The sequence below is a fragment of the Euleptes europaea genome, chromosome 18, assembly GCF_029931775.1.
Source record: "Euleptes europaea isolate rEulEur1 chromosome 18, rEulEur1.hap1, whole genome shotgun sequence".
NCBI lineage: Eukaryota > Metazoa > Chordata > Lepidosauria > Squamata > Sphaerodactylidae > Euleptes > Euleptes europaea.
The window spans coordinates 9,083,491-9,208,391 of NC_079329.1; the positions used below are offsets into that span (position 1 = coordinate 9,083,491).

At 45.8% G+C, this 124,901-nt stretch overlaps 5 protein-coding genes and 1 non-coding gene across 6 annotated transcripts; 5 read left to right on the plus strand and 1 right to left on the minus strand.

The window, feature by feature from the left end:
• Window positions 1-11,057: 11,057 nt before the first annotated feature.
• Window positions 11,058-21,551, plus strand: LOC130490384 (up-regulator of cell proliferation-like). The gene is made up of 4 exons (XM_056864209.1): window positions 11,058-11,328; window positions 12,945-13,067; window positions 15,306-15,377; window positions 16,824-21,551. Exons 1-4 carry the CDS (start codon window positions 11,058-11,060, stop codon window positions 21,530-21,532), a joined length of 5,175 nt encoding a protein of 1,724 aa, XP_056720187.1. The 3' UTR covers window positions 21,533-21,551.
• A 2,314-nt stretch (window positions 21,552-23,865) lies between these two features.
• Window positions 23,866-29,180, plus strand: VKORC1 (vitamin K epoxide reductase complex subunit 1). The gene is made up of 3 exons (XM_056864822.1): window positions 23,866-24,049; window positions 27,789-27,898; window positions 28,951-29,180. The coding sequence occupies exons 1-3, from the start codon at window positions 23,880-23,882 to the stop codon at window positions 29,178-29,180; spliced, it is 510 nt and encodes a 169-aa protein (XP_056720800.1). The 5' UTR covers window positions 23,866-23,879.
• Window positions 29,181-40,518: 11,338 nt separating this feature from the next.
• BCKDK (branched chain keto acid dehydrogenase kinase) lies at window positions 40,519-58,656 on the plus strand. The gene is made up of 12 exons (XM_056864820.1): window positions 40,519-40,612; window positions 42,642-42,857; window positions 46,047-46,115; window positions 46,865-46,975; window positions 48,195-48,242; window positions 50,386-50,505; window positions 51,607-51,705; window positions 52,510-52,583; window positions 53,654-53,782; window positions 55,597-55,686; window positions 56,691-56,852; window positions 58,456-58,656. The coding sequence occupies exons 2-12, from the start codon at window positions 42,660-42,662 to the stop codon at window positions 58,598-58,600; spliced, it is 1,245 nt and encodes a 414-aa protein (XP_056720798.1). The 5' UTR covers window positions 40,519-40,612; window positions 42,642-42,659; the 3' UTR covers window positions 58,601-58,656.
• Window positions 57,344-57,415, minus strand: TRNAP-GGG (transfer RNA proline (anticodon GGG)). The gene has a single exon. It is a non-coding gene; the product is annotated as a tRNA-Pro (tRNA).
• An 8,256-nt stretch (window positions 58,657-66,912) lies between the features above and the next one.
• LOC130490385 (interferon-induced very large GTPase 1-like) lies at window positions 66,913-80,162 on the plus strand. Its single transcript, XM_056864210.1, has 5 exons — window positions 66,913-67,180; window positions 70,055-70,211; window positions 71,353-71,648; window positions 73,927-73,998; window positions 75,433-80,162. Exons 1-5 carry the CDS (start codon window positions 66,913-66,915, stop codon window positions 80,160-80,162), a joined length of 5,523 nt encoding a protein of 1,840 aa, XP_056720188.1.
• Window positions 80,163-94,821: 14,659 nt separating this feature from the next.
• LOC130490386 (interferon-induced very large GTPase 1-like) lies at window positions 94,822-109,821 on the plus strand. Its single transcript, XM_056864211.1, has 7 exons — window positions 94,822-95,119; window positions 98,006-98,326; window positions 99,164-99,221; window positions 101,126-101,303; window positions 103,062-103,068; window positions 104,072-104,143; window positions 105,107-109,821. The coding sequence occupies exons 1-7, from the start codon at window positions 94,822-94,824 to the stop codon at window positions 109,819-109,821; spliced, it is 5,649 nt and encodes a 1,882-aa protein (XP_056720189.1).
• The last annotated feature ends 15,080 nt before the right edge of the window (window positions 109,822-124,901 follow it).

Sequence of the window (124,901 nt, forward strand, 5' to 3'; positions counted from 1 at the left end):
GTGTTTTCAAGGGGCAAGGACTCAGTACCTTCTGGATTGAACTGGTGATTCTGCAGTACTCCGGAAACCCCAGGACTTTCTCCAGGGCAAACCACAACATGCATAGCATTTTTAGAATTCAGAACAGAAAAGTGTGGGTCAAGAGAGCGTCGAAACCCAGGTAAAACACCCATGCATAAAAGACTGAAGTTTCTCCCCATAAGTCTATCTGTCTTGTTCAGTGCTGATGCGGCCCCTCTGCAATCAAAAAGAGAACACATAGTGTGTTTGTGTGTGTGTGTGTGTGTATGCCATCAAGTCACAGCTGACTTATAGCGACCCTGTAGGGTTTTCAAGGCAAGAGACGTTCAGAGGTGGTTTGCCGTTGCTTGCCTCTGCGTGGGCTGAGAGAGTTCGGAGAGAACTGTGACTGGCCCAATGTTACCCAGCAGGCTTCATATGGAGGAGTGAGGAATAGAACCCAGTTCTGCAGATTAGAGTCTGCCGCTCTTAACCACTACACTACACTGGCCCTCTTTAGTGTCTTTAAAAAGGCAAAGGTAGTCCCTCGTGCAAGTACCGGGCCATTACCATGGGGTGATGTCACACCAGACGTTTACTAGGGAGACTATGTTTACAGGGTGGCTTGCCATTTAGGGTTGCCCGGTCCCTCTTCGCCACCGGCAAGAGATTTTTGGGGCAGAGCCTGAGGAGGGGGGGTTTGGGGAGGGGAGGGACTTCAATGCTATAGAGTCCAATTGCCAAAGTGGGCATTTTCTCCAGGTGAACTGATCTCTGTCAGCTGGAGGTGAGTTGTAATAGCAGGAGATCTCCAGCTACTACCTGGAGGTTGGCAACCCTACTGGTCCTGCCAGTCGATATTTTACCCAAAAGCTCTGTTGTTGAGACACGGTGCACCATTCTGACTTGGCTGGAAGCAATACATTCCCTCATTCAAAGCCAACTAATTAATTAAGTACATAAATCAATCCCTTTGAATCCAATATGAACAACATGAACAACATGAATGCCACATAATTAATGATCCTGCAGAATACAGGGGTGGGACCGCACACCTGGGCCAGGTAACAAATGTTCTCAGGTACAACAAGGAAGTTGGCACAGCCTACAGTTGGCGTTTGGGATGCCAAAGCGGCCATTTTTCTCCAGGTGATCTGATCTCTATTGACTGGAGATTAGTTGAATTAGCAGGAGATCTCCTGCTACTACCTGGCAGTTGGCAACCCTACTGCCATTGCCATTGCCTACACTTGACCTCCAGCAAACTGGCTACTCATTTTACCAACCTCGTAAGGATGGAAGGCTGAGTCGACCTTGAGCCGGCTACCTGAAACCGACTTTCATTGAGATCGAACTCAGGTTGTGAGCAGAGCTTTTGACTGCAGTACTGCAGCTCACCACTCTGCGCCACCAGGCTTTATGTGTGCAAAGTGCCGTCAAGTCGCAGCCAACTTATGGTGACCCCTTTTTGGGGTTTTCATGGCAAGAGACTAACAGAGGTGGTTTGCCAGTTCCTTCCTCTGCACAGCAACCCTGGACTTCCTTGGTGGTCTTTCATCCAAATACTAACCAGGGCTGACCCTGCTTAGCTTCTGAGATTTGACGAGATCAGGCTAGCCTGGGCCATCCAGGTCAGGGCAAAAACCTGGGCTTTGGGGTCCACCAAGCTTCAATGGAAAGGGGATGGAAGGAGCACCAAACTGTTGGTGGGCAATTATGGGGACTGCTTTCTAGTTGACTTTTTCAGGGGACTGCAGGTATTCTTGCACTCTGTGTCGAGAGCTGCATCCGGCTTTCCTTGCAGAAATGAATGGGATGGGGGGAGGGGCCAATTAGGATTGCCAGGTCCCTCTTTGCCACCAGCGGGAGGATTTTTGGGGTGGAGGGTGGGGTTTGGAGAGGGGAGGGGCTTCAGTGCCATAGAGTCCAATTGCCAAAGCGGCCATTTTCTTCAGGGGAGCTGATCTCTATCGGCTGGAGATCAGTTGTAACAGCAGGAAATCTCCAGCCACCACCTGGAGGTTGGCAACCTTAGGGACAACAACCGCTCAAGCAATTTCCTTATCTGCTACAGAAACGTCCATAGCTATATATATGCAATACATACATACAATACATACATACATATGCAATACATACATAGAAAAAATCCAACCTATCATACAAATAAACTTAGTATTTATACCTATACCAGTTCAAAGCTTTCTCGCCTGTTACACTAACGTTTAAATAGTCTTGCCCAGTAGACAGTTTTGCCCAGTATGTGTTTGACGTGTACCTTGATTTGTAGATTGTCACCCGTCTTGTATACTAGCAATCATTCAGTCTTATTTTGTATATGGCTGGTGGCAACTAAAATATTCTTTTGTATCTTTCTCTTAAATGGTTGTCACAGTGAACTTATAGAAAGGCTTCCATTTTTCTTGGTGACGTTCTTGTGTCTTATCCGTCAAATAGTCAATTTTGCCATTGTTATATAATCCAGTGATTTTTCTAGCCAAGCCTGCACGTCAGGTAGCTATGGACGTTTCTGTAGATAATACATATTTATTAATTTTTGTCTTTTTCTTTTAAAAATGAATTAAAAGATATATTAAAAAGAAAGAAAGAAACGTCCTTAGCCGGGGCGCCTATGCATGTTTTTGTATCTCTGTGTTGTTAGTATCAGAAAACTGTGAGCTGGGTAAGAACAATTATTTTTAATTTCAGGGACTTTTGCCTGCGCAGAAGGAACGTGCTCCTTAAATCAACAAATGCCTTGTGTGGAAGGGGAAAAAACACACACACACAATAGACCTCACAGGATTTTATGTAGGTCAATGCAATGGAATGTCAAGCGTAACAGAAAATTCGGGATGAACACCTTGAACTAGAGGGGGGGTTGGCTCAATGCATAATAATTAAAGATAATGATGCCACGCAATACCACTCGGTGATCATTATCACCATGGAGTGAGCTTGGGGGCAAAAAAGAAATCAATTCGGGGTGGAATTACGCACGAGGTGGAGTTCCAGTCTTCCAGAACCCTTTTAACCGATTCCAGTCCGACACTTTAACCGCCACACTACTGGAGACAAAGAGCAGGAGCAGCAGATCAGAAAACACCCCTCAGATCCCCAGAAAGAGAGATCCTGCACCCTCGATAGGATTGCCAGCGCCGGGTTGGGAAATACCAGGAGAATCTGAGCTTGAGGAGAGCAGAGTTTCAGGAGGGGAGGGACTTCAATGGCATAGAGTCCTATTGTCAAAGCAGCCATTGTCTCCAGATGAACTGATCTCTGTCGGCTGGAGATCAGTTGTAATAGCGGGAGATCGCCAGCTAGTACCTGGAGGTGCAAAAAAAGAAAAGACATTATAAAACAACAAATTTTTGTAATTACTTTATAAGGTTACTGTCAACCGATATTGACTTCCTTTTGGTAGCTTTCAGCTATCACATGTATATAAGTGTATCATCTGCCGTGATATTGTAACCTTGTATGTTTTTGTACCTGTATATAATTACATCACTAATTTGCATTTATTGCAAGAGCCGGTTACTATTTCTTTGCACAGTACCTGGAGGTTGGCAACCCTAGCCCTCGAAGTGCTTCAGCCAACTCACAGCAGTGCCCATCTGCGTGTCCCTCGGTCTCTTTCAGAGTTAGCGTTGACAACCCTGGGTTGGGAATCTCCCGCAGATTTGGGGGTGGAGCCTGGGAAGAGCAGAGTTTTGGGATGGGAAGGACCTCAGCAGGGTATAACACCACAGAGTCCGCCCTCCAAAGCGACCATTTTATCCAGGGGAACTGATTTCTGTAGTCTGGGGATCAGTTGTAATTCCAGGAGACCTCCAGACCCCACTGTGAGGGTCAACCCTACTTAGCTTCCAAGATCTGATGTCATCAGGCAGCACAATTCCAGGAGCTCCCTTCAGTCCCAGTGCCTGAAGCAGCCAGAGATACAGGGAGACGCTGTCTTATATCACGCTATAAGCATGGTGTAGTGGTTAAGAGCCAATGTGGTGTAGTGGTTAAGAACGGTGGTTTGGAGCAGTGGACTCTGATCTGGAAAACCGGGTTCTGTCTTATATCACACTGGTGTAGTGGTTGAGAGCTGGCATCGTGTAGTGGTTAAGAACGGTGGTTTGGAGCGGTGGACTCTGATCTGGAAAACCGGGTTCGATTCCCCACTCTTCCACATGAGTGGCGGACTCTAATCTGGTGAACCGGGTTGGTTTCCCCACTCCTACACATGAAGCCAGCTGGGTGACCTTCGGCCAGACACAGTTCTCTCAGCCTCACCTACCTCACAGGGTGTATGTTGTGGGGAGGGGGAGGGAAGGTGATTGTAGGCTGGAAAGAAAATACCAAGACCACGGTTACACAGCCCGGATAACCTACAAGAACCAGTAGGCTGGTTTGATTCTACCTTAAGTGATAGAGAAAGTCGGCACATAAAAAACCAACTCTTCTTCTACTAGTGAATCATGATCGCTACTACATGTAATTAAGTGCATCTCATGGTGAGACAGCCAGATTCTCATAGAAAAGCTGTTACACACCCAATCAAGGACTCATTCTGTGACTCTCCGAGATCCCAACATTTATTTTGTTTTTATTTTACGACATTTATACCCCGCCTTTCTGCCCTTGTAAGGGTTTCCAAGGCAGCTAACAAACTGAAACACACAGAATAATATCACATCTTAATAAAACTAACAAAAACCACATTGTTAAAATGGTTAAAAGCAGAGTGGGGAGGGGCCATGGCTCAGTGGTAGAGCCTCTGCTTGGCATGCAGAAGTTCCCAGGTTCAATCCCCAGTGGCATCTCCAGTTTAAGGGACCAGGCAAGTAGGTGATGTGAAAGACCTCTGCCTGAGAGCCTGGAGAGCCACTGCAGGCCTGAGTAGACAAGACTGACTAACAAGATGTTAGAGGTTGAGGTAGGGTTGTCAACTCCAGACTGGGGAATTCCTGGAGATTTGGGGTGTGGAGTCTGGAGAGAGCAAGGTTTGGGGAGGGGAGAGGCCTCAGCAGTTTATAATGCCATACAGCATTATAATGCCACACAGCCCACCCTCCAAAGTTGCCCTTTTCTAAAGGGGAGCTGACCTCTGTCGTCTGGAGATCAGTTGTAATTCTGGGAGATCTCCAGGCCAAGATAAGAGGAGCCAACCCTGGCTCCAAAAAGTTCCAAGCTGTTATCCCCCTCTGCTAGGGTTGCCAACCTCCAGGTACTAGCTGGAGATCTGCTATTGCAACTGATCTCCAGCCAATAATCAGTTCACCTGGAGAAAATGGCTTCTTTGGCAATTGGACTCTATGACATTGAAGTCCCTCTCCTCCCCAAACTCCGCCCTCCTCAGACTCCACCCCTAAAACCTCCCGCCGGTTGCCAAGAGGGACCTGGCAACCCTACCCTCTGCATATCTGGCCCACTCATAGAATCACAGTATCAGTTGGGAGGGACCACCAGGGTCATCTAGTCCAACCCCCTGCACAATGCAGGAAACTCACAACTACCTCCCCCACACACCCCCAGTGACCCCTACTCCATGCCCAGAAGAAGGCCAAGATGCCCTCCCTCCCATAGTCTGCTGAAGCATTGCTGACAGATGGCCATCTAGTCTCTGCTTAAAAACCTCCAGGGAAGGAGCACTTACCACCTCCCGAGGAAGCCTGTTCCACTAAGGAACTGCTCTGACTGTTAGAAAATTCTTCCTAATGTCTAGACGGAAGAAGCCTGTTCCACTGAGGAACCACTCTAACTGTTAGAAAATTCTTCCTAATGTCCATACAGGTGGTCTTTCAGTGATCCCAGAGGAGAGCAAAGATGTATTAACACCGCTTGTTAGCTTTGTGTGTGGGGCAAACCCTAAAAAGTACACGGCTACAGGCTGTCTGGAAAGCTCTAACATCCCGAACGCCAACTGTAGGCTGTGCCAACTTCCTTGTTGCACCTGAGAACATTTGCTACCTGGCCCAGGTGTGCGGTCCCGCCACTGTATTCCGCAGGATCGTTAATTATGTGGCATTTATGTTGTTCATATTGGATTCAAAGGGATTGATTGATGTGCTTGATTAATTAGTTGGCTTTGAATGGGGGAATGTATTGCTTCCAGCCAAGTCAGAATGGTGCACCGTGTCTCAACAACAGAGCTGTGGGTAAAATGTCGACTGGCGGGACCAGTAGGGTTGCCAACCTCCAGGTAGTAGCTGGAGATCTCCTGCTATTACAACTCATCTCCAGCCGACAGAGGTCAGTTCACCTGGAGAAAATGGCCACATTGGCAATTGGACTCTGTAGCATTGAAGTCCCTCCCCTCCCCAAACGCCGCCCTCCTCAGGCTCCACCCAAAAAAACCTGCCGGTGGCGAAGAGGGACCTGGCAACCCTAAGGGTCAGGCATCTAATGAGATTGCTACAAAGCAGAGATGCCCATGGCCCCTCTGCTAACATCAGGAATGGCAGATTGCTGCTTGTACACCAGAGTGCCAGGCTGTGTTGCTTCCCTTGGGACCTCTCTGGCTGCCAGAGACAGGCCACATAAGGTTGCCAACCTCCAGATGGGGCCTGGAGATCTCCTGGCATTACAACTGATCTTCAAACTAGAGATCGGTTCCTCTGGACAAAATGGCTGCTTTGGAGGGTGGCCTGTATGGCATTATACTCCGCTGAGTTCTCTTTCCTCCCTGTACCCCGCCCTCTCTAGGCTTCACCCCCACAACGTGGTGTAGTGGTTAAGAGCGGTGGTTTGGAGTGGTGGATTCTGATCTGGAGAACCGGGTTTGATTCCCCACTCCTCCACATGAGCAGCAGAGGTTAATCTGGTGAACCAGGTTGGTTTCCCCACTCCTCCACATGAAGCCAGCTGGATGACCTTGGGCTAGTCACAGCTCTCTCAGCCCCACCTACCTCACAAGGTGTCTGATATGGAGAGGAAGAGAAGGTGATTGTAAACCGGTTTGCTTCTCCCTCAAGTGATAGAGAAAGTCAACGTATAAAAACCAACTCTTCTTTTTCAAATCTCCAGGCATTTCCCAACCCAGAGCTGGCAACCCTAAGCTCCCACAATGTTGCGGTGGCCTGCGTGGTAGCTTTGTTAAGAGGAATTCTCTCCATCTTTAAGTTGTTGTCTTTTTAAGAGATTGTGGAAATGGGCGGGTAAAGCTTATCATGGCATGGAGTTAAATGATATCTCCTGTTATTTTCTGCTGATCAAAATGGTATCGAAGGGGCAACTAGAGGAACCGGTTTAAAAGTTGGCAACCCTGGACATACATTTTAAGAACCGTGCCCAGCATCCGAAATGCACTAGCATTTGCAAACTAGGAAAAGCCTCTGTGTTTGTGTGCATGAATGTGTACTTCTGTTGACATCTCTACAGTCTCCAGTCATTAAAGGGGAAAATGGAGCCCCTGAAACCAAACCAGCCCAAACCAGGAGTGGGGAAACAAATCCAGTTCACCAGGTTAGCGTCTGCCACTCATGTGGAGGAGTAGGGAAGCAAACCCGGCTCTCCAGCTCAGAGTCCACCTCTCCAAACCACCGCTCTTAACCACTACACCACGCTGCTATTGACATCTCTACAAAGTCTCCGGTCATTAAAGGAGAGAATGGAGCCCCTGAAACCAAACCAGCCCTCCTTAGGACAGATGGGTAAGCATCCCTTTATGTGTCATCAGGTCAAGTTTTGCGCCATGAGAGGTTTAATGGGTTAATTTCTACTGATCTGGCCTCTGTTAAGGGAACAGGAAACCTAGGGAGTGGAAAGTCTGAGAATAGGAAAGCTTTTTGTTTCGTTTCTGTGAAAACGATACAGAGGGTGTGCAGTGACAGATATATGCCAAGGTAGAGTTGTTCTTCCTTGTTTCTGCATCCGATGTGAACTGGGTAAGTTGCTGCTACTTTTTGTCCAGAATAAAGGAGTACTGATGTATTAAGGGGAGAGGTGTTTAAAGCAAGAAACGCCGAACACTTGACTCTCTGTGGTTTCTCCATTGATTCCCAGCCTCATTTCCATTTGAGAGACAAACTCATGGATTAAATTTGAGGGCGGGTTTTTCATTCCCTAATGATACTTGGTGGATCTGCCTTTCCCACCTGCACTGGAGTATATGTGTGAATAATATAATGCGCATGGATTTTTTAAAATATATTTTTATTAGATCATATTGATAAAAACAAAACATAAAAGACAAACAGGACTGAGATTACTATAGATGAGATAGAAGGACTCATGCCAAAAAACGCCTTTGAAAATAACATAGTGAACATGCTATATAATAGGAAACTTCTCATTACTTGGAGAAAACAAAGAAATTCAAAAGAAAATACAAGAATAAACAATGTATGATGAAATAAGTGAATAAATTGTACAAATCACCTGACTATTTCTATTCATCCCTATCTATAGATGGCTTCTCAGGTGGTTTAAGTAAATCATTAAACTATAACAATACATTATATAATATAATAATATAATAATACAGTATATTTCTACTATAGCAACAATAAACTAAAATTCCTTTGCAGTAATTCAGCTTGAAATGAACTCCGTCATATTTTTAAAAAATCAAACAATAAAGATTAAAATGTTATCAATGATTAATAACTCTCATATCAAGACATTTTGTTTCTCTCTACTCCCACTCCTCCCCCCAATCCCCTTTTTAAGAGCAGTATAAGTAATATGTTATCCATTCATCCTAAAATTCTTTACTTGGCATTTTGTAGTGCATTTCTGAAGGGGGGGGCAATGCTCTAGTATACTAGAAAGCCCTTCTAGTATAATGAAGCTCCCTGTAAGGTTATTTATTCCTTATATACTCGAACATGGCTTCCATGTCTCACCTTCTGTTACATGCCAGGCTCCTGAGGATGTGTCTACATCAAGCGGTGTATTAGGTCAACCCTACTGTTATGCTGAATGAGCCCCATGGCGCAGAGTGGTAAGCTGCAGTACTGCAGTCCAAAGCTCTGCTCACGACCTGAGTTCGATCCCGACGGAAGTCGGTTCCAGGTAGCCGGCTCAAGGTTGACTCAGCCTTCCATCCTTCCGAGGTCGGTCAAATGAGGACCCAGCTTGCTGGGGGTAAAGGGAAGATGACTGGGGAAGACACTGGCAAACCACCCCACAAACAAAGTCTACCTAGGAAACGTCGGGATATGATATCACCCCGTGGGTCAGGAATGACCTGGTGCTCGCACAGGGGACCTTTACCTTATACTGTTATGCCACAAGGCTGCTGTACTAAATCATGATGTTAATAAAGTATTTCTTGAGTATAACCAATGTAGGAAGCAAGGCCAGTGTTTTGTTTTCTGCCTAGCAAGTTTGCCAGTGTTTCCCCCCCTGGCAAGGCACCTGTGCCCTTATTGTGTGTGTGTTAAGTGCCGTCAAGTCGCTTCCGACTCATGGCGACCCTATGAATGAAGGTCCTCCAAAATGTCCTATCTTTGACAGCCTTGCTCAGGTCTTGCAAACTGAAGGCTGTGGCTTCCTTTATTGAGTCAATTCATCTCTTGTTGGGTCTTCCTCTTTTCCTGCTGCCTTCCACTTTTCCTAGCATGACTGTCTTTTCCAGTGACTCTTCTCGTCTCATGACGTGACCAAAATATGTGCCCTTATTAGCTGAGTGCCAAGTAGAAATTCAGAAGTCAAAACCTTTTCCTAGAATGCTGAGTGGGGAGGACGCCCAAACCCGTGTTTGCTTTAGCTCCCGGGAGGGGCGTCTGCTGTTTTTCCCAGTCGCCCACCCCGGCCGGCTTGTTTTGCCAGATGCCGAGCGCACCCAGTTAGGGAGCGGTTTGGCAGTGCCTTTCGGAGCCGCGGGCACAGAGAGACGCACTCCCTTCCCCTGGAGCCCCAGAGGTCCTGTATCATCGGCAGGGAGATAATTGTCACGGCAAACAAATAACACAACCCCCTTGCAAACAAATAGTACAACCCCCTTGTATAACCCATTTGAGGGAGCCTCAACGCCATTGTTTTGGCTGGTGAATTCCCAAACACCCAACCATCCATCACCGGGCTGCGGGGGAATTCCTCTCCTCCGCCCCGTCTCCCTCGGTTGACTCCGCTAGGATTGCCAACCTCCAGGTACTAGCTGGAGGTCTCCTGCTATTACGACTGAGCTCCAGCCGATAGAGATCAGTTCGCCTGGAGAAAATGGCCACTTTGGCAATTGGATTCTATGGCATTGAAGTCCCTCCCCAAACCCGCCCTCCTCAGGCTCCACCCCAAAAATCTCCCGCCGGTGGCAAAGAGGGACCTGGCAATCCTAGACTCTGCCCAAGTTGGCAGCGGTCGCCCTTCATGAGAGAAATGTCCTTTCTCTGGTAGTGGAGAGAAATACTGCAAACTGCCCCTACGTCTCCAGCGTCCTTCCCTCCAAAGGAAACCAACCCAGGTAAAAATGCCCTGCAACCCCTCTCTGCTCAGAGAAGTGGGGAACACATAAATATTTTGTGGTAGACATTTTCTGCATAGCTACAGCAGATATTGCAATCCTGCACATTATATATTGGTTGGACCAGTGGCACCCATGGGCACCAAAGGTATCCACCGACACCTTTCATGGTGCCCGCCAAGTGTTTTTAGCAAGTGGCTACCAGGAAGCCATGTCCAGCAGGGCTTCTGATTGGCCATCGGAGATGCGATCGGCTGTCCAGATTGAAATAACATTGTTTCGGCAGCAGCCGCCACCACAGTATTGGTTTTGTTCTCTCTCACTGTTCTTTCCCAGTGTATTTTTTAAAAAAACTCGTCCTTTTGTCCCCTGCATTTGGGTCTCCTCTGTGTGTGTTGGCTCCATCACCTGTGGCAGCCATTTTTTGCTTGCACCCACCTCCCCGTGTCAGAATTCCACATGTGTCCACGGGCTCAAAAAGGTTGGGGACCCCCTGGGTTGGACAGAATATAATTTATTTCAAACAAATTGTCAAAAAGGGCCAAATGGTGTTTGTGAGAGTTTTGTAGCACATGATGGGGGGGGAGTTCTCCGAACTTGTCCTTAAAAACCAGGTGTGTTTAAGCTTCTTCCACCAGGACAGTTGCCTCGGCCCCCAACCATGGCCTTCGAGACAATCCGGAGGGGCCGTGAAAAGCTCATCACCTTCCTCCAAAGAGCTCCCGACCTCATCTTGGATGATACAGCTGCCCAGGGCTTTGTCTCCGAGGCTGAGTATGAAGCTCTGGGCAAGCTTTCGGACCCAAAGGAGAAGATCCGCAAGCTCTTGGTCAAGGTGCAGATCAAGGGGGAACAGACCTGCCAGCAGTTCCTGGAAGGCATCCGGAGCCTCTTTTCAGATCTGCCTCCGGATCTGTGGCCTCCAACGAGTGGTGAGTTTGGGATGTGATTCAGTAGTGTGAAATGAGTTCACCCTCCAAAGCTGCCATTTTCTCCAGGTGAACTGATCTGTGCCCTCTGGAGATCAGTTGTAATAGCGGGAGATTGCCAGCCACCACCTGGAGGTTGGCAACCCTATTCCCAGTACAGTTTTGAAGTCTGGGTTTAGAACACGCCTAGGATTGGACGGTAAAGCGTATCAATTCCATCCTCTTTTGGAGTCAGAAGGGGGTTAGCCTTTTTGTGTTAGCACAGAGGGTGGGGGAGAGGTGTTGGCAAAGATTGGGAACCAGGATTACCAAACTATGTCCCTGTTCTTGGTGCTGGCTCATAGCCATTTAATTCCTGTCTCTCACTTTCCGTTTCTTGAGGGCAATTGCTTTCCTTGACGTTTGATTACTCAGCCCAATCGCAAACTTTGCAAGCAGAACTTCCTATAACTTGACATGACACAGACTTCCTTTTGGCTAGAGCTGTATAAACACTGTTATGCATTATGTGCCTTTTGAGAGAGAACACTGGAGGCTTACAATACTCATCTGCAAGATGAGTATTCAGCTGCAAACCTCCAAGCATATAACTAAACCACTGGTCTTGTGCTAGATTTCTAAGCAAAATTGTGCACTTTCCATTGCCCCTCTGGCTTCAACAGGCAAAACTGTAAAGGGGTAGAGTGAAGAAGAGAGAGAGTTTTTAAATATATGCCGACTTTCTCTCCTACCTAAGGAAGAATCAACCTGGTTTACAATCTCCTTCCCTTCCCCTCCCCACAACAGTCACCCTGTGTGGTAGGTGGGGCTGAGACAGCTCTAAGAGAGCTGTGACTAGCCCAAGGTCACCCAGCTGGCTTCATGTGTAGGAAATCAACCCGGTTCACCAGATTAGCATCCGCCGCACATGTGGAGGAGTGGGGAATCAAACCCAGGGCAAAAACGCATGGTCGCTTTATCTTCCTTTAATCCCTGTTTCAGCCAGGATTCAGCCAGGATCGAACGCATGCGTTTCGCCTAATGTGCGTTCGATCCTGGCTAAAACAGGGATTAAAGGAGGATAAAGCGACCATGCGTTTTCACCCCCAGTGTTCCAGATTTGAGTCCACTGCTCCAAACTACCACTCTTAACCACTACACCACAATGGTAAAGTTTCCCCTCCGTGTATGCCTCAGTTCTACTTAGGGCCGTCCGTGCTTGAAGCATGCATCTTGTCTCTTAACCCTGGGTGCCCCAGCCCTCACTCACAGGGACTCCTTAGCAAAGGGTAATGTACCTCTGTTCACAGAGATGTAAGACACACCCCAAGGCACCCCACGTGCTCCCTCTTCACTCACTCCTGCTTGTCATAATTGTAGATATTTTGGTAGGAACTTAATCATTGTTTCTGGAAAGTAGAAACTAACACTGGAAGATGCGGGGTGGGGGGTAAAGACTGTAAAGAATCTGCATATTTTTAAGATTCTTTGGCAATAATACCAAAGTACTGGGGGAAGGAGGTTTAGGGTGGAAATCTCTGCTTCTGGTGTGTATGTGCGGGGGGGGGGAATAAAGCAACGGATTAGAAACCTTCACCCATCTGTAGCTCTTTGTATTATTTTTGCTTGCTCCTCTCCAGCATGCACAGATCTAAAGCAAGGAGATTGTTGTCTTGACGAGGTTTTGGTTAACGGTGGCCCAGAAAATCCAGAAGTGGAAGTGGTGAAAGCGGAGGACGAATTATCGGCCAAGGATTCTAAAGGTTCATGACTTTTTTCTAATGTGTGTTGCCATTTCCTGTGTTGGAGCATGAGTTGGCTCCCTCCCTTTTTATCCTTACATTTATTTTATTCCCGCCCCCATTTTTATCCCACCCTTCCTCCAAGGAGCTTAGGGTGGTGGACATGGTTCTTTCTTCCCCATTTGATCCTCACAACAACCCTGTGAGGAAGGATAGGCTGCTAGAGAGTGACTGGCCAAAAGTCATCCAGCATGCTTCATGGCAGAGTGGGGATTTAAAGAAGAAGAAGAAGAGTTGGTTTTTATATGTCGACTTTCTCTACCACTTAAGGCAGAAGCAAACCGGCTTACAATCACCTTCCCTTCCCCTCTCCACAACAGACACCCTGTGAGGTAGGAGAGGCTGAGAGAGGTGTGACTAGCCCAAGATCACCCAGCTGGCTTCATGTGTAGGAGTGGGGAAACAAATCCAGTTCACTAGATTAGCCTCTGCCGCTCATGTGGAGGAGCGGGGAATCGAACCCGGTTCTCCAGATCAGACTGCTAGACCCTAGTCTGACACTGTCCCATTATGTCTCTCCAGGCTCCAAAGTATTGCTCTTGGTCCCTTTCTGCAAGTCTAAGTCTTACACACCAGTCGCCAAAACCAGCCTGTTAATAGGGTTGCCAGGTCCCTCTTCACCACCGGCAGGAGGTTTTTGGGGCGGAGACTGACAAGGGCAGGGTTTGGAGAGGGGAGGGACTTCAATGCTGTAGAGTCCAATTGCCAAAGTGGCCATTTTCTCCTGGTGAACTGATCTCTATCGGCTGGAAATCAGTTGTAATAGCGGGAGATCTCAAGTTACTACCTGGAGGTATTGTTATAATTGTGCAAATTAAAAAAGAAGCCAGTTTCCAAATGACATTAGTCACCCTGTTCTATGTAGGAAGGGCCATCCTCTTTCCCCAAGGCCTGTCCCTTGTGAGAGGTTACATTCTTCATCAAATGTACAGTCTGACACCGAACTATTACATCACCCCGACTATTATGCAACCTTCATCAATTTTGGACAATAGGCAGGGTTGCTGCAAGATTGCCATGACTTTGTGATAGTGATAAGATTTCTAAATAGGCTTCCGTAACTCAACTGCACAACAACCTTTCAATCATCGTAATTAAAACGTGCCTTTGTCCCCCCCCCCCCCCAAATCATGAGGAATCTTAAAATCAGCAGTGATGGGTATTGGACTTGATTCGGTTTTTGGGTTTGGTGAGTCTTCTGGAAACGGCTGCTGTGTGCCCTCTGGAGGCTGAAGAATCCAGACTCCAATCTGTTTAAGGACAACTCCAGCCTTGTAGTCAGAAAATCCAGCTACTGGTTTTTCTTCTCTTGTTAAGTTTATTTTTTACATTTCCAAATAATACCATTCTGTGAACATCAGCTTTCAGATTTCAAAGAAAGCCTCCTTGAACTGGACCTAGCCTGAATGCTACTTTTAAAAATGTGCTGCCACCATTTTTAAAGGGTAGAGAAAATTTTACTTTGAAAATGGATAGATGGATTTTATTGTCAAAGGAGAAGGTTTGAGCCTGGGATTGCCAACTTGTCTGGAGAAAAATGCCCTGTCCATTTCATATAAACACAACAGCATAAGACAACAAAACACATTAATCATACTATGCAAAGAGTGCTATATTCTATGTGCAGTGATCAAAAACAGTGAACAGATATTTACAGTGATATTTAAACAAATAGAACTACATACACAGGCCATACACAAGTTGAATGAACAACTGATGAACAGAATGTATATGTATATTATAGCATATTCTGATGAAGACCTTGGGTCGAGACAGAAGACCTTGGGTCGAAACAGGGTGTTTATCCGGACACCTGTAATACACCCCGGACTGTGAAACTTGTATGACCCCAACCTCATATGGTTAGTACAATCAACAGGATACTACTCCGTGATGCACTTAAACTTTAAGGCACCCAATTGTGGCATCCTTGAAAGGATTATGCATGGACAATGATTCCAATGATATTGGTTCTAAAAAAGAACATTCAACTTGTGTATATAGTTCTGTTTGTTTAAATAATATCACTGTGTTATGATTAATGTGTTTTGTCGTCTTATGCTGCTGTGTTTATAAGGTTGGAACTACCTGGAGGTTGGCAACCCTATGTACTGATGGTATTCTTACGTCTTAAAGAACAAGTAACTGTTAATCCTCCTCCTTAATTTTCTGTTTTTTATTTTTTTTTCCCTTTTGCAGACAAAGAATTAGAAAATGTATCTGGTGAGCAAGAACCTGGTCAGGAAGCGATGGAGACGGACATTTCTGACGGTGAGGATTCCTTGCCCCAGAATCCTCTGGGAATTTCCTGACGAAAGCTATAGCTTGGATCCAAAGGTACTTTGGAGCAAGCCACTACCACATGAACAAAGAAAGCAGTGCTAGGAATTAGTTTTGGAGTGAGCACCTCAGTTCTGTACTGTCTGTATGCTCCAAATTTAGAAGAATTCTTCCTCCCTTTTCTGCACAAGGATGTTTAGTAACATCGTATGTGAACATTTCTAAAATCCCTATAGTAGACAGTGGTTTTTATGCAGAGCTAAACAGAAGTGACTTGACGGCGAAAACAATAACCGAATAGAAGATGTAAGCTAGGGTTGCCAGGTCCCTCTTCACCACCAGCGGGAGGTTTTTGGGGTGAAGCTTGAGGAGGGCAGCGTTTGGGGAGGGGAGGGACTTCAATGCCATAGCGTCCAATTGCCAAAGCGGCCATTTTCTCCAGGCGAACTGATCTCTATCGACTGGAGATCAGTTGTAATAGTGGAAGATCTCCAGCCACAACCTGGAGGTTGGAAACCCTCATGCAAGCCCATTTCTTCATGCAATCTAAAGATGGAACTAGGTGATCATATCTCCTGTTCCCTTCATAAACAGGGGCTAGAGGCATTTAGAAAGGAGAATCACTGAGAAGAAAGAGGAGCCTTTGGCCATCCCTTATCCTGTGATTCTTCATTGCTACTATAAATATTTTTAAAAGATTAGCAGGTCCTCAGTAAAGGCACAAAGCAGCTGTTTCCCCTAGACCAAGATGGCTGCCCTTGGTAAAACAGCTGCTAACATTCATAGTTACGTAATTGTGAGAAGCCAGAGTGGAATGATTGTCACATCTTTTCGCACATACCCTCTCCAACGTGTGTAAAAAAGTATGTAAGTCGGTGACCAGGGAAGCTGAAAGGAATTTTTGGGAGGAGGAGGGAGGAATTCAAATTTCCCTTCAGAAAAAAAAGAGGTGCTAATGTAGGAAAAGACCCTGCTTCTCACTGTCAAAATTATATCGTCTTGCAATGAGGACCTACCTAGCAGGCCTCTGACTACAACTAGCACACAGGCTGACACAGGGAAAGTCAGCTTATTGGTAGGGTGGCCAGGTCCCTCTTCGCCATCGGCGGGAGGTTTTGGGGGCGGAGCCGGTGGAGGGCATGGTTTGGGGAGGGACTTCAAGGCCATAGAGTCCAATTGCCAAAGCGGCCATTTCCTCCAGGCGAACTGATCTCTATCGGCTGGAGAACAGTTGCAATAGCAGGCGATCTCCAGCTAGCACCTGGAGGTTGGCACCCCTACTTACTGGGGATTATATTTCTGCCTGACGCACATCTGAAAACGCTTCTTATTTTTGTTCCTTCTTGCTCAGCCTTTCCCTCCCTCCTAAGGCGGATTTTCTTTTTACTTCCAAAGTTTTCGTTCCTCGCAAGTAACAACTGCCCTCCTTTTCCACAGAAGGAGTTAAGAGTTTCCTGATGAAGCTGGGGCTTCCCGAGCGAAGCAGCAGGAAACTCACCATGGGAGATGTTTTAGAAATCACCCCCGAGTGCCTCGCAACCGTGACTCCTCAGTCACTGGAAGATTTACCTTGGCACTTCTTGAGAAAACTGATGGCCCTCAGCGGGACAGCCAGAAATACAGCCCTTGTACACCAGGATGAGGAAGACGGAGACGAGGAGGTTGATGTGGATGATGACTGGTTCTTTCTGAGGGGAATGGACTCTGGAGTTTCTGTAAACCCCCTCGATGTCCTTTGCGCTGTCTTGTTTTGCTCTGATAGCTTCCTTCAGCAGGAGATCTTCCTCAAAATGTCCATGTGCCAGTTCGCCCTCCCTTTGATTTTGCCATCTCCCAAGTGCATCTTTATGCTCTGGGCCCTCAGGGACATTGTGAGAAAATGGAGGCCTCACTGCCTGATAGAGAAGAGAGGCTTTAGAGAGGAGAGCCTGGTGAGAACATCCATGCCAACCATTTCCTTTGTGCGGATGGGCCGATCCGGCCTCTCCAAATCCAGGCTTCTCAATGAGGTCCTCAGTTCCCCTCAGCAGCACCATGACTTCTTTGTACACAGGGATATAGAGTGCGGGAGTGCTCCGCGAGAGATCAGCGACGGGCTGGTAGAAATCTCCTGGTATTTTCCGGGAGGGAGGGAAAATTCAGATCTCTTCCCAAAGCCTGTGGCCGTTACAAATCTCCGTGGGGACATTGAGTCACACTGGCTGCAGTTCAGCTTTTTAACAGAGGTCTCATCAGCCGTGTTCATCATTACAGAGAACATGTCTGACAAACAGTTTGAGATGCTGACAACTCTTCAGGGTTCGGCATCTAAATACTATTTTATCTTGAATGTTGATGGTGAGAAATCAAAGGAGACCCTGAGGTTCCTGAACAAACTCGCACCGTTGCTGAGCATGACCAAATCACAAATACTGGTGAAAGAAAAGAACAAAAATACCCCAGAATTTGTGAAAAAATTACGGTCAGCCATAAGGAACATTGTTAACTCTCCTCAAAAGGTGATCAACATTGAAGATATGGCAAAGGTCAGTCAAGAACTGGGAATCCAGACTGATGAAGATACAAAGAACTGTCAGAATGGAACTCTGCACGCCAATGAAATTGTTGAAGAAATAGAAGATGTTGTGGTCTACAAGAAGGAGATGCTGAAACTTCAGGGGGACTTGTGGAGAAACCTGGCCAAAGTAGAGAAAGAACTTTGCAGGATGAAAAGGCAAGGTGATACCCCAGCTGAAGATTACAAGGCCCAACTCAGAGAAAAACTAATAGCTTTACGTTCACAGCAGAATCAATATGACATCACTAATGGAATAACAAAATTTATTAACGGAATACAACAGCTTCACCCAGTGGAGAAACGTCATTTCCTGAAATGGCTGAAGTTCAACCTGGATTGTCTTGCTAGGACAAACTTGTCAAAATTAAGAGAGGAGTATAAAGAACATTATCACACTGCTGGAAATGATCCGGGACAGCTGGCACAGCTGGATGAATTAATTTCCAAAAGTTCCTTAGGCGTGGAACATTTCATGCGTGAGCTGGGGCAGTTTTATGAAGCAGAGTACATGATGGTGAAGGAATGTAAGATAACCGAGAAATACAGACAATTTGTACACCTACCAGGGATTGCTGCCGACCTGATGCTGGAAGGGTTTCCAATGGAGTTGATTGATGGAGATGCATCTAACATCCCCCTGCAATGGATAACTGATGTTTTGACAGCACTTCATTCCAAACTAGAGGGCAAATCCAGGATGAAGGTTCTAACGGTACTGGGTGTCCAGAGCACTGGCAAATCCACCCTTCTCAATACTATGTTTGGGCTCCAGTTTGCAGTCAGCAGCGGCCGATGTACCCGAGGGGCCTTCATGACCCTCCTAAGAGTCTCAGAGAACTTCCAGCAGGAGCTCAATTGTGATTTCATCTTGGTGATCGACACAGAAGGCTTGAAAGCCCCCGAGCTGGCCAAATTGGAGGACAGCTATGAACACGACAATGAGTTGGCCACCCTAGTGATTGGACTGAGCGACATCACTCTTGTGAACCTGGCCATGGAGAATGCCACCGAGATGAAGGACATCCTGCAAATTGTTGTCCATGCCTTTCTGAGGATGGAGGAAACTGGGCACAAACCCAATTGCCAGTTTGTCCACCAGAACGTCAGCGACGTTTCGGCCCACGATCAAAACATGAGGGACAGGAAACTCCTCCTGGAACAGCTCAATGAAATGACCAGAGCTGCAGCGAGGATGGAGAAACAATTCAGAGAAGTTTCCTTTTCAGATATTATGGACTACAATCCAGAAAAGCACAACTGGTACATCCCTGGTTTGTGGCATGGAGTCCCACCCATGGCCCCAGTAAATATGGGATACAGCGAGAGTGTGTCAGATTTGAAAAGATCCCTATTTGAATTTATGAGGACCTGCTCCCGAAACAGACATTCCAAAGACATCCCCCAGTTTGTTGAATGGGTGAGAAGCCTGTGGAACGCTGTAAAACATGAAAATTTTATCTTCAGCTTCCGTAACAGCCTTGTAGCTGATGCTTACAACCAACTCTCAGTGAAGTATTCAGAATGGGAATGGGATTTCCAGAAGGAGATGCATCTGTGGGTAACCAAAGCTGATACCGCAATTCAGAATCAATCGCTAGAAGATATAGAGTCTGGTGCATTCGATAAGTTGAGGCTTGAAGCTGATCAGAAATTGCGCAACGGACAGCAAAAGATATTGCAGTGCATACAAAACTATTTTGAGAGCGACGGAGAGAGCCTGCATCTCATAGAAAAGTATAGAGAAGACTTCATCAGAAGTGCTAAAGGTCTCCGGGAGCAGCTGGAAAGCTACTGCATTCATAAGTGTCAGCAGGCCATCTTCATACGCAAGGGACAGAGTAAGATAGACAGTCTTCAGGCTACATATGCAAAAACCATGCAAGGGAAGGTGAACAGTCTCCTGGAAGAGTGTAAAAGGAAGAAGAGCAAGCTGAGTTTTTTTGAACTGAATGGGGAATTTGAGAAAATGTGGAAGGAAAGCTTACTGGAGTTGCCACCTAGTAACTTAACTCGCCGTGACATTTATGCAGATGTCCACCATCAGCTCAGAAAAGATCTTGAAGTATGTGGCAGCTCGGCCAACCAGCACTTGCAGAACTTACCCTGCTTTTCAGCCCGTCCCAGAAATCCTTTCATTGTTAAGGATTGTTATCTTAAAAAATCAGCCATTAGAAAAATCACAGGTTTCATCAACAATTACACAGGTCTATTCAGTGATTATACACAGCAACTATATGAATATGCCAAATCCTTGATTTGCGTATCTGGGAGCTATGTCATGGAGAAAGTCAACACAAAAGGAGATTATGATGAAACGTATTGCCGCGAGTTGCTGAGACTGATCAACAAAAGCATTCGAGGAAAAGATTTTCAAAAGCTTCACTCTACCATTTATTTTGAAGTGGATCTGAAATATTTCATTCTGGGAGAAGCAGCTGATGCTTTTCAGGAAATACATATCAAATTCTTCAAGGCAAATGACCCTCACCGACGTCTAGAAAAGCTCAAACCTCAATATTTATCCACCTTCAGCGACCTTTACTATGAGAAGGATGCTTGTCAGAAGAGAGCCAAGGATTTTTGTGATCTGTGTCTGAGGCCAGCTCTGGTGGACCACCTCCACAAGAGACTTGGGATAGAAATAGTAGATGATTTCCTCAGCAGCCGGCAATCCCTCCAGTATGGAAGTAGGAGCTTTTTTCAGTTCACGGTTCAGAAGACATTGCTAGAAGAGGAAGAATTTGATGACTATGTCAAGTATATAAACTCATATGAGGAGTTTGTGAAATCTTGGATACAGGCACACCTGATAGACCATTACAGACAGAGAGAAGGATTAGCCACCTTGGAGCGAGGAATCCTGTCTACTGCAGTGAAGAAAGCAACAGAAGTTCTGGAGAGTTATGAGGACCAAACTGGGACTTTGGCTGAATTCTTGGAGCATTTTTGCCAGGAGATGGGTGAAGAGCTTGTCATTTCCAAGGATGGTCTGGATGTTGTCCTGTTCAACAACACTGCCAATGCCGAATCCTTCTCAGCCGAGATACAGGCCTGTATCCCCACAGTGATAGAAGACATCCTCTCGGAGAATTTTAAGATGAGCATCGAAGCGATACTTGCAAGCATTCCGTTCAAGCCCCAGGACGAAATCTTCAAGCGGGTGTTTGGCTGTGGGAAGCAGTGCCCTTTCTGCAAAGTCCCCTGTGAAGCCGGAGGCGGCAATCACCAAGAACACTTTGCATCAGTCCATCGACCTCAAGGGTTAGGGCGATATCGTTATGTAGAAACAAACATACTTGTTTACTCCTTGTGCTCTTCTGATGTCAGTTCAAATGCAACCTTTCAAAACCAAGACACAGCTTGGAATCCGCACCCTTATAAACAGTACCGCCGGTACTATCCCGACTGGCGCATCCAACCTGATGCTAGCATCACAGCCTCGGATTACTGGAAGTTTGTCTTCAAAGTATTCAATCAACAGTTTGCCAGAAAGTACCGTGCCCTCCCTGCTGATCTCCCCGAGGACTGGGAAAGATTAACCAAACAGCAGGCACTGGAAAGCATCCAAGAAGCCTTTAATATGGAATAGCAAAGTTCACCCTTTCCAGCTGGACTCCCAAGTGCCAGGAAATACAGTCTGTAATGACTCTGCATCCTTAAGCTGCAATGTTATGGGCATGGTATAGTGTGATCGATATAGCTTTCAGCCGGCATTGATTTTTCTTTCTATAATTACGGGAGACCGAAAAGTGAAAACGAGCCTAGGAAGCCCATGCTGGAGAGCGAGGCATAATCTTTTTCTGTGACTGAAAGGGTATTATAGATATAATAATGTATAGGAAACACAGTGCTGCAAAGGAAAGCAAATCATTCGAAATGCAATGAGTTGTACCCTCTGCGTTGCCAGAAACAGGACTTCTTTGGGGAAAAACCAGGTGAGAATTAGTGGTCTTCTAATGTTGCCCCCAAACTCTTCTGTATCTTAGGTTATCACAATGAAGATGATATGGTAGGTAAGGGTTCCCTAACATGGTGTCCATGGATGCCATGGTGCCCACTGGCACCTTTCCTGGTGCGCACCAAGTATTTTGAGAAAGGGGGCCAAGCGGGGCTTTTCACACTGTTGATGTTTATGGTATAACACAGCCAGTGGCTTTATGTAGCATTCTATGTAAAGAATCTTTTTTTCCCCTTTTGCATAAATGCAGTAGATACTGAATAAATGAAGATAGATACTGCCAGATGATACTGCCATTAAGTAAACATGTGTGTATGCAAGAAAATATTTGTAAACAATATGCTAGTTTTAAAAGGCATGTTGTTATATTTCTGCTGCTATTCTCCTTATATCTTTCACAAGTAAACGAGTTGAACCCTTGCTTCTTTTTACATCTTAATGAATGCTAAACATTCAGGGAAAAGGACCTGGGACATTGTAGGGTTGCCAATCTTCAGGTGATGCCTGGATTACCGAATTACAAATGAAGTCCAGACTACAGATATCATTTCCTCTGGGGAAAATGGCGGCCTACAAAGGCAAGCTCTATGCTACATCTAGGGTTGCCAACCTCCAGGTAGTAGCTGGAGATCTCCCACTATTACAACTGATCTCCAACCGATAGAGATCAGTTCACCACTTTGGCAACTGGACTCTATGGCATTGAAGCCCATCTCCAACCCCCATCCTCCTATGGCCCTATGTTCGCCAATGCGTAATTTCACAGGTCTAACTGTGGAACCTATGTACATCCATGAACGGGCATAAAATGTCATAAACCACATTGGATGATGTACAATTGCTAAATTGTGTAAGTATAAATTTAAAATTGGATGAGGTGGAGCTCACTTGTTTCACCAGAAGACTCAATACACAGACTGAGCATGTGCCACATTTGTGGTGACCGGGTATATTTTAGGTTCGCTAAACCTCCAGGTACTGGCTGGAGATTTCCTGCTATTACAACTGATCTCCAGCCGATAGAGATCAGTCCACATGGAGAAAATGGCTGCTTTGGCCATTGGACTCTGTGGCATTGAGGACCCTGCCCTCAGGCTCCGCCCCAAAAACCTCCCGCTGATGGCAAAGAGGGACCTGGCAACTAGGGTTGCCAACCTCCAGGTAGTAGCTGGAGATCTGCTATTACAACTGATCTCCAGCCGATAAAGATCAGTTCTCCTAGAGCAGTGGTTCCCAACCTTTTTTTGACCAGGGACCACTAGGACTTTTTTGTTCGGTGCAGGGACCCCAAGTTTCAAAATAAAAATTCAGAGAATTTGAAAATAAACTTTAATCATAACTGTTAGTTAAACATTAAACTTAGAATAATATTTTTTTGTGTGTGTGTGTATATATATATATATATATATATATATATATATATATATATATATATATATATATATATATATGTGTGTGTGTGTGTGTGTGTGTGTGTGTGTGTGTGTGTGTGTGTGTGTGTATATATCTATATATATCTATATCTATCTATATCTATATCTATATCTATAATAGATAACGTTTAATTGAAAATATTAATTTATTATGGGTTTATAACTTTGTTTCGCGGACCTTAATTTAGTTCTCACGGACGCCTGGTTGGGAACCAGTGACCTAGAGCAAATGGCTGCTTTGGCCATTGGACTCTATGGCACTGGAGTCCCTCCCCTCTGCAAACCCCGCCCTCTAAAGGCTCCGCCCCCAAAATCTCCCGCCAGTGGCGAAGAGGGACCGGGCAACCCTACCAACAAACCGCTAGGCAATCCCTACCCAATAAACTACAACTCCCAGCACCCCTTGCTGCCTTTCCTCCCTCCCGCTGCTCCCTAAGTGGCTAATGGCCTGACTGGCAGCCTCAGCGTGCAATGAGGGGCGGCCTCGTGTCCTGTGCCCTGCTGGAAGGGGGCGGTGCGGCGGGGCTGGCTCTCCCGCAAGCAGGATGGCCGTGGCCGGCTGGGAGCGCGGGGCCCGGCTGGCGCTTTGCACCGTGGGGCTGGCGCTGTCCGTGTACGCCTTCCACGTGGAGACCTCCAAGGAGCGGGACGCCAGCTACCGGGCCATGTGCGACATCAGCTCTGCCGTCAGCTGCTCCCGGGTCTTTACTTCCAGGTGGGTGGGAGGGGCGTCCCATTGCTAGCCCCAGTGCCCAGCAGGGATGCCAGCCTCCAGGTGCCACCTGGGGGGTTACAGCTCCACCTCCAGACATCAGTTCCCCTGGAGAAAATGGATCCTTGGGAGGGTGGGCTCTATGGCATTGAATCATGGAAGGGACCCCCGAGGTCATCTAGTCCAACCCCCCTACACAATGCAGGAAATTCACAACTACCTCCCCGCTCCACACCCCTAGTGACCAGAAGATGGCCAAGATGCCCTCCCTCTCCTCATCTGCCTAAGGTCACAGAATCAGCATTGCTGACAGATGGCCATCTAACCTCTTCTTAAAAACCTCCAGGGAAGGAGAGCTCACCACCTCCCGAGGAAGCCTCAACTTTTCCTAGCATGACTGTCTTTTCCAGTGACTCTTGTCGTCTCATGACGTGACCAAAATACGACAGCCTCAGTTTAGTCATTTTAGCTTCTAGGGTCCCCCTAGGGTCCCTAGAATCCCCCTAGGGTCATAGAATCAGCATTGCTGACAGATGGCCATCTAACCTCTTCCTAAAAACCTCCAGGGAAGGAGAGCTCACCACCTCCCGAGGAAGCCTGTTCCACTGAGGAACCGCTCTGACTGTTAAAAAATTATTCCTAATAGACGGAAACTCTTCGGATTTAATTTCAACCCGTTGGTTCTGGTCCGACCTTCTGGGGCTACAGAAAACAACTCGGCACCCTCCTCTATATGACAGCCCTTCAAGTACTTGAAGATGGTTATCATATCATCTCTTAGTCTTCTCCTTTTCAGGGTAAACGTACCCAGCTCCTTCAGCCTTTCCTCATAGGACTTGGTCTCCAGACCCCTCGCCATCTTTGTTGCCCTCCTCTGGACACGTTCCAGCTTATCTACATCTTTCTTAAATTGTGGTGCCCAAAACTGAACACAATATTCTAGGTGAGGTCTAACCAGAGAAGAAAAGCGATACAATCGTTTTCACGTGATCTGGACACTATACTTCTGTTAATGCAGCCCAAGATCGCATTTGCCTTTTTAGCTACCGCATCACACTGCTGACTCATGTTCAGTGTTTGGTCTACTAAGACCCCAAGATCCTTTTCGCACACACTACTGCTAAGACAAGTCTCCCCCATCGTATAATTATGCATTTGATTATTCCTACCTTGTACCCCACTGAGGTCCGTGTACTCTCCAGGCTCCTTGACTTCCTTCAGAAGTTTCCCAGCCTGGATCTGGCAACCCTGGTATCCACTGAGCTTCCTCTAGTTGTGCTCTGAAAAGGCCAGGAAGACCGTGGGCCATTTATGCATGGGAGGTTTTGCCTTGGATTTGCCGCTCTCTAGATGCACATTTTCCCCATCTGTGTTCTCACAACTCAAAAACAAGCCCCCGTGCAGAGTTTTGTGGATTAGGATGGGGAAAATGGGCACCTAGAGAGTGGCAAATCCAAGGCAAAACCTCCCATGCATAAATGGCCAATTTATTTACTTGAAAGTTTCACTATTTGTTGATACTTGCTGTCAGTGTGCATGGTAGTAGGCCTCAGTAAGGGTGCTTTCACACATACTGAATAATGCACTTCCAGTCCACTTTCAATGCACTTCAACGGTTGTTTGCAAGTGGATTTTGCCATTCCACACAGTGAAATCCAGCTGCAAAGTGGATTGAAAGTGCATTATTCGGCATGAGTGCAAGCGCCCTAAGTCTCAGCAGCTCTTACTTCCTAGTTAAGAATGTTTAGGTGTGCAGTTTGGTTGACTTCTATGGGGCTGCCTCCCTCTAGTAAGTATGAATGAAATTGCATCCGTAAGAGTGCAATGGGAAGTTAAGACCTATTTTGTTCAGTGGGTCTTACTCCCCAGTAAGCGTGGACAGCATTGTGGCTTTTTAATCCCTCTTGTTCAGAGGTCTCACCTATTTCAGTTTGTAGCCTGTGGCTTGAGGCAGAGTTTAATTTCACCTTAGAATTTGGACCCAGAAATCTGTATCAAAATGCTAGGAATGTATGATCTAAGTGGAATTATGCAGACCATTAGTTTATATGGCTTTAAAAAAAGATAGGACCAAATTAATGATTCTGTCAAGTGGATATTAAGCATGATAGTTCAATAGAACCTGCACATATTGAAGTAGTCTGAATCCTAGATGCTAGGGGAAGGAACGAGGCTGCCACCTTCATACATTCGGAGCTTCCCAGGGGTATCTCGCATAGGTCACAGTGAAAGACAGAATCGCTAGATCAAGTCCCCTTTCCCCTTACTGTATAGCCCTAACATAGGAATGGCTATTTCATTGAGAACTGGGCTTTAGTAACAAGAGCCTACAGCACCTATTAATTTATTATTATTTTTTAAATTAGAAGAAGAGGAGTTGGTTTTTATATGCTGACTTTCTCTACCACTTAAGGGAGACTCAAACCGACGTACAATCACCTTCCCCCCCCCACAACAGACACCCTGTGAGGTGGGTGGGGCTGAGAGAGTGTGACTAACACAAAGTCACCCAGCTGGCTTCATGTGGAGGAGTGGGGAAACAAATCAGTTCACCAGATTAGCCTCCTCTGCTCATGTGGAGGAGTGGGGAATCAAACCCGGTTCACCAGATCAGAGTCCACCATTCCAAACCTCCGCTCTTAACCACTACGCCACGCTGGCTCTCTAAATTAAAATGTCTACGTTTCCTTTCCACCCAATTAGGGTCCCCAAGGCAGTGAACATTAAAACATTTCAACATTAAAAATAAAGTATATATACAGCAATCCAGTAAAAAATTTAAACACACATAATTTTCCTATACCCCATTGCTTTCTAAACTAAATACCCTCTCCTTTTTATTCACTGTCTGTGTTCACCCCATAGCCTCCCAGGTCAGGATTCCCCAAATATCCCAAATAGTTTTGAGGGACCAGGGGCATCATACATTTATTTTGTTTTAAAACGTATTTTATTTATATCCCGCTTTTCTCCCCAGTGGGAACGCAAGGTTCTCCCCAGTGGGAACGCAAGGTCACCCAGCAAGCTTTCATGGCGGGTGGGGGGGTTTGAGCCTGGGTTTGCCAGAGCCACCACACTACACCGGTTTCCCTCCATTTTAACTTTGTGGTAGCTCTAGTAGACAGGTTATGCGGAGAAACAGTGACATGAGCCAAGGTCGCTGGGCAGTTTAATGGCTGAGTAAGGATTGGAACCCAGATCTCTTTCATTCAAACTCAGCATTCTTTTCCTTATGCTGCTCTTAATGCTCCTGATTCCTGCATTCTGTATCCTTTTTGCTTCCTGGTACAAAATAATAAGCGAGAAAGGCTAAGTAGCGGGCAGAAGTGGGCAGGATATGCTAACTTTCTGCAAACACTAGGAAAGGGCAGATCCGGGGGTGACTGACCCTGTGACCAAGAAGGGGTCGCACAGCCACTGAGCTGTGGGACCATGTGGGTGGAATTAGGCAACAGGCTTCCATGTTTTGTGAAGATAACAAACGGGAGGCACTGATAAAACTTTTACAGAGCTTCCGTTAAATTCTCAAACAGCTTCCTGTTCGTTATTGCTGATTTCAAGTGATATAGCCATGCTACTTTGTTGTAGCAAACCAGAAAACAATCTTGGGGTGCCTGAAAGATATACAGCGCATTCTTCAATAAACCTGTCCTAAAGGCATCCCAAGACCCCTTTTTCATATAAATACTAAATATTCTTATCATTGTGGTCATTTTCCAACCCTCTGTCCCCTTTGTCGCAGGTGGGGTCGTGGCTTCGGCTTGGTGGCAGACTTCCTGGGGCACCATAGCCTGCTCAACCAACCTAACAGTATTTTTGGGATCGCCTTCTACATTCTGCAAGTCCTTCTAGGTGAGTAAATCCATATATGTGTGAGACGAAGTGCATGTTCACATGTATCCTATCCAAGGTGATGACCAACCTAATACAAGCTCTTAGGTCTTCCTCTGGGGTGAAAATGCTTATGTTTACCCTTCTTACTGCTCTAGATCAAAGCTTCTCAAACTGTGGGTTCCTACCCCATATGGGGTTGCGTAACTGAATGTGGGGGTTGCGAAAAATTTGGCAACAGTAAAAGGTTTCTGTTTTAATTTTTTAAAAAAATCTTTATGATTTATTATCAGTAAAAGTTAGATTTGTATGCCTATTTTATATACATATATACCCAGGGTCGCGTAAAAATTTCTCAGGCGAAAAGGGGTCACAAATGGAAAAAGTTTAAGAAGCCCTGCTCTAGATGGCCTGTTCTAATCTTTTAGGTTTGCCAGGTAATTCTGGGAATGAAGAAGATTCATGTGCAGACTTTCCTCTTCTGGGGAGTGGAAATAGAATCATAGAGTTGGAAGGGACCGCCAGGGTCATCTAGTCCAACCCCCTGTACAACGCAGGAAACTCACAACTACTTCCCCTCCACACCTCCAGTGACCCCTACTCCATGCCCAGAAGATGGCAAAAAAAAACCATCCAGGATTCCTGGCCAATCTGGCCTGGAAGAAAATTGTTTCCTGATCTCAAAGTTTGTTTCCTGATCTCAAAGTGGTGATCGGCACTATCCTGAGCATGCAAGAAAGGGCCACAAGAGCCAAACACTGATGCAAACCTTCCTTTCCTCCCTCTCATGATCTGCCTAAGGTCATAGACTCAGCATTGCTGACAGATGGCCATCTAGCCTCTGCTTAAAAACTTCCAGGGAAGGAGAGCTCACCACCTCCCGAGGAAGCCTGTTCCACTGAGGAACCGCTCTGACTGTTAGAAAGCTCTTCCTAATGTTCCTGAATCATTAGAGGGAGGGTGGGGAAGAGAGAAGTAAGGGGAGGCTTGTGGTTCTGTCTTTAATTTTTAGCTGCCGTATCTTCTGTAGTGGTTGTCGACACCTGATAACTCAGCCTCCTTGTTCTTCACAGGTTTCTCCAACAGCGGCTTGGCGGCCTTTGCCCTACTAGGTTCCTCCCTTGTCTCCATTGCCGGCTCGCTCTACCTTGCCTACATCCTCTTCTTTGTGCTCCACGACTTCTGCGTGGTTTGTGTCAGCACGTACCTCCTCAACATTGCCCTGCTTTTCCTCAACTACAAGCGACTTGGCTATCTCAACCAGGCCTGGCAGATCCACATGCCCAAAGTCAAGCGTCAGTGAGGAGATGGCCCCTCGGCCTGTTGGTAATCCTGTCGAGGGTATAGCTTCACATGGACCTTTCTTGCGCCTTCTATTTTTTCATAACCACTGTCCATTTTGTATAACGCTAGCATGCTTCTCCAGCCTGGAAACCCTTCGAACAGGGACTGAGTATTTACCCTTCTGGTGCCAGTCATAATAGGTCCAGGCAGTTCGGTTTCCATTTTGGAATTAAAATGGATGCCGCCTTTGGTTGAGCTAGCCTGCAGAGATGTCAATCAATCTTTTCTTTTTTTAAAGAAAAGCATTGATAACTTTCATAGGCATTTCTTTCTTCCTTTAAGTCGTTTTTATACAAAGCAGTTTGTACAAATGTAAATTGCTAATAAACTTAACATGTTAAGCCATTGAATTGTTTTGAACTGGGGCGATAGATACGCAAGTAGGCATAACCTGGTTGTTAGAGGACCACACAGTATAGGTTAAAGTGGAAATGATAAAAGACATTTTTAAATTGTAAGTTCCTTGGAACAGAGACCTCTCTTTTTGTACTCTGAAGAGTAATGCACATTGATGGTGTTATATAAATAAATGAAGTTCAACATTCGGACGTCGCCTCAGGCCTGCTTCATGGTTTATTTCTTTCATCATCAAGAATATTTTCCAAATAAATTTATGAAGTCTGTGGTAGGCAGGGTGAAGCAGCTTTTTTGAGGCAACAGATTTTTTAAGGTACAAAGAGTAGCAAGTTATCAATTGTTAAATTATCGTTAGAGCTCCTAAAACTGCTTGGTTTTACAAAGATTAAACGTAAGCTCACAGACTTTCACTCTAAATCACTGGTTCTCAAAGTTCATGAAGTGCAACCTGCTTCTAAATTTACTGTATTTTCTCCCTCCTGTTTTTGTGACCCACCTGCAAGGAAGAAATGCCCCACTTCTGGGTTTCAAGCTACAGTTTGACGACAACTAGTTTTTGTTTACCACAGACCTTTTACTATGCTGAGACAAGTTTTGAAGTTTCAGCATTGGGCCATCCGTGGCCACGGCAAAAGACACTGCTAAAATACCTCCATATTTTATTTTTACACACGCTTTCTCTGCACAGTTGCTACAATTCCTATTGGAGAAAGTGAGGCTTTAAGCAGGTGTGTTCAGTAAATTACAATTAATTTCTCTTTGGGGAAAGTGTTTATACCAGAACATAGGACGTGTGGGACAAGCAGCACTAATTCCGGTTCCTTTCAAGATGGGGAGGGGCTGTGGCTCAGTGATAGAGCATCACTTGGCATGCAGAAGGTCCCAGGTTCCATCCCCGGCATCTCCAGTTAAAGGGACTACGCAGGTAGGTAATGGGAAAGACCTCTGCCTGAGACCCTGGAGAGACACTGCCTGTCTGAGTAGACAAAACTGACTTTAATGGACCAAGGGTTCAGTATAAGGCAGCTTCATGTGTTCATGTGAAATAATGTGTTATGACAGTGAAATAACAGTAGGGGCTGCTGTGGAGTTGCCAGAATTCTTAAATGACTCCTTCAGACAAATACGTTTATTATGGCAATCAAGTTAGAAAAGTGTATTTCACAATACACAAAAATTAAAACAAGCCTGATTTTTTTAAATGTCTCAAGTATATGCCACAAGTACTTGGCACATACCCTCGTTCCCGTATCTGAAGCAGTCCTCTGAGGATACATATCCCCAACACAATATTTGTACAAGACTATACAAATAACTAAATTACCCATAACCTTTTGTCATGTGTTGCACTGTAACCAGAAACTTATTTTACAAAGGAAACTCCCTCCTCCATTTTACGGTGTCCTGATTTCACCTCTTAACGTTGTGATCCCATAGGAGGCTGGCACGTGATGGTACAATGCTAAGCAGAGTTACACCCTTCTGAATCCAAGGAAATCAATGGGCTTAAAAAGAAGAAGAGTTGGTTTTTATATGCTGACTTTCTCTACCACTTAAGGGAGACTCAAACCGGCTTACAATTGCCTTCCCTTCCCCTCCTCACAACAGACACCGTGTGAGGTAGGTGGGGCTGAGAGAGCTCTAACAGAGCTATGACTTGCCCAAGGTCACCCAGCTAGCTTCGTGTGGAGGAGTGGGGAGACAAATCCAGATCACCGGATTAGCCTCCGGCGCTCATGTGGAGGAGAGGGGAATCAAACCGGGTTCTCCAGATCAGAATTCACCTTTCCAAATCACTACACCACGCTGGTAACTCTCTTTAGGTCTGCAGTAACTCCAGTCTGCAACCCTAGGTCGTGCTATGCATTCAGCAAAACTATTGAATGGTCTCTGTATTTTCTTAATGAGGATTTTCTCTTGCACAATTACATTTCAAACCGTACTTCCTGCATTTCACGGTCTCTTGACCCTGCAGATTTTTCCATAAAATGACACTACGCTGTGTGTGTGTGTGTGTAAAGTGCTGTCAAGTCGCAGCTGACTTATGGCGACCCCTTTGGGGGTTTTCATGTCAAGAGACTAACAGAGGTGGTTTGCAGTACCTTCCTCTGCATAACAACCCTGGTATTCCTTGGTGGTGTCCCATCCAAATACTAACCAGGGCTGACGAGATCAGGCTAGCCTGGGCCATCCAGGTCAGGGCTACACTATGCTGTCGATTCACTCAATATTTGAACAAGTGGGCTTTTAGTTCAGACAGTTTATGCTGGAATAAAATTTTGTTAGTCTTCAAAGTATCATAAGATTCATGTTTATTTTTTGGCAGGATATGCTGTGATGGCAAAACTAACTAATTTAGTAAACAAAAGACCGAGAGTTTTTTTTAAAAAGAAAACCTGGAAGCTGTATTATGCTTATATGACTTGATAATGGTGATACAAAACCAGAGCATATTGGTAAAATAGTACAAATCAGAAGCAGTTAAATATTGATAATATTCAAAAAGCATTCCATAATAGGTAGTTTGGTTTAGTATAATAGAAATACAGAAAATGGTAACTTAACAAGAAAATCTAACAAAGCATATCTTAGAATGTTAGAAGGCATATTTTCACCCAGCGTAGTTATCTCTTGTGTATAATTTAACAGTAGATACAATGTTAGTGATGCATTATTGTAACCCCTCATTTCCCCCATATCCTTTTCCCTTTTATCCCTTTGAAAATAAAAAATACAGATTTTTTTTTTAAAAAAGAATCACGTTTATTTTTATTGCAACAAACACATCTCACCACTCTTTTCCAACATCCTCACCCACAAAGGTAGATACAGATGCATGGTATTTAGCCAAAGGCCATTACAATCAGGTAGACACAATCAAATCAGATTCAACAAGAAAACAGTTAAAATCAAGTACAAACATAAATTTAAATCAAATACAATTGTTGTCCGGTTTAACTGCAACGCTGGCTCGAATAAAGTTAAAGCGTTTTAGTAACTGAAGCCATTCATTCTCAGAAGACTACATTCCCCATATGACTTGCTCCGACGCGCGATGCTTTCTGGGTTTGGAAGTTTTGAACGTGCCCTTCATGGTCGTACTGGCGCTTTCGTGGGACTACATTTCCCATGCGCCTTTGCTTCCTGCTGCCATCGCAGCTTGGCAGCCCGACACCCTCTTTCTTCTTCCCCCCCCCCCCCGTAGAAGGGGGCGACTGGTTCAGTCCGGTCTCCAAGCGGCTGCAGCGGCGCTCGGCGGTAAGCGGCCTTAAGGGGACGTACCATTATGCTTGCTGGAAGAGGGGACAACGTATGTGTATGCTGGAGGTTGAAAGCCGGGGGTGAGATGCAGGGCCCCCTAAATTCTCGGGGGAGAGGGGGGAGCTGAAGGTTAGAGAAGAGGGATGGATTCCTAACACAGGGGAGGATATGCTGGGTTGGCATGGGCGTCAGAGCAGGGGATGCTGGGAGCTAGGACCCCTGGGTTCCTTGGACGATGAAAATGCTGGAGGGCTGGTGTGGTTCTGGGGACTGGGATTTTTTTGGGGTTCCTTCCATGCAATAGGGAGGAGGCCAGAACAGGATGGAGGGTGATAATGAATGAAAATTTTATTGTGTGCACCCATTGGCCATCACAATTTACTAAAACGAAGAAATAAGAATAGACATACAGTGGATTCGCCAGTAAAATATTAAATAGACAATGGAATGTAGTAAAACATTTCAGTTTAAAAGATATGTAGCTGCTCCTTCCAGTACCGCGTTAGACCTTGTTTTCGTTGCTGCAAGAGCGAACAAAGAAAGTATATGATGCATATGCGTCAAAATCAGATAGAAATATAAGTTTGCATCCGAGTGTGTATTGATACCGGATAATATTCCTGCCAAAAATTTAGCCCTGGGGCCAGATGGAGGGTGATATGGTAGGGGGTGTTGTGAGCTAAAATTCAGAGCACCCCCAAGTGAGGCCTTTTGGGGTAAAGGGTGGTTGCTATGACTCCTGCCACCTTTATGCAGATCCATCGGGCCAGGGAAGGCCAGCTGTGAGCCAGCTGCTTCCCTTCTGGGCCTCCTGCCTCTCATCTTCCCTACTGTCCAGTTTTAAATTGCAAGCATTTTGGTGCAAGATCTTGCCGGGGTTTTGTTTTTGCTCTGCAAAGCCTCATGTACGTTGCTGAGTTGGGATTTTTAAAAAATCACGTCCCAAGAACAAAGGAGAGAGACGGGAATGAGAGTTGGCTCGCGGCAGGTGCCCAGTAAATGAAACCAAGGGCACTGCCCGGCTCTGGAAGGGCAGGAGAACAACCGGCATGCAAGAGTCCTGTCCTTTCTGGCCACAGGAGCCTGGCACACGTGGCACTGAGAGAGGCCGAAGCTGGTATCCAAGACGTCCTGTATTCTTCCTTTTCCCTTGGCCTGCTGTAGCCTAGGGAATGTAAACAGTTGGACTTGGCAAGGAAGAGGCAATTGTGTCGCAACTCTTGGCACCAGGTGACAGTTTCTATAAATGCACCTTTGAAAAGGGCATGTGAGTGGGCCGTGGTGGAGGAGTGATTGAGGGAAAAAAAGATTTAACCTCACCCTTCTCCCCAAAGGACCTTTCCTTTTTTGGCACATGGCACTTTGAAGTGCTAGAGACATTGATGGCGCTGTCGAAAACTTAAATTGCTATTTGGAAAGTCCGGGTATGCCAGATCTTCTGTTGAACCTGGTAATGTAAACATATTGTGCAAGAGGGGTGGTGTTATTGCTGAAGAAGCGCTGCATTTGTGCGCTGGTTATTCAAACGGTGTTGCAGGGAACATCTTGGAGGTCCTTATCTGCTGGGTATGTGTGTGTGTGTGTGGTGGGAAGGTAGTTGTGAATTTCCTGCATTGTGCAGGCGGTTGGACTAGATGACCCTGGTGGTCCCTTCCAGCTCTCTGATTCTATGCTGGGGTTTTTTCCTTGATGGAGGAATCATCATGGTAAGATCTGTTGTCCAGTACAGCTGGCGGTTCCCTAAAATGTGCCGTCACGAGGCAGCGCTGGCTGTGTTTGTGCAAGGCTTGGCCGAGGCCCTGGGTGGACTGTGCACCCTGGTGCGCCTTCCTACCCCCCACCCCTGGAATCCTTTGCAGTGCTCCGAGGTTCCTCGGCAGATGAGTCAACATGGGTTTCCTGTAGATGGAAAGTCTTGGACAGCTACACGTTTGCAGGCCCTGGGACTCAACCCTCCCCTGTTTCACAGAGATAACATCTTGGTTTCAGTTCCTGCCCGTGTAAAACAAGGATAAGCGACAGTTTTCCAAGACTTGTTGTGGAAAGGAGAAGATGGCCTTAAAGCATGATTCCTATTGTAAGTGCGCACACGTTAAATAATAACCAACTTGTAAGCCATCTGCTTCTTAATCTGCGAGTAAAGGTTGACTGTTAGCCTTACTTTTAAGCAGCTGCCTGCACTGTACAGTTGCCCGATCCAAATTTTGAAAAAATGGGGATCAGCTCAGCTGAGTGCTATTTTTTATAGGTCTTTGGAGGGGGAAATATCTATACTAGATATTTTGTTGTGGTGGTTAATATTTTAGAGGCTTTAATCAGAGATTAGATATTACTGAGATCTTTGTTATTCAGAGTCAAGAAATAAATTTTGACCAGGGTTGCCAAGAATCACTGTAGGCCTCCAGACAAAAAAAGCCAAATGCATTCAACTTCCAGCGTAGTATAGTGGTTAAGAACAATGGTTTGGAGTGGTGGACTCTGATCTGGAGAACTGGGTTTGATTCCCCACTCCGCCACATGAACGATGGATGCTAATCTGGTGAACTAGATTCCCCCCCCCTACACATGAAGCCAGCTGGGGGACCTTGGGCTAGTCACAGTTCTCTTAGAGCTCTCTCAGCCCCACCTACCTCAGGATGTCTGTTGTGGGGAAGGTAAGGAAAGGTGATTGTCAGCTGGTCCTTAAGTGGTAGAGAAAGTCGACACATAAAAAGCCAACTCTTCTTCTTCCATTGCTGCCCAGACTGAACCCAAGCCTTATGCCAGGGGTCCCCAGCGTGGTGCCTGTGGGTGCCCTGGCACCCGCCAACACGTTTTCTGGCACCCGCCAAGTGTTTTTAGGAAGTAGGTGGGGTGAGGTGGGGCTTATGCCCAGCAAGGCTTCTGCTTAACCACTGGATATTTGATTGGCTGTGCAGAGTTTTTAAAAATGTTGCTTTGGCAGCCGCCGCCACCACTATACAAGGATCTACACTGTGTTACTGAAGCTAAGGTGTGGCAATCATTTTGAGGCTGGCCCCGCCTCCTCTGGCAGCCATTTTGTTGCTGTGCCCACCGTGCTGGGTCAGAATTTCAAATGTGCCCGCAGGCTCAAAAAGGTTGAGGACCCTTGCCTTACACGGTTTGTTTTCATGTGTCTTGCCTGGCTCCTTGGGTTCCCAGGGAGACCAACCTCTTGGAATTTTCCACCTAGTCCCTGTTCCCTTGGAGCAGGATTGCCAGTTGCCAGAAGGAAAAAAGGCCCTGACCTTTTAACAGAAGCGTCATGTTTGGAAATGGGCAGCTGAAGCTTTTAATGGCATGGAGCTAAACAAATTGGGGAGGGGCCGTGGCTCAGTGGTAGAGCACCTGCTTGGCATGCAGAAGGTCCCAGGTTCAGTCCCCAGCATCTCCAGTTAAAGGGACTAGGCAAGTAGGTGATGTGAAAGACCTCTGCCAGAGAGGCATGGAGAGGGGCCGTGGCTCAGTGGTAGAGCATCTGCTTGGCATGCAGAAGGTCCCAGGTTCAGCCCCTGGCAACTCCAGTTCAAGGGACTAGGCGAGTAGGTGACGTGAAAGACCCTTGCCTGAGACCCTGGAGAGCCACTGCCGGTCAGAGTAGACAATACCGACTTTTTTTATATATAAAAATATTTTTATTGATTTTTAATAATAAATGGGATACAGAAGGGAAGAAGGGCAAGGGAATAAAAAGAAAAAAGAAAAATATATATGTAGATAGATAAATATATTAACATTATACAGCCTTAATATATTTAGTACCGCCCCCTTATAGGGTGTCATAATACACTAAGTTAAGAATTAGTTGTGCTCAATCTCAAATATGAATCTGTTGAATCTTGTAAAATTTTGTTGTCATTTTTTGGTTTTAATGTATTCGTAGAAGGGTTTCCATTTGTCTCTATTTTGTTTTTGAGTTTCTTTCTGTAGTGTTTCAGTTAATTGTGCCATTGTTATGTATTCGTATGCTTTGTCAATCCAGGTCTCGATTTGTGGTATTGTTTGTTTTCCATATACTGACTTTTCCATATACAATATTGACTTTGATGGATCAAGGGTCTGATTCAGTAGAAGGCAGCTTCATGTGTTCATCATCATATTGGGGGGTGGGCAGTGTGTTGTTTCTTCTCTAGGCAGCTGGCAACCTGGTTTTAATGTTTATGCAGCCCCCCAAGACTATTTTTACCTGATCAAGATTCCTCGACGTGTTACAATCAGGATAAAGAAGCTTGAACATAGGGTTAAATTCTTCTAAGCAAACAGGCAGTGCAATGTAAGTAAAACCTTTATCAGTAAAATGGGGCGGGGGGAGAGAATCCAGGAAGGCTGGGAACGGTTAATGGTCAGAATTTAGGGCCGTGAACACAGGCGTCAGTCCCACAGATTTCCACGAGGTCTATTTCCAAGTTAAGTGCTGCGGAGGATTAAAACTGTAATCTCCGATTGGAATCTGTTTTGTGTTCTGCGTTTTTAACTTGCTTTTTCGAAGCAAAACGGTTGAGACGCCGCTTGGCTCTGAAGTGTGTATTTTTCCAGCGTCAAACTTTTCTTGTCCGCGTGTGCAGCTGTGTTCGCCGCTGATCGGCCGCAGTCGGTCATGGGTATAAAGACCGGGCAAAATTCGGGGGGAGCAGAAAGGAAGATGGGACCGGCCCCCAACTCTTTTTGGTGTGCTGTAAGGTGTTCCGAATGTGCTGGAACCACCCAGGCCTCTTCTCCAACTTCCTTTCTGGCTGTGCTCTGAGTTCCCCCCCTCCCTGTCAGTCTCAGCTGCCGGGGGTGAAATGAGGACGCAGGCTCAGGGAGGGGCCCGGCTCCGTTGCTGTACGTGCACAGGCTTTGCCAACAGCCCGAAGGATCTGTTGATAGCAGCCACAGCCGCGGCACTTGCGCCTTGGCTGTGTTGTATCTGGCGAGAGGCGTGGAAAGGAACCCGGAACTGCTCGGGTAGGAGGTGAGTGGACCCGTTCGGGACCTCCCGGAGACCCCATGGACCCCTTTGCACCCCTGAGTTGAGAGTGAGCTGCAGGTACTTACCTTCTTATTGAGTGTTGCAGCAGAGCAAGGCCATGCTAACTAGGCCTTGCTCTGCTATGAGAACTGGAAATAGAATAGAATCATAGAGTTGGAAGGAACCACCAGGGTCATCTAGTCCAAACCCCTCACAATGCAAGAAATTCACAACTATCTCCCCCCCCCCAAAAAAAAAACCCCGCAGTGACCCCCTACTCCATGCTCAGAAGATGGCCAAGATGCCCTCCCTCTCATGAACTGCCTAAGGTCATAGACTCAGCATTGCTGACAGATGGCCATCGAGCCTCTGCTTAAAAACCTCCATGGAAGGAGCGCTCACCTCCTCTCGAGGAAGCCTGTTCCACTGAGGAACCGCTCTGTTAGAAAATTCTTCCTAATGTCTAGACGGAAACTCTTTTGATTTAATTTCAACCCGTTGGTTCTGGTCCGACCTTCTGGGGCAACAGAAAACTACAGAAAATAGAACCCAGGTGTTTTGGTTCTTGGTGGCCGACCCTTAACTTGCTAGGCTGCTCTGGTTTGACATAGAACCCAGGAAGTCTGACTGGCAACCATCTTTGCAGCTTCAGGAGAACCCGCACGTGCTGGGTCACGGCATCGTATGCCCCTTAACCCCTTTGGCCTCTCTGTCCTCCCACTTGGGAATAGATCTTAAACGTTCTGGCTCTCAGTCCTTCTCTATTTGCCACCTCTTGTTACTACTGCCTAGTTCTCAGTCAGGTGGTATAGGCACATCCGGGCTGCGTCACTTTGGATTGCAGGGGTTGGGAGAAGGTTTGTGTGATAAGATTGTTCATCTGTGCAAAAAAAATAAAAAAAAATACCCTGACTGTCCAAAATCAGTATATCCTGCTAGGCTAGAACCTTTCTCCCTGACTCTTAGTACGTCTGTGCAGAGAATGGGGGAGATTTCAGCCATCTGGCAATTTGATGTGGTACAGTCCAGGAGCCCCGTGGTGCAGAGTGGTAAGCTGCAGTACTGCAGTCCAAGCTCTGTTCACGACCTGAGTTCGATCCCGATGGAAGTTGGTTTCAGGTAGCCGGCTCAAGGTTGACTCAGCCTCCCGTCTTTCCGAGGTTGGTAAAAGGAGTACCCAGCTTGCTGGGGGTAAAGGGAAGACGACTGGGGAAGGCACTGGCAAACCACCCTGTAAACAAAGTCTGCCTAGTAAGCGTCGGGATGGGTCAGGAATGACCCGGTGCTTGCACAGGGGACCTTTACCTTTTTTACAGTTGCAGTGAGGGTTGGATTTAGGTGGGCTGCAGCACTTGAGACTTCCCCAGTCTCCAGTTTCTGACCTTTTTTTATTTTCCTGCCAAGGACATAATTTCTGGTGGTGGCTGCTGTGGACTAATGGCTATTCCTTGTAAACTGCTCTGAGCCCAGTCTTGGCCGGGGAGAGCGGGGTATTAAATTGAAATAATAAATAAGTTAATATAGCAGGAACGTCTGCCTGCAGTCTGAATGTTCTGTTCTATCCCTGGCTCTGAGGTGCTAGAGAAATGTCATGGTTATTAGAGTGCAGGGAGTTCAAGGTGAATATTGCTGGCATATCTTGGACGAGAGGAAGGAACTGATACGGAAGAATGGCTCCAGAGCTCCCTCACCTGCTTTTCTTCTCACCTGTTGTCCGGGAGACAGGATTCCTAAATCTTGTATCCTGCTCTTCATAGAATTAGAGCTGTCAAGGAGGATGTGTGTCTGCAGACAGGATGGCAAGAGGTTTTCCATGGTACGAAAATGCAGGCTTAGGGATGGGATTTAGGTCCCACAGAAAAAGGAGTTCAGGCTTTTTCTTCAAAATCTGACACTCTTTTTGGCCGTTGGGAAATCACAGTCCTCAATATGTTTGGTATTTTTTCCACAGGCGTTTTTCAGCCCTTCCATTTACAGTAGTTATAACTGTATAAAGTGAATTTCTTTCTGTACTTATTTTAATTGTTTTAAGGAATGGCTTGTAATCCTGTGAGCTGCAATGGGGACCAGTCTTGGGTAGAAAGATGGTATGTGAATATGTTAAAACAAATTTTTCCTGCAAGAGTTACTGACGGCCTGCATTGGCCGTGTGCGGGAAGTTACCTGGGCCTCTTAACCCAGACTTGGTAAGTAGAAAAATTCTGCTCTGTAATAAAATTAATTGGATTTTCCCTCCATTTCTGCTGCTTTTTCAGATGGAAGTAGAGTTCCTTGTCCTTGTAAACCAAGGAAGTTGGCATAAGATAGCCAAGTTTACTTGAGGTAAGTGGGTTTGTGTGAGGTTTCCTTTAGATTTCTGTTGGATTTGAAAGCAATATTGCTTCTTGTTTTCGCCCCTACCTCCCAAGTCACGTCAGATTTATATTTGATTATTTTTGAGCCCAGAAACTATACAATTAATTTGTCAGTATAGGAAATGAGACTGTGTAGGTTTAAGAGAAGGGGGGATAGTGCTGCAAAGATAGATATCTGCCCCTTGTGGAGATATCTGAATGATAACCCAGTCATAGCAAATGTGATATTGAGTCATGTGTGGGTTATGTTGGCCTCTGAAAAGAAGGCCCCTGCATGGTTTTTGCTGTAAGGTTGGTGGGCAGGAGCTCTGTTGATGATGTGTTCGGTAACCCAGTGGGGTGCCTGCGTGTGTGAATCAGCTTTGTATTGTCTTCTCACTCTAGGGAATGAACGGAGGCCCTACCAGAAGGGACCGTGCTGAAACTTGGGGGAAGCAGAAACATTCCTGTAACCTGTCACCCTAGGAGGTAAGTACAGAATATTGTGGATATAGAGGAAAGACCACCTGCCTTTTCCTAGCATCAGAAGAGGAAACTACTTTGTAGCTGGGCCTGAATGCAGGCATCCAGGCCGAGTCTGTCCACAGCCCCAAATAGGCTATCGGAAGTTTTTGCATTTTGCCCTACATATTCATGCCCTACATAACATAGTTGGTATCCCAGAAACTGTTCGTGGCTTACTGTCCTCAGCTGGAAAGCTGCATGCAAATTTTGACGGACCCACAGGTTTGAAAGAGTGGGACGGCAAACTGCCCCACTTATTATTGTGCAGATTTCAGTCATTTCAGTGTGACATTGCAAGAGACCATCCATACCCTAATCATACCTCCTGAGAGGGTTGTCATCTTGCCTCTTTGGTAGGACCGTCCATGTGGTTAGACTAAACATCTCAGTAAAATACAGGCAAGTTGAGGTGTGACTGAAGAGGCCAGCCATAGGGATATGCAAATTGCCCTGCCAGGTGGCATCAATGTTCCAACTAACTTGCAACTCTGTCATGTGAATCAGACCACTGGTCCTTCTAGGTCAGTCTTGTCTGCTCTGCAAGTGACTCTCCAGGATCTTTCACATCACCTACTACTTGATCCTTTTTAAACTGGCGATGCCAGGGATTAAATCCAGAACCTTCTGTATGCCACGCAAACGCTCTACCACTGAGCCTGAGCGCTTCCCCAGTGTCTTCTAAAGGTGGCCAGACAGATGCCTGAAATTTTTTTACAACAACCAAGGCAAATAGTAGTGCTGTAAAATGGTATTGTAGAAAAATGACAGCTCTACGGCCAATTAGAAAGTATTTACAGTGAGCCACTTATGAACAGGCACAGTTTGCAACCGTCTGTATAAATTTAATTCACTTGTGAAACTAAAGCCTGTACTGAACCTAACTAGCTAGCTAACAAAAGCTGTCATGGAAGGCTGCAAATTGTGCACCTCCTCTACATGATTCAGATACCACAACTGCTTGATGTAATGTAAACTGGAAACAACAATTTGCTGGCGCACATAGAGTACTTGGCGGTCCTTATCAGAAGTAAAAAGCAACTGAGGAAAGCTTTGAAATACATTATTTGGATCCTAATCTATTTTAATAGCCCCGTGGCGCAGAGTGGTCAGCTGCAGTACTGCAGTCCAAGCTCTGCTCACGACCTGAGTTCAATTGCAACGGAAGTTGGTTTCAGGTAGCCGGCTCAAGGTTGACTCAGCCTTCCATCCCTCCGGTAAAATGAGGGCCCAGCTTGCTGGGGGTAAAGGGAAGATGACTGGGGAAGGCACTGGCAAACCACCCCGTAAACAAAGTTTGCCTAGGAAACTTCAGGATCTGATGTCACCCCACGGGTCAGGAATGACCCAGTGCTTGCACAGGGGACCTTTACCTTTTTAATCTATTTTGCCTGCTAGTATTTATTTTCCATCTACTGATTACCAGGGATCGCTGGTCTGCAAAACCCATCCCTGGCTGTAAATCTCAGCGCAGCATGTCTCTTTAAAACTTACAAGGATTGGCAGTACAGAGCCTGACGTTGCCTTCACAGTCAACGCATTGCAGTGATTTATATGTTCAAGATCACCAACTGAAATACCTTGAATGTTTTCAGCCATTGTTAAACTAGACTTCCATGATTTATTTATTACTCATGTTGCTTTTGGGGTCAAAGATGTAACTATGTTGATGTAACATTGTACAGCCAATTGTTATAAGGGGACCCTTAAAGACTGTGTCTGCAATTGTGGTTGTTTATGTTTGCAGCTTTTGTTAGCTAGCTAGTTAGGTTCAGTACAAGCTTTAGTTTCAGAATTGAATTAAATTTATATGGACTGTTGCAAACTGTGCCTGTTTGTAAGTGGCTCACTGTAAATACTTTCTAAGTGGTCGTAGGGCCTGAAAAATTTTCTGAAAAATTTTCACAAGCAGGGTGGGCCTGCCTTCAGATTTCTGTACACATGTGCTGCGTGTAGTAGGGGTGTCCTAACACCCCCCTTTCTCTGTTGTCTCCAGGTGTCTGTGGAAGGCAGAATGATGTGGAAATCACTGCTGATGGTGGACCTAGGGGGAGTGGGGAGCCGGGCTCCCTGTGCGCTCCCGCTCCTTCTGTCTGCCCTCCGGAATCGGTCCACTTCAGCTATTGATCAGCAGCATGAGCTGGCCCGCGAGAGATCGAAGACCGTTACCTCTTTCTATAACCAGTCAGCCATCGACATAGCAGCCGAGAAGGTGAGCGCCGTCTGCAGCTCACAGCTCAGATTTAATGCACAGGGAAGGCATGAGCAATGCTCCTGTTTTTCAGTCTCTGCCTCTCTGAGGCGGCTTGTGCCTCACCTGTAATGAATCCTGGTTTGGGGCCAAGAGCAGGCCTAGGCTTCCCTATTTGTGCTCCTTGGCAGCAGGAGAAGAGTTCTCGAGGAGGAGCAGGTCTAAGCAGGCCGGCTGCATTCCTGGGTTCTGGTTTCTGGCCCAGTTGAAAATAGGTACCTGCGTCAACCCGCATGTCCTCTGACCAGCTTGGTACCTGTGTGGGTGGGACAGCGGAAACACCTCCGAGTTTGCGTTTCCCTCAGAAAACTACCCTTTCATCTGTTGTCATGAACAGAATTATCGCTCGGCCCTTGGGTCCCATTTTGCTAATCACCACAGATTAATGAGTTCCCTTAACATCTTGGCACGGGCCCTGGAGGGACTGTCCACATAGTTACAGTAGGGAAAATGGAGGCCTAATCTTGTTCATGCTGTCTGGAGCCTACCCGAGGGAAAATGCTGGTTAATTAAATAAACTTTTATTTGTAATTATGCCGTGACTCTGCGAGAGATGCTGTTTTGTCATCCCTCCATATGTTGGCGTGTCACCCGCTTGGGTTTTTTTTTTTTTTTTTTTTTTTACAAAGACCGGTTTAAGTGCCACATGCGGTCACTTATACGGGGTTGTTGGCATGAGATGTAAAAGTGAAAGTCTCACAGATTCCAGGAGGCATGACTGTACTGAGGAGGTGCCACCATCTCCCCTGCCCCCGTGAGGGCTTCTTTGGCTGCACCCTGACCATCGCAGAAAATGTTCTGATTCTGGCCTTACTTGTCTAGTAACCTAAAAGGGGTGGAACTCCAGCAGCTTAGTATACGATATCAACACAAAAATACAAAGCAGCTCAGGCAATTACAACAGTAACTGGACTTTCATAAAGAGAAATTCATTAAGCTCTTACAATGTTTCCACAAATATAAATATCTCAACAAAAGTCATATGCGACATACAAACATTTCCATATGCAACCACTTAGGGCATGCTCACACAGAAAAGAAACTGTTCCATGTGGTAAAAGGTAAGTATCCAGTTATTTAACACATTATAAGTACATGTCCATGTCTAATATATTCTTTTCTTTTTTAATTTTTATTGGTTTTTTAGGGTACAGAATTAAAAAGGGAAAATTAGGGGAAAAGGAAAGAATTATACCTTGTAACCCTTCTACAGTTTGAAACAAAACTTTACATTTAAATCAAGTATTTCATTATTATAAATCATTCTAGATTACAGCATCACATTTTATAAACTATTAACTAGCTAAAGCTCATCAGGTTATACTACTTCATATACTATTTCATATACTCATCAGGCTCTACTACTTCATATCTTTTACTATTCTTCTATACTTAACTATATCTCAGAATCGGTACTTTTCATGGTAATATTAAAATATTAAAATCATGTCTGAAACGTCTAATATATTCTTCATGCTCCTTAACAGGTTTCCGGTAGAAATTATCCTGTTTCAAGAATTTGTTGGTATATTTATGTTTGTGAAAATCTAGTTACTGTTGTAATTGCCCGAGTTGCTTTGTTTCTTACTTGTCTGGTGGCAAGTAGTTCCTGTTAGCAAAAGTAAACAGATGCATAGGAGAGCGATGAGGATGTTCAGAGGCCCGGAGACCAAGGCCTACGAGGAAAGGCTGAGGGAGTTGGGAATGCTCAGTCTGGAGAAGAGGAGGTTGGGGGGGGGGGGGGAAACAGGATGGCCCTCTTTACGTATTTGATAGGCTGTCACTTAGAGGAGGGTAGGGAGCTGTTCCTGTTGGCAGCAGAGGATAGGACTCGCAAGAATGGGTTTAAATTGCAGGCGGAAAGGTACTAGCTGGATATCTGGGGAAAGTGTTTTACAGTAAGAGTACTTCAGCAGTGGAATCCGCTACCTAGTGTCAGCGAGGGCACTCAGTCGGACCCGGGATGAGCAAGCTCCGTGCTCTTCCCCCCCCCTCCGATCTCATGGGAAAGTAACACCTCCACTTCAAAGCCTTCCGTTGTAAATCAGCTATCGGTACTCTAGGTATCGGTTTGGCACCTCTTGGAGCTTCAAAGAAACTGGTTGTTTTTGCATTTCAAAGCCTACGTGTAATCAACTCTTTTGTGTGTTCTCTATATACTGAGTGGATATCCTTTGCCCTGGTATTCTAGCGTTTTGAGTGTTAGGATGCTGATTTCGTGGACTTTCTCTTAAATCAAACTTTAAACTCTCTGCCATGTCTGGAGTGAAGTTTTATGTTACTGGAATGCAACGGGGTACTGAAGCCTGACACCTAGGGAGGTGGTGAGCTCCCCCTCAGTGGCAGTCTTCAAGCAGCAACTGGACTAACACTTGTCAGGGATGCTCTAGGCTGATCTTGCATTGAAGAAGAAGAAAAAGAAGAGTTGGTTTTTATATGCCGACTTTCTCTGCCACTTAAGGGAGAATCAAACTGGCTTACAATCACCTTCCCTCCCCCTCTCCACAACAGACACCCTGTGAGGTAGGTGAGGCTGTGAGAGAATGACTTGCCCAAGGTCACCCAGCTGGCTTCGTGTGTAGGAGTGGGGAAACAAATCCAGTTCACCAGATTAGCCTCTGCAGCTCATGTGGAGGTGTGGGGAATCAAGCCCGGTTCTCCAGATCAGACTCCACCGCTCCAAACCACCGTTCTTAACCACTACCCCATGCTGGCTCTCTCTTGAGCAGGGGGTTGGACTAGATGGCCTGTATGGCCCCTTCCAACTCTATGATTCTATATATTTCCTTATCCCGTGTGGTATTCAGTTCTCCCCAGGTGTGATGAGGGGGGGAGGTATGCTGGCCAGCAAAGCCCCTTTTTGACCACTGGAAATCCTACTGAGCCTTTTTCTTCGCCCTCCACCCCGGTCGCCAGTTTCATCAGATGTGCTATAGCTAAGGAGTGTTGATGAATGGGGCTAGGAACACAGGAGGGAAATATGGAAGAATGGAAAGTTGACCTGATGCAAGTGTGACCTATCTCTAAGCTGCAACTGCAGACAACACGATGGTGTTTAAGGGTGCTCCGGGCTGGCAGTGTTCTCATTTTTGCTCTTTGGGGGGTGCTCTGGAAGCGCTAAGCAACACTTGCTCTCTCTTGTCTCTCCAGGCCTCCGTGAGGTTGACACCCACCACCATGTTGTATTCGGGGCGTTCTCAGGATGGAAGCCACCTGCTGGTAAGTATGAGGCTAATAGGTGTCCTCAATTGGTTAAAGCTCCAGATTGAGCACTGGAATCCCGCGTCTAGTCCACCCCCTTTCCCTTAACTACCGGACTTTATTTTTAGTCTTGCACCATTTGAATACATGAAGCTGCCTTACACTGAATCAGACCCTTGGTCCATCAAAGTCAGTATTGTCTCCAGCCGCTCTCCAGGGTCTCAGGCAGAGGTCTTTCGCATCACCTATCTGCCTAGTCTCTTTAACTGGAGATGCCGGAGATTAAAATAGATTCTGCAGCAGAACACACAAAGCAGCCTTATACTGAATCAGACCCTCAGTCCATCAAAGTCAGTATTAGTCTCCTCAGACCGGCAGCGGCTCTCGAGGGTCTCAGGCTGAGGTCTTTCACATCACCTACTTGCCTCGTCCCTTTAAGTGGAGATGCCAGGGGTTGATCCTGGGACCTTCTGCATGCCAAGCAGATGCTCTGCCACTGAGCCACAGCCCCTCCCCATTTCCTTCACAGAACTGAGTGGTCCTGGTTTATAAGCTAGGAATCTAAACGAGGGGTCCTAGAAGGTTGGATCCCAACATTTCCCCCTTGCCCTCTTTACCGTCGCCTATGAAACTGTACCCTCCTTAAGGCACTGGATTATTGAACTTTTGCCCAGGTTATGTAAGCACTCCACTGTGGTGCAGTCCTGCTAAAAAGCAGTGGGGGATCTATTTGCAATTAACTGTCAACCCCTTATGCTTTGTGGCAGAAAAGTGCCCGTTACCTGCATCATGAGCTGCCCGTCCGCATCGCGCATCGCATCAAAGGCTTTCGGAGACTCCCCTTCATTATCGGCTGCAACCCTACCATCCTCCACGTGGTACGTATGACCTGGGCTGGAAAGAAGCAGCCGAAGGGCTGAACAGCCGAAGGGCTGAAGGGATGGTGCTGGAACAAGTGCTGTCAACAGCCAGGGTGGCTACAATACACAATATTACAGTAATGCAACATACGAAGGGAGTTCTGACCCTCAAAACCTTATACTGTGGAAATGGTGAGCAAGGTGCTATTGGACTCAGATCTTGCGCGTCCGCTCCAGACCAAATCACTACCCACCTGACACAACATACAGGCCATTTATGCTTGGTAATTAGTAGCTCGTTCCAGGCTGAAGTGCCCCGCATATTTTTTTGAGTTTTTCACGCTGAACCATCATTTAGGAAGTGACTGCGAAGTCAGCACATACCTGCTTCGCGTTTCTTAATGCAGCCTATTGTGTTTGCTCCGCCCCTACATCGAAGAATCCCCTCAAGGAAGCATGAAAAATCACAGCTGCGGGTTAGCTATACAAACAGCAATTGCTAATGGCTATAGAAATGAAGGAGCAGGCGAGTGGGTGTGGGTGTGGATTTTTTCCGTTTGCATCGGGACCATGAATAAGCATTTTAAAGATCGCATTTTAAAAAAAGAGCTTTGAGCGAACATCAGAATTGACCCTGCATACATGGCCACAGTGTATTTCCACAATGGATGGAATCTGTGCTTCTTGTTGTCAGAAGGAAGGGGTCTTTTTTTTCACATAGCACAAGCCTGTCAGTTTCACAGCTTCCCCTTTCGCCCCCAAATGGAAATTAGAACCCAGGAGCCATCTCCCGATTCCCGTTAATACACTGGATCCTACTGCTGTTGTCGAACACTTAAGAATGGGCTTTGATGTCAGGAAGGGTGGGGTAAAAATTATAATAAATAATTATAATGTTGCTGGTTGGCCTGAGGGAAGTTGGCCTTTTAGCCCCCAGCCGAGATGATGGTGCTCTACAACACCCCTGTAAAGTAGACCTGTGTGAATTACAGAGATAGCTGTGTAGAGTACTTTTAGTATTTAGGAAAAGTTCTGTGTAAATACCACGTAAGCTTCTTTTGCCCCAGATTGGTTAGGAGTGCCAGCTCCCTCCTCTTCTTGCCTTTAAACCATTCGATGTCACAACCTTCCCAGATGCTAGCAAGAGGGTCCAGGAAGTCAGTCCTTTAGCGCGGAATGTTTTTGTCATGTGTGTTCCTTTGATTTACTCATTTCTATCCTCTCTTTATTTCTACAGCACGAGCTGTACATTCGAGCCTTCCAGAAACTGAGCGAATTCCCCCCAGTAAGTGTGTGTTGGGTCACGGAGCGCAAAAAGACTGACGATGCTTTGAAAGTCCTGTCCTATATTTTAACTGTTGTTTTGATGTGTGTTGACCTATGGTTTTTTAGTTTCAGTTTCGGTAGTTTTTCAGGTGTGTTTTTATTATGCTTGTAAGCTGCCTAAGTGGCCCCGTTTGGGCAGAAAAGCAGCCTACAAGTCTTGTAAAGAAATACATTTTGGTGATCCTACATTATTTAATAGAACTGCTGGGATTTTTTATTAAAGGAGAGCGTTCTGTTACGATAACAAATTGCCATGCTTTGAAAGTCCTGTCCTGTGTTTTGACTATTGTTTTGAGGTGGGTTTACCCATGTTTTTAAGTTTCCGTTTCGGTTGTTTTTCCAGTGTGTTTTTATTATGCTTGTAAGCCACCTAGGTGGCCCTCATTGGGCAGAAAAGCAGCCTGCAAGCGTTGTAAAGGAATAATTAATGTAGGTTCACCGAAATGTAATAGAACCAGGAACTGCCTGCCCCAGGATGTGGTGATGGCTGCCAACTTGGAAGGCTTGAAGAGGGGTGTGGACATGTTCATGGAGGAGAGGAGTATTCATGGCTACTAGGCAAAATGGATACTAGTCATGATGCATACCTATTCTCTCCAGGATCAGAGGAGCTTGCCTATTACTTTAGGTGCCGTGGAACACAGGCAGGATAATGCTGCTGCAGTCGTCTTGCTTGTGGGCTTCCTAGAGGCACCTGGTTGGCCACTGCGTGAACAGACTGGTGGACTTGATGGGCCTGGGCCTGATCCAGCAGGGATTTTCTTATGTTCTTATGGAGGACGTGGCTATTGATGGCTACTAGCCAAAATGGATACTAGTCATGATGCATACCTATTTTCTCCAGGATCAGAAGAGCTTGCCTATTACTTTAGGTGCTGTGGAACACAGGCAGGATAATGCTGCTGCAGTAGTCTTGTTTGTGGGCTTCCTAGAGGCACCTGGTTGGCCACTGCGTGAACAGACTGCTGGACTTGATGGGCCTGGGCCTGATCCAGCAGGGATTTCCTTATGTTCTTATGGAGGACGTGGCTATTGATGGCTACTAGCCAAAATGGATGCTAGTCATGATGCATACCTATGCTCTCCAGGATCAGAGGAGCACGCCGAATGTATTAGGTGCTGTGGAACACAGGCAGGATGGTGCTGCTGCAGCTGTCTTGTTTGTGGGCTTCCTAGAGGCATGGGTGCCCTCGCTGACAAGGCACCTGGTTGGCCACTGTGTGAACAGACTGCTGGACTTGATGGGCCTGGGTCTGATCCAGCAGGGCTTTTCTTATGTTCTAACCACTGGGGGGTTTTAAATTAAAGCAGAGCATTCTGTTACGGTAGCAAATTGCCGTGCTGTTTCTGTAAACTTTTCTTCTAATGTATGTTTTATGCTGCTGGTCCGTGACCGCAGACAACTACTATTGCTACAGTGGTGTTTCCAGCCTGGGGTAGTTACCCTTGTGTCCCTGGGAGCAGCAGCATGTGGAATTCAGAGCAGGGCCAGGTGGGTGAGATGAGGGCTTTTATTTCCTCCTCGCAAAATGACTTGCAGAGTGGTGCTCGGTGCTTTTATTTATTTATTTAGAAAACTGTTGTGGCCCCCGGTGGAGGCAGCTCGCAATGGAAAAAAGTGAAACCTCAATAAAATGACAAGCTAATAAAAACAGAAATTAAAAATGGGACAGCTGTCCTAGGGATCGTTCGTTCTGGACTAAGAGGGATGGGGTTGCTTCACACCCTTTCGTTTTACAAGAGCCCCGTGGTACAGAGCGGTAAGCTGCAGTACTGCAGTCCAAGCTCTGCTCACGACCTGAGTTCAATCCCAACGGAAGTTGGTTTCAGGTAGCCGGGTCAAGGTCGACTCAGCCTTCCATCCTTCCAAGGTCGGTAAAATGAGGGCCCAGCTTGCTTGGGGGTAAAGGGAGGATGGGAAGGCACTGGCAAACCACCCTGTAAAACAAAGTCTGCCTAGGAAACGTCAGGATGTGACGTCACCCCATGGGTCAGGAATGACCCGGTGCTTGCACAGGGAACCTTTACCTTGCCTTTCGTTTGAATGCTCATTTTCTTCTCTCTCCACCTCTGTCTTCCTCCCCCTCTTCCTTTGCTGACAGATCACAGACCATGAGTCAGAGGCCCAGTATTGCAAACTGGTCCGGCTGCTCCTCGATGACCACAAAGACATCGTGACGCTGCTGGCTGAGGGCTTGCGGGAATGTCGCAAGCACATACAGGTACTTTGACCTCGACTTTCCCAGCCCTGTTGGGTGGCTCAGGGGAAGGGGAGTTCCCTGCTCTAGGAAGCTTGTGGTACGTGGCTCAAGACTAGGGTCACCAGGTCCCTCTTTGCCATTGGAGAGGGGAGGGACTTCAATGCCATATCCAATTGCCAAAGTGGCCATTTTCTCTATCAGCTGGAGATCGGTTGTAACAGCATGAGATTTCCAGCTAGAACCTGGAGGTTGGTGCAGTAGTTAAGAACAGTGGTTTAGAGCGGTGGACTCTGATCTGGAGAACCGGGTTTGATTCCCCACTCCTCCACATGAGCGGCGGAGGCTAATCTGGTGAACTGAATTTGTTTCCCCACTCCTACACACGAAGCCAGCTGGGTGACCTTGGGCGAGTCACGTCTCTCTTAGAGCTCTCTCAGCCCCACCCACCTCACAGGGTGTCCGTTGTGGGGAGGGGAAGGGAAGGTGATCGTAAGCCGGTTTGAGTCTCTCTTAAGTGGTAGAGAAAGTTGGCATATAAAAACCAACTCTTCTTCTTCTTCTACTCAAGACTCACTGTTGGGTTGAAAGGAAGAGGCCAAGCAGGAGGCTTGGGCCCCTAGGAAGGGTTGAGAAGGGGAAAACTGGAGATTTTCAGGACTCCCGGGAAGTTTCCTCAGCCTTGCCATAAGTTCTGGATCCACCATTGCCTTTCTGCCTTCAATCTGAAGTGAGTAGGGGCACAAAATTATGGTCCACCTGTGCCACACGGCACACCCATGTCTAAAACATCCCACAAAGAAACAGGGAATTGTAAGGGGCAGTGGCTCAGTGGTAGAGCATCTGCTTGGCATGCAGAAGGTCCCAGGTTCAATCCTCGGCATCTCCAGTTAAAAGGGACTAGGTGAGTAGGTGATGTGAAAGACCTCTGCCTGAGACCCTGGAGAGCCGCTGCCGGTCTGAGTAGGCAATACTGACATTGATGGACCATGGGTCTGATTCAGTAGAAGGCAGCTTCATGTGTTCTATGTGTAAGGAGGCAGAAATAATACTCTTAGGAGACAAATTGCCAATACTTACGGAGCCTGGGAGTTTACTCTGTGGACTTTTCTGTCCCCATCCCAGGATGAGAAGCTGATCCGCTCTTTCCTGGACAAGACGCTCACTTCACGCCTGGGTATCCGGATGCTGGCCACTCACCATCTTGCTTTGCATGAGGACAAGGTGACATTCCATTTTTTTCATGAATGCTTCTGCTTTACGTTCGTTTCAGTGTAGATTTTATGTGTTTTACATTTCACTTCTTATCAGTTTTCTTTCTGGGATGAAAGTCAGCCCTGCTAGGTAGTACAATTGCAGTGCTACTTTCCCAAATAGTTAACTTGGTAGATATAGCTCTTTGGTCAAGGTACTGGAATTAGATTGAAGCCTACCTGAAGTCAAAAACCCACACAAAATATAATTAAGGTAATTTATTAAAATATCTCTAAAAGAACAAAAAGGCATGAATATCTCTAAAAGAAGAAAAAAGCAAGTGAGGCAGTTTAAAATAACAATGCTGAGCAAAGGAACTGACTACACAGCAAAACGGTATTTATCTGCAGCTCAAAAAATACCCTTGTCTCTCGTGTGACAGACCATAATTTCTCTGCTAATTAACTGGAATGTGGCGCCTTGGTTCTGTGACCTTGGCGACCTAGGAGGGAGTCAGCATAGATGTTGCTGGCCTCCCAGCACCTGGAGTTCTTATCTCTGTTGCTAAAGGTTACAGCTTGCTAAATTCCAAGCAAGGACAGCTCAGTTATTTTCTCTTCGTGAACTTTTTACCTTATAGGTCCAAAATGAAGCCTGAACCAAAGAACCAATGTTTGAAAGAACAGGAAACTTGACAGATGGGATTGCATGTGTGTGTGTGGGGGGGAAGTTACAAGTTTGTATCAGACTTGTGGTGGTGGGGAGATTGTAGGGGCTTGAGGTGTTCTAGTCCGAACTCTTACATTTTTAATTTTAAAAAAATGTTTCCTGCAGCCAGACTTTGTTGGGATTATATGCACCCGCCTGTCCCCGAAGAAAATAATTGAGAAGTGGGTCGATTTTGCCAGGTATTGGTTGCTTTTGATTTTTTTTTTTTTAAGGAATTTGTTTTGTCGGTTGTGTGTTGTGTGCAGTGGTCTGTTGCTCCCCCCATGAGGTTGTTCCACCTTCTGCAATCTGCTGCATTCCCCTTACAACCCCGTCACGTTTTGTTTGTGTTCACTGCTGCTGTTTTATTGGCGAATCAATAGGACACCTGACAATAAGGCACGAGGTTAAACTAATCTTTTTTTTAACTATTAAGCACAATATTAAGTTTAAAAACTTGAATGCAAGTGAAAAGTAGGGAAAAGAGCTCCCCTCCGCATGAGTTCAGTTCAAGCGTGCCTGGTAAAAGGCAGCTTCCCAGATCAGAAGTGCTCCTTTTCCTGGACAGCTATAAGTCTGGATTAAGGGGGGCTCATAGATATGGATGACCTTCTCTTATGTCAGGGAACTGCTCCATGGTTCCTGTGTAGAGTTTCTCCAATATTGTTTGTGAGCTCCAAGTTATGAGCATAGCTTGGGCAAAATCAACTTAGAGCAGCAGTTAGAGCGGTTTCTCAGTGGAACAGGCTTCCTCGGGAGGTGGAGGTCTCTCCTTCCCTGGAAGTTTTTAAGCAGAGGCTAGATGGCCATCTGTCAGCAATACTGATTCTATAACCTTGGGCAGTTCATGGGAGGGAGGGCAGGAAGTGTTGTGTCAGTGTTTATTTGTTAAATTTATTTGGCTCTCATGGCCCTTTCTTACATGCCCAGGGAAATGCCAGTCACCACTTTGGGGTCAGGAAGCAATTTTCCTCTAGGCCGGATTAGCCAGGTATCCTGGAGGATTTTTGTTGCCATCTTCCAGGCATGGAGTGGGGGTCCCTGGGGGTGTGAGGGAGAGGTAGTTGTGAATTTTCTGCATTGTGCAGGGGTTGGACTAGATGACCCTGGTGGTCCCTTCCAACTCTGTGATTCTATGATTCTAAGTGAAAGTATTAATTGGGGACACTGGGCTTCATCTGCAGTTTATTCCAGAGGAAGGGTGTGTTGGAGAGAGAGCCATCTGAAGCTCATTGCTTCTCCGTTGATGTGCTTTCCGTTTTTCCTGCAGGCGACTGTGTGAGCACAAGTACGGGAACGCTCCGCGGGTGCGGATCAATGGGCACGTGGCTGCTCGCTTCCCTTTCATCCCCATGCCTCTTGACTATATCCTTCCAGAGCTGCTCAAGAATGCCATGCGGTAAGCACGCTTTCTTCACCTTTCACCCTTTGCAGGGCATTCCCCCCCCCCCAGCTAGGCACCCCTACCCTATTGTCTAGGGCGCCAGAGGACAACATCACCCTGGCTGACCGGCTGCCTCACCAGCAGCTCGGGATATGCCCCAGACGGCTGGCCACAACAGCCAGGAACCCAGCGTTAGCCTCACTTGCCCACTGATACGGCAGAAGGAAATAGGGAGGGAAAACTGCATCAAAACCCAGAAGTGACGCCACTTCAGGGTGGTACTTTAGGAACCCCCCAAATCTCTATGGTCTTTACCATAAAAATGTAGGGGACTCCTACAGCATCACCCAGAAGTGATCACTTCTGGATTCCGGCACTGAGCCAGCGTGGTGTAGTAGTTAAGAAGCAGTGGTTTGGAGCGGTGGATTCTTATCTGGAGAACCGGGTTCTGTCTTATATCACACACTTATAAGACGAATATGAGCAGCAGAGGCTAATCTGGTGAACTGGATTTGTTTCCCCACTCCTACACAAGCTGGGTGACCTTGGGCTAGTCACAGCTCTCTCAGCCCCACCTACCTCACAGGGTGTCTGTTGTGGGGCGGGAAAGGGAAGGTGATTGTAAGCTGGTTTGAGTCTCCCTTAACCATAAGTCAAAGAGTTAAAGACATCGAGCGACAAGCAGATTTAGCAAGAGTGCCTCAATTTATGGCTCCCCCCAATCTAAATTGATCCTCGCACCAGCAGCCTACCTCCGTTATTTAAACAGATATAGAAGGGCCTTTACCCTGGTTAGGTGCGCAGCCCTTCCCTCTGCCATGCTAGAGGAGAAATTTAAGAAGATACCTAGGGCGGAGAGATTCTGCCCCGGAAAATCCAGGGATCTAGAAACTATTGAGCATGTCCTTCTATACTGTAATTTTTATACAATACCTTGCTCTAAGTTTATTGAGCCCCATATACCGAGAATGGGACTCGACAGGTCGAAAAGCTCCTTCAAGGTGATAATTCCTTTATTGCCTCTCAGGTTGCAAAATTTTGTACGGCAGCAATGAAAATATGTTATCATAGAGTATTCTCTTAGCCCAAATGCTAGAAGTTATCTAGTTGATATTTTAAGTGAATTAAGACTTGGAATGTAAATTGTTGTCTGTAATTTTATCTGGCTAAGGGCTGTAAATAAACAATCTGAATCTGAGTCTCCCTTAAGTGGTAGAGAAAGTCAGCATATAAAAACCAACTCTTCTTCTTTACCATTAAAATGTTGGGAATTCCTACACCGTCACCCAGAAGTGGCGCCACTTCTGGATTCCGTCACTGTCCCTCCCCACTTTCTACTGTCTCTTTGACAGTAAGTCACAGTCAGAGGACGACACCTCCCTGGCTGGCTTGGCTGGGAAACAGAAAGTCCTTGGGCCAGCCCGGCTCTTTGCAGCAGCATGTGAAATCCAGGTTGCATCTGTGTGGAAAACAGGACTCAGAACCTTCCCTCTAAGAAGCGTGGAGTTTTGAGAAAGCTAAAACTGAGCGGATCAAAACGGCATTTTGGTGCTAAGTGTTCCTGTTCCCGGGCGTTGCCTGCTGTTGAAATTCACTTTGAAGGGGATATACAGGCAAGAGGTAGTTAAAGAACTGGCTTACTTAAAGAAGTGGATGTCATGCTAAGTTGCCCTGTCACGGTTGCAAATTCAGGATGGTTATTCCAGTTCAGCGATGACACCAACCATTGCCGTGGTAATGAAGCCTCTGCCTCGTCTGCCTGGCGCTCGTGGTCCGAAGCGTCTCCCACCGGATGAAGGTTTAAATTCTGGTCTTTCCTTCCCTTTCAGAGCCACCATGGAGTCTCACTTGGACACGCCCTACAACGTGCCAGACATTGTCATAACCATTGCCAACAATGACATTGACTTGATCATAAGGTATGGCTTGGTGGGGGGAACCTCTTCAAGCACAGCCAGCGTGGCGTAGTGGTTAGGAGCGGTGGACTCTAATCCGGAGAGTCGGGTTTGATTCCCCACTCCTCCACATGAGCGGCGGACTCTAGGCTAATTACCACCTGTCAGCAATGCTGATTCAATGACCTTAGGCAGACCATGAGAGGGAGGGCACCTTGGCCATCTTCTGGGCATGGAGTAGGGGTCACTGGGGGTGTGGGGGGCAGTTGTGAATTCTGCATTGTGCAGGGGGTTGGACTAGATGACCATGGTGATCCCTTCCAACTCTGGAGAACCAGGTTGGTTTCCCCATTCGTACACATGAAGCCTGCTGGTGATCTTGGGCTCGTCACAGTTCTCTCGGAACTCTCTTAGCCCCACCACCCTCTCAAGGTGTCTGTTGTGGGGAGAGGAAGGGAAAGAGATTGTAAGCCGGTTTGAGACTCCTTAAATGTAGAGAAAATCTCGGTATAAAAGGCAACTCTTCTGCTGCTGCTGTGGCTGCTGAAATAAATTATTAGTCTATAAGTTGTCACCAGACTTATGTCTGATGTACGGTAGCTTGGAACCTATCTCCATTCCTACTCTTTACTATCAAGTATGCTAATTCCTAACCAGTGTGGTGTAGTGGTTAAGAGTGGTGGACTCTTAATCTGGAGAACCGGGTTGGTTTCCCCACTCTTTCACATGAAGCCAGCTGGGTGACCTTGGTACAGTCAGTTCTCTCTGAACGCTCTCAGCCCAACCTACCTCATAAGATGTCTGTTGTGAGGAGAGGAAGGGAAGTAGATTGTAAACCGCTTTGAGACTCCTTATGGTAGAGATAAGTGGGGTCTAAAAACTGACTCTTCTTTTTCTATAAGAAATGGGATGCTGGACTAGATGGATATTTTGGCTTGATCCATTGTGGTCGTACTTTGGCAGGTGGGAGATACCACATACTATGATATGTGGCTTCTAACAGCATGTCCCTTTTTTTCTTCCGGTAGGATTTCAGACCGAGGCGCAGGCATCCCTCATGACCACGTTGACAAGGTGACCGATTACCACTTCACCACAGCGGAAGCGAGTGCTCAGGACCCACGCATTAATACTCTGTTCGGCAACATGGTGGAAATGGGAAACAGCGCCCAGTCGGGGCCCATGCATGGGTAATAACAGGGTCCCAAGGGGAGAAAGGGTTGGATTTCGCAGCAGCCACTGCGTCAAATGAGCAGGGAGGGGTTCCTTTGGTAAAGAGAACACAGCAAGTCACCTTATACTGAATCAGACCATTACTATTTACTCTGAGTGGCAACAGCTCTCCAGGGTCTCAGGCAAAGGTTTTTCAAGTCACCTACTGCCTGGTTCTCAGCGTAGTGTAATGGTTTGGAGCGGTGGACTCTGGAGAACCGGGTTTGCTTCCCCACTCCTCCACATGAGCGGCGGAGGCTAATCTGGTGAACTGGATTTGTTTCCCCACTCCTACACGTGAAGCCAGCTGGGTGACCTTGAGCTAGTCACAGCTCTCTTAGAGCTCTCTCAGCCCCACCTACCTCACAGGGTGTGTGTTGTGAGGAAGGAAAGGCGATTGTCAGCTGGTTTGATTCTTCCTTAAATGGTAGAGAAAGTCGGCATTTAAAAATCAACTCTTCTTCTTAACTGGAGATACTGGGGATTGAACCTGGGACCTTCTGCATCCCAAGCAGATGCTCTGCCACTGAGCCATAACCCCACCCCATTCTATACCAGCCAAATTTGCTGCCACTAAAGACAGAGATTGCTGTCACCTAATATGTATTGGTTTGAGATTTTCCCAGGCATTGGCCCTTCCCTTCTGAATTAGTAACTGCAGTCTAAAAGACTAGAAATGTACCAAACAGAGAATGTTAAAGCTCAGTGTTTCTTACGCTGTATAATGCCAGACTGCTACCTTTAAAAATACCATGGCTCATCTTGCAGCTACTGCATAAGCACCTGGACACTTTGTTTTTTAGCTTTCCTCAAGTGCAGGTGCTGCATGTGATATCCCCCCTCTCTTTTCAGCCCCATAGAGGTCTGCGCGATAAAAGCCCACCGGTAGTGAGGTTTATCACTGTGGGTTTGTGGTCATGTAAAACCACTTGCATGCTCCCCCGAGCCTCACTCTCCTCCAAAACAGTCCTTTGCAGGTAGGGCTGCTCCCTCCCTGTGCTATCTAGAATCATAGAGTTGGAAGGGGCCAGACAGGCCATCTAGTCCAACTCCTGCTGAATGCAGGATCAGCCTAGAGCAGCAGGTCCCAACCTAGGGTATTCTTACTCCCAGGACATTTAGGGTTACCTGAAAAAAATTGAATATGGCGGGAAAAGGCATTTGAAATAACAGCAACTATATTAATAGTTAATAGCAACTATATTAATAATATTAATAGGGAGGGGCTATGGCTCAGTGGTAGAGCACCTGCTTGGTACGCAGAAGGTCCCAGGTTCAATCCCCGGCATCTCCAGTTAAAGGGACTGGGCAAGTAGGTGATAGGAAAGACCTCAGCCAGAGACCTTGGAGAGCCGCTGCCGGTCCGAGTAGACATTACTGACTTTGATGGACCAAGTGTATAAGGCAGCTTCATGTGATCATGTGTGTAATTACAAACATTTTGGTAATATGAGGGGTACAGTTTATGGAAATAGATGGCCAGAGGGTACGCAAGTGAAAAAAGGTTGACAACCCCTGACCTAGAGCATCCCTTCCTACTGCCAGATAACAAATTCCCATCCCTCCTTTTCTGTCTCTCAGGTTTGGCTTTGGGCTGCCCACCTCCCGTGCCTACGCCGAATACCTGGGTGGCTCTCTGACCCTCCAGTCCCTGCAGGGCATCGGCACAGATGTCTACCTTCGCCTCAAGCACATTGATGGCAAAGAGGAGAGCTTCCGCATCTAGGAACCCCTCTCTTGATGGGCTGAGCCCCTCTCAGCTGCTGGGCAAAGCTTTCATCGACACGCCTGACCAGGTCTTGCATGAGTTCTTGTTCTCCTAGGGACTTCTAAGAATGCTGCTCTCCTGAAACTGTTCTCTCCTGGATCCTTGGGCGCACCTCTTTCCTGTGCAGCTCCTCACAGGGCATCGTCACTTGCTGGTTATTCCAGCTCTCTCCTAGGTTATGCTCTGTGGTTTATTGAGAGAGCCTGTGGACAAATCTGTTACCTCTCTGCCTTTAAATGGGTTCCTGTAAAGCCACAAAAGGGCACTGGAGGAGACCAAAATCTGTTTTTGCAGCGCCCTCTGTACACTGCCAACTCCTTCCAGGTTCTTGCTCATCCTAAATCCTGGTCCTGTCTGCTGATGAGGGTGAGGGAAATGTTGTATCGTCGTATGTTCTCACCTCATTTGGTCCTCTCGGGCCCTTTTTGAACTTAAAGGAAAGACTTCTGTCGAACGTGTGGTGCCACAAATTTCCGTCTTACTGCATCATTCTCAGGCGAGGATTTCTTCTGTGGCATCCTGGCTGGGGAACCAAAATTTACGCAACAGTCTTCAGGAGGGGAAGACCGGTTGTGTTGCGCACAGCACCGAAACGCCCTCAGCTTGAGTGGGGGAAAGACTGCCATCACACCAAAGTGGTACCTTCGCCGTGCATTGTGTGGTGTGGATTCCAGAATATTCTCCCTCTTCCCTAATGGTGACACATTTTATATCCAGTCTCTGACAACTCAATCTTTGTGCTGCCATGAACTCATTGGGGGTTTTTTATTGCAGGATGAGGGGTTTCTCTCTTTCTTCCCACCACCCTTTGGAGGGAAGTGGTTACAAGACAGATTCACTTTTTTTTTTTTTTGCTGTGATAACTCCAATAAAAACTTAAATGTCAACATCTTGCAAATATTGTGGACTTGATACATTGGGGGGGGGCTAGGAAAGACGGTAACAGAACACACGCAGCTGGTTTGTGGCTCTATTTATTGATTCCGATGACTTACATCCTCTCAGACAACACTCGAGGTAGCTTACAATCAGTAGTAATTAAATGAATTAAAACCACATTATAAAAAGCGAGAGAGGAAAAACACAATGAAAGCCTCATAAAATAAATCAACAGCCCAAGGGCCTGGAAAAATCAAAGGCTTTGGGAAAGCTGTGGGTAAGGAAAGGGTGCTTATGGACTAAATTCTGTTTGGGCAGAGTCCTTCCAATTGTGGGGCTGGCCAGCTACTCCAGCCCATCATATGCCACCCTGAGATCTTCTGGAGGTTGGCGACCCTGCTGACAACATATGATAAAATGCCATAATCCTCCAAAATAACCTTTTGCTTAGTATTCCTGTACTCTGAAGTAAAGAGGATCATGGCACAACAACCTCCTATTACAACCCCCCCATCCCATACAGATTTTGTCCATACGGGTTGTACCATATAGTCTAGCCATTTTTTGGCCGTTTCCAGCTTTGGTTCAGGCTTTTGGGCCTAGCTGAGTTACTGACGGTTCCTCTCTGGGAAGGGAATATCACGCTGGCTTGCTGTTTCCGGAGAGATAAGGGGTGAGATGGAGCCAGGCACAGGTGCCAGTGAAATCGTGGGCCTGGGAACCTCAAGGCCAGAGGGGGGGAGTTTCCCGCACTCACATTCCATCCATCTCATTAGCGCAAGCAACCCTGAGCATGGGAAAGTTGCTTAGCTGATAGTACCAGCTAACTGCAGAAGTACGTGGTTACGTGTCTTAGTAAAACACCTGATTGGCCAAACAGGGCCAGGCCAGATGTGGGCAGTCTGGCAAAGAATAAGACCATTCATTTGATCTTGCGTTCCTCCTCCATCGGGCCTGCTTTCCTTCTTGCTGTCTTTTGACTGTAGGTTAGGCCTTGTGCAGCTGGAATACCTGCTTCTTGGATTTGGGGCTTTTGAAGTTCTATCTGGACCCTGTACCTTCAGTCTGATCAGGTAACATCTGGGACACAGGACTAAAGCCTGAATAAGTATTCTAGGATTGGTTTTATTATTTTCTGCCCTGCTTTGCACTGCCTCTATATTTTTATACTTTTTGCACGTTTCTTTTAATAAGCCTTGTTAATTTATACCCCAGTGGTGTTATTTGAGTTTTGGGGCTTCAGTCTAAACCCAGTACCTTGCCTTATTTTGGCTACAGCTGCCGAGTACAGTAATTTGTTGTGGAATACTTTATTAGCTGGAGGGGAAGTGTCTCTTTGTTCTTGCTGGGAGGAAAAGGTAGGAGCCTGCAATTATACTCAACTTGATTTAGCCTTGTGGACACATAATTGAAATGGGTGGGTCTGGTTTCAGAAGCAGCACCCAGAGGATGTAGAAAGCAAATTTTAGAGATGAAGTTAGCACCTGTTGTTTGCAAAAGCAGAGTTTAGCTTTCATGCTCAGAGGTATTTTTTATCTCTGCAGGGGTGGGAGGCTTCTCTTGTCTTCCTGCCCTGCATTTGGTCTCCATGAGCATGGCTCAAGATCTGACCCAATAGGGCTGTGTGTTGTGCCATCAAGTCATTTCCGACTCATGGCGACCCTATGAATCAATGTCCTCTAAAGTGTCCTATCCTTAACAGCTTGCTCAGATCTTGCAATCTGAGGGCCGTGGCTTCCGTTATAGAGTCAATCCATCTCTTGTTGGGTCTTCCTCTTTTCCTGCTGCCTTCAACATTTCCTAGCATGATTGTCTTTTCCAGTGACTCTTGTCTTCTCATAATATGTCCCAAGTACGACAGCCTCAGTTTAGTCATTTTAGCTTCTAGGGTCAGTTCAGGCTTGATTTGATCTAAAACCCACTGATTTGTTTATTTGGCGGTCCAGGGTATCCGTAAAACTTTCCTCCAACACCACATTTCAAAGGAATCTACTTTCTTCCTATCACCTTTCTTCATTGTCCAGCTCTCACACTCATACATAGTAGTAGGGAATACTATGGCATGAATTAACCTGATCTTGGTTGCCAGTGACACATCCTTACACTTAAGAATCTTTTCTAGCTCCTTCATGGCTGCCCTTCCCAGTCTCAGTCACCTTCTGATTCCTAGGCTGCTGTCTCCCTTTTGGTTGATGATGGAACCAAGGAATAGAAAGTCTTCAACAATTTCAATTTCCTCATCGTCAACCTTAAAGTTGTGTAATTCTCCTGCGCTCATTACTTTTGTCTTCTTGATGTTCTTGGCTATGGGTATGTTTTTAACTGTGTGTCTGAATTAGCATCTGCAGTGAATGCATCAGGCTTATTTTCATTCCACGGTGGTAAATAACATTACCTGCTATTTTCTGCAGTTCAGAGTGGATGTCAAAGGGACAGCTAGAGGGACCTGTTCAAAAGATAGCAACCTTAGTCCCCCATGCATTCCTTTTGATCCTATCCCCCATTCCTTTTATGTGAACAGGAAAGAAATTAAATAAATATGGCTCCCATTGTAATGGGTAGATTGATCCACTGAGGGGTCTCTGAAGTTGCCACATTGTAATGGACAGAAACTCTTTGGCTTGGGCAGATGCATTACAGGCAGGACTCAGAAGATGCAGCTTCTTCCTTTAGAATGGGGATGGAAGGATGTGTAAAGGGGCGCCTGCTGAATTTCCATTCCCCAGGAATCTGTTTCTGTTTCTAACTTTTTTTCACCCAGCTAATTGTGGCTAGATGGGCAAATCAAAGTAAAGGATTCCTGGGAGAATGTCCCCTGTGTCAACATGAGGTGATTGTGCATTTAATCAACTTAAATTGCTGACATTGGGCTTCCTGCGTGGCCCACTTCGTGTAGCCAGATCTCAGAGAGGGGCAGAGGATTTGGTCCCACACTCCTTCAGCTCTAATTTTCTGGTAAAACAGCTCAAAATGTTTCAGTTATCTGTTTTAAAGTGTTTTTCCCAAGACCATTTCCACTCCCTCCACCATGGCTTCCAGTGAAAAATCTTCTGACATTATACAGAAGGCCAGGAGGAAGCTGACCGAAGCTCCTCACTTAGGGCGAGGACTTCTCCTTGAGTTGCATGAAGGATCCGCACGGGTTGCTACAAAACCTGGCTGACACAGTGCTAAGAAAGGGAGAGTCCGCTCATGAACTGTTCCTAGACTGCCTGGAAAACCTGAGGCATGCCTTCCCCCAGCTTGTTCCCAGTTTCTGAATATTGGGAAGATGGTGATTTGTGCTTTCTAGTGCTCTGCATCCAGTCCTCCTCCCCCGGAAACTTAAAAGTTGCCAACTATTGTATTGGCCTCAGCTCCTGTGACATTTAAACGAGTGTTGACTTATGGTAATTAATAAGTAAAGCCATTTTTTGCTTTACCCAGAGGAGCTTTGCCTACTGATTCCTGCATTAAAAATTTGCTGTTAAAGGCAGGTTGTGGCCCAGGAAGATTCCCCACCCCCCACCCTGGTCAATTGTAGATGGTCTTGTCATTTTTTACTGACGGGGCCTTTGTGTTTTTTAACAGCTTCCTAACAGGCAAAAATTCAACAGGTGCAGCCTTTCCTATTTCTGCCTCAATTCTTGGAGCATCTGTACCTGTTGAATGTCGTTACATCATGCACAGGGTGTATTGGGCTTGTGATGGTATGACTCTTCACCCAAGTACTCTTCACCAAATTTTCCGCTTGGCAGTAGGAATGTCAGCTTTTGCACCCTAGGAATGCTCAGTTCAACTCAGGAATGTAGGAGTTCAACTCAGACTGCCAGTTCAAGCCCCCCTGCTTGAATTACAGGTAGCTTCCCCCTCCCCTTTCCTATTCCCAGCCTGCAAAGAAGGAGCAGTAAAACAATTTAGATGCTAAGGAGGGAGACAAAGGAGAGATGCTCTCTGCCTTGGTCATGTAACAAATGGAGAAATTCCCACGGTTTTTGTAGGGTTTTCAAAGCAAGAGACATTCATAGGTGGTTTGCCATTAACTGTCTCTGTGCAGTGATTCTGGTATTCTCTGGTGGTCTCCCATCCAAAATATTTAAACAGGGCTGATCCTGCTTAGGAAGTGCGATCTGACGAGATCGGGCTAGCCTGGACCATCCAGGTCAGGGCCCCGGTTTATTTGCATGCAGGGATTTTGGAGGAGGAGGCAGTCATTCTTTGGGGAGTCTTCCAGGGGTAGCCATGCTTTGAGGAGGTGGCGGGAAGAAGCAACCACCAAAGAAAGCAGAGAGACCCCGCCATATGGCCTGGTGAGAGATGACTAACCAGGAGAAGAAGGTAACTGGGGTTATTTTAATCTGGTCAACAAGTCAAATTTGCCTGTTTGTTTAAACGTCACAGAGATAAGAACTGTAGGGAGGAGATGCTTTTAAAAAAATCATATTTGATTTTCTTGTACTCAGATGTTGCAGTTCCGTGCTGTTCAACTGCACTTTTTTCTGTCTCCAGTGTAGTATGCTTGAGATTTAAAAAACAAAAATGTTGTCTGAATTTTGGTCATTTGGTCTTTGTACCCATGGACAGTCTCATCCTTTGGGATCGATCCGTGTGTGTACCAATCATGTGTACCAAGTTATAAGGATGTAAAGGAAAAGCAGGGAGCGCCTGCTTAGTGGAGAATATCTCTAGCAAGCAAGGTTTTAAGAATTTTCTGCTGCCTCCACGTTGGCTGAAAGAAGGTGGGGGGGCTGATACTACTTAAGGGGGTCTTTTTCAGGCTGGCAGATCGTAAACCTTTTAGAGTCCTGTGCTGGTAGCTGTGAGATACATGAAAAGGGACTGAGTGGGACAACGGCTGGAAAGAGGCGTGCTCCTTTTTTTAATATAAAATTTTATTTATAAACACAAAAAAACATATCAACATTTAAACATAAACATAATATTACAATATATGTGGGGCTTACTATTTAAAATTACAATTAAATTATTTGAATTATTTTTAAGATTACATTTCAACTATTAACTTATTTAAATTTCATTACTCTTTGTTCTCAGTATTTTTTCCCTATCTAATAACAGGTTTATTATTAAACATCTGTTACTTAAATCTTTCTTATTCTGTTTTGATTTAATTTAATTCTATTTGGAATTTGTATTTTTTTTCAAAAGTTTCAATAGTTTTCAAGAGAAAGAGGTGTACTCCTCATTGAGGTCTAGCAACTTGAGATCAACGCCAGCGGTATCCATCCCTCATTCCCTAAGGGTCTGCCGGGACTCTTTATCGCAGTGTTGTCTCCAGTAAAAGGAGGGAGGGGAAGCCCTTCAGTTTTTCATAGGGAAATTCAAGAAGTTAGAGATCCGGATTTATGTTTAGTTCCTTTCTTTTCTTTTCAGGTCCTGTAAACCTCACAAATAAACTTCCTATCTCAAGCAATACTGTGTTCTCAGGGAAAGGAGGTAGTGCTGAGAAGACAGCTCAGAACCTGGATTCTAGTATACACCCTTCACGGTTCCACAGAAAAGAAATATGGATGAGAATCCGGACCCTTCTGTCTCCTCAGAGGCAAGAAGGGGTGCTGAGAAGCCGGATATGGCTTTGCCCTCCGGAAACCAAAGTGGAGTTAAGAATCTGGATGCCGCTGAGGATGGAAATGGAGTGGAGAGACTAGGTGCAGCTGGCGCGTGCCCTGAGAAAGGGGACCAGGCTGAGACCCTGAAGACCTCTGTGTCACTGGAGGCAGGAACCAGGGCTGAGAGCCCAAATATTCCTCTACCCTCCAGGACAGAAAGTAGCGCTGATATCCTGGGCCCTTCTGAGTCCAAGGGGGAAGATGGTAGAGCCGAGGACCTGGATGCTTCAGGGGGACAAAGTGGAACTAGCAAATGGTCCCCGGCGAGAACAGAAAGAGCTGAGAGCTCGAATCACGGTTTGTATCCAAAACAAGTGGAGTTGGGGAGGGTCCATCCTTCTGAACTGTAGGATGCACTGGCAAAAAAGAGGGGAGTGAACATGTTCACAGAATTATAGAGTTGGAAGGGACTACCAGGGTCATCTAGTCCAGCCTCCTGCACAATGCACGAAATTCACCACTACCTCTCCCCCACACCCACAGTGACCCCCACTCCATGCCTAGAAGGTGGCCAAGATGCCCTCCCTCTCTTGAACTGCCTAAGGTCATAGAATCAGCATTGTTGACAGATGGCAATCCAGCCTCTGCTTAAAAACATTCAGGGAAGGAGAGCTCACCACCTCCCGAGGAAGCCTGTTCCACTGAAGAACCTCTCTGACTGTTAGAAATTTTTTTCCTAATGTCTAGATGGAAACTGTTTTAATTTAATTTCAACCGATTGGTTGTGGTCCGACCTTCTGGGGCAACAAAAACAACTCAGCACCATCCTTTATATGTTCATGGAGGATAAGGGCTATCCATGGCTACTAGTTAAAATGGATACTAGTCATGGTGCTTACCTATTCTCTCTAGTATCAGAGAAGCATGCCTATTATATGAGGTGCCATGGAACATAGGCAGGATGGTGCTGCTGCAGTCGTCTTGTTTGTGGGCTTCCTAGAGGCACCTGGTTGGCCACTGTGTGAACGGACTGCTAGGCTTGATGGGCCTGGGTCTGTTCCAGCAGGGCTTTTCTTAAAACCTGACTCCTATGACTCTGTTAGGTTTTATTTTATTTTTAAATTTTATTTTACTTTTCCCCCCAATGAGGACCCAAAGCGGCTTACATCATTCTCCTGTCCTCTGTTTTACCCTCCCAACGACCCTGTGAGGTAGTTAGGCTGAGAGTGTGTGTGTAATTGGCCCAAGGCCACTCAACAAGCTTCCATGGCCGACTGGGGATTTGAATGTGGGTTTCCCAGATCCCAGTCCAACACCTTTAACCACTACTGTGTAAAAGGTTTCCGTTTAAAGGTAAAGGTATTCTTCTTTAACCCCTACCCACTACTATGTCCACAACCCTCATGGAAAATAGGGAGGTTCTCTCTGCTCAAGGCTTCCATCTTGACCAACAGGTACTACCTTTCCTATTTAACAGCTGCATCTCCAGGTCAGGAAAATCGGAACCACTTGAATTTATTGGTTCTTGTAGGTAGGTTATCCGGGCTGTGTAACCGTGGTCTTGGTATTTTCTTTCCTGACGTTAGGAAAGAAACATCAGGAAAGAAAATACCAAGACCACGGTTACACAGCCCGGATAACCTACAAGAACCAAGGAACTCTGACCGTGAAAGCCTTCGACAACACTTGAATTTACTTTATCAATGTAAACCAATTTAATTGTGAAAAGAAGAAACTTAGGATCTTGGGATCAGGATTATTGTTCACCCCTTTCCTTTCATGTGATTCTTATCAGGTCCTGAAAATCTCGGGAATGAATCTAAAATCCAAAGTACGGAAGCGATGCTGATGAGCGGGGCTGAGAAGTGGGGCGCAGCCACATCCCCAGAGGGGGGCAATGGAGTTGGAAGTCTGGACCCTTCTGTATCCTCGGAGGCAGGAAAGGAGGTGGAGAAGCCAGAGGCTGGAATGAGGCCTTCAGGAAGAGAAGCTGAGAACCCAGAGGTGGCTCTGCCCTCCAGCCAAGGAAGTGCAGTGACGAATCAAGACGCCACCGAGGATGGAAATGGAGCACAGAAACCGGGTGCGGCTGCCGGGTGCCCGGAAAAAGGTGAACGAGTTGAGAACCTAGAGATTTTTGCCATCCTGGAGGCAGGAAGCAGAGCTAAGAGCCCGTACACTAGGTTGTTGTCTAGAATGACCCTGAATCCTGGAAAAAGATCCACAATTCCAAGCCCCCCTTCCTGTGTCCAGAGGGGAAGAAAGTAGAGTCATGAATCTGGAAAATGAATACACTAGAGCCAATGTGATCCAGTGTATCAGAGCTAGGACGTGCAAACCTGGGTTTGATCGCCACTTAGCCATGATCCTCAAAGAGAGATCTTTCAGCCATTACTCCTTCCCAGGCTAATTTCCTTCACAGGGTTGCTCTTGGAGTAAAACAGGAGAAGGAGATAACTGAGTTCTGCCCTGACCTCCTTTTAGGAAGGGTTGGATAAAAACAGAACAGTTAATTCTGGAAGCCAAAATAGGACCCTGCCTCCATCAACAAAGGAAAGAGCTGTTGTGTTGTGTCCTGATAATGGGCACTAGATGTCCCATAGACATGTCAGGAAATTCCACCCTTGCAAAGCAACTGGTGAAGCATGCTCCACAGGGTTTAGTTTGTGGGGGCTTCTGCTTTCTAGCTGCAAATCTCTTTAGCGCTTGTCGGGGCTTCTTAGCATAAAAATCCGAGGATGGGGAATACACACACAACCCTTCTTTGAGAGTGCTGATCTTGGAAGCGGAGATGAATATGTTTGATCTGTAGAGGTGTTGTCTCCTAGCACAATTTAGATCAGTGGTTCCCAAAGTGGGCAGTACCACCCTTGGGGGGCGGTGGTATCACCTAGGGGGGCACTAAGAGGCAAGAGGGCAGCAGGGGGCGCTACAGGGGGGCCCCTTCAACTGTGTTGTTTACTAATTTACAGTAGATCAAGCTATGGCACCATGCTTGCAAATTTGGTGGAAGCTATCAGAATTGTTTTCCAGACTTTGAAGAGCTGGTACCACTGGATCAAGTTCATCAGTTTTGTTGAATAAATTTCAACTAAAAAGTTTTCATTTGATTTTGAATAGATGTGCAATTTATTGTTACTGTTTTGAAATTTTATTGTTATTATCTTCTTTAGTGAGTCATGCAAACCCCTAAACTAAAAAGTTCAACTAAAAAGTTTTCATTTGATTTTGAATAGATGTGCAATTTATTGTTACTGTTTTGAAATTTTATTGTTATTATCTTCTTTAGTGAGTCATGCAAACCCCTTTTTTGAATAATGCTTTTTATAGGGTAGGGGGCGCTGGGGTTGAGTTTATGGAACCCAGGGGGCGGTGGCCCGAAAAGTTTGGGAACCACTGATTAAGATGATTTGGGTAGAAAAATCTGGGTCTGAATTTGCTTTTTGGTGCAAAACCACACACAGCGCTGCCATTACCAGGCTACAGTTAGCTGATTGGTATGATGAGCTAGGGAGAATGGATACACGTGTGGGGGTCGGGGGTCCCGTCCCGGTCATGCCTACCCGCCCTGCAGCTGACATCTTTGTGTAACTCAGAATTTCTGCACAGACCTTGCAGCCGGCAGCTGTGCACAGGCTCCCTCTGTGCAGTGTGTACCTGGGTGCAGGCATCTTGCATGTGTGTAGAGCGCGTAGACGTTCTCCTGAACATGTGGAAGCTGAGAGGTGGGGCCAGCCGGCACAATCCTGACCCCGTTACGCACATTCATCCTGGGAGGATTCATCTGATGAACTAAGCTAGCAAAGCTTATTCTCATCTACATACAGGTCACCAAAGGAAACTTAATTGAGGTCTAAGATGGCTGCACCAGACGGGGGGATCTGGAGCTTGGCAAGAAATGAACTGGGGGGGATGGGGGCAGTGGAGCACATGGGAAAGCATGCTCCACCGGATTTACTTTGTGGGAGCTTTTACTTTTTGGTTGCAAATTGCTTTACTGCATATGAGGGCTTCTTTGCATGGAAATCAGGGGTTGGGAAACACGCACACAACTCTTTGAGAGGCTGATTTGAGAAGAAGAGATATATGTCTTTGATCCATAGAAATGTTGCCCGATAACACAAATCTGAATTTAAATTTGCTCTTTGGTGCAAAACAACATATGGTCCTGCCTTTATCAGGCTAAAGATAGCCTATTGGTATGACTCAGTCCTTTTTGCTGGTTACAAGTTAGGGAGAATGAGTTTACATGTGGGTGGGAGGTCCCAACCTGGTCATGCTTGCCCTTCCTGAAGGAGGCTGTGGCAGGAGGCTGTACATAGACTCCCTCTGCACAGTGTGTACCTGGGTGCAGGCATCTTGCATGTATGTAGTGTGCGTAGAGGTGCTCCTGAATGTGTGGAAGCTGAGGGGTGGGGCCAGCAGTCATAATCCTGACCCCCCCCCCCGTTCCACACATTCATCCTAGGTGGATTCATCTGATGAACTGAGCTAGCAAAATTATGCATGGTCTGGAGAGAGTGGACAGGGAGCAGCTTTTCCCCTTCTCTCATAATACTAGACTGCTCGGTCATCTGCTGAAGCTGGAGGGTGAGAGATTCAAAACAGATAAAAGGAAGTATTTCTTCACACAACAGATAGCTAAATTGTGGAACACCCTGCCCCAGGATGTGGTGGTGGCTGCCAACTTGGAGGGCTTTAAGAGGGGAGTGGATATGTTCATGGAAGAGAGGGCTATCCGTGGCTAGTCAAAATGAATACTAGACATGATGCATACCTATTCTGTACAGTATCCAAGGAGCATGCCTATTAGGTGCCATAAAACACAGGCAGGATAATGCTACTGCCGTCGTCTTCTTTGTGGGCTTCCTGGAGGCACCTGGTTGGCTGCTGTGTGAACAGATGGCAGGACTTGATGGGCTTTGGTCTGATCCAGCATGGCTTTTCTTATGTTCTTAAAGTTTATCTTGTTTTTGGTTTCTAGCTACAAATCAGTTCTCTTTAGCAACAGCAGAGGATCTTGCCGAGGTCCAGATCACAAGAAACATGCCTGAGTCGTCAACAGCTGAAGAGAGATCCTGTTTAAGGGAGACGGATCAGAATCGGAAAGGAGCCGTTTCGCCTGGACCTTCCCGCCAAGGGTAATGTCTGTGCATAAATGAACCAAACCAAACCCTTGCCAATAAAGAGGCAACAGAATCGGGTAGCCTGTATTTAAACATGGCTACTGATCAGTCTTCTTTACAGTTGCCAGTGAACCTGCTTAAAAACCCAACCCGGCCTTCTCCTGTGCCTTTAACTGCAGCCAGATGTGCAGAAGTCAGCCCGCAAAGCTTTTCACAACATGGAGAAACAGACATGGTCACTTACTGATATTTGTAGATCAAACTAAAAAAAAAATTGGGAAGGAGGAGCCAGTAAACAACCTGGGCAACTGTTTCCTTCCTCTTTCTTTGTTTCCTTAATGGATCTCCCATGCTCCAGTTTCTTGGTACTTTAAGCCAATTTAGGGTGACCCCATAGAGTTTTCAAGTAAAGAGACGTCCAGAGGTGGTTTGCCATCGGCTGTCTCTGTGTAGCAACCCTGGACTTCCTTGGTGGTCTCCCCTCCAAGTACTAACCAGGGCAGACCCGGCTTAGCTTCTGAGATCTGAGGAGATCAGACTAACCTGGGCCTTCCAGGTTAACAGATGGGTTTGTTTTTGTTTTTTTCAAAACCCACATTTCGCTCTAGAACCACAGCTTGCAGGCGCCTGCTTCAAAAGTGCATTTGAATGTGTATGTTGCCAATAGATTGAGCACTGAGGGGTTTACACGTTGATGCACATATTCAAGAGAGATTATGCCAGATTGAACCCCCTTTAACAGTTTGTCAAGATGTGTATATATTTCCAGAGCCAATTGCCCTTAAACTCTTTTTATTCTGTAATTTGGCAATAGGGATTTCTGCGAAGGATTTTAAGCTGCTAGAAAGTTGCAGGATCACGCCCATCACCACGGAGCTGTGTCTGTAGCTGGAGAATGTTAAGATCTCAGGCTCTGTCCCTGGTGCCGGTGCTTAAAGGGTCTTGGGGTGCAAGGCCGGGAAAGGTTTGGAGGGTGGCTGACATTCATCGTAGTCCTTAGCTTTTTCAGAGTTTTGATCCGCCTTTGGCCCCAACCTGAAAGTTGAGATCCACCCAGTGTACCTAGATGGACTGTCGGTCTGACTCAGTATAATGAAGTTCTTTGTATCCTAAGCAGTTAAATGAAAATTCTGATGCATAAATCTTTCTGCTGCAGGTCGGTGGATTCAGCCGAGCTATCTGCCGATGAGATTATATGCAAGGGAAGAAAGCGATTGATCGAAATCCTTCATAAGGACCTAGAACTTGTCCTAGATGACTTAATCTCCCAGTCCATCATCACGGAAGAAGAATATGAGGCCCTGGACAAGTTGGAAGAGGATACCAAGAAGAAAGTTAGAAAATTGCTGATTCTGGTGCAGAAAAAGGGGAAAAGAGCCTGCGGCCAGTTCCTGGAATGTTTAGAAATCACATATCCAGGTGTAAATCTCACTCTACGATGTTCAGTGCATGGTGAGTTAGCCTTCTTCCTAAGTGCTGACAGTTAAGAGTTCCCAGGTCCCTCTTTGCCACCGGTGGGAGGTGTTTTGGGCGGAGCCTGAGGAGGGCAGGGTTTGAGGAGAGAGGGACTTCAATGCCATAGAGTCCAATGGCCAAAGCGGCCGTTTTCTCCAAGGGAACTGATCTCTGTTGGCTGGAGATCAGTTGTAACAGTGGGAGACCTCCAGCTAGTACCTGGAGGTTGGCAACCCTACTGACAGTTAACATATTTGTATGCTGAGTGGATGGGAAAATGTCCATTTTTTAGGTCCTACCAACTTTGCCACCATTTTCTTTGCCCCCCTCCCCTGCAGTATAGGAACAAGAATTTTAACAAAATCAACCATATCACATAACTATCAGCGCAATAAGTCCATACATAAGGCCAGGGTGTGCCTGAATGCAGTGTCCGAAAGGCATCAACTTCCGGGTAAACAGTAACAAAGGTTCCCGGACTGGAGATGGCAAGACGCGGAGCCGGTCAGTCACATGTTTCCGTCCTTCTTCTGCTTGCCCATCAAGCAATGTCCTGAAAATTAGTGATTTCTCCCACTTGCGCTGTGTATATCTGTCACAAAATATATAAGATATCAACCGTAACAGAGGCACGAGCTCAGCGATTGGGATCTTCCAGGTACTAGCTGGAGATCTCTTGCTGTTACAACTGATGTCCATCCAACAGAGATCAGTTCACCTGGAGGAAAGGACCACCATTTTCTTTGCCCCCCCTCCCCTGCAGTGATTTCCCCCTGCCACCAGAGAGCTTTTTGGGGGGATGTTTTAATGAGCATTTGACAGACCGCTCAAAGCATTATAATGTTATCCCAATCCAGCTACTAGTTTCTCTGATTTCACAACTGTCATAGCCTTTTTTTTTTTTTTTTTTCCTGCGGCTTCCCCACAAGGAAAAGGGACTTGATTGAGATTTTTGTTGGGCTGACTGTTGGGAATGTGTTGCGGCCTAAACAGGACACAATGGGGCATCTTCATGTATTCACATGCCTGCTTGTAAGGTAGGGGTCGGTCCTTCTTTTTAAACCCCAAACAGAGCGTGAGTGATGGCATTTAAACACGGCCCTTCACATTTATTAACTTTCTGTGCTCTGTTGCTTAAAGCTTTTTATCTCCCGGCCTGCCTCTTGTGCCAGAAGTGCAACAGGTGGAGAGAAAAATGCTTCAAACAGTGGCGTACAGTGAGTTAAGCTCTTCCCTCACCTGTGCAGTCTGCCATAAGAAGAGGAGAAGAGCCCCGCTGGATCGGACCAGTGGTCCGTCTAGTCCAGCACCATGTCTTCTGAAGACTCCCCAAGTTTCAAGAGAATTGGACAACGGGGTCTGATTTTACATCCCCTTGAATGAGGTGTCCCCAGCCATCCTCTCTGCACAGTAGAAAAAGGCACAAAATTGGCAACTGGTTTTATGGAGGAGGGTTTTTGGTTTTTTTTTTTTACAAAACTTAGTAACTGCAAGTAAAAGTGTTCTTTCCAGAGTGACTGTCTAGTGAATTGCCTGCTCACCACACTGGTCATGTTGTGGAGAAAATAGAGTGTTTTTAAAAATATGGGGAGAGCTGGAGAAATGTTGTGGAGAAAATAGAGTGTTTTTAAAAATCTGGGGTGAGCTGGGGAGCCAGTGTAGTGTAGTGGTTAAGAGCGATGGTTTGGAGCGGTGGAGTCTGATCTGGAGAACCAGGTTTGATTCCCCACTCCTCCACATAAGTGGCAGAGGCTAATCTGGTGAACTGGGTTTGTTTCCCCACTCCTGCACACATGAAGCCAGCTGGGTGACCTTGGGCAAGTCACATTCTCCCAGCTTCACCTACCTCAAAGGGTGTCTGTTGTGGGGAGGGGAAGGGAAGGTGATTGTAAGCCGTATTAAACTCTCTTTGTACTTTGAGTCTCCCTTAAGTGTTAGAGAAAGTCGGCATATAAAAAACAACTCTTCTTCTTCTTTATGTCACATTGCAGTTGGTTTTTGGGGGACAGACAGTGTGGTATCTCTTTGCAGAGTTGCTGTGGGGACAGAAAGCCCTGTCCTTGGTGGCTGCCCACCTCATTACCACAGGATCTCTAGGATATATCCATAAGGAGCTTCTTTGGAGAGCAGCTTGTTCTTGTTTTTGGAATCTGTTGGGAGTAAATGTACATTCAGGATTTTTAAAAAAAAGAAGGATCTAGGAGTGGATTTTCCAGAATGACTAAACCATTGCGAGTTTTCAGCTTGGTACTTCAATGTGAGTTTGTGTTTCTAGGCTGCTCTAGCCTGGCGCAAAGAGATGAAGTTCAGCAAGAAGCAGAGCAAGAGGAGAAACACCCTGCCAAAGGTATCTTGTTATCTGTAGCCCAGCTATAACTTTCCTTAATATTATCTCCTGTCCATCTTCCATGGATCTTCAACGGGCATCCCCAGATAATGTCTTATCCAGGCAGGAGTGTCTCAAGGTACTTTCCTTAATATTGTCTCCCACCCATCTTACATGGATGCCCTGCCAAAAGTATCTTGTTGTCTGTGGCCCAGCTAAAACTTTCCTTAATATTGTCTCCCATCCATCTTCCATGGATCTTCGATGGGCATCCCCAGATAATGTCTCATCCAGGCAGGACTATCACAATGTACTTTCCTTAATATTATATCCCATCCATTCTACATGGATCTTCGACGGGCATCCCCAGATAATGTCTTATCCAGGCAGGACTATCTCAAGGCACTTTCCTGCCCAGGCAAGTCCTGGATGACATGGGTCTAGGAACCAAGCATGGACCCATCGCCCCCTCTTGCTCTGCTACTGGAGTTTTTCTTGGACTGGGTGGAGGTGGGGCAGGTTTGGGAGGAGACAGTGGCCACCAGTTTCACTCATTGCTTGGCTCTTGTGATGCCTCAAGTGACCCCTTGGATCACTTACAGGGTGAACCATCCCAACATCCAGTTGTTTCCCAGGATCAGACCTGTTTTGCTGCAGACAGGAAACCACCTCGGGTGCTTCCTGCCTCTGTAGTTTGTGTTCAGTTTGTATAGTTTGTGTTCAATTAAACTAGCTCAAAATAAGTTGATTTACTTTTGGTTGGTCGCCAATTAATGTTATTCTAGTCGGTGGAGTACAGTGCAAAAGAAGCATGGGGTAAATCAGTTTACTATAAAATCCATTATAGTACTTTTACAGTGTAGTCTAAAAATTACAGAAGTTTGACATCTTCAGAACCATCATTTTCTTTCTTTTTTTAAAAAAGAATGGCTTTTTAGTTCTGATGTTTGTGTAAGAGAGGCTGATAAACACACTCTTCCCTACTTCCTGGGCATTGCAAGTTGAAAAGTTAATGCATGGGGTAAAAATAACTTCTGCAAAACCAAGCAAAGATATTTGCAAATATTCCTAACGTATGTAATAAATTATGTCTGCAGAGTCTGGAATTTCTAGCAAAGGGCACACACCACTTTGATTCTATGTGTCTCTTAAAGGAGGCTCTTGTTTCTTATTTAATGGACGAGGACCCTTGGAATTTTGTCTCCAGAGACCCCTTTATATGAGACACAGGGTACTGGGCTGTAAAGGTAACGGTCACCTGTGCAAGCACCGGGTCATTCCTGACCCATGGGGTGACATCACATCCCGACGTTTCCTAGGCAGACTTTGTGGGGTGGTTTGCCAGTGCCTTCCCCAGTCATTTTCCCTTTACCCCCAGCACGCAGGGTACACATTTTACCGACCTGTACTGTACTGATATAAAAATAATAATACTTCTACAATTTCCTCCTACAGAAAAAAGCAAAGCTATTAAGGACATGCTCACAAAGTTAAAGTTGGAAATGAATCAAAGCAAGAAATTCTCCCTGCAAGAAGTCCTAGAAATCAGGTCAGAGAGTCTAAAGGAATCCACTCCCTGCACAATAGAAGACTTGCCGTGGCATTTTCTGAGGAGGGTCTTAGCTCTGAATGTAACAGCCAGGAGCACAAGACTTGAGATGGAGACATCTGGTGATCAAAGGGGAAAGGAGGAGAAAAAGAAGATTGATGAGAGTATCTTTCTCAGTATCAAGATGGATGAAAGAGATTCTGTGAACCCCCTTGATGTCCTTTGTATCATTCTGCTCTGTTCGGACAGTTTTCTCCAGCAGGAGATCCTTTCCAAAATGTCCATGTGCCAGTTTGCTTTGCCTTTACTTCTGCCTCCTTTAGAGACGTCCAAGTGCACCTTGATGCTCTGGGCCATGAGAGACATTGTGAAAACATGGAGGCCCCATTCCCTGGCTGATCACAGGGGCTTTAAAGAGGAGAGCCTGGTGCTCACGGCCATGCCGACCATCTCCTTCGTGCGGATGGGGAGTCTGAGTTTCTCCAAGTCCAAACTCCTGAATGAGTTTCTCAGTCCCTCCCAGCAGCACCATGATTTCTTTCTACACCGAGACATGGAGGGTGGAAACGTCCCTCGAGAGATCGCTGATGGACTTGTAGAGATAGCCTGGTATTTCCCAGGAGGACAGAAGAGTTCAGATCTCTTCGCAGAACCAGTAGCAGTTGCAAATCTCCATGGAGACATTGAGTCACACTGGGTGCAGTTCAGCTTTTTATCAGAGGTTTCTTCAGCCGTGTTTATATTTGTTGAATGTATTGGAGAAAGAGAATTTTCCCTCTTGTCATCGCTGAAGGAATCGGCAGCTGAGTACTACTTTATTTTGGAGTATCATGACGGAAACTTCAATGAAACTCTTGATTTCTTAAATGACTTGGCCCCAGTGCTTAAGCTCAGCAGTTCACATATACTAGCAAAACCTGCTAATAGTAATACAGCCAAATCTGTAGAACAGCTACGTTCTACTGTTGGAAGAATAATCAGTGCTCATCCCAAGAGAGTGAGCATTGATAACATGGCTGCTGTGGCTCGTGAGCTTTCCATCCAGGTAGATGAAGACTGCCAAGAATGTCAGGACGCTCGTTGCTGTGCTTTAAAAATCACAGGAGATGTACAAGATATAGCAAAGTACAAGAAAGAAATGCTGAAACTCCAAGGTGATCTCTGGAGAAACCTGGCAAGAGTGGAGAAAGAACTGTGCAGAATGGAAAGACAAGGGGACACGCCTTCAGAAGAGTACAGATCTGAACTGAAAGGCAAATTGATGCTTCTGTGTCAACAGCAAAACGAGTGCAACCTCACCATGGGTTTGATAAATTTCATCCTTGGCATCCAACCTTCACAGTCAGCAAAAAAGCAATACTTCTTAAAATGGATGAAGTTTAACCTGGATTATGTTGTTAGGGCAAATATTGCTAAGTTACAGGCTGAGTATAAAGAGAAATGCAAGTTGTTAGGAGACGATGATCAGAAGGTCACAGAAATAGACCAACTGATTTCTTCTTCCTCCTTGGGCGTTGAGCACTTCATGAGAGAGCTGGGTCAGTTTTACGAGGCAGAATGTTTGATGGTTAGAGAAGGCAAATTATCTAAAAACAACAGGCAGTTTCTTGATTTTCCAAGCATTGTGGCTGACCTGATGCTTGAAGGGTTTCCTCTAGAGCTGATAGATGGAGATGCATCCAACATCCCCCTGCAGTGGATTACTGATGTTCTGACTCTACTGAACAGCAAGCTGAGAAGTCGATCCAAACTGTTTGTGATAACTGTGCTGGGGGTGCAGAGCACTGGGAAATCCACCCTTCTCAACACCATGTTTGGGCTGCAGTTTGCCGTCAGCAGCGGCCGATGTACCCGAGGAGCCTTCATGACTCTTCTGAAGGTCCAAGAGAACTTGATTCAGGAACTGGGCTTTGATTTCATCCTGGTGATTGACACAGAAGGCTTGAAAGCTCCTGAATTGGCTAAACTGGAAGACAGCCATCAACACGACAATGAGCTGGCCACTCTATTGATTGGGTTGAGTGACATAACATTAGTGAACATGGCCATGGAGAATGCCACTGAAATGAAGGACATCCTGCAAATCGTGACTCACGCATTCCTCAGGATGGAGGAGATTGGACAAAGACCCAACTGCCAGTTTGTTCATCAGAATGTCAGTGATGTCTCTGCATATGATCAAAATATGAGGGACAGGAAACACCTCTTGGAACAACTCAATGTAATGACCCGGGCTGCAGCAAAAATGGAAAAGCTCGGCAGGGATATTAAGTTTTCGGACATCATGGATTATGACCCAGAAATCCACAACTGGTACATTCCAGGCCTGTGGCACGGAGTCCCACCTATGGCGTCCGTCAACAGGGGGTACAGTGAAAAGGTCTTTGAGTTGAAGAAGTACCTATTTGAATTCTTAAGGGAGCGTTCAGTTAAAAAGAGTCCCAAAGACATCCCTCAATTTATTGAGTGGATTAAGAGCCTATGGAATGCCGTGAAACATGAGAACTTCATCTTCAGCTTCCGAAACAGCCTCATAGCAGAAGCTTATAACCAGCTGTCTACAAAATATTCCGAATGGGACTGGGGTTTCCGTAGAGAGATGCACCTCTGGGTATCTGAGCAGGAAACTGTCATACAGAATACTTCCCCTGATAAACCTGATTGCCAGAACTGGCAACGTGAGCTTCAACAGAAACTATTTTGTGGAGAACAACAGATTTTGAAGAGTCTGAACGAATACTTTGGAAGTGGAGCATCAAATTTGCATCTGGCGGAAAAGTACAGAGAAGATTTTGTCAGGAGTGCCAACAGCCTCAAGCGTGAACTGGAAAGTTATTCTTACAACAAATGTAATGATGCCATTCACATTAAAAAGGGTCGTCAAAAGATTGATACTCTTCAAACGAAATATGTGAAAGTAATTGAAGGGAAAGTTGACAGGCTTCTTGAAAAATGCAGGAAAGAAGAATGCAGATTGGACGATGAAGACCTGAGAAGGGAGTTTGAAAGAATGTGGACAGAAACATTATCAGAAATATCACCCATTCGTCTAGAGAATCGGCCAATATATACTGATATTGAATTGTGTTTGAAGAAAGACTTGTCCCATCGTGGAAGCTCCTTCAACCAAAAAGTACAGGAAGCAAAATCTTTGTTAAACTACAGGATTAACAGTTTTCAGATGAAATCAGAGTATACAAATTCATCATTTTGGGACCATGTGAAGAACATGGTTTCTAAACAGGATCGTTGGTGTAAAGCTGAAGAACTTGCTAAGTCGTTGATGTCCAAATGCGTGAAGTACATTAATGAAAAGGCCAATTCCAGAGGAGATTATGATGAAACCTATTGTGTTGAACTTCTGCATATCATAAGTGAAAAGCTTCAGCAACGTGAGGTTAACAACCTTTGTACAACACCTTCCTTTGAAGTGGATCTGAAGTTTCATATTTTGGGAGAAGCCGCTCGTTCATTTCAGAAAATGCATGAAGATTTCATTAAGGAAAACGATCCCTGGGTACGCCTGGAGAAACTGAAACCTCAGTATTTCTCCACTTTTACAGATCTTTACCTAGAAAAAGATGCCCACCAAACCAGGGCTAAGAATTTCTGTGACCGGTGCCTCCATCTTGCTCTGGTGGATTATGTCAACAAAAGACTTGGGATTGAAATAGTGGATGACGTTCTCACCAGCACACAGTCCATTGGATATGCCAGTAGGAGCTTCTTTCAGTTTCAAGTCCTGAAGGAGCTGCTGGAAGACAGAAATGTCAATAACTATGTGAGATATCTCACAGCCTATGAAGAGTTTGTCAAGAGCTGGATTTGGAGACAAGTATCAGACCATTATAGGAAAAACGGGGATCTGAAGAACCTGGAGAATGAGATTCTCTCTGCAATAGTAAATAAAATTAGGGAAGTTCTGAAGAACCTGATGCATAAAGGTGTTGAAAAGCTATCAGAATTGTTGGAAATGTTTTGCAAAGAAATGCAGAAGGAGCTGGTTATTTCTAAGGACAGCCTGGTGGGAATACAATTTAAGAACATGTCTAATCCCAGCCAATTTGTTGCGTGTGTTGAAAATTTTCTTCCTGATTTGCAAAAGCAAATATTATCCGAGTTTGATGCCCTGGATCTTGAATCCAAGCTCTCCAAATTGCCAGTGAAGCCCCAGGATGAGATCTTCAAGCGAGTGTTCGGCTGTGGGAAGCAGTGCCCCTTCTGCCAAGCGCCCTGTGAGGCTGGAGGGAGTGCCCATAAGGTGCATTTTGCAGCTGTCCATCGGCCTGAAGGCCTGGGAAGAATTAGATGGGAACACACAGAAAAGCTTGTATGTGAATTGTGTTCCACTTCTGTGGTTTCCCAGTGCAGATTCAGAAATGCAGAAACAGGAGGAAAATGGCATCCGTACAAGGATTACCAAGACTATTATCCCGAATGGCACATCCAGCCCGATGCCAGTATCAATGCTTCTGATTACTGGAAGTTTGTTTTTAAAGAGTTCAGCTATCATTTTGCTCTCTTCTACAATGCTAAACCAGCCGACTTGCCAGAGGACTGGAAAAATATTACCCAGGAACAGGCACTGGAGGCCCTAAAGGAAACCTATAACATGAAGTCGGCACCGCTATCTTGAAAGAGTTTGGCTTATAGTAAACATAGTAAGTTTCATCGGCGTTTGGCATTGCTGAAACAGTTGTTTAAAATTTGTGTAATTCCTCTGTGAAAATCAAATGTTGTCTTCTGCTACTGCCAAATGATAAATTTTAAAAATGTCCTACGCCAAATCACTGGCAACTCGGCACCCAAATACCCATTCCTTGTTCTCTAGAATTATGTATGTGCTCTGGTAAAGACAGGGAAAGGGAAATCTGAGATCCTCTCTACTGCAGGCTGGTTTTGTTGCTCCTGAGGCTTACTGTGTAGTGGAGAGAACATGGCTCTCTCATCAAAGGAAAAGACCAACTATCCTGCAAAATACGCAACCTTTTGTTGGACAACACAGAAATAAACTTCTTAGATGGATCCCCTTGAAGGACACCCAGTCTTAAAATAATGTTAATTTGCCTAAAGGCTTCGCCGAATCTCAGGAAAGCAAAGTTTTGAGCAGCTTCCCTGGGGAATATTTTCAGTAGAACTAATGACCTTTACCTCTTTACTCCACTTACAGTGAAAGTTTCTCTATCCACAGTTGCCTTTCTCCTTTTTCCCATTCTCTGTCTCTCCTCCTGAGATCTGTGCAAAGTAAAGTGCTTTTTCCTGTTCAGCAATAGAACCGTGTTAACAAACTGCCTGGCGTTTGAAAAAGCAGTTTGACAGCCAAAATTCGCAGGTTTTTGTACTGTTTGTAGTAGAGTTAGTTTAACTGAAATCTTTCTTATACTCTTTTGTAAATCTTAACAATAACTTTCTAACCACTGGTACATATACAAGAAAACCAGGTGGGAGGAAAATCATTTGTAAAAGGATGCATGTACTCATTTACTGTCTTTTCATATGTTGCAGCAATTTTTGTTTGTCTAAAAAAAAGGGGGAAGGTTAAGGGAAGATGCACCAGGTTACAATTGGACTGTATTTCTCTACTATGTGATGCAGTGGATTGCAGTGAATAAAGTTAATAAACGGAATTATTGAAAATTAGCTCTGCATTTCAAAAGTGGAAAAAAATCCAGTGGTTCTAAATGGATTTCTCTGCCCACTAAGAATGTAACAGTATACTCCAATGCACGCCCCCAGCCCCCCTAAAAATGAGGATAAGGCAACTTTATTTTGGTTACACTTATGATATATGCATAGTAAGTAAATCTAGTTACATTTGACTCGTATTTGCCAAGTGCCCCCTTTTTAAGGGCCTGGAAGAGAAATCTAGGATTTAATCTGCCGGGCAGGGGCAGCAGTACTGCAGTCAAAAACTCTGCTCAGGATCTGAGTTCGATCCCTACGGGAGTCGGTTCCAGGTAGCCGGCTCAAGGTTGACTCAGCCTTCCATCCTTCCGAGGTCGGCAAAATGAGTACCCAGCTTGCTGGGGGTAAAGGGAAGATGACTGGGGAAGGCACTGGCAAACCACCCCGCAAACAAAGTCTGCCTAGAAAACGTCGGGATGTGACGTCACCCCATGGGTCAGGAATGACCCGGTGCTTGCCCAGAGGACCTTTACAGGGGCAGCAGTATTTAAACACTTCTCTTCTACTGGCTCTGAAAAGCCATTGAATCTTAAGAGCAAGGACTTCCTGAAGTCCCAAATGGAATTCTATGTGACCCCTTGTGGGAATTGAGAGAGTGAAGACAAAGACTCGGTGTCAAGGAAAACAGACCTCTGGTCTCAGAGCTGCGTTTTATTTATAGCAAGTAGTAAATAACAGTTGCTTGTAACTTGCAACTGTTGTGAGTAACCATGGTAGCGGCAGAGATAGCAAACTAGGTCAGCCGAGCATATATGGTGCAGGAACTAGAAGCCTTTGTCTATTGTTCTACCCCCCCCCTCTACGGAGGAGGGGCAGCCTCAGTGACGTGGCCTGCCAGCCATCACCTGACTGCCCCACCAAGGCCGTGCATGGTATAGCGGCAGTTTGCCAACTCGCTAAACACGGCCTAGTGGTCATAGCGGTGGTCTGCCAGCGTCGCCAGAGGGCCACAACCCTACACTTCCCCCTTTTTCGTTTTAAGCTGATGATATGCATAATACAGAAAGTGACGTTGCACATGCTCCTTAGAGAAAGCACACATATTGTAAAGACCAGGAAGACATTGGACAAAGCACCCCAATGCAATAAAACCAGCAATGATTCCAAGTAACGCTAAAAAAGTTGCTCGCAGCCACCCAAAGTCAGGTAGCCAGCTGGTCAACCAATCAAAAAGACCAGGAGCTCCGGAAGTAATAACATTGTTAGTGAGCATATGACGCAATTTCTCCAGCTCGTCCTCAATGGTTTTGTTGAGGTCATGGAATGTGACCTTGCAACCTGCCTGACCAACAATTTTACAAAACCCACCTTGACGAGCCAGGAGAAAATCTAAGGCAAAGCGATGCTGTAAGGTGATTTGATGCAATTCAGAAATCTCTTGCTGTAAATCATGAATTAAGCGGCTTGTAGCATTAACAGTCATTTCTAACCTACAAGTGAGGCCTAAGATGGAACGGCGGTTCTCCTGGGCAATGATCCCTGGGTAGCTCCCCAGAGTCAAAATCCCAGTAAGACCAGCCCCTATGGCGCGACCCCAGTCGCTTCCCCCACTGAGTTGGGCGTCCACAATAACCTCATCGGAACACCCGGGGCCAAGGGGGGCCGCTGCGGCACGCCTCACTTTGTGATTGGCTAAAGGTGTCCCAGAAGCATCCAGGACTTGGACTGGCAAGGTAAGATACCCAAGAGCTGCACACTGATATTTCCCAGGATGACAGTTGGTAGCCCACCCTGACCCCCAAAAGAACCAAAGGTTGGGATCGCGGATGAGCCAATTGCCACAAATGCTTCCGGATGTGAGCAGGGAAGCATTTGGGGAAAACATCGGGAAACGGTGATACAACTGTTGTGTGGTAGTGTTCATGAGATGGAGATTGGGTTGGAAAGAAGAGTTAAAGGTACCCCAAAGGTAAAAACGGTCAGAACAAGCAGTATAATTGGCTGCATTATTTCCCCACATCTGATCAGCAGCAGTCGTATAAGTCCAGTGGGAAAACAGAGGATTGCTAGCATAACAACAGAAGCACAACCCAGGTAGGTAGCGATGAAAGCGAAACCTTTGGAAAGGAGTACTGTTCCAGTGAGGGTCAGTGGTGGAGGCAAACAGCATGGAGTGGTTCAAATGTTGTAGTTCAGACAGAACCAGTTCAGGAGAGTTAAAGGGAGTAGGCAAAAAGGACATAGCAGAGGCAGAGAGAGGAGGCTCATAAATCAGAGAAACATTCTTGCCATGAAAAGCAAACATGTAAGAAGCATGACGAACCCATAAGTTCGGAGCAGAGGACTCATGCTTAACCCCCTGCACCCCAGAGCTCAGGAGGCAAAAACAAAGATGATCATAACTGAGTTCACAGTCAGCTGAGCAAACACAGCAGCCAGAAAGTTCTCTGGGGTCATGGGCAGGTGCTGCTTAGCCAACTCCAGTTGAGCTTGCTCAGACAAGCGTTTGATGGCCCCCCAAGTTACTGGAGGGCTCGCTCTGCGACGACCACGACGCCTCTCGGCCATGGGCTCAGGGTCCACCAACTGAAGGCGGAAGTGAGGAATCAGGTTGGCCGGAGGACTCGGGTCGGGGGGAATCAGGTTGGCTGGAGGACTCAGGTTGGGGAGATCCTGCTGCCACGCCATGAAGATCAGGGCGAACACACCGTGCAGGCACCCACAACGGTCCAGTAGATGTTTGGACTGCGGCGTAGCCCCGGCCCCACGTGATGAGAGGCACCGGCCCGTGCCAGCGGGGGTCGGGGAGGCGGCGGTAGCGCACCAGGGGCTGTGGCAGCGGCACGTCAGTCTGGAAGTGCCGCTGAGTCCTAGTAACAAATTTTGAATTAAAAGAGAGAAGGTTAAGATGGTTGAGGGTAAAGAGAGCCTGAGCTAGTAGGCCCTCTCTGTCCAAGAGGGAGAGGCCAACTCCCCCTTGTTTTTTCAATTTTTCAAGCATTCGCTTGAGAGTGCCATTGGCACGTTCCACGATGGCTTGGCCCGTGGAATTATATGGGATGCCAAAGGTATGGCGCACTTGCCACCGATCACAAAAGGCAGCAAAGGCGGAGGAACAATAGGCAGGGCCATTGTCCTGTTTTCAAAGCAGAGGGAACACCCATAACCGAAAAGGCACGAATTAAATGGGCGCAAACGTGCTTAGCCTTCTCACCCTTTTGGGGAGTGGCAAATAGGTAACGAGAATAGGTGTCCACAACCACATGGAGACATTTCCAGGGAGCAAATGAAGAAAACTGAGTAACATCCATTTGCCACAATTGATTGGCTCCAAAACCGCGAGGGTTGACACCAGTGGAAGGAAAGGAAGCCTGTCCAGAACACTGAGGACATTGCTGAATGATGGCAGAGGCTTCCGCAAGGGGCAAGTGAAATTGTTTCGCCAAGGCATTGGCGTTTTTGTGATGCATGGCATGGCTCTCAATGGGGGAGAGAGCTGCATAGGAAACAAGGGAGTCAGCCCGTGCATTTCCTTCAGAAATAATGCCAGGAAAGGGCTGATGACTGCGGATATGAGCAACAAACAGCAATCCAGTGCGCTTTGCCAATGGATTGCGCAAAGCAATGAACAGACTCAGGAGATTGTCATCACAGGAAGGAGACACGTAGCTTCCTTCCACCTGAGAAATGACATTACACACATACAAACTATCAGAGATGAGATTGACTGCATCATGAGGGAAAAGACCAATGTGACAAACATGAAACAAATTTTCAGAAGTATTTGAAAAAGTAAAAAAAAAAGGACTAAGCAAAAGAAAAAAATGTTGAGATTTTTTATAATTTCCATTAATTTTAGTATAGAACTGCAAAACGCAAAAATAAAATGGGCCCATACAAAGGGACCCTAAAAGGACAAAAAGTGTTAGAACTGCAGTTGACTTAAGCACAGAAAGTTATTTCCAAGGAACAATAGAACCTTTTAAACAACTAATTCTTTGGTCATGAGATGCTACTGAAGGTCTTTGCCGTAGCAACGGGAGGGGAGTACAGCGAGCTGGCTGGCATAGAATTGTTGCAACTTTAAGAATGTGAACGTGGTTGTGTGCTGTTTAGGCACACTGAGTGAAGTGTGTAGCAGAGAAACAGAGAGCAGGAGAGAAAAAGAGGGGGAAAGGTTTATGGCATGCAGATCCAGAGGCCAAAGTGCCCTGGGTGTCACACCCACAAAGACAGCATAAACATTCAAATATATACATTTTAATGGCTGGTGGGAAACTTCTGCAGTTAATTGCTTCGATGCAGATGTAGTCCAATTAAACATAGTTACCACTGTAGAATCATTCACATTATTTATACAATCCATTTCTTTCACTGACTTTGTTATTAAGATTCCATCTTACCACGTGTACCATGAGCTGCAGTCTCATGTTCCCACCTTCCTTTGAAGAACTACATTGTAAATTCATTAGTTTCTCTACACTATTTGTACATATTATAACCTTCATAACTTCCACCAGAATATGGACATGGGGGTGTCTCCCGGAATGGCCTGGAGAATCTCCCGGAATGGCCTGGAGATTCTCCCGGAATGGCCTGGAGATGTGATTTTTGAGCATCTGGTGCATGCTATTGCCGTTGCAGACACTTATGGATATTTTGGGAGTGTGAGGTGACCTAATAAGTCCACAAAAATGGACTTATAGACAATGTGACTGTTGAGTTTTAAAGGCAAAATATTTTTGATCCTGAGGCTGTAAGGTCAATGATAGCCATATTACGAGGGATCATGTTCGGGTTGGGTAAGCCACATTGTAAGGCACCCATTGGTTTGATAATTTTATTGATGGCGCGCAAATCATGCAGTAAACGCCATTTGCCAGATTTCTTTTCGATGACAAACACTGGAGTATTGTAGGGACTAGTGGAAGGAACCAAATGACCCTGCAACTAGGCGTTGCAAAGCTTCCAATTTTTCACCAGGCAGTAGCCATTGGTCGATCCACACATAGTCTGTAGAAAGCCATGATAAGGCAAGGGCACGAGGCTTAGTCATTAGTGACTAAAGTAGCCTCCTATTGAGAGAAAAGGTCTCGCCCCCAAAGATTGACTTTAAGTGGGACGACAATTGGAGTCACGTACCCCACCTGCTGGTCAGTTGTGGTAGTGACAAGGAGAGGCCGAGCACTTTGCTGTGCCGGCGTGGAACCCCCCACCCCCCAGACAGCAGCTGACTGTTCTAGAGGCCAGGAGGGGTCCCAATCCTGAGGGGTGATCACAGAAACATTAGCACCAGTATCGAGAAGACCTCTTAATTTTTTACCTTGTACCTTATACTCACGAATTGGCTTCTGGTGCCAGATGTTCTCGGTGACCAAGGCAATCTGTAAGGAATCAGAAGAAAAATCCCCCTTGTCCACTCCCGAGGGCGGGAGCGGCACAAGGTGTGCACAGGAAGCACCTTCCTTTAAATTCAAAGGAAGAGCGCTCCAACACTGCAAAACAACAAATACAATTGTCCTGGACCACAACCTTGTCTGGTGGTACATTGATTCCCTGTTGCTGGGCTGCACAGGTAGGTAAGGCCAGGTATGTGCCAGGAGGAGCCTCAGCACGCATGGAAACAAGGGCAACCTCACCAGGGAGGGTTTGTTGAAGTGCTTGTGCAACATAGAGTTAGGAGTGTTAGCACCACTCCCTCGGTAGGCTCCCCCACCGGGGGCTCGGCACTTACTCCTAAAGTGATTGGGCTTTTGGCAGTGAAAACAGTGAGATGGCATTTTTAAGCCGATTTACAAAACTTGCATATGACTCATTGGGACTTTGTTTCAAGGCAGAGAAAGATTTACGCAGGTGGATCTCCCTCCCACTCTTCGGAAAGATCCAGGTCCCCATTACAGCGGGCTGCCTGGACTGCCAACGCCACTTTTGATCGAGGCGGTGGACAAGCGGGAGAAGGAGATAAGGGAGCCGAAGATGAGGCTGCAGGGAGGAGAGCCGGATAGGGGGGCGGTGTCACCTCCATAGCAGGTTTCAAGAGCATGTTGTCCGCTGGCGTCCCAGCGCAGACAGCTCTATAAACCTTTTGCCAGGCAAGAATATATTGCACTGGTGCATGGGGCTCACCCTTCAAGTCCCTTCCTATCTGCTCCCAGTCCCCTGGTTTGAGAGTGCCTTCCTGGGGATACCAGGGACACTGACAATCAATCTCCCGTAGGAGATCCTTAAGGTCTGCTGTCGACACTGAGTCCCCGTTATGTCTCACCAATTGATAAAGTTCTTCAGCATGCTTTACCTGCTCTGAAGATAATGTTTCACCCATACTTACCAATGGGGGCCGAAGCCGAGGGGGCCGATGAGCCGTGGGAGCCAAAGAGCTGAGAGTACGCGTAAACCTTTTCCAGTCGTGGTAAGCAGGCGAGACCCAGTGAATCACGTCGAATCACGTCGGCGGCACCAGATGTGGGAATTGAGAGAGTGAAGACAAAGACTCGGTGTCAAGGAAAACAGACCTCTCGTCTCAGAGCTGCGTTTTATTTATAGCAAGTAGTAAATAACAGTTGCTTGTAACTTGCAACTGTTGTGAGTAACCATGGTAGCGGCAGAGATAGCAAACTAGGTCAGCCGAGCATATATGGTGCAGGAACTAGAAGCCTTTGTCTATTGTTCTACCCCCCCCCCTCTACGGAGGAGGGGCAGCCTCAGTGACGTGGCCTGCCAGCCATCACCTGACTGCCCCACCAAGGCCGTGCATGGTATAGCGGCAGTTTGCCAACTCGCTAAACACGGCCTAGTGGTCATAGCGGTGGTCTGCCAGCGTCGCCAGAGGGCCACAACCCTACAACCCCTAAGATTGGTAGATCACCTCTTGGTAGGGTTGCCAATGGCCCGGTGGTAGCGGGTAAATTACTGTCCATCCACTGGGCTGCCCGTCGGCCAGCTGAGGGCCACCGGGCACTGCGACACGCGCGTGCGAATGCGGCTCACACGCGTCACTTTTGGGTAAACCCAAAAGTGACGCCAATGCTCTAGCACCCTCAGCTGAAACTATGAGTTTTAGCCGGGATCACTAGAGCGTCCCCATCACTTCCGGGTTAAACCGGAAGTGACGTGGGCGCGCCATGTGAGGCGTGCGCGTGCATCGTGCGCTAAGGCCACGGCCTTGCAAAGCTCCCACCGGTGGAGCTGCAGGGCCTGGCAAGCCTACCTCCTGGGATGACTATATGGCCCTGGTAAAGAATCACCAATCCATACCAACAGCTCTACCGTGATTAAGGCAGCGGATATTTGGGTCCTGGAAAAATGCTATTTCATTACATTGCAAACAGCAGCCTCGATACCACTCATTGTGGGCAGCCTCAACTATATCTGAAAAGACACGCCACAGTATTTCTTTTTCATCCAGCTACAAGGAAAAAAACACAATTCGGTTTTCTCCCTACACCTCATGATGGTTGGTTCTTCCCTGGTGCCACCCCTCTCAGTACTTACCCCTTCTACTAAGTATTGAACACATTCAGGTCGTTTTTCAGTATCAGACCCCCTTCCACCCTGCTTATCCTTAGTGTTCTGGATTTCCTGTGTAGTCCGCATTTCTTCATCAATCGCTTCTCCCACCTTCTCAGATGGCGCTGCCTGGCCAGGCTGCATTTCTTCATACACATGCTTATCCTCCATAGCGAGATTAGACAGGCAGAAGCCCTTGAGCATGGGAGAAGCCTGCCCCTGCCTCTTCCTTTTTAAAGAGCCCTCAAGCTCTCATTGGATCATTTAAACCGGAGTAAAATATACTCTGTGTGATAGAGGGGGTCGGCCTGAGTCCGCAGACTCATTGTGGCGGGGATTGTGAGGCTAAATACCCATGCATAAATGGTCATAGGCAAAAGATGTCACATCGCATGTGGACTTCATTTCTCCCTGGACTTCATTTCTTGTTTTGGATGTCAAATTTAGTTCTAGAAAAGAGCAAGAGTCCAGTAGCACCTTAAAGACTAACAAAAATATTTTCTGGCAGGGTAGGAGCTTTCGTGAGCCACACCTCACTTCTTCAGATACCTTTCAGGTATACCTAGGGCCCAGAAAACAAGAAAACAAGAAAATTAGATGGAGGATTTTTCAAACATAGTGTTATTCACTAGGGTTGCCAGGTCCCTCTTCACTATCGGGGGGAGATTTTTGGGGCAGAGCCTGAGGAGGGAGGAGTTTGGGGAGGGGAGGTACTTCAGTGCCATAGAGTCCAATGGACAAAGCGGCCATTTTCTCCAGGGAAACTGATCTCTATTGGCTAAAAATCAGTTGTAATAGCAGGAGATCTCCAGCCACTACCTGGAGGTTGGCAACCCTAGAGTTGACCCAAACAGAAGCTCATGGTGCCAGAACCAATGTTTGGACCAGGCACCACTGTATGTCTTCTTGCAAGGGACAGTCTGCTGAGTGTAGGGATGTGTGATGTGGGGTGGCCCAAATATTGTTTTGGGGTGCAGCTGGGCCCTAGTGAGAGGGGCCGTGGCTCAGTGGTAGAGCATCTGCTCGTCATGCAGAAGGTCCCAGGTTCAATCCCCGGCATCTCCAGTTAAAAGGGACTAGGCAAGTAGGTGATGTGAAAGTCTTCTGCCTGAGACCCTGGAGAGCCACTGCTGGTCTGAGTAGACAATACTGACTTTGATGGACCAAGGGTCTGATTCAGTAGAAGGCAGCTTCACGTGTTCAGGTGTTCAGGTGTATATGCACTTGTCTTGAGGGCACCCCACTTTGGAGCAGCTGGCACAAGAACTGGGCTTTGGACCAGGAACCAGCATACGTCCTCTAGGACGGCAGAGTCCCCTGAATGTGCGGGGGGATGTGTGGTTGTCCAAACCTTATTTTGGGGTGCAGAGCTTTTAAATTGTCCTCAATATTTGTCATTGGATTCACGAATAAGGAATTAGGAAGTGTGAATAAGGAACTGGGAACTAACTTCAGGCTCCTCTTTTGCTGGCTCTTCATGAAAATGTGCCTTGGTTGCATCTTTTTGCAAGCGGCAGGAATTTCCATGGGCATTAAATTCTACACAGCTTTAAGACTTTGTTCATTTGCTTGATAAAGTACGTGGAGGAGATTTTTTTGGGAGAATTGGAAATAAATTATTTTACAAAGAGTTGTAAATGCTAAGATGGCTGGGGGGGGAATGCCATGTGTATCTGGAGACCCACCTTTGGGGAAAACTCATTTGTGTTTGTAAATAGCAGGAAAGAAGCAGGGAGAATTCTGGGGACCAGACCACCTTTAGGGAGAAATAGTGTTCCCTTCACAGCTCTGTTAAAATACTCTTGAGAGCTTGTCAACTAGGCAATTGTGTGTGCGTTTGTGTGTGAAAGAGAGAGAGAGAGACAAAGAAAGAGAAACAGAAACAGCAGGTTTCTGTTTGGGACAGGCAAGCAACAGATAAGGACCGCTTTGAGATTGCTGGAGAGAGGCGAAGCACGGTGGGCAGCAGGGTCTCCCTCAGCAGCTGCTGTGGCCTGCAAGATCTGCTGCCCCCCTGAGGGAGTCCCTCTCTGCACCTATGAGAAAAATGCCATAAATCTCCACAGCTCTCTGCTCCAAAGAAAACCATCTCGGCCGAGTGCTGCCCTGGAACGTGTGGTTGCTTCAGGAAGGGGTGAGTGAATAACAGGGTTGCCAACCTCCAGGTAATGCTAACAAAGATAACACCTCTACGCTTATACCTATAGGTTTTGAAATCAGCACAGGAGCGATTGGCTATAACAAAGTGCAAAATATTATTGAATGCTACAACATCAAAAAACAGTGTGACATTTCTGTTTCTTCTGGTGGTACCGATTTTGGACCCCTCCTTCTGTTTCTTCTTGGTAACATCATTTTGGACCAAGGTGGAATTCAACTCTCCAAATTTGAGGATCTATTTAACTGACTATGTATTGAATAGGACTCCTTGTTTGTACATAATTGGATTAGGATAGTATTACTTTTTGTATATAATTGATGTGTCGCACTGTTTTTTGATGTTGTAGCATTCAATAATATTTTGCACTTTGTTATAGCCATTCGTTCCTGTGCTTACCTCCAGGTAATAGCAGAAGATCTCCTGCTATTACAACTTCTCTCCAGCCGATAGAGATCAGTTCACCGGGAGAAAATGGTCGCTTTGGCCATTGGACTCTATGGCATTGAAGTCCCCTCCCCTCCCCAACCCCTCCCTCCTCAGGCTCTGCCCCAAAAATCTCCTGCCGATAGTGAAGAGGGACCTGGCAACCCTAGTGAATAATACTATGTTTGAAAAATCCTCCATCTTGTTTTCTTGTACTCTGAAGTAAAGAGGGTCACTTGGTACAAGAACTTCCCTATGCCCCCCCCCCATTCCACACTGATTTTGTCCCTGCAAGTCGCATCATTCCCAGCATAGCCATTTTTGGTTGCTCAAAGGGGACCCTTCCTCCCCCTTTACATGAGCTAAATTCTGGCTGGATCCCACCCGGTTCCGGAGGGTGTTCCAGTGAAGGGACCTAGTCCAGATCCCTGCTCAACATCCAGGCAGGCGCTGACCCTCACCCTGTCCATAGCTGCTTCGCGTGAATGCGGTCACTGTGGGTGCAATTCCCTCCTGCTCTTGACCCAGTAGTTAGCCCCATGCTATTCAGTGGGGGCTTACTCCCAGGAAACTGTCCTGATGTCCAGTCCCCGGAAGCCAGGGCAAAACCCCAGACAAAAAAAGTGTGATCTTGTGCTGCTAATGATGTTTAAAACAAACAATCTGTTCTCTGAGGTGGGTTGGCAAAGATCCATATTATTTATATTTATGATACTTAGGGTTGCCATCCTCCATTACTGGCTTGTATTACTGAGCCCTCGTGCTGCCAATTCTTTAAACTGCTTTAATTCTGGCACAGGTGTTTCCACTTATTGTGTTATCCTCCAGGTAATAGCGGAAGATCTCCTGCTATTACTACTGATCTCCAGCCGATAGAGATCAGTTCCTCTGATTTCATACGGTTTATTGAGACTGTCTCAGTGACACCAGAGAGCGCACTAGCCACTATTGATATTACAGCCCTATATACTAATGTACCCCTTGGGGAAACACGCCGAATAGCAGAAAATCTGTTAGATACACGTCCCACCAATAAACCTCCAACTCATTTCCTTTTGGATGTCTGACAACGTGATTTTCTGGGGGGTGGTGGTGGACTTCTTTAGATTTGGAAATGATTTCTACCTGCAAACCAGGGGCATCGCCATGGGGTCGTGCCGTGCGCCCTCCCTAGCCAATATCTTTATGAAGATATTGTCGAAGGCTTTCACGGTCAGAGTTCATTGGCTCTTGTAGGTTATCCGGGCTGTGTAACCGTGGTCTTGGAATTTTCTTTCCTGACGTTTCGCCAGCAACTGTGGAAGGCATCTTCAGAGTAGTAATATTGGTTCCATATTAACATACCATACCCTCATTAGTACATTATCTTGATACTTACAGGACAATGATTAGCACATTACTTCTGCAGGACAGTACTCAGCTCAAACCCAACCCTTTCTGACTATATATTACTCTTCCTGCACACTTGACACTGAGAGACCCTGTCCTTCAGTGTTACTCCTCCGAAGATGCCTGCCACAGCTGCTGGCGAAACGTCAGGAAAGAAAATTCCAAGACCACGGTCACACAGCCCGGATAACCTACAAGAACCAATTTATGAAGATAATTCACAGCGGGTAGCCGTGTTAGTGCGTCTGCAGCAGTAGAAAAGGGCAAGAGTCCAGTAGCGCCTTAAAGACTAACAAAAATATTTTCTGGTAGGGTAGGAGCTTTTTGTTAGTCTTTAAGGCGCTACTGGACTCTTGCCCTTTTCTAATATCTTTAGGGCACGCTTTGAGAAAGAACACATACTGAATAATAACCCATCTAGTGACCCTATTTTGGTATTCAAGCGTTTCATTGGTGACATTTTAATAGCGGCAGACCATATTTCGTCTATAGAACCACTTCTCGCCCATCTGAACACCTGCGTCCCCTCCATCCAATTTAAGCCCCTCCAGTCCCGAACCCCGCCCTCCTCAGGCTCCGCCCCCCCAAACCTCCCACCAATAGCGAAGAGGCACCTGGCCAGCCTAATAGCGGAGCTTTCGGTTTCCCCCTCTTAACTTTCGTTTCCCTCGCTCTCTGCAGCCTGTAGCCGCAGGGGGAAAAGGGGCGAACGGCAAATTATTAGCTGGATCGGAGGGGGTCTCTTTGTTCTTGCAGGGAGCAAAAGGTAGGAGACCGAGATTTAACACCCAGTTTGATTTAGGCTTTTGCAGACGCTGATAATTCGCATGGGGAGGGGGTCTGGTTTCTCTCTGCACGGAAAGGGGGGTTTCTCTTGTCTTCCTGCTCTGAGTGTGCCCTCCACGAGCATCTGGCTGGCCCGAGATCCGACCCAACAAGGCTGCTGGGCTTGTTTTTTTAACTGTGGGCAAAAAACGCATGGGAGGTTTCGCCTTGGGTTTGCCGCTCTCTGAATGCGCATTTCCCCCCATCTGACTTCTCTGAACTCAAAATTAAGCCCCCGTGCAGAGTTTTGAGAATTCAGATGGGGGAAATGTGCATCAAGAGAGCGGCAAAACCACGGCAAAAACCTCCCATGCTTTTTTGCCCTGTGTGTCTGAATTAGCATCTGCGGTGAGTGCATCAGGCTTATTTTCATGCCATGGAGGTAAACAGCATTACCTGGTATTTTCTGCCGATCAGAGTGATGGCAAAGGGACAGCTGGAGGGACCAGTTCAAAAGCTGGTGACCTTTTTCTCCCATGAATTTCTTTTGATTATATCCCCATTCTTTTTATGTGAACAGGAGAGAAATTAAATAAATATGGCTCCCATTGTAATGGGTAGATTGATCCACTCTGGGGTCTCTGAAGTTGCCTCATTATAATGGAAAGAAACTCTGTGGCTTGGGCAGATGCGTTAACAGGCAGATGCAGCTTCTTCCTTTAGAATGGAAATTTAAGGATGTGTAAAGAGGCCCCTGCTGAATTTCCATTCCCCAGGAATCCTGTTCTGTTTCTAACTCCCCCCCCCCAGCTAATTGTTGTGGCTAGATGGGCAAATCAAGGTAGAATCATGGAGTTGGAAGGGACCACCAGGATCATCTAATCCAACCCCCTGCACAATGCAGGAAATTCACAACTACCTCCCCCCCCCCACACACCCCTAGTGACCAGAAGATGGCCAAGATGCCCTCCCTCTCAACATCTGCCTAAGGTCACAGAATCAGCATTGCTGACAGATGGCCATCTAACCTCTTCTTAAAAACATCCAGGAAAGGAGAGCTTACCACCTCCCAAGGAAGCTTGTTCCACTGAGGGACCACTCTAACTGTTAGAAAATTCTTCCTAATGTCTAGACAGATAAAGGTAAAGGATTCCTGACTCTGTGAGAATAGAGAATGTCCACTGTGTCAACTTAAGGTGGTTGTCCATTTAATCAACTTGAAGTTCTTCCATGGGCTTCCTGCATGGCCCACTTTGTGTAGAGAGAGCTCAGAGAAGAGCAGAGGATTTGTTCCCACACTCCTTCAGCTCTCATTTTCTGATTAAACAACGCAAAATATTTAGCACCCCTCTCTAACTTATCTACTTTAAATGGTGTGGGGTTTTTTTTCTTTTCGTTTTTCAAACCCATTTCAGCTCCCTCCACCATGGCTTCCACTGAAAGACCTTCTGACGTCATACAGAAGGCCAGGAGGAAGCTGACCGAAGCTCTTCTTCAAATAGAGCCAGACTTGATCCTGGATGCTGCGGACTCGCATCTGCTCCTCACTCAGGGCGAGTATTGCTCCTTGAGTCGCATGAAGGATCCGCACGGGTTGCTACAAAACCTGATTGACACGGTGCTGGGAAAGGGAGAGTCCGCTCATGAACAGTTCCTAGACTGCTTGGAAAACCTGAGGCATGCCTTCCCCAGCTTGTGCCCAGTATCTGAATATTTGGAACATGGTGAGTCGTGGTTTCTGGCGCTCTGCGTCTGTTCCTCCTCCCCGGAAAACTAAAAGTTGCCAACTGGCTGCTTTGGCAATTGGACTCTATGGCATTGAAGTCCCTCCCCTCCCAAACCCCGCCTTCCTCAGGCTCCGCCCCAAAAACCTCCCACCGGTGGCGAAGAGGGACCTGGCAACCCTATCTCCCACCCAATCCTAACCAGAGCCAACCCTGTTTAGCTTCTGTGATCTGTTAAGATAGGGCTAGCCGGGGGCCATCCAGGTCAGGGCCCTGATTTATTTACATTCAGGGATGTTGGAGGAGGAGGCCCACTGAGGGGGCCGCCATTCTTTGGGGGTCTTCTGGGGGTAGCCGTGCTTTGAGAAGGTGGTGGGAAGCAACCATCAAAGAAAGCAAGAGATACCCCCACATATGGCCTGGTGAGAGATGACTAACCGAAAGAAGGTAACGGGGATTATTTTAATCTGATCAACAAATCAGATTTTCCTGTTCCTTTAAATGTCACAGAGATAAGAACTGTAGGGAGAAGATTTTTTTTAACATATTTGATTTTCTTGTACTCGGATATTGCCATCTCATGCTGTTCAACAGCACTTTTTTCTGCATCCAGTGTAGTATGCTTGAGAAATCCCCCCCCCCCCTGAATTTGGAGTTATTTGGTCTCTGCACCCACGATCGATCATGTATATCGGTGTTTCCAAAACTTTTCAGGCCACCGCCCCCTTGGTTCCACAAACTCAACCCCAGAGCCCCCTACCCTATAAAAAGCATTATTCAAAATAGGGGTTTGCATGACTCGCTAAAGAAGATAATAACAATAAAATTTCAAAACAGTAACAATAAAATTTCAAAACAGCACATCTATTCAAAATAGAATTAAAACTTTTTTAGTTGAAATGTATTCAACAAAACTGATTAACTTGATCCAGCGGTACCAGCTCTTCAAAGTCTGGGGGAAAAATTCTGATAAGTTTCCACCAAATTTGGTGCCATAGCTTGATCTATTGTAAGTTAGTGAACAACACAGTTGAAGGGGCCCACCTCTAACACCCCCCTGCTGCCCCCTTGCCTCTTAGTGCCCCCCTAGGTAATCCCACCGCCCTCCAGGGGGTGGTACTGCCCACTTTGGGAACCACTGATGTATATCAAGCTATAAAGGAGAAGTAGGGAGGACCTGCTTAGTGGAAAATATCTCAAACAAGCACAGTTTTAAGAATTTTCTCCTGCGTCCGCTTTGGCTGAAAGAAATGGGGAGATTCTGATGCTGTTAAAGAGGATCTGACCTGGACAGCCCCAGGCTAGCCTGATCTCAGAAGCTAAGCAGGTCGGTCCTGGTTAGTATTTGGATGGGCAACCTCCAATTACTACCAGGGTTGTAATGCTGAGGGAAACAATGGCAAACCACCTCTGAACGATCCCTGCCTTGAAAACCCTATGCAGACTTGACGGCACAAGTGAAAATTCAGGCCAGAAGACCGTAAACCTTTTGGAGTCCTGTGGTGGCAACAGTGAGATACGCAAAAGGGGATTGAGTGGGACAAAGGCTGGAAAGAGGTGTATTCCTCACCTAGGTCTAGCAACTTGAGACCAACGGTATCAGTCCCTCATTTCCAGTGACAGAACAAGGGTCTTCCAGGATGCTTTATCACAGTGCTGTCTCCACTAAAAGGGGGGAGGGAAAGCCCTTGAGTTTTTGATAGGGAAATTCAAGATGTTAAGGACCTGGATGTTAAGGATCTGGATTTGAGTTTAGTTCTTTTCTTTTCAGGTCCTGTAAACCCCACAAATAAACTTCCTATCTCAAGAAATACTGTGTTCTCAGGGAAAGGAAGTACTGCTGAGAATACAGCTCAGGACCTGGATTCTGGTACACCCCTCACGTTTCCACAGAAAAGAAATATGGATGAGAATCCAGATCCATCTGTCTCCTCAGAGGCAAGAAGGGATGCTGAGAAGCCGGATATGCCTCTGCCCTCCGGAAACCAAAGTGCAGTTAAGAATCTGGATGCCGCTGAGGATGGAAATGGAATGGAGAGACTAGGTACAGCTGGCGCGTGCCCTGAGAAAGGGGACCAGGCCGAGATCCTGAAGACCTCTGTGTCCCCGGAGGCAGGAACCAGGGCCGAGAGCCCAAACATTCCTTTATCCTCCAGGCCAGGAAGCAGCACTGAGATCCTGAGCAGTTCTGAGTCCAAGGGGGAAGACAGTAATGCTGAGAACCTGGGTGCTTCAAGGGGACAAAGTGGAACTAGCAAATGGTCCCCAGCGGGGACAGAAAGAACTGAGAGCTCAAATCATGGTTTGTATCCAAAACAAATGGAGTTGGGGAAGTTCCATCCTTCTGAACTATAGCATGCATTGGCAAAACCTGACTTATGACTTAAAGTTAGGTTTTATTTTATTTTTTATTTTACTTTCTTCCCCAGCGGGGACCCAAATCGGCTTACATCATTCTCCCGTCCTCCATTTTACCCTCACAACAACCCTGTGAGGTAGTTAGGCTGAGTGTGTGCGACTGGCCCAAGGCCACTCAGCAAGCTTCCATGGCCAATTGGGGATTTGAATATGGGTTTCCCAGATCCTAGTTTGACACTTTTAACTACTACTGTGTAAAAGGTTTCTAAAGGTACAAGGTATGCTTCTCCCCACAACACACACACTGCTCTGTCCACACAACCCTCATGGAAAATAGGGAGGTCTCTCTTCTCAGGGCTCCCATCTGTCTTTCCTATTTAACTGCTGCATCTCCAGGCCAGGAAAATCGAAACCACTTGATTTTACTTTATCTCGCACTCAACGTATTCTAATTTAATTGTGAATAGAAGAAACTTTGGATCTCCGGATCAGGATTATTGTTCTTTCCTTTCATGTGATTCTCATCAGGTCCTGTAAATCTCGGGAATGAATCTAAAATCCAAAGTACAGCAGCAAAGCTGATGAGCGGGGCTGAGGAGCGGGGCGCAGCCATGTCTCCAGAGGGGGGCAACGGAGTTGGAAGTCTGGACCCTTCTGTGTCCTCAGAGGAAGAAATGGAAGTGGAGAAGCCAGATGCTAGAATGAGGCCTTCAGGAACAGGAAGCAAGGCTGAGTACCCAGAAATGGCTCTGCCCACCAGCCAAGGAAGTGCAGTGACAAATCAGGATCCCACCGAGGATGGAAATGGAGTACAGAAACCGGGTGCGGCTGCCGGGTGCCCGGGAAAAGGTGAGTGACTTTTGAGTGACAAAAGAGACTTTTGCCATCCCGGAGGCAGCAGGCAGAGCCCAAACACTAGTTTTTTGCCTAGAAAAGAAATTAGAGAAAGAAAACTGATTGATCCTGGAAAAATATCCACGATTCCAGGCACCCCTCCCTGTGTTCAAAGGGGAAGAAAGTAGAGCCAGGAATCTGGAAAATGAATACACTAGAGCCAGTGTGATCCAGAGTTTCACAGGATAGGACTTGCAAACCTGGGTTTAGATCGCTACTTAGCCATGATGCTCAAAGAGTGGCCTTTCAGCCATTACTCCTTCTCAGGCTAACTTTTTAGGAAGGGTGGGATAAAAACGAAACAGTCAGTTCTGGAAGCCAAAATAGGACCCTGCCTCCAGCAACAAAGGAAAGAGCTGTTGCATTGTGTCCTGATAATGGGCCCTAGATGTCCAGACATGTCGGGAAACTCCACCCTTGAAAAGCAACCAGGGAAGCACACTCCACAGGATTTAGTTTGAGCGAGCTTCAGCTTTCCAGTTGCAAATCGCTTTAGTGCTTGTCGGGGCTTCTTGGCATAAAAATCTGAGATTGGGGAATACACACACAGCCTTTCTTTGAGAGTGCTGATCTTGGAAGCAAAGATGTATCTGTTGATCTGTAGAAATTTTGTCTATCATTTGGGTTGAAAATCTGGGTCTGAATTTGCTTTTTGGTGCAAAACCACATACAGCATTGCTAATACCAGGCTACAGATAGCCTGCTGGTATGATGAGCTAGGGAGAATGAATACGGTGGGGGGCCCGTCCCAGACATGCCCGCCCTGCACCTGACCCTTTGTGTAACTCACAGACGATGCAGCAGGTGGCCGTGCAAAGGTTCCTTCTGCACAGTGCATACCTGGGTTCAGGTATCTTGCATGTGTGCAGAGTGTGTAGAAATGTTCCTGAATGTGTGGAAGCTGAGGGGTGGGGCCAGCAGTCACAATCCTGACCCCTGTTGCACACATTCACCCTAGGTGGATACATCTGATGAACAGAGCTAGCAAAATTATGCATGGTATGAAGAGAGTGGACTGGGAGAAGCTTCCCCCCCCCTCATAATAGCAGAATGCGGGGTCATCTGCTGAAGCTGGAGATTGAGAGATTAAAAACAGATAAAAGGAAGTATTTCTTCACACAACTCATAGCTAAATTGTGGAACTCCCTGCCCCAGGATGTGGTGGTGGCTGCCAACTTGGAGGGCTTTAAGAAGGGAGTGGACGTGTTCATGGAGGAGTGGGCTATCCGTGGCCAGTCAAAATGAATATTAGACATAATGCAGACCTATTCTCTACAGTATCCAAGGAGCATGCCTATTACGTGCCATAAGGCAGGATAATGCTACTGCCGTCGTCGTCTTTGTGGGCTTCTTGGAGGCACCTAGTTGGCTGCTGTGTGAACAGGTGGGAGGACTTGATGGGCTTTGGTCTGATCCAGCATGGCTTTTCTTATGTTTTTAAAGCTTATCTTGTTTTTGGTTTCTAGCTACAAAGCAGTGCTCTTTAGCAACAGCAGAGGACCTTGCTGAGCTGCAGATCACTAGAAACATGCCTGAGTCAACAACAGCTGAAGAGAGATCCTATTTAAGGGAGACAGATCAGAACCTGAAAGGAGATGTTTCACCTAGACCTTCCCACCTAGGGTAATGTCTGTGCATAAATGAACCAAACCAGCGTTAAACCCTTGGCAATACAGATGTAACAGTATTCGACAGTCTAGATTTAAGCAGGGCTACTGATCAGTCTTCTTTAGGGTTGCCGGTGAACCTGGTCAAAAACTCAGCCTGGCCTTCTGTGCTTTTAATAGCAGCCAGATGTGCAGAAATCAGCATGCAAAGCTTTTCACAAGATGGAGAAACAGACATGATCACTTGCTGATGTTTGTAGATCAAACTCCAAAAAATTGAGAAAGAGAAGCCAGTAAAAAAGCTAGCAACCGCTTCCTCCCTCTTTCTGTTTTCTTCCTTAACGGCTCTCCCATGCTCCAGTTTCTTGGTACTTTTAAGCCAACTTAGGGCAGCCCCTTAGGGTTTTAAAGTAAAAAGATGTTCATAGGTGGTTTGCCATCACCTGTCTCTGTGTAGCAATTCTGGACTTCCCTGGTGGTCTCCCATTCAAGTACTAACCAGGGCCAACTCTGCTTAGCTTCCAAGGAAGAGATTAGTCTAGCCTAGGCCTTCCATCTTAACATACAGTTGTTGTTTTTTAAAAGCCACATTTGGCTCGAGCCACAGCTTGCAGACACCTGCTTCCAAGTGCATTTGAATGTGTCTGTTGCCAATAGATTGAGCACTGAGGGGTTTACAGTTTGATGCGAATATTCAGAAGAGATGATGCCAGATTGAACCCTTTTAACAGTTTGTCAAGATAACAAATGTATATATATTTCCAGAGCAAATTGCCCTTAAACTTTTTTTATTTTGTAATTTGGCAATAGGAATTTCTGTGAAGGATTGCAGGCTGCTAGAAAGATGCAGGATCACACCCATCAATATGAAACAGTGCCTGTAGCTGGAGAATGTTAAGATCCCAGGCTTGTCCCTGGTTCCTGTGCTTAAAGGGTCTTGGGGTGGAAGGCTCGAAAATGTTTTGGAGGATGGCTGACATTGATCATAGTCCTCAACCTTTTCAGAGTTTGGATCCCCCTTTGGTCCCAACCTGAAAGCTGAGATCCACCCAATGTACCTAGACAGACTGTTGGTCTGACTCAGTATAATTCTTTGAATCCTAAGCAAAGAAATTAAAATTTTGATGCATAAATCTTTCTGCCGCAGGTCAGTGGATTCAGCAAAACTATCTGCCGATGAGATTATATGCAAGGGAAGAAAGCAATTGATCGAAATCGTTCATAAAGACCTAGAACTTGTCCTAGATGACTTAATCTCCCAGTCCATCATCACAGAAGAAGAATATGAGGCGCTTGTCAAGTTAGAAGAGGATTCCAGGAAGCAAGTTAGAAAGTTGCTGATTCTAGTGCAGAAAAAGGGGGAAAGAGCCTGCTGTCAGTTCCTGGAACGCTTAGAAATCGCATATCCAAGTGCAAATCTCACTCTACAATGTTCAGCACGTGGTGAGTTAGCCTTCTTCCTATGTGCTAAGGACAGTTAATGTAACTTTATTCCTTCACACAGCACTCGTGAGGGATAAACAAATATTCACACATTACTGGTCCGCTCCAAGTTTTTTGCAAGTGTCATCAGAATCCTGTCTGGATGAACCTGAGGGTCAGTTGAAAGACTCACCTTCCTCTTTGGACCCCAAATCTTGCATGTGAATCACTACTCCCCTCTGCATAGTGGAAAAAGGCAGAAATGTGGCCACTGGTTTTCTGGAGCAGGTTTTTTTTTTTTTAAAGTAACAGTACAAATATTCCTTCCAGAGTGTCTGTCTAGTGAGGCGCCTGCCCACCGTGCCAATAGTGTTGTAGAGAAAATAGAGTGTTATTTTTTTAAGAGTGTGTGTGTGTTAAGTGCCATCAAGTCACTTCTGACTCATGGCAGCCCTATGAATCAATGTCCTCCAAAACGTCCTATCTTTAACAACCTTGCTCAGGTCTTGCAAATCGAGGGTCATGGCTTCCTTTTTAGAGTCAATCCATCCCTTGTTGGGTCTTCCTCTTTTCCTAGCATGATTGTCTTTTCCAGTGACTCATGTCTTCTCATAATGTGACCATTAGCCTCAGATTAGTCATTTTAGTTTCCAGGGTCAGTTCAGGCTTGATTTGATCTACAACCCACTGATATGTTTTTTTTGACAGTCCATGGTATCTGTAGCACTCTCCTCCAACACCACATTTCAAGGGAATCTACTTTCTTCCTATCAGCTTTCTTCATTGTTCAGCTTTCACATCCATACATAGTAATAGGGAATACAATGGCATGAATTAACCTGATCTTGGTGGCCAGTGACACATCCTTACACTTAAGAATCTTTTCTAGCTCCTTCATGGCTGCCCTTCCCAGTCTCAATCTCCTTCTGATTTCTTGGCTGCTGTCTCCCTTTTGGTTGATGATGGAACCAAGGAATAAAAAGTCTTGAACGATTTCAATTTCCTCATTGTCAACCTTAAGAGCCAGCGTGGTGTAGTGATTAAAAGCGGTGGTTTGGAGCAGTGGACTCTGATCTAGAGAACTGGGTTTGATTCCCCATTCCTCCACATGAGCTGCGGAAGCTAATATAGTGAACTGGATTTGTTTCCCCACTCCTACACATGAAGCCAGCTGGGTGACCTTGGGCTAGTCACACTCTCTCAGCCCCACCTACCTCATAGGGTGTCCATTATGGGGAAGGGTAGCTGATTATAAGCCAGTTTGATTCTTCCTTAAGTGGTAGAGAAAGTCGCCATATAAAAACCAACTCCAACTCCTCCTCCTCCCCTGTAGTCATTACTTTTGCCTTGATGTTCAGCTGTAGTCCTGCTTTGGCACTTTCTCCTTTAATTTTCAGCAGTAGTCATTTCACGTCTTCACTATTTCCTGCCAGTAATGTAGTATAATCGGCATATCTCAAATTGTTAATGTTCCTTCCCCCAATTTTCACTCCGTCATCGTCTAAATCTAATCCAGTTTTCCTAATGATATGTTCTGCATACAGACTGAAGAGACAGGGAGATAAAATACATCCTTGTCTAACACCTTTGCCAATTGTAAACCATTCTGTTTCTCCATATTCTTTCCTCTGTTTCTCCATATTCTGTGGCCTCTTGTCTAGAGTACAGGTAGCTCATCAAAACAGTCAGATGTTCTGGCACACCCATTTCCTTTAAAATCAACCATAGCTTTTTATGATCCACACAATCAAAAGCTTTGATGTAATCTATGAAACACAAGCTGATTTTCTTCTGAAATTCTCTCATATGCTTCAGTAACTGATGTAAATTTGCAATATGATCTCTAGTGCCTCTTCCTTTTCTGAATCCACTTGAACTTCAGGCATTTCTTGTTCCATATATGTCTTTGTTGTACGAATTTGAGCATCACTTTACTTGCGTGTGAAATTTATGCGATGGTCCAATAGTTGCTGCAGTCTTTGACATCTCCTTGAGAATTGGAATGTAAATTGATGGTTTCCAGTCTGGGACATTGTTTTGTTTTCCATATTTGTTGGCATATTCTTGTCAAGATTTTGATGGACTCCATTTCTGTGGCCTGGAACAGCTGTATTGATATCCCATCTGCTCCTGGTGATTTGTTTCTCCCAATTGCTCTCAGTGCAGCTTTCACTTCACTTTCTAAAACTGTGGGTTCTTCTTCAAAAGATTCTTCTTGGAAGGAATCTATAATCCTTTCATCTCTTCTGTATAATTCTTCATGTATTGTTCCCACCTTTTCTTTATTTTGTCTAGTTCAGTTAATGTATTTCCATGTTGATCATTCATTTAATCATTTTTTTAATTAGGGCAAGTTTATGTCACATTGCAGTGGGTTTGGGGGGGCAGAGTCTGCTATATCTTTGCAGACCTGCTGTGGGGACAGAAATCTACAGAAAAGGTGCCTTTACTGAGAAGGCCCTATCCTTAATGGCTGCCTACTTTATTACCACAGGATCTCTAGGATATAAGCTCCATAAGGGGCTTCTTCGGAGAGCAAGTGGTTCTTATTTTGAAATCTGTTTGGCATACGTGTACATTCAAGATTTGTGATCTAAGAGTACATTTTCAGGAGTGACTATACCACTGTGATTTTTCAACTGGGCAGTTTCATGTGAATTTGTGTTTCTAGGCTGCTCAAGTCTGAAGCAAAGCACTGAAGTTCAACAAGAAGCAGTGCAAGAGGAGAAACGCTCTGCCGAAGGTATCTTCTTGTCCATAGCCCACCTAAAACTTTTGTTAATATTATCTCCCATCCATCTTACATGGATCATCAAGGGGCATCCCCAGATAGCATTTTATCCCAGCAGGACTGTCTTGAGGTACTTCGCTGCCCAGGCAGATCCTGGGTGACGTGGGTCAGGGAACACCATGTACTCATCGCCCCCTTCTGCTCTGCAACTAGAGTATCTCTTGGACTGGGTTCAGGCAGGGCAGTTCTGGGAGGAGACGGTGGCCACCAGTGACACCCGTCACTTGCTCCTTTTGGCACCCCAAGCGGCCCCTCGGACCATCCTGACAGCCAGTTGTTTCCCAGGATCAGACCTGCTTTTCTGCAGACACGAAACCAGCTCAGGTGCTTTCTGCCCATGTAGTTTGTGTTCAATGTGTGTAGTTTGTGTTCAATTAAACTAGCTCGGAGTAAAGACTTGTTTAACTTTTGGTTGGTCACCAATGTGATGTTACCCTAATCAGTGGAGTACAAGGCAAGAGAAGCGTGATGTAAATCAGTTTCGTATAAAATCTATAATAGTTATGTTAGAATGTATCCAAAAATTACAGATGTTTGACATCTTCAGAACTCCCCCCCCCCCAATCATTTTTTTTAAAGAATGGCTTGTTAGTCCTAATGTTTATAGAAAAGAGGCTGATAAACACACTCTTCCTTTCTTCCTGGGCATTGCAAATTGAGAAACTGATGCACAGGAACAAAATAGCTTTTGCAAAACCAAGCAAACATATTTGCAAATGTTCTCACTGTATGTAATAAATTATAACTGCAGAGTCTGGAATTTCTCACAAAAGCTATGCACAGCTTTGGTTCTATGTGTCTCTTAAAGGAGGCTCTTATTTTTTACTTAATGGACCAGGACCCTTGGAATTTTGTCCCCTTAGCCCCTCTTATGTGATATAAAAATAATAATGCTTCTACAATCTCCTCCTTTAGAAAGAAGAAAAGCACTTAAGAACATTCTCACAAAGTTGAAGTTGGAGAAGAATCAAAGGAAGAAATTTTCCCTGCAAGAAGTCCTGAAAATCAGCTCGGAGAGTCTCAAGGAATGCACTCCCTGTACAATAGAAGAATTGCCAAGGCATTTTCTGAGGAAGGTCTTGGCTTTGAATGTAACAGCCAGGAGCACAAGCCTTGAGATGGAGACATCTGGTGATCAAAGGGGAAAGGAGGAGAAAAAGAAGATTGATGAGAGTATCTTTCTCAGTATCAAGATGGATGAAAGAGATTCTGTGAACCCCCTTGATGTCCTTTGTGCCGTTCTGCTCTGTTCAGACAGTATCCTCCAGCAGGAGATCCTTTCCAAAATGTCCATGTGCCAGTTTGCCCTGCCTTTACTTCTGCCTCCTTTAGAGACGTCCAAATGCACCTTGATGCTCTGGGCCATGAGAGACATTGTGAAAAAATGGAGGCCCCATTCCCTGGCTGACAGCAGGGGCTTTAGAGAGGAGAGCCTGGTGCTCACGCCCATGCCGACCATCTCCTTCGTGCGGATGGGGAGTCTGACATTCTCCAAGTCCAAACTCCTGAATGAGTTTCTCAGTCCCTCCCAGCAGCACTATGATTTCTTTCTACACCGAGACATGGAGGGTGGAAACGTCCCTCGAGAGATCACTGATGGACTTGTAGAGATAGCCTGGTATTTCCCAGGAGGACAGAAGAGTTCAGATCTCTTCGCAGAACCAGTAGCAGTTGCAAATCTCCATGGAGACATTGAGTCACACTGGGTGCAGTTCAGCTTTTTATCAGAGGTTTCTTCAGCTGTGTTTATATTTGTTGAATGTATTGGAGAAAGAGAATATACCCTCTTGTCATCACTGAAGGAATCGGCAGCTGAGTACTACTTTATTTTGGAGTATCATGGCGGAAACTTCAGTGAAACTCTTGATTTCTTAAAGGACTTGGCCCCAGTGCTTAAGCTCAGCAGTTCACATATACTAGCAAAACCTGCCAATAGTAATACAGCCAAATCTGTGGAACAGCTACGATCTACTGTTGGAAGAATAATCAGTGCTCATCCCAAGAGTGTGAGCATTGATAGCATGGCTGCTGTGGCTCGTGAGCTTTCGATCCAGGTAGATGAAGACTGCCAAGAATGTCAGGATGCTCGTTACTGTGCTTTAGAAATCACAGGAGATGTACAAGATGTAGCAAAGTACAAGAAAGAAATGCTGAAACTCCAAGGTGATCTCTGGAGAAACCTGGCAAGAGTGGAGAAAGAACTGTGCAGAATGGAAAGACAAGGGGATACGCCTTCAGAAGAGTATAGATCTGAACTGAAAGGCAAATTGATGCTTCTGCGTCAACAGCAAAACAAGTGCGACCTCACCATGGGTTTGATAAATTTCATCCATGGCATCCAACCTTCACAGTTAGCAAAAAAGCATTACTTCTTAAAATGGATGAAGTTTAACCTGGATTATGTTGCTAGGGTGACACTTTCTAAGTTACGGGCTGAGTATAAAGAGAAATGCACGTTGTTAGGAGACGATGGTCAGAAGGTCACAGAAATAGACCAATTGATTTCTTCTTCCTCTTTGGGTATTGAGCACTTCATGAGAGAGCTGGGTCAATTTTATGAGGCAGAATGTTTGATGGTTAGAGAAGGCAAATTATCTAAAAACAGAAGGCAGTTTCTTGATTTTCCAAGCATTGCGGCTGATTTGATGCTGGAAGGGTTTCCTCTAGAGCTGATAGATGGAGATGCATCCAATATTCCCCTGCAGTGGATTACTGATGTTCTGACTCTGCTGAACAGCAAGCTGAGAAGTCGATCCAAACTGTTTGTGATAACTGTGCTGGGGGTGCAGAGCACTGGGAAATCCACCCTTCTCAACACCATGTTTGGGCTGCAGTTTGCCGTCAGCAGCGGCCGATGTACCCGAGGGGCCTTCATGACTCTTCTGAAGGTCCGAGAGGACTTGATTCCAGAGCTGGGCTGTGATTTCATCCTGGTGATTGACACAGAAGGCTTAAAAGCTCCTGAACTGGCCAAACTGGAAGACAGCTATCAACATGACAATGAGCTGGCCACTCTGGTGATTGGGCTGAGCGACATAACACTAGTGAACATGGCCATGGAGAATGCTACCGAAATGAAGGACATCCTGCAAATCGTGACTCACGCCTTCCTCAGGATGGAGAGGATTGGGCAAAGACCCAACTGCCAGTTTGTTCATCAGAATGTCAGTGATGTTTCTGCGCATGACCAAAATATGAGGGACAGAAAGCATCTTTTGGAACAACTCAATGAAATGACCCATGCTGCAGCAATAATGGAAAAGCTAGACAGGGATATCAGATTTTCAGACATCATGGATTATGACCCAGAAATCCACAACTGGTACATTCCAGGCCTGTGGCACGGAGTCCCACCTATGGCTTCGGTTAATAGAGGGTACAGTGAAAAGGTCTTTGAGTTAAAGAAGTACCTATTTGAATTCTTAAGGGAGCGTTCAGTTAAAAAGAGACCCAAAGACATCCCTCAATTTATTGAGTGGATTAAGAGCCTGTGGAATGCCGTGAAACATGAGAACTTCATCTTCAGCTTCCGAAACAGCCTCATAGCAGAAGCTTATAACCAGCTATCCACAAAATACTCTGAATGGGACTGGGGTTTCCGCAGAGAGATGCATCTCTGGGTATCTGAGCAAGAAACCTTGATCCAGAATTCTTCTGCTGATGAGCTTGACTGCCGGGACTGGCAACATGAGCTTCAACAGGAACTATTATGTGGAGAACAACAGATTTTGGAGAATCTGTACAAATACTTTGAAAGCGGAGGATCGAATCTGCATCTGGTGGAAAAGTACAGAGAAGATTTTGTCAGGAACACCAATAGCCTCAAGCACGAACTGGAAAGTTATTCTTATAACAAATGCAATGATGCCATTCACATTAAAAAGGGCTGTCAAAAGATCGATACTTTTCAAACTGAATACTTGAAAGCAATTGAAGGAAAAGTTGACAGGCTTCTTGAAAAATGCAGGAAAGAAAAGAATAAGCTAGATCATCACATGCTAGAAAGAGAGTTTGAAAGTATGTGGAAAGAAACCTTGTCAGAAATATCACCAGTGCATCTAGAGAATCGGCAAATATATTCAGATATTGAATTGTGTTTGAGGAAGAACTTCTCCCGTCGTGGAAGCTCCATCAACCTGAATCTACAAAAAGCAAAATCTTTGTTAAACTACAGGATGAACAGTTTTCAGATGAAATCAGGGTACATAAAGCCATCAGTCTGGGAACGTGTGAAGAGCCTGTTTTCTGAACAGGACCATTTGTGTAAAGCTGAAGAACTTGCTAAGTCGTTGATGTCCGAATGCATGCAGTACATTAATGAAAAGGCCAGTTCCAGAGGAGATTATGATGAAACCTATTGTGTTGAACTTCTGCATATGATCAGTGAAAAGCTTCAGCAAGAGGAGGTTAAAAACCTTCATACGTCACCTTCCTTTGAAGTGGATCTGAAGCTTCACATTTTGGGAGAAGCAGCTCATTCATTTCAGAAGATGCATGAAGATTTCATTAAGGAAAACGATCCCGGTGTACGCCTGGAGAAACTGAAACCTCAGTATTTCTCCACTTTCACAGATCTTTACCTGGAAAAGGATGCCCATCAAACCAGGGCTAAGAATTTCTGTGACCGGTGCCTCCATCCTGCCCTGGTAGATTATGTCAACAAAAGACTTGGGATTGAAATAGTGGATGACATTCTCACCAGCACACAGTCCATTGGATATGCCAGTCGGAGCTTCTTTCAGTTTACAGTCCTGAAGGAGCTGTTGGAAGAGAGAAATGTCAATAACTATGTGAAATATAGCAGATCTTATGAAGAGTTTGTCAAGAGCTGGATTTGGAGACAAGTATTAGACCATTATAGAAAAAAGGGGGATCTGAAGAACCTGGAGAATGAGATTCTCTCGGCAATAGTAAAGAAAATTAGGGAAGTTCTGAAGAACCTGATGCATAAAGGTGTTGAAAAGCTATCAGAATTTTTGGAAATGTTTAGCAAAGAAATGCAGAAGGAGCTGGTTATGTCTAAGGACAGCCTGGTGGGAATACAATTTAAGAACATGTCTAATCCCAGCCAATTTGTTGCGTGTGTTGAAAATTTTCTTCCTGATTTGCAAAAGCATATATTATTTGAGTTTGATGCCCTTGATCTTGAATCCAAGCTCTCCAAACTGCCCGTGAGGCCCCAGGATGAGATCTTCAAGCGAGTGTTCGGCTGCGGGAAGCAGTGCCCTTTCTGCGGAGTGCCCTGTGAGGCTGGTGGGAATGCTCATAAGGAGCATTTTGCAGCTGTCCATCGGCCCGAAGGCCTGGGAAGATTTAGATGGGAACACACAGAAAAGCTTATTTATGAACTGTGCTCCACTTCCGTGGTTTCCCAGTGCAGATTCAGAAATGCAAAAACAAAATGGGAATGGCATCCGTACAAAGATTACCGAGACTATTATCCTGACTGGCTCATCCAGCCAGATCCCAGCATCAATGCTTCTGATTACTGGAAGTTTGTTTTTAAAGAATTCAATCATGATTTTGCAAATTGCTACAATGCTAATCCAGCAGACCTGCCAGAGGACTGGAAAAATATTACCCAGGAACAGGCACTGGAGGCTTTAAAGGAAACCTATAATATGAAGTAAGCACCACTATCTTGAAAGAGTTTGGGCAGTTCATGATCATATAGTACACATAACATAGTTTATTACGAAATTATCAGGTAGTAACTTGGGTTTACTAATAATGCTAAAGAGGGTAGTTATGACGTTAAAGATGGTAATTATTAAGTCTTTGGATTTAAACGTGAACAATTTTATGGATAGTAGTAATTTCAGCGCAATTCACTTATTTGTCGGGTTTTTATATTCTGTCTTTCATATTCTTTTTGTATTAGTGTCTTTGTATTTGGTGTGCTTTTTTCTGTATCTTTTTGTATCGATTGTCATATTATAAAATTATATATAAATAAAAATTTAAAACTGTCCTACACCAAATTCATGGTAAGTCAGCACCCAAATACCCATTCTTTGTTCTCTAGAATTATGTATGGGCTCTGGTAAAGTCTGGTTGATATATGCATAGGATGTAAATTTGACTCATTTGCCAAGTGCCCCCCTTTTAAGGACTTGGAAGCGAAATCTAGGATTTAATCTGCAGGGCAGGGGAAGCAGTATTTAAACATACCTCTTCCGCTGGCTGTGAGAAGCCATTGAATCTGAACAGGATGGGTTTCCTGAAGTCCCAAATGGGGTTCTGTGTGCTCCCTAAGACTGGTAGATCACCTCGTGGGGTGACTAAAGAATCACCAATCCACTCCAATAGCCCTACCGTGATTAAGGCAGCTGATATTTGGGTCCCATTCAGGTGGCAAGATGGGGGGACAGATCTGAACTGTGGGGTGGGAACTTCTGGGGCAGTCTTAACTGAAGAAACAATAGTTAAGGAAATTAAAGAGTGACAGTGTTCTTCCAATACCCCAGTGCACTGTGACTGCTGTTCTCTAGCAGAGGAGGTGCAGTTTGAATTTTCTGCCTCAGGCATCAACATGGCTTGGCCTGGACCTTACTTCGCCTCAACTTCAGGGAGAGTGAGATCTTCCAAGTAGGAATGGCAGCCTCCAGAAGGGACCTGGGGATCCCCCGGAATTACAGCTCATCTCCAGACGACAGAGATCAGCTCCCCTGGAGAAAATGGATGCTTTGGAGGGTGGACTCTATGGCATTGTACCCCACTGAGGTCCCTGTCCTCCCCAGGCTCCATCCCTAAATGTCCAGGAGATCCCCAACCTGGATCTGGCCACCCTACCCCTCCATCGCCTGACAGTGACCAGGGGAGGCCTGGCAACCCTACTTCCAAAGGAAGGGATTCCTGCTTTTGCCAGTCATAATGTCAGGAGCAGGCCTGTTCTCTACACTTCTCGGCTTTCTGGGTTGTTTTGGGTTTATCGCAGCTGCTCTGCTTTGCCCGTCTCAGCCAAGGATTGTTTATCTAACGGACATTCCTTCTGGCTCCTCTCCCGTGGGAGAAGGGGTTACCATGCCAACCTACGCTATCTGATATGTCAATATATGCTACTGAATAAATCCTGCCAACCATTCCTGGCTTAATTTTGTATGCAAGCTCTGTTTACCTGCCTGATTTCCAATAAAGTCAACTTACCTTAGGATCACCTGCCTGGGCTGTTGCTTTTGGGGATTCTACGGGGCAAGAGCTTACACATTGCTATGCAGTCTCAATTCCCTACTTAGCATTTGAATAACTATATATTGGTCATGTCTAGTTTGGGTCCCAGATACATTCGTATTTAGATGTGAGGTGACTAAACCTATTTCCTGTTCAGATCTCTGAGGAGAAGCCATATAACTGATGACACTTTCCCTTAAACATGTTATTTTATTTATCTCAGAAGGTTTAGAATTTAGGGGCCAGGGAGCCATAAGTCTCAGTGCATGGGCAGTTAGTAAAGTTGTTCTTGTGTAGTACCAACTCGTACGAGCTACCCACCTTCAGCCTAGGGTTGCCAGCCTCCAGGTACCAACTGGACTATTACAACTGATCTCCAGCCGGTAGAGATCAGTTCACCTGGAGAAAATGGCCACTTTGGCAATTGGACTCTATGGCGTTGAAATCCCTCCCCTCCCTAAACCCCACTCTCCCCAGGCTCTGCCCCAAAACCTTTTGCTGGTGGTGAAGAGGGACCTGGAAACCCTAGTTTGGCCTGCTGCAGGACAGAGAAGACCTGAGGGCACTGCTAATTTCCAGATATGTGATGGTTTCATGTTTGCGACTATCAAGTTTAGGGCTGCCAATCTCCAGGTGGTGGCTAGAGATCTCCCGCTATTACAGCTGACCTCCAGGTGACAGCGATCAGTTCAGCTGGAGAAAATGGCTGCTTTGGAAGGTGGACTATGTCATTATTCTCCATTGAAGTCCCTCCCCTCCACAAACCCCACCCTTCTCAGTCTCCACCCTTCAAATCAACAGGTATTTCCCAAACAGCAGCTGGCAACCTTAATCAAGTTACACCTAGGGTTGCCAACCTCCAGGTACTAGCTGGAGATCTCCTGCTATTACAGCTGATCTCCAACTGATAGAGATCAGCTCCCCTGGAGAAAATGGCCACTTTGGCAATTGGACTCTGGCATTGAAAGTCCCCAAACCCCAACCTCTTTAGACTCCACCCCAAAAACCTGCCGATGGCAAAGAGGGACCTGGCAGCCCTAGTTATACCCCAGCATATAAGATGGAGAGGCACACGCTTTTTTTTAGAAGAAGCTGAACATAAGAAAGGCCCTGCTGGATCAGACCAAGGCCCACCAAGTCCAGCAGTCTGTTCACACAATGGCCAACCAGGTGTTTTTGTTTTCATGTCCTCTATCATGTCTCCAATTTGGCAAATGTGCTACTTTTTCAATACAGGATCCTCCTTGGAATGGGAAGCTGAATTGTGTGTCCATGACTGTCAGTATGAATCCAGATCAATCAATACAGGAACAAGAACTCTTTGCATGGTTTTTAAAAAAATAATAATTTAACACATAGCTGTTACTTATTTTAGAAAGCCAGAATGGTATGAGTTGTTTAAGTCCAAAATCTGGGCATTTGCCAAGACATTTCCAAACGGGTGTACACTTTTGCTTTCATTTCCTCTGCTCTCAAGGCTTTACGGGAAAAGTCAACCTCATTGACAGGAGCTCAACAGCTGTCAACTTGTTATTCTGCGAGCAGCTTTGGGCCAGTTACTCTGTACTCAGAATGCTGCTCAAGTCTCTTCAGTGGGACCAACTCCAAGGGAAGTATTCTTAGAGGTGCTCCGGTAATGTGTGCAGCTTTTCCACTATGGAGATACAGTGTCAGTGATGATGGAACAAGCAGCCGTGGTAAAAGGACAGAGTTTAAAGATGGCAATCCTGACGTGTAAAAAGCACTCTGCAGTGTGTATTCTGTGCAGGGACTCACAGAAATATGCACTGATCTTATTTTGACCTCAAGGTTTTCAGAAGTCCAGCATGTTCTGCACATCCCACCCAAGGTTGCCAAGGGCCCCCAGCCAAAGTTTCCATCTGGGGGCCTGTGAGGGAGCTGGGAAGGAAGTTCTGTTCTACTTTCCCCACCTTTATGTGTGTGTGTAAAGTGCCGTCAAGTCGCAGCCAACTTATGGCGACCCCTTTTTGAGGTTTTCACAGCAAGAGACTAACAGAGGTGGTTTGCCAGTGCCTTCCTCTGCACAGCAACCCTGGTATTCCTTGGTGGTCTCCCATCCAAATACTAACCAGGGCTGACCCTGCTTAGCTTCTGAGATCTGGCGAGATCAGGCTAGCCTGGGCCATCCAGGTCAGGGCTCACCTTTATGGGCACTCACAAATATCTCCCTGTTACCAGTAGCTGAGAGGAGGATTTAATACTCTTTCTACCCCACAGTCTGTCACCCTTGCTTAAGTGGGGAGAGCTTCCTTTTCCTTCCCCCCAGTAGAAACAGAAAGGCTTAGGGGCTGAAGCTGAATTTAAAAGTATGAATAAAATGATGTTTATTATTTACAGAAAGGTTTTTAGATTGTTGGTTATTCTTCAAGAGAGGCACAAAGCTTAAATGGTTACAGGCAGTCCAAAATTATAGATGGTTTCGGGCACAGTTCTTAGTTCTCAGTTCAATTACTTCAGAATACCCAGTAATCTACTTAGATGTTGTTCAAAATATTCTTAAGACTCAAGATCCTTGGCGTAGACGAACTAACCTAGCACACACAAAATACCAGTGAGTGGAGGTTCGTCCACAACCTTTCCCACTCCTTAGATTTGCCCACCTCCTATGGAAACGAATCACTCTTCCCCAAAAACCAATTTAGTGGCATCTGTGTGTGTGTGGGGGGGATTTGGGTCTTCCTGTGTTACTATCTGAAATTACCTGTAATTTAAAGTATTTCAGCAGTACAGTTCAAATTCACTGTTAACTGTCCCTCACTGGCTTGTATGCCTGAACAACTATAGAGGGATCTTAAGTATTCTTTCATTAAGAGATTTTTAGCTGAATAATTATTGGAGCACGCAGACAGAATAATGGTAAAGGAGGTGAATGCTAGTCAACGAGACAGCAATGCTGATGCTATGACCTTAGTCAGATGATGAGAGGGAGGGCACCTTGGCCATCTTCTGGGCCTGGAGTAGGGGTCACTGGGTGTGTGTGGAGGGAGGGAGTTGTGAATTTCCTGCCTTGTGCAAAGGGTTGGACTAGATGCCCCTGGGGTCCCTTCCAACTCTATGATTCTATGACTAAAACACTGAGTCAGGAGTCTCCCTGTTTCAGAAGCCATAGGCCATTTATTCATGGAAGGTTTTGCATTGGATTTGCCACTCTATTGATGCACATTTTCCCCATCTAAATTCTCAAAACTCTGCATGGCAGCTTATTGTTGAGTTTTGAGAATATGGATGGGGGGAAAAGTGCATCTAAAGAGTGGCAAATCTAATGCAAAACCTTCCATGAATAAATGGCCACAGTCTTCCCCTTGTCACTATTCAGGTTTTGGTTTTAAACAAACTAGTATTTGAACAAGTGTTCACCGAGTCTCTCCACACCACCACACAGCCCAGGAGCTCAGAGCTAAAAAGACTCTCCCAAGAGCTAACTCCCCCAAGATCTCCTCTCTCCCTCCAAAAAGAACCCTGGCAGCTTTAAAGACTCTGCCCACTGCTTGCTGGCACTGGCTGACGGTAGGCTTACCAGGTCCCCCTTATTCTTTGGTGCGTGCCCGGAAGTGCTTATGGCGACCCGGTAGGGTTTTCAAGGCAAGAGGCATTCGGAGGTGGTTTGCCATTGCCTGCCTTGGCATCACGGTCCTGGTACTCCTTGAATGTTGCCCATCCAAATACTAATCAGGGCCGACGCTGCTTAGCTTCTGAGATCTGAGGAGATCATGCTAGCCTGGGGCTGTCCAGGTCAGGGTGTTTTACCTGAAGCTTATTTTTTAAAACGTTTTGTAAGGAATTTGGCAGACAGCTTGGTTTAAAGCAAACAGATCAGTCAAAAGACTGGAAAGAACTCCCAGGGGCTATTCAGGTTTTCAACTTAATCATTCCAACTCTCCATTTTGGTGTTGCCATTTTGATAACTGTCGTTAATGAAACTATAGATCGTCCACTGCTTCAGTTTTTATTAAAACTCTTAAATGCCCCTCGATGTGTTGCTGGTGTTACCCTTCGCTCGGAGTTTGGCCAAATGTCGCTCAAAGCCAGGGCATGGTTGGCCGCCTTTAAGCTACAACTTAAGCTGCGCTTTAGCACTGAGGGGCTCCTAGCTTCTTTGAAGCACGACCCTTTTAAATCCTCATGGGGAAAAATCTTAGATGAGAAATTGCCCTTGTTGGGCTTCTCGCAGGATATGTTATTAGATCTTGGGAAAACTGAAGTTTTGCCAAAATTAAAAAGCACATTAAAGAGCTTGATTATAACAGCACTACTTTTCGTGCTCGCCGCGTTTGTTCAGCTCAGTTTTTCGGAATACCACCACCACGCCGTTTGCCCACTTATACTTACTATCTGACAACTCCTCGTCTTTCTGGAGCCTTCTGTTTAGCTAGACTGAATGCTAACCCCTCTATGGTTATGCAGGGCAGAATTTTGAATATGCCATACCCAGACAGGACCTGTCCTTGCTCTTCTGGCTCTATTGATTCATTAGCTCATGCCCTCTTGGAATGCCGCTTTTATGAGGAACTTCGATCACGTTATCTCTCCCCTTTTACCATATAAATCTAATGCCTCTGTGTCTGACATAATGCCTTTTGTATTAAGTGACAGGGATCCCAAGGCTACTTTGTCAGTGGCAAGATTTATTTCAGTCCTTATATCCCTCAAACGTTAGATTTATGCTGCTCAAGATCAATGGATCAAGGAGCTTCTAAGGGATAAAAGGAAAGAACTGGAAAGGACTTGCATGGGAGACTTTGAAGAAAGCATAATATGATATAATCACCCATTATCTAGAAAGTGTCTGCCCTAAGAAATTTAGCAAGTGGGGTTCCCAACAAAGTGCAGTAGTCCTAACTCATATCCAATTTTATTCTGTTATTTCTCTATGGACACCTCATGCTTTTCACAGTTGTCAGATATGGTGTAGCTCTACAAATCCCAGCAAGGTTATTTTGCCAAAAACAACAGACTGTTATGCTTGCCCCAATTGTGCTAGGAAGTTCCCTTAGGCAGGTTGGTTTCCTTAGACCACTGGTTCCCAACCAGGGGTCCGTGGACCCCCACGGGTCCGCGAGAACTAAATTAAGGTCCGTGAAACAAAGTTTATAAACCCATAATAAATTAATATTTCAATTAAAAGTTATCTATTATAAAAATATATATTCAAATATTATTCTAAGCTTAATGTTTAACTAACAGTTATGATTAAAGTTTATTTTCAAATTCTCGGAATTTTTATTTTGAACCTTGGGGTCCCTGCACCGAACAAAAAAGTCCCTGGTCAAAAAAAGGTTGGGAACCACTGCCTTAGACGGAGAGAGAACTGGAGTCCTAGAGCAGCTCTGTGGTATTTGCTTTATTTACAAATGTGCAGGCAGAGCTCAAGTGACTCATTGGGGCCAGGCTGAGGGTTGCCAGCTCCAGGTTGGGAACTTCCTGAAGATTTTGTGGTGGAGTCTGAGAAGGGCAGGGGAGATGCCTCAGTTGAATATAGTGCCATAGAGTCCACCCTACAAAGCAGTTGTTTTCTCCAGCGGGACAGATCTCTGTCATCTCGAGTTCAGCTCTAATTCTGGGAGATCTCCAGGTCCCACCTAGAGGTTGGCAATGTTAAGCCTGGAAGCAACCTTTGGGTAAGTTGATACTGCCTGACTTGCATGACTCCACTAGGCCTGGCTGCTTGCTACTGTTCAACAGCAACCACCCTATGAAAGCCAGTGTGGTGTAGCAGAGCTTCAGTGTAGGACCTGGGAGTCCCAGGTTGGAATACCCATCTTGCTGTGGAAGCTCACTGGGTGATTTTGGACCAGACACATACTTTCAGCCTAAACTATGTCACTAGGTTGTTTTGCAGATTAAAAGGAGGAGAATTGTTAGGAGAGAGAAAATATTCATGTCCACTTTTAGATTCTTCTCTGAAGTATGGACCTTTCTTTCCCGTTTCCACAGAACATCCCCACACACAGTAGATGAAAGAGGCAGAACTTTAATGACAAAGGCAGAAAAGGCCTAGAGATCTTTTAAATTCCAAGTAAGCCGCACCTGTTCTATTTAACTTTCCCTGGCAGTCTCCTAGCGTCATTCTAAGCAAAGTTAAACACATAAGTCCATTGAAGGCAACAGGCTTAGAAGCATGTAACTCTGCTTTGGACTGCACTGTTAGTCTAGAAAAATATTTTACATAGGCTGTGTTGATATAATTCATTCCCATATCACCAGCCTAACAATTGAAAACCAGTGGACTTTGACACCAAAAATAAGTTCATAGGGAATCTCCTGGGTGCTGACTGGGTTATTGTACTGTCAATCAAGTTTTCTACAGGATGTTTGGATATGAAAGAGCAGGGGAGTGGTTGAGGCCAGACCCAAAAGGTTTGCCATTTCTACAGATCCCGGAGACCTCAACTGTTGGGGGAATCCACGTAAGTAGGTGAGTCTAAGGGCTTTTTTCCACATTCTCCTTTTAAATTCGCTGCTAATCTGTCAGTTTTATCTCAGGGTGTTAGAAACTAACAATGGTGCCGGAAAATAAACCACGTCAAAGATAGGACATTTTGGAGGACTTTCATTCATAGGGTCGCCATGAGTCGGAAGCGACTTGATGGCACTTAACACACACACACACACACACACAATCAGGGTCAGGTGAGCTGAATGTTAAAGGAGCTTTTGTTGCTGTATTCTGGGATACGACCGAGTAATGGGGGGAAAAGACGGGTAGGTAGCAGAGAAATGCACACGGAGGCAGTTGGTCTCTGTATCCCGCTACGGGTAAGAGATGGACAGCGTTGACCCCTGGGCACAAACCTCTGGGATGTTCCCCTGGACAGACCTCATCAAAATGTATTGGAAGTTCATGCTCAAGTTAAGAGCATTGTTGTGTTCCTGCCCTTTCCAGTAAGGCATGTGCAGAAGAGCGCCCCAGTGGATTCTGCCCCTTATGAGTCAGCACCCACTATTTGGATTTTTAGTCTCAAGAAGAAGAGTTGGTTTTTATATGCCGACTTTCTCTACCACTTAAGGGAGAATCAAACCTGCTTACAATCACCTTCCCCTCCCCACAACAGACGCCCTATGAGGTAGGTGAGGCTGAGAGAGAGTGACTTGCCCAAGGTCACCCAGCTGGCTTTGTGTGTAGGAGTGGGGAAACAAATCCAGTTCAACGGATCAGCCTCCACCGCTCATGTGGAGGAATCAAACCCGGTTCTGTAGATCAGACTCCACCGCTCCAAACCACCGCTCTTAACCACTACACCACGCTGGCTCTCCAGCATCTCAAGCATCAGAATGGCTGAGAATGGCCCCAAATCAACACTGACCTGAAGAAGAGAGACATTTGCCAAGGAGGTCACTGCTTGATTCAGTAAAGTCATAATGGGCTTGATCCAGACAGAGAATCCAGCCTCCTAGACCAGCTAAAAGGCATTGCTTATTTTTGCCCAGGCAATAGGCATCATCCAGAACTCCCCAAGATATTGTGCATTCTGGGTGAACTCAAACAGCTTTATAATTTAAAACCTAATGAACTAGTTCAGAGATGGGACCTTCAATGAAGGATATATATCACCTGAAACACATCCAGCAAGACAATTTGGTGTGCTTCAACTGAGAAAGGGGGCCACTTTGCTTAGCACTCTTTGAGGTTCGCCTCTTTCCTTGATCTCCGAAAGGTCCACCTGTGGACTCTCAAATGGATGATGATACCCTAAGCCACACCCCAAAGAGAACCTCAAAACCAGATCTGTGAACCAGACATAATCAGCCCTGTGCGTACCTGAAGCATCTGTGAAATTTCCATGCAAGCATGGGATGTGTTGCAGAATTTGCGATTCCAAGGTCTGCTTTTGTTTAAGGGGGAAAGAACAGCAGATTTCTAAACTTCAGGGTGATAGTAGGTCCTATGTAGTTTTTCCCTCTTTTTAAAATTAACATGCAGGTATGTGTGTGTGTGTGTTAAGTGCCGTCAAGTCACTTCCAACTCATGGCGACCCTATGAATGAAAGTCCTCCAAAATGTCCTATCTTTGACAGCCTTGCTCAGATCTTGCAAATTGAGGGCTGTGGCTTCCTTTATTAAATCAATCCATCTCTTGTTGGGTCTTCCTCTTTTCCTGCTGCCCTCGACTTTTCCTAACATGACTGTTTTTTCCAGTGACTCTTGTCTTCTCATAATGTGACCAAAATACGATAGCCTCAGGTATGGGGGTTGCAATTTCTGACGGAAGGAAGGGGCAAGAGGAGCTTCCTAACTATTTTCTTTCTGGTAGTTTTCCCAATTAATATACTAAGCTGCTTTTCACCCATGGGGGGAAAATACAGGTACCAGTATATTTCCCCCCCTGTGTGGTGTGAAAGATGGAAACGATTTGTACCATGGGGACAAACACAAACCCAACCTGAGGGGTGTGAGGCTTTCCCTGCAATTATTAGCATCTGCAGCTGCATTTTTATAGTAAAGGCGAGGGTGGGGGCTGGCAGAACTCATGCAGTTTTGCCCCCAGTTTTGAACGAAGAAACCTTAGCAAGTTACCTACACCTGTCCTTCCTGTCACTCCCATGGCATAATTTCCTCCTCTTGTGCAGATGAAATGCCTGCTCTGCTGGGCGCAGGATTCTGACTGTGGGATCCTTGCTGGCTAAAGAATGCAAATTAATTCCTCCTGTGGGTGGATGACTTGCAACATAGATTTTTTAAAAAATAACTGGGAGCATAAGCTACTTTGTCATGAAGTCCTTGGCTAGAGGTGGCATTTTATGTAACTCCAAAAATATCCACAGGGGTTAACTGAGGTTTTACTTAACTGCTTTGCAATTCAAAACCTTTGATCTCGTCTTTTGGGAGGGACTTGCCAGACTTTTGAAATTAATACCAATTGCAGTTTCCTTCCGAGGAGTGGCTGCTACCAGGAAGGAGTGATCGGGAAAGTCAAAACCAGCTCGCAAAGGAGTAAAGGTAAAACAGAAAACCAACCCAATGCAAGGCCCCACCAATCTGAGATTGCAGATTTAAGTGTTGTTTTTTTCTGAACCAATAACTACGGGATAAGAGAGTCTAGGCTTTTTTAGCCCTAGACTCCAAGAGAAGCTAAAACAAACACGAGGAAGTTTGCGCCTGCTCTATTTACTTTCTTACAGATCCTTACAGATTGAGAAGAAAGCGGAAGGCCATGGTAAAGAATTTTAAAAGAGCATTATGCAGTAGGAAAGTAAACAAGAAATCACAGCCAGTCTTGCCTCCCCAAAGAAAGAGAAAGTGTATGATCGTACAGGTCTGCAAACGAGATTGTCCTTACCCACGGTTGCAATTTGCGATTCCCATGGTGCTCTTAAAATATCTTGGGATGTAGTATTGTAATAAGTGAAGTTGCTCCTTTGTTTCTTCAGGAGCTCTGCCTCTGTGTAATAAAGATAACAAAACCGCATATGAACCATGAGAAATCTCAGCCATATCTGTCATAAAACTGTTGTTAGTGTAAAAAAAAAGCCAGAGTCCCGTGGCTGTTTAAAGACTACCAGAATTTATGCCAAAGGAAGTTTTAATGAACTCGCTTCCTTTGATGCACTGAATGATAAATTCATCAGGGCCAGTTTCTACACACAACAGCATGTGGGTGTAATACAGCAGAACCGTGGCTACATAGATCCCTATTGGAGAGTGGTGGTGGTGGTTCAAAATCAGTAAAATGGCAGCATCCTCGTGGCTTGGAAAACAAAAGTGAAATGGCTTCAAACAGGAAAAACAATATTAAAGGTAACAAACATTTAATATAAACACAACAACTTTATAACTAGAAGTAAAACGAAATCATAATGGTAGAAAAGAGAAGGAGTCCAGTAGCACCTTAAAGACTAACAAAATTTCTGGCAGGGTATGAGCTTTTGTGAGCCATAGCTAGGGTTGCCAGGTCCCTCCGTCACCAGCGGGAGGTTTTTGGGGCGGAGCTTGAGGAGGGTGAAGTTTGGGGAGGGGAGGGACATCAATGCCATGGCATAGAGTCCAATTGCCAAAGCAGCCATTTTCTCAAGGTCAATTGATCTCTATTGGCTGGAGATTTCCAGCCACTACCTGGAGGTTGGTAACCCTAGCCACAGCTCACTTCTTCAGCTGCCGCTAGAATGCGATTCCATCTATCCTTAAGTAGAGAGGACTGAATTAGACACACAATGGAAATGGAAATGTAGAAAGCAAGTAAATGGCATTAGCAGGTGTGATCAGATTAGGTGTGATACGCAGAGGGGTAGTCGGCATGGAGAAATCAGCATTGGTAATGAGACAGGAATCCCAGATCTCTATTAAGTCCTGGAGAATGCATAGTCTTGAGCTTCATTATTAGTTGTAATTCAGCAGTCCACACCTACAGTGAGTGTGTGTGTGTGTGTTAAGTGCCGTCAAGTCATGGCTACCCTATGAATCAAAGTCCTCCAAAATGTCCTATCTTTGACAGTCTTGCGCAGATCTTTCAAACTGAGGGCTGTGGCTTCCTTTATTGAGTCCATCCATCTCTTGTTGGGTCTTCCTCTTTTCCTGCTGCCCTCAACTTTTCCTGGCATGCCTGTCTTTTCCAGTGACTCTTGTCTTCTCATAATGTGACCAAAATATGATAGCCTCAGTTTAGTAATTTTAGCTTCTAGGGTCAGTTCAGGCTTGATTTGATCTATAACCCACTGATTTGATTTTTTGGCAGTCCAGGGTATCCGTAACACTCTCCTCCATCACCACATTTCAAAGGAATCTACTTTCTTCCTATCAGCATTCTTCAATGTCCAACTTTCACACCCATACATAATAATAGGGAATACAATGGCGTGAATTACCTTAATCTTGGTGGCCTACTACCCCTCAGTTTATAACAGTTTTGTCATAAAAGCTCCTACAGGAGAAATTCTAACATGTCTTTTCTCCCTCATTGGGCCCACCACATAACTGAAAGGAAATGATCAGTTCCCTCAGTCAGTTCTGGGTAGGGTTGCCAACCTCCAGGTACTTAGCAAAAAAACTCAATAACCCTGTTAACACAATATTGTAGAAACTAAACAGGGCAAGCTCAACAAGTCAGAAATATCAAAAGTGTATTTAAATGTTACAATAAGTGCAAAGAGGACTAACAATTACAAATACAGTGTGACAAGTTATGTACAAATATATACAGAAATTGGATACCCGAGCTGTTACACAGGTAAAAATTCAAGTAAGCACGCTGGCTAAATCCAGAAAGACGTGAAACAAAGTCCACTTCAATTGGGTGAGTAAAAGTCAATTGTAACTAGTCTTGCCGTTGCACCACTGCAAGCCAAGACGAAGAGGAAACGCTTTTCCAGATATTTCTGGCGTTTTCACCAAGATCAGCTTCATCAGCCTCAAACGGGGATCCCCCTTGAGGGGGAGCATAAATTAATTCTAAGAAAATAAAAAATAGCAAAAATATATGAAAATGACTTTGGGGAGCTAATTTAGCCCTCTAAGTAATTCGTGTTCCTCCTATAGAAAACCGGGACAACGAATATTCGGGTTTCCTATGATCCCCGTTTGAGGCTGATGGAGCTGATCTTGGTGGAAATGCCAGAAATATCCGGAAAAGCGTTTCCTTTTCGTCTTGGCTTGCGGTGGTGCAACGGCAAGACTAGTTACAATTGACTTTTACTCACCCAATTGAAGTGGACTTTGTTTCACGTCTTTCTGGATTTAGCCAGAATGCTTACTTGAATTTTTACCTGTGTAACAGCTCGGGTATCCAATTTCTGTATATATTTGTACATAACTTGTCACACTGTATTTGTAATTGTTAGTCCTCTTTGCACTTATTGTAACGTTTAAATACACTTTTGATATTTCTGACTTGTTGAGCTTGCCCTGTTTAGTTTCTACAACCTCCTAGTACTAGCTGGAGACCTCCTGCTATTACAACTGATCTCCAGCCGACAGAGATCAGTTCACCTGTAGAAAATGGCCACGTTGGCCATTGGACTCTATGGCATTGAAGTCCCTCCCCTCCCCAAACCCCACCCTTCTCAGGCTCCGCCCCTCCAAAACCTCCCGCTGGTTGAGAAGAGGGACCTGGCAACCCTAGTTCTGGACCTTCCTTCTGAGTGACTGAGGGGGGACGGGGCTCTTGCAGCCGGTAACATAGGAGCAAGCTGACCAACTGCCCATGCTCAGTGAGCTCCTCCTGCTCTTTAGGCCTAAAGTCCAAACTTCCCAATGGGAATAAAATACAAATATGAAAATGGCATGGGTGGCCTGGATTCCTTTGGGGTTACCGCAAACGTTGGTGGGCGCAACCACAAAATGGCTGCCAAGCGCCAAAGGATGCCAAGCTGACAACAAAATGGCTGCCAGGAGGCCAACAAAAAAATGCCAGGGAGTGAGGTCGCTCTAAGAAACTCTTCAAGGTTTCAGGCAGAAGCTCTGTTTAACAGAACGCCTTTTAAAATGAATGTATTTCATTTAAACAAGATTTGGCGAACTCACACAGGGTGTACTGTGGAACAACTTTTACAAATTCTGTATAGCCAATCAGATCTCCAATGGCCCTGCTGGGCAAAAGCCCCACCTGACCCTGCCCGAGGGTGGCCAACCTCCAGGTACTACCTGGAGATCTCCTACTATTACAACTGATCTCCAGCCGACAGAGATCAGATCGCCTGGAGAAAATGGCCGCTTTGGCCATTGGACTCTATGGCATTGAAGTCCCTCCCCAAACCCCACCTTCCTCAGGCTCCACCCCAAAAACCTCCCGCCGGTTGCGAAGAGGGACCTGGCAACCCTACCCTGCCCACTTCCTAAAAACACTTGGTGGGTCCCAGGAAAGGTGTAGGTGTGGCAGGCTGGCTGGCACCCACAGGGAATCACATTCAGGACCCATTTGTATATATCACACTGTATGTGTATTTATATGTATATATCACATCCTTGTGGCTGGGAAAACAAAAGGGGAATGGCTTCAAACAGGAAAAACAATATTAAAGGTAACAAGCGTTTAATATAAGCACAACTTTATAACTAGAAGTAAAACTAAGTAAAACTATGTGTATATATCCTGCAAGAGGAGCAGGTGAATGACTCCTCCCATTGCATGGCTGTTGTATTAGGGCCTTCTGTAATAGTGATGACTGAAATTATATTTTTATTGTGTCTGTTCAGCCCTAAAACTCTCCACTTAAATTCCTCTTCACACAAATGAGTAGAGAAGAAACAAAGTCCACTTATACGTGAGAGCTGATACACAAGGAAGATAATGTATTGGCTCATTCCTGCCAGTTTAGATCAGCGCAGTGCCACTGGCTTCAGGTCCCTCCTTTTCCACACTAGAAAAATGACAAGATCCATGGCCTTCTTGGTGGTGGCCCCTCCATGTGGAACACAGGGTTGCCAACTCTGGCTTGGGAAATCCTGGATATTTGGGGGTGAAGCCTGGGGAGAGGAGGGATGTGAATCTATAGACTCTGCTCCCTGAAGCTGCCATTTTCTCCAGGGAAGCTGATCTCTGTTGTCTGGAGATCAGTTGTACTTCTGAGAGGACTCTGGACCCCATTAG

Coding starts and splice junctions, on each gene's coding strand:
- VKORC1 (XM_056864822.1), top strand. CDS start 23,880: ATGGCCGTGGCCGGCTGGGAGCGCGGGGCCCGGCTGGCGCTTTGCACC. Junction 24,050..27,788: donor TCCCGGGTCTTTACTTCCAG/GTGGGTGGGAGG, acceptor CCTTTGTCGCAG/GTGGGGTCGTGGCTTCGGCT. Junction 27,899..28,950: donor CATTCTGCAAGTCCTTCTAG/GTGAGTAAATCC, acceptor TGTTCTTCACAG/GTTTCTCCAACAGCGGCTTG.
- LOC130490384 (XM_056864209.1), top strand. CDS start 11,058: ATGGCCTTCGAGACAATCCGGAGGGGCCGTGAAAAGCTCATCACCTTC. Junction 11,329..12,944: donor TCTGTGGCCTCCAACGAGTG/GTGAGTTTGGGA, acceptor GCTCCTCTCCAG/CATGCACAGATCTAAAGCAA. Junction 13,068..15,305: donor ATCGGCCAAGGATTCTAAAG/GTTCATGACTTT, acceptor TCCCTTTTGCAG/ACAAAGAATTAGAAAATGTA.
- LOC130490386 (XM_056864211.1), top strand. CDS start 94,822: ATGGCTTCCACTGAAAGACCTTCTGACGTCATACAGAAGGCCAGGAGG. Junction 98,327..99,163: donor TGCCGGGTGCCCGGGAAAAG/GTGAGTGACTTT, acceptor TGTAACTCACAG/ACGATGCAGCAGGTGGCCGT. Junction 104,144..105,106: donor GGAGAAACGCTCTGCCGAAG/GTATCTTCTTGT, acceptor CTCCTCCTTTAG/AAAGAAGAAAAGCACTTAAG.
- LOC130490385 (XM_056864210.1), top strand. CDS start 66,913: ATGCTGATGAGCGGGGCTGAGAAGTGGGGCGCAGCCACATCCCCAGAG. Junction 70,212..71,352: donor CCTGGACCTTCCCGCCAAGG/GTAATGTCTGTG, acceptor TTTCTGCTGCAG/GTCGGTGGATTCAGCCGAGC. Junction 73,999..75,432: donor GGAGAAACACCCTGCCAAAG/GTATCTTGTTAT, acceptor TTCCTCCTACAG/AAAAAAGCAAAGCTATTAAG.
- BCKDK (XM_056864820.1), top strand. CDS start 42,660: ATGATGTGGAAATCACTGCTGATGGTGGACCTAGGGGGAGTGGGGAGC. Junction 42,858..46,046: donor TCGACATAGCAGCCGAGAAG/GTGAGCGCCGTC, acceptor TTGTCTCTCCAG/GCCTCCGTGAGGTTGACACC. Junction 55,687..56,690: donor GACATTGACTTGATCATAAG/GTATGGCTTGGT, acceptor TTCTTCCGGTAG/GATTTCAGACCGAGGCGCAG.